A 144,179-nucleotide genomic window follows, 5' to 3' on the forward strand; every position below is an offset into this window, starting at 1 on the left:
GATTTCCCCTGGGAAGTGACCGCCTTCCACTCAATAATGATCGCTCAGCCGTTAAAGGAAAAACACATTGTCAAAAAGAAACCTGCTTAAACAAAGTAAGGCTGATTTTTCTGACAGAAAATCGCGTTTATCTGAAATATCAGCAGATTCAAATTTGTCAAAAGTATTTGGCAAGGATGAGCATTTAAGTGAGTATTTATTGCTGAGTGGTGAATTTCCAGGCTGTTGAGTAATTAGCTCAGAGCAATTGACACTTCCAAAATCAGATATCATAGTTATTTATACTCTGATTATTTATCCAGCCAGTGAGAACTTGGTGACAGCAGCATTCCCTCTGAGATCAAGGGTGGCGTCTGAAAGACTGCATCCAAACTTAAAGAAAGTAAACATCTTCAGAAGTCAGGAGGGCCTTCACGTCTTATCTTGAAGACATACATCACATCTAATTAAACTCAGGCCTCTTCTCCCATGCGCACATGAAGTTTTAAATCAACCAAATTACCCTGGGGACCAAGGCGACACTCATTTAAATATTCATTTAATTGCCAGCTTCAGAAAGAAATTATACGCGGAGTTGCAGGTTTCAATGAAATTGGGTCAGGTCAGTTATTGGTGCCTACAGAATGAAGTGGATGATGGTGGCAAAGACAAACATTGCTAACAAAGCATACACGTACATACTTGTAATCTGGAATTTAAGGGCATTAACGCATGCACAGTGGCTCAGACATGTTGCTCTCAGGGGGAATCTAATGTAAATGTTGTAGACATTGGGAAATATGACAGCAATTTCACATGCGCCAACTCTGCCCAAGTGCCATGAGTGAGTGGAGTGTGCTGCCCTTAAAATCTCTTGGCTAACTATTATCTACTGAATATCCAGAGAGGTGGTTAAGAATTGCACAAGGGCTTGTATTTATTAATTTGTTCATAATGCGGAGAACCCGGTAATAAAGCTATAGCAAAAGGAAATTTCCCCTCATTTGTTTTTCTATTGAGTATTCCTGCTATTTATTCTGTTTGGCAGTAAAATTCCCTTTTATTCCATCACCGTAATCTGAGTCTGAATCAACTTTATTGACCAAGTAAAAGGATTTAGGCTTTTTCTTCTCTTTCAGTGTAAGTAACAGGATAGACAACACACAATACTAACAATCAAAACATGTGTAACATGTGTGAGATGTTTATATTCATGGCACATGGTAGAGAGTTCGAAGATGTTGGAATAAATAAGATATGGATAACTAATTAATATATATATATATATATATATATATATATATATATATATATATATATATATATATATATATATATATTACTGTTTATAATATGTATAGAACATTATCCAGATAGCGATGCTTGTTTGGCACAAATTTAGCCCAAAGCAGAGGTTCTCTTGCGTGCCAGATTTGACCATGACTCATTGCACTGACTCTGAGGTAAGACTGGCTGCTTGACCAGGTTCAGTTTATATAGGCCAGATGTGAGGTGTGTACTGACATCTGGGTCACATCTCTCCCACAAAAAGCTTCCCCTAGTCTATGTCAAGTGCAGCTAATGACATTTGGGCCAAATCTGACACAAATGTCAGGTGCTCTGAGCTGTATGTGTGCAAAGACTCCCAGATTATGCACAAATGTGTCTTCTGAGTAATTATTCTTGTTCCTCACCCCAATCAGACTTCATAAACTTCCCTTTAATATAATTGCAGTTGTGACATTCTGTCTTTCAAGGCTAAAACAAAATGCCACTTTATCATCATTGCAGTGATGATCATCTACGCTCTGTGAGAGCTTATGAACATGAGTTGATTTGTGAGGAAGCATCACATTAACTGAGACTTTATTATCTTGTCTGTTGTTAACCCTAATTCCCTTTTTGCTTATCGATCTAACCACATTTTTCAGAGAAACTACTCAAGACTGACAGGGTTGTGGCTCCACAGTGCGAATCAACTTAATTTTACCACATTAAATTATAGAAAGGAGAGTAGTGTTTGAGAGTATCACAAGCCCAAACTTCCCATGAGGAGGTTACAAAGACACAGACATTTCAGAGTTTCACAGCACGCCTCAGTAACTCTGTGAGAAGCCGCCCTCCTTTGCTACCCACCCACCTTTTTCTTTGGCGTCGTGAACTTTGAGAGCCCTGGGAGAATCGGGGGGGAAACCTACCGAGAGTCAAGAAGGGAGGTTAGATAGAGGAGTGGCAGAGTGGGCAGCCCAGAGAATGCAGAAGTTGACTTCTAAACAGATGCAGTAATTCCATTTCCACCCTTTTAAATTTGGTATGCAGGGGGCCAGGGCGTAACCCTAAACCCACTATCGCTGTTGCACACAGAAGGGGGAGGCGCAGTCGACAGTTGGTGGCTGGGGCCACCGAGTCTATCGGCCTTGTTAATCAATACAGGTTCCACTCTGATAGACAGCGATTGGTGTAACCGATGCCCACCCTGCTATTTTGTTCCCTCTGGCAGGAGGAGCAGGCACCTGTTTCTTAAGACTTTCACCTGCAGTTCACAGCTCAGCTGGAGACGGCTGGCCCAGCGTGAGGCATCTGGATCAGCCCCAAAAAGTTCCTGCACATACATAAGAATGTCTGAGGAGTCTCATTTCTTCATGAGAAAATTGTCCCCCGTCCCCCCCCCCCCCCCCCCCCCCCCCGTTCAGACAAAGTGAATGTTGTTTTTGAAAGTAAAACCAGCTGCAAAAAGTATCATTTTTATATGGAAGTGAACCAAAATGAGACACTATTATGTGAAATTAATAGTAAAACAAATTCATTCAGGTTGTTTTTCTTGCTGTGTAAACAAATGTACTGTTTATGACCCTAACATTGATGGCTTTAAAGTAATAATCAATAAAATAATCAAAAGAATGAACAAAAACTGCATTACTTTTGCATTATACACACACACACACAATATCCTTCTATTGGACAGTTATGTATCGGAGTTTCAGGAGCGGGACCACGCCTCCAAACACGCTCCTTCCGGTTCTCATCTATATAGGTTCCCCCAGTTCTGCAAGCTGATCGTTCTCGTTTACGTGCCTCACCCTCCTTCCCCCTTTCAATTCTTTAACTTCTTGACTTCTATTTAGTACACAGGGATCTGCCAGGCCCGGGAGCCATCGCCAGTCCCCCTCGAGGCCTTCCCCAAACCGCAGCTCAATTCATGTCCAAGCATTCACCTTTACCTACTAAAACGCTGTCAAACCTAAAATGAGGACGTGGGCCCAGCTAGTGAATTAGCTTTTATTTGTTAACATACAGCATTCATCTAAGTTAGTGAAAAAAGAAAAATGAAAATGCTTCAAAGAAAAGCAATCAGGCCATTTCTGCCCACACCTGTTGGAGCAAGGACAGGTAAACATCCCACAAACTGGCGGTTGTGACTGTAGGCCTGAACGCTCCTCATTCTCTAACCTCTGAAAAAATCACAGCTCAGCATACACTTTGGTTTAAGATTATTCTCTTTGTCATTAGCTCTGATATGTTATTTATGCAGACGTGTGGAAAGAGTTGATGTGTTGCTATCAGCAGTTGATAGTTGCTTCTGGCCACATCGCAGTATGCACTTTGTCATTGTTTTCATATTTATGCATGCAATTGAACTGGAAGTAATATTCTTCTTGCTACTCCTCGGCAGTCTCAGACCATTCTGCTATTTTTCAACTCCTTCCACACAAAGTGAAGTCAGCTGATTACAGTGAGCAGGAAAAGGACTATTTGTTTTTGTTTCCTTTTTTCTGTCTGTCCATATTGCAGGTAAATGAAGTGCATGTAACTCAAGTCATGACTTGGGTTTTGAAAAGTTTTCTTAATGTGCAAATGTGCTGACACATTTGTAACTGGAAACACTTTAATATGCTGAAATATACTTTAAATTATTGTCTGAAGAGAGTTGAAGGTTAACTGGGAATTCAGGATGGATCCAGGGGAATTTGGCAAGAATATATTTTTATTTTGAAAAACCGCAATTATACCACTGACAGAATCCGATTAGTTCTGTGCATTCTTCCTTTAGAATAGAAGAACCTCTGTTTTTACGTGTTAGATAATCTGAGGGCTAGTTTTAAGTTCTTCTGTATGTTGCGAGGTTAACCTATACGTTTGGGATTAGATTGACTTAAAAGAAAAAAAATATGTATCTTATAAATAAAGCTGTGATAGAACAACAGCTATCCATATTTAGAAAGACATGTTTGTCTGATAATGGTAAATAAAAGCAGTTTTGCTCTTTTATTGATTTGATTAGAGGTTTTCTTATTGAGAGTTTAGCCAGAAACCACACAACCCCACACATTGGAGAATCCAAACCCAGCTGAAACAAGCAGCCTTTTGCAAATACTGGAGTTTGGGGCTAATTAGTTCTGATAAAACCTGTGGATTGGAAACACACTGCCTGTCTGCCAAACTGTCTCAGCTCCATTTGAAGCTGCTGAATCCAATAAGAAGTGTGAATGACTTTAATTAGTGCTATCACAATGCTGTATTTGCCCATGTTAGCTTATTCTCTTAGAGCTGAGCTCTGAAACTGTTTGCAAACACACACACACACACACACACTATCCTGTCTATTAGGCCTGTGGTGTGTTGCAGTAATCGCTGGCCCAGCATGATCTTACTGAAACATTGGCACCAGCATTAAGACAAACAGCCCCCTCCCTTTCAAACAAGATGACCCCCTGCTGTGCGCTAACAAGACTATAGCAACCACCCTTACCACACACATTTTCCCCGTAGTAGTTATCCTACATGCAAGAAGACACATGCAAATGTGCATGTACAAACATTTTCATGTAGGCCACAGAAACATATTTACATTGTAAGATATAAGGGCAGGAGTTTTTTCATTGCACTGGATTGTGTCTAAATGACAGACGGCATCAAAAAGGAGTGTTTCCTTGTGGCCTTCACAACCATTTGTTTACAGAAGATTAGTGAAATTAATTTTATCAAGCTCATCTTCAATGTGAACCAGGAGTTTTGCATGCAAAACTGAGTTTATACTGGTTTCCAATTAAAAACCAGAGAAACTAGTTTGTCCATGTGGCTTTAAACAGCGAATGAGCAAAACTGTTTTCTCTTTAGATTTAGACAAGTTAAAATTTGAATGGATCAGGCACTGATGATTGGGAATATGCTGTATCATCAGCAGCAATGACAGCTCTTTTTTCCTACTTGTATAGGTTGGGACTGGAAGATGTTTGATCCACTGATTAACTTGAAAGATTGTCAATGAAAACCAGCTAAAGTACAGAGCAGGCTTCACTGGGGGAAGACAGCCATATTTTTTTGTTTAATTCATTAATTTGACAACATTAATGAACCGAGAAATCCTGTGAAATTAGTCAAAAAGCTAATTTTCAGAAACTGCCCAGATATTAAAGTAGCATTCTTAAATTCTAACTTAAGAGCTGTGACAGAATAAAGTGATCTGGTGTTGTGTAGGTACAAGATGTAATATTTCCATCCTCTGCAGATGAATCCTGTGAGTCTGCTGAGAATCTGATTTGCTTACTATTTTGGTAATGGCAATCACTACAGCACTGGATGCTCCTTATCATTTGAAGGTAGACGTTATAAATTCAGTAGAAAAAACAGCTAACATTTTAGTTTTCTCCTTCATTTCATGTTGCATTTTTGAGAAAATGAATGATTGAGTCAAGTGTTTTGACCTACAACCCACCACCAAGAGAACAGGCACTAATGTATTAAGTCCACACCCTAATTAGTTCATTTGTATCCTATTAGTTGGCTGTCTGCATTCCTATTTACATTCCTGCATAATGTATTTATTTTTTGATAACTTTTCCTTGTTTGTAAAGGGCGCTGTGACTCTGCGTCTGTGTGTGTCTCTTGGGGGAGTGCAAACAAGGGCAAAGTGATTATAACCCTTCCACCAGGGTGAACATTTTAAACAAACACCTATAGAAGGAAGTCTTGATTGACTTGACTTACTCTTCCTCTCCGCCCAGGCTGAGGGAGTGTCCTCTTCCAGCTCGTATAAAGCCAAATGCTCCCGTGTGTTACAGAGCATGCAGGCAGAGACGCGGTGCTGCACCGACACAAAGGAGTGAGAGAGAGAGAGGGAGGGTAGACTGGAAGTATCCACAGATTTTCAGAAAGTAAAACGCCTGTGTTGGATATCACACGTACTAAACATACTCGCAAACTGCGTGCGCATTAGCATGAGTTTGGCACTTCTCCTGGATTAACTGGACTTGCAGCCTGCTTGCAAAAAGCAAGTTCGCTCTGACTTTGGAGGACAAAACGCGCACAGAAAACAACGATGGATAGGAGCAGCCCGGGATGGTGCGTGCTGTTAACCCTGGTTCTGCACGGAACGCGCTGCTTGGCTGCCAAAGAGCTCCAGTGCCAGGAGATCTCCGTACCTCTGTGCAAAGGCATCGGCTACAACTACACCTACATGCCCAACCAGTTCAAACACGACACGCAGGACGAAGCCGGCCTGGAAGTGCACCAGTTCTGGCCGCTGGTGGAAATAAAGTGTTCCCCCGACTTGCGCTTCTTCCTCTGCAGTATGTACACACCGATCTGCCTTGAAGACTACAAGAAACCGCTGCCACCGTGCAGGAGTGTGTGTGAGCGGGCCAAAGCTGGATGTGCGCCGCTCATGAGACAGTACGGCTTCCCGTGGCCAGACCGGATGAGATGCGACCTGCTGCCCGAACAAGGCAACCAGGACACGCTGTGCATGGACTACAACCGCAGCCAGACCACCACTGTCTCTCCTGTGGTGGCGAAGCCAACCAACCGACCCTTAAAGCCGTACAACACCAAGAAGAAGAGCGGCTATGGTCGTGGGATCCCCGGTAAGCACAAACCAGCAGCGTCTACGTGTGAAACGGGATGCTTCTGCCGTGCGCCCATGGTGCCCGTTACCAGCGACAGCCACCCTCTGCACAACCGCGTTAAAACTGGACAGATCTTGAACTGTGCCATTCCGTGCCACAACCCTTACTTTACACCAGAAGAGAGGACTTTTACTGCCTTTTGGATCGGCCTGTGGTCGGTTCTGTGTTTCATCTCCACTTTTGCAACTGTGGCGACCTTTTTAATTGATATGGAGAGGTTTAAGTACCCGGAGCGCCCCATCATATTCCTCTCCGCCTGCTACATGTTCGTGTCAGTTGGATATATTGTCAGACTGATCGCTGGACACGAAGAAGTTGCCTGCAATAGAGAAAACGGCGGAGAATACATTCACTATGAAACCACTGGTCCTGCTCTTTGTACCATCGTTTTTCTGCTGATCTACTTCTTTGGCATGGCCAGCTCGATCTGGTGGGTGATTCTGTCCCTCACTTGGTTTCTCGCTGCAGGTATGAAGTGGGGTAACGAGGCAATAGCCAGTTACTCACAGTACTTTCATTTAGCCGCCTGGCTCATTCCCAGCATGAAGTCCATCGCGGTTCTGGCTCTGAGCTCAGTGGACGGGGACTCCGTAGCCGGGATTTGCTATGTAGGCAACCAGAATTTGGACAACTTGCGGGGCTTTGTGTTGGCACCGCTGGTTATCTACCTGTTCATCGGTACCATGTTTCTGCTGGCCGGCTTCGTCTCGCTGTTCAGGATCAGGAGTGTTATCAAACAAGGAGGCACAAAAACTGATAAACTGGAGAGGCTGATGATCAGGATAGGAGTTTTCACTGTTTTATATACAGTCCCGGCCACTGTCATAGTGGCGTGTTACTTTTACGAGCAGCATAACAGGCAGACGTGGGAAATTACGCACAACTGTACGTGCATGACGGACCCGAACAGGCAGAGGCCAGACTATGCTGTGTTTATGCTGAAATACTTCATGTGCCTCCTGGTGGGTATCACGTCGGGAGCTTGGATCTGGTCCGGGAAGACCTTGGACTCCTGGAGGACTTTTTGCACGCGGTGCTGCTGGGGTAGTAAAGCCTCAGCGGGCTCCATGTACAGTGACGTGAGCACTGGACTGACCTGGAGGTCTGGGACGGCCAGTTCCGTCTCCTGCCCCAAACAGATGCCACTTTCCCGGGTTTGATCAGGTGGATTGGACGCCCAGTTGCCCAATCTCATGTCATTTGACACTAAAGACTTAAAACCAGCTTTCTGGGGGCAATGTGTCATAGAGAATGATTTGTTTTGTTTTTAATGGGTAAATTATTAAACGTCAGTCCCCAAACTGCTAGTTAAAGTCAAGCTTTGTTCCTGAGCACTCCCCTAATGTGAAAGTTTAATGGATTTATGCTCCGGTTTGCTTATAAAACTTAGATCAGTTAGACTTATGGAAAGTGCTCTTCCCTTGCCTTCTTCCAGTGACGTCCAGGGGTTTTGAATAGAGGGTTTGAGAGGGGGAGGGGTGACTAATTGTGTTGGGATTGTCCATCAGCGTGTTGTAATTAGCACATTAATGAGCGCCTAATGGCTTCTCTTTAAATAATGAGACTGCCAGCAGCAGAACAATGTACCTGGCACGAAGAATGCAGAGTCTTATCTGGGCTTAATTGAATGCACACAGCTGACAAGATCCCCCTTGTCGATAGGTTATGTGGTATATCTGAGTATCTCCTTATTCTCACTGCAAAGAGCCGCTGTGTCTTAAACACAATATTCACAATGAGACTGTTCTGCTAGAAATGAGGCCATTGCTGGGCTGTTTTGTCTACAAGATGGATTTATGCGTACATTAATCAATGCCTTAATACTGCCTCGTACGGGTTGCATTTGCGCATAAAGTGTATTTATATAATTATTGGTGTACATACATTGTACATTTGTACATTGAATTTTACGAGACTGTAAATATATATAATTTCCATTTTGATAGAAGATTTTATTTTGAGAATAAAACAACTTTTATTGAACGTTTACTCATGTTTCCTGGTTATTCTCAATACTTGTTTCTCCTGGAATCTGACACTGTCAAACTGTGTATTTCTAAGTTTTTGTTTTTAAGTTGTTGATGCAATTCATGCCTTGAAGCAGCATCTCAGTATTCAGACTAATGAGCAGAGTGCGCAAGGTGCTAAAGTCTCAGCATCTCTGTGCGCAATGGCTGAACTATGACAGCTGTAGTTTCATTTATATTTAACTAAAACATGTAAATTGCTTTTGTAGTCACGTGGGATAAGCTCTATTAAGCGTCCCTGGTGCTGCAGATTTACATGCTGTGAGACGAGGAGAACAATATCGGCACGGCAATGGTGAAACTACAGGTGGTCTTCTTAGTTTAAAGCCCCCTGCGCTTAAGATTTGTTATTAACTGTTGACTTCTGTTCTCTGTCGAGCTTAATGTCTCACATTTTACTTTATCCCACATAGATCGCCCAGTCTTCAGTTATTCGTTTTTGGAACAGCGGTAGTGGAAGAGGGACATTTGTTATTCCCGGTGTTATTTTTGGTTTGGCCATCAGAAGTTAAAGAAGAAACCGTCTGTTAAGCCAGGACAAAAAATGCTTATTATAAGAGGTTTAAGCTGAAGGCTCCCATAACTCTTAATAAGATGGATCATTTACAAATGTGATGACCGAGGCTTCTAATTAAGACGTCAGAGAGGAGAGACAGATTTGAAACTCTCTCCATCGTGATCACGTCTCTGCAGTGTGTGGTCCGCTTATCCTGTTGAACATCATCACCCCATTGTGGTTCTATTTGTGTCCATAATTTGGAAAAGGAAAAAAATGATTCCTGTTCTCCAGCATGATAAATCCACACGCTATTCATAAACTCAAATGTTACAGCAAAACCTTATGTGTTCAAAATTGGGGGGGAAATTGTACTTCGCTAAGAACGAGGGAAACGATAATAAAATGCCGCCATCTTCTGGTCAAATTATTAAAAGCTGTCAGCCATCAGTGACTCACAAAGCACAAAACTAACAGTAGCAGCTACAAATTAGTTTAATTTAACATAAAGCCTGAAAAACGTTCGTTTAATCTGAGAGTATGAAGATAAGGCTCAACTCTTATGTAAGATAATGCCTCTAAAAACAATCTGTCATCTTAATGAAGATCCTTTCAAAAATTTCCATTTCCTTTTTCCCCAAACACTCCCAGTTAAAGCTGTAAAGTTTCCATAATCACAAATCATATGGAAAATTAAATTAAATACATATTTTACGAATTTTCAAATCAAAAATAAGGAGAACAGTTGTCTTCACCTATTAAGTGGTCAGTGATTTATTTATTATTTTTTTGTGAATAGGTGTTTATTCTGTTTATGGGGTTTGTTTTATTACTATTTTTAGGTAAACATATGGACATTTCTGACTCCAACATTAAATGTCTTTTAAGTGACCTGATTCTGTCTGCACACAGGGCATCAGTTCGAATCACTTATTTCCTACAGAGGCCATTTTGACATGTTTCAATTTGTCTCAGAACAAATTGCTCTGCCACTACTTGTTAGGCATGAGACAAGTTTGCTTCCTCTTCCCGTGGTGTGTGTATATTTGTGTTGTGGCAGGGGGGTTGGGCATGCTCCCTTAAGCCCACAAGCAAAAAAATCAACAGAGGAAATGGGTCAAGAGGTCGTGCCCGATCCATCTCCTTCTAACATAAACAAGACGCTGACTTGCCAGTTCAGCTCATCACAGCCAGATCCTATTGGTAAAACCCAGAGAGCCCAACTCGTCTTAGTTTCCTCCAATTAGGATCTTCGTGAATGCAGTCTTTGTATAATGACCTAATTCGATGTCAAACTGACTGGTTGGGAATAAATCATGTTAAGATGTCTGAATGGCTTATATGGGCTGTTAAAGGTCACATAGCAATAGGAACCTTTAATTTCATAGAGTATACAGAGCTGGGGGGAGAGCATTTAGCTTTCATTATCAACCATTGTCATGTCAGGGCTGATTTACAATGCAGTCTTAAGCAAACAGTGCTAACTGACAGGTCTGTGATGGACTGAGGACCTCACTGCTTTCTGTCTCGGAGCATGCTAGAACAAATGCCACATTACTCTGAAAAGAAGTGTTTAAGGAAAATGAATGACTTAAAAATAATAATAAATAGCTGCATGAGAAGTTTGACAAGCCAATGTGGCCAAATGAAAACCTGCTTTCTAAGCTCTACAGTGTCATAAAATTAGCCCACTGATATTCTAATAAGCTTATAAGAAATAATTTTTAATACCACTAGGTAAAAGTGAATGTTTTTTTATTTATCTGTGTAGTTTTTGACAGGATTACATAAATGCTATTAAGACCCATCAAGTTTACTCTACCTGCATTTTTAAAATCGCAAATGCCTACATGTCAAGTTATGCGAGGTGAAGGGTGCAGAGGTCACAGGTCAGAGGTCATATTTGTCTGGCATGCAGGGGCAAAAAGATCAGCCCACTAAATAATTATTAGCTGTAACTTGATCGCTTTGGACATATCTGATTGTGCAGAATGGATTCCTCCAGTAAATGTCTTAATGATTAAAACATCCACTTTGTTTTAGATGTTTTTAATTCTTAATTTTATTTTCATTTTTCTTACAAGCAGGGACAGAGTGAGCAAAGATTATCTTTCACTTGAAAATCAGAGTTATGACCAGGGTTAATAGAATATGATTGATGTGGGCATTTGCCGTAAAGTTTATGGTTCATTTAAAAAGTGTAGGTGCTAGCACTTTTGAATCTCTAATACAAACATGAATCCAAAACAGAGTCCAAGATGCAGAGTAACAAACAATGCAAATGGCAAGATAACACAGAGGGAAAGAGGCAGGCAGGAAATCAGTACGATGCAACAAGGGAACACAGGTAAGAGAAGGTTACTTATACACATAAGGGGATGAGAGAGGTGGAGAAAACCAGAACATGGGAACACCAGACACCAGGAATCTGAAAATGCAGGATTACAAGTGTAAAAAATAAAAAAAAATAAAAAAAAACTCAACCTACAACAGAGATAAAACAAAAGGGTTGAAATAATAAATAAAACGCAAACTTGGGAAACAAACTGAAGATTTTTTAATAATAAACAGGATTCAAAATGACATGACAAATAACGCTTTAGTAAGACACTAGAAAAGGGGCTTCTAAGTGTTTATGCTTTAGAAGAAATGATAATTGCATCAAGGTCCTTTTTAATGATGTACATAAAGCATAAGCTTTGCTCACAGCACAAGCCAGGGAAATGCTGGCTGAAACATTTTCTCCTTTTCAAAAAGATTTTCATGTGTTTGCTGAAATTAATTCGTGAGCTTTTTTTTAAGCTAATCTGCAGACAAGAAGCCACAGCTACTGTAAGAAAACACCTGAAAGCTATTCAACATTTCTTCACATAGGCTCGTTGTGTCTCTCTCTCTCTCTCTCTTATTTATTTATTTATTTATTTACGCTCCAATCCCTGTATCAAGAACATCAAAGGGGGCATGATAGATTTTCTCTTTCTCTGTATAGTCATCAGGGACAACCTTATCCTCCCATTCATCTCAGCTACGTCCTCATAGGTGAGAAGGGTGCTGAGGGATCAATATTTTTGATGCCTCTGACATCTTCTCTGATGTGCTGCTGTGGTCAATGTTGAGTTTTCCCTCTTACTTCTCAATCTCCTCCGTCTGTCACCCATGAGATCCGACCGCGTTATAACACCGGAGGCGCTCGCAGGTTGATGCGTCAACTCCAGCTGAGGATCGATGAGAAGTCTAAGTGTCAACTCTTAATTCTCTGCTTTGTACTGATATACAACACAGACTCCACAAAAGAAGAACTTGGTTTCAGAATTAAACATTTAACAATGAATGAAATATGCATTTATTTTTTTATTAAAAAATGGAAACTGACCAGAGCTTTAATCAAAGAAATAATGGATCACACTTACATGGAAATGTAAGCATTAGTTATGTTTTATCAATCATTACAGTCTTGTATATGATTTACTTTTATAGGTGTTGAACTAAATTGAACTGAGTTGAGTTAAAAAATTGAATTGACGCTCACTCCTTTCTGTCCTGTTGGCTGTGTTTCTCCTTTCTTGACCAGAAGGTGGCAGTAAAAGCAGTAATCAGCAAACTATTAAAGAAAATCATTGAGCTGTAATTATTAAATAATCACCCATGACATTGAACCCAAAACCAGAAGTATATAAAGACATTAATGGGTTTCCATTGATAAAGTTCTGTGCATGGCTTCCCTGATTTGGTTGAGAAGAAATTCATTGACTGCAAAGTTCATAATGACAGTGTCCATGCTGTTGGGCCTGAGTGAGAATAATTGTGTGCAGCGAGGTTCCTAAATCTGGAGAAATGCCTACAGTACGGAAATAAGAGATGTCCAGCTATCACATATCAGCATAATGCATAGATGTCCACATACTTTTGCTTTAATCACATTTTTATGGAGTTTTAGACACTTCTGTAAAAGGTTCTGTGTGTAAACATCTTTTAATTAGCTGGTCTGACCTGTGAAGCAACACCAGTGACAGTGCAGTCCTTTGTCAGAGCACCCAGCTGATGACGTGCCAGCCTCCTAATACTGCTTTGTGTTTTAGCAGTCCAAAATAGCACAGCAGGACAATGAGAAGAGCACGAGGCATGTGTCAAGGAGTCATGCAACACTGTAGGTGCTCTATTGTTTTGTTCACAGTCACTGATTTAAACAGACTGAGCTCAGTAATTACATAGAACTACTGCATGACAATGGACAGTAAATGTTTCTTTGAATTTAAAATAGTGGTTCGCACTGTTGCTTCACAGCAAGAAGGTCCTGGGTTCAAATCCACAGAAAGGATGAGGCCTTTGCGTGTGGGTACTCCAGCTTCTAGGAGTTTAGGATAACTGGTGACTCTAAATTGCCCATAGGCGTGAATGTGAGTGCCCCTCTGTGTTGGCGCTGTGGCAGACTGGCAACGTGTCCAGGGTGTACCCTGCTTCTTGTCCTATGGGGCTGGGATAGGCTGCCAATCTGAATTAGATGAGCAAATAAAGATGGATGGAAAGTCATCAAAGTATTGTTTTTCTGCACAAGTTTAGATATTTATATGGCGGAAATGTCACATAACTGTGTTTAAAAATGACTTCACACAGAAATTGTCTAAGTGCACAAAGAAACCAACAGTTCTTACTGTGAGACAAATAATAAAAGACGCACAACAAATAATCAGTTACTCACGGGAGAGAGTAGATTACTCAAATGATGAAACAACAGCAATGTAAAGCCTGACATTCACAGAAAACATTCATCAACTGCCCATCAACTACTCCTGTACTCTGTTGATGTTCTCCTTCATTAGAAACAAACTGTGCGCCTTTACTGTCAGAAAAAAGCAAAGAATAGATCTAATGTGTCATGACGGCATTATTTCATCTTTTTAGCAGCAGCACTCCCGGACCTGCACGTTAAAATGTAAAAGTTTGCTTTGCATGTTGAGCTGATCTTGTTTGCTGGAGGTGACTAGGCTGAAGTCTGATGTAACCTGAGCAGGGTTAGCTTAAGTCAGGTCATGGCTAGGTCATCAGCTGGTCATATGAGAGGTCAGAAGTCAGGTTGGTGTGCATTGGTTGTGGCTGCTAGACGTACTGCGAGACACAGTAATCCAGACACAGTAATCCAGACAACAGCTGAGCACTGTTACCGCTACTTTATTAAGGTCAGCCTCGATGAAGCAGTCGGGGATTTTTTCCTTACTTATTTTGAACGCCTCCTTTTCTCATAATGAAACAAAAATAGCTCAGGGTGTAAAATTAAACATGCTCAGACCTGCCATGACTGTTTCATAGTGTTAACAGTGAATTTTGTCGTATCAAGATGGCTTTGATTCTTAGAATTTAGCTTTTTTTTTCGTCATGAAAAAAATGTATTTATTTGTAATATGTAGCTGCTCAACATGTAACATTTGACATGCTGAAATACAAAATCTGCACTGTGTGTTTTAAAGCAGCATTAAATGATTTTGAGCCACTTGGAGGAAATTGAAGAAAATGTAAAGCAAAACTCTGACACATTATGTTCTTTTAATGTTGGCATGATGTACATGTTAGTTAGCATTTGTGTTTACATGTATAGAGAAGCACTACAGCATGGTTAGGACCGTTTTCCTTCTCCTTTTAGCTCTGGTGTTAATCTCCAACAATATCTGTATTCATTAGTAGAAAAACAACTTTAGGTTTCTAGCTGGTAACTTTATTTTTCTGCAAAATTAAAAGGATAAACACATTTTATGAGAGTGGAGTGGTCATCAAATCAAAACAACATGCTAAAAGATAATAAAGTTCTGTAGAGCTGGAGGAAGCTGCAGGGCTCTCGCTATGAGGTCCCTATTTCAGAATTTACAGTATTTTATCAACTGTAAATTTTATTAGTCCATAATTCCCAGAACTTCCTGGTAAAGAAGAATTTATTTATTCACATCTAACAAAATATTTGGTTTTGTTAATGAGGTAAATGTGTGTGCAGGGCCAATAATGAACAGCCACGGTCAGCCAATTAGACCCATGCTCTCTTGTCTTGAGAGCCGTCGTTACGGCACTGCCGGATTGGTGTTGCTCTGGGGTTCGTTGGTGATTCCTTGTCTGTTTGAGAGAACAGTGGAGGTTTTAAGTGGTGCTGAGGGGCAAAGTGAGATGACACTGATGTGCTTGTGGGTGACCGAGGCTTCACTTCTTTGCCATCTGTATTTTCTGGCCTCTTGTCATTAGCTGCACTAGTTCTAACCGTGGTCCCAACACTCGCCTTCATTTGAAAAAGTCCACTATTTGCCACAACTCCATCAGCAGGTTTTTCATCTCTGAGGCCATTCACCTTTGAGCTTCCACTTGGGCTGGATCGTCTGGTTAAAAGAATATCAGTGTCTTCTGTCACAGTTGCCACTCTAAACATGCTGTTTTGCTCTCTATTACTTATCTCCTCCATCAGCATCTCCCTCTTCCTCCTCCACCTCAGCATTGCTTTCACAGAGTTCACCAAATCAACCAAACTTAACAGGACTGATAAAAACGCAACGCAGAGCATGAAGTTGAGCATTAAGTTCTTTTCTGTTGGTCTGGATATGTAGCATTCAACTCCAGATGTGCAGGGAGCCTCATAACAGAGGAAACTCTTAGGAATCGACAAACCAAAGAGAAAGAACTGGGCTGCGCTAAAAATAGCTTCTAGAAGAATTCGTAGAATTATAACTATGAAGTAAGCGCCGTAGAAGCGTGGCGCTCCCACGCATGACCTCCCAAGTGGGAGGTCATGAAGCAGGGCTTTATGCGAGGACGACTCTCTCGAGGATTCTGAATTCTCGCTGCAAGGCGAGCCTCCTCGACTCCTGCCCCAGTAGAAACCTCCAAAATAGGGACATGACAAAACTTTGTGCATGATGTAGGTGGCAAACATCAAATGGGGAAGACCGAGAAGAGTAAGGTGGAAGAGCCAGAGACGGAGGACAGAGACGGGAGCAAATAGATCAAAGCACACGTTAGAGCAGCCTGGCTGCATGGTGTTACAGTTAAATCTGTCCTGTTCGTCACTAAAGAGCGTGAAGCCAGCCAGGAGGAGGACAAGCAGACGGAAAACCAACATCAGTACCCACCAGGTTTTGCCTGTAATGAAGATGGTGAATATGTCTGAATATGTGCTACCAAATCTTTTCAATGCCTAATAAGAAGCTGTATTTTTTAAGTAAAGTTAAATACAGCTAAATAAGCATATAATGTATTAATGTTAGTAATTTAAAAATAATAGCAACAGTAAATTGTCACAGGAAATCCTTTTGTCGTGTTAGAGTGATAAATCATTATAAAGCACCCGCTTATACACAAATAATTCATGAAAACGTTTTAATGATTTCACTCGTTAATTTGAATATTCTGCCACACCGACTTACCAATAAAGGACACATTTTGATTTATAGTGATGAAGAATATCTCTTTTGCCCCCATCATCCTCATTCAACGCCTCTTTTAAACTGGCAAGTCCGACTTCTGATGATGTTTCGAGGTGATGTCCCCCGAGTTGCTCTCTCCTTTAACTTGCTTCTAAAATCACAATGCTGATCGTCAGCGCTTCCCACTAAACACACTGACCTCTAACGCGCTGATAGTGCCTCTTACCCTGTCTGCAGAGCACAGGACCTGCGGAGAGAGCTATTCTTACCGTGCTGCCATCAAAGCATTGTTGGGATGTCTAGGTACAAGTCAACTTTACTGGAAACTGGCCGTCACACTCACACATGGCCAGGTTTGTTAACTGTTAATCATCCGCTAAAGTGAAACAGGCAGTCACACCACAAAATAATTAATTTGATACTAATTAGATAACACCAGAAGCATAATTATAACATGACCATAAAAACATAAAAAATTATTAAAGGACAACGACTTATCAAACGAGAATATTTTGTTTTAATTAAAAACACAAATCAGTCACATCCATAAATAACTTAAATTTAACCTGTTTCAGTTTTTGAACTCTTTACACACTGTACAAAGTTAATTTCCAAAATAACTACACTATATTTCTATATTTTACTGCTTTAGCGTTGAGACACTGAGGTGAAAAGAAACATGGAAAAATTCATATCTTGCCCAAATGAGAAAAACCAAATTACAAAACAAAGTTTTTAAAGGTGAGTGGAAATTTAAAGATTAAGCAGTAGTACTAGCTTGTCATGATTAAACACAGGGATTCAAGACACCCTTTATCAAGGACACGTTGTTGATGATCAAAGACTACCAATCATACATAACTAGTAGATAAGACCTGTGTTTACTTTGCTTCTAATAAAAAAAAATATTTTGGGGTATGAGAGAAGAACTTTGTGGGATTTGAGGCATTAGATATTTGTGAAGTTGCAGTCATACAATTAATACACTTTTCTTTGGTTCATAATGTTATTTAGTTGCGTGCTATCTTACTAACATGTCCTGTGAAAACTTGTATAACTACAAAAATGACCTCATCAAACACAAGGAAAACGGCTCTCTTTTTTTGGCTTACCCCTATATTTGAGGAACTTTGGGTTTCACAGGGTTTGAGAAGTTGCAAAACAGAAACCCTTTAACCCAGACATGTCAGCAAGTCCTTCAAGCATCCATCCAAGAACATGTTAATACTGTAATAAAGACAGTAGCCAGGGTAGGATACACTGAGCATGAAGCTCATGAGACCGGGGCTTTTTACCAGATTTTCCAGATGAACAGTAAATGTGATATATACAGTCAGTAATGCTATAATACTGAACATATATAAACAAAGGAATGTTGGGTAGCCTCCTCACATCTGCAATAGATCAGCATCCAGTGGTCAGTGCACTTATCAGACCAGTTATGTCATTCTCTTTGTTTGAAGTTAGACATTAAATTTTACTTGACTATAAAACATTTTGTTAAGTAGCAACAGCACATTTGAGTTTGACAGTAAATGGATATTGTTTTGTTAAATAAATGTTCAGTACAAAACAACTTTCCATCTTTTCACCTATCTTTTCTCTTTTTTTTCCCCATTCAGCCAGTAACAAAAATTACTGTGTATAATTTGACTACAACGTCTATAAAGACGGTTCACTGCAAGAAATGTGGATTATTTGGGATAATAGGAAACATTTTCTCTGAAACATGTGTTGCAGATACTTTTTCGAAGTAATGTTAACACGTAAGGTAACACGTAACTTCGTCCAGTCCTACCCTGGACTGGCAGCCTTTTTCTGCAACACCTCAAATAACCACTAGATGTCAGCAGAGGGTCGTGCTGTCTCCTGCTTTTGAATTGGTGGAGTCATGTTACTGAAGGAAAACCTGGTTATTTCATTATCTAATCTCATTTATCCTCCCAATAACTGAAATGAGGAGCATTACAGTCAATCGACATATCAACCAGACTACCTGAGCATAAAGAGGTACACTAGAACTGTAAACCTTGAATATTTCCAGAGAAGAAATCTTTATTATTCTTACTCCCATCAAAGAAATAAATAACCAGTAGAAAGTCCTGTGCTACACTACTAATTGCCAAACACAGTTGAAAATGTTGAAAATTACTTAGAAAATAAATAAATAATACGCAGGGTTATCTGAAAGACAGGTTATTTAGAATCTCTGAAGCTAGTTAAAACCGAGAGATTTGTCTGGACAAAACCAGAAAGCCGAACTGAGACTTTTTACATTGAGACAGGTTGACAATGCCATGTCCTCAAAAGTTTCAGACCTTTGTCTTGTCCTGGATTTCCTTTATACTCCAAAACTAGAGTTGTCTCCGAATGTCTTTGAATGGTTGACGTGGCAACCAGTAACTCCCTTCCCTCTTACAGTACAAAAATATCGAGGCACTATGAAGGCATTAAGTTAAAGTAGAAACACGTCTTGTTCGCTTAAACTGTAGTTTGCGATTCTTGACTCCAGGTCCATTGGATGGTGCCAGGTTACACTCGCTGTTCCAGAATGTAGCTTTGCATCCTGGGTCCATTCACACTGACACACTTCCACTGAGCACAAACACACGTTTTCTCCTTCAGGCAGCGTCTGTAGCACGATGTCACTCTTCACTATATGACAGCATATTAGTGGTTAAGAGAGGATTGCAGGAACCCATCGGATCCCGCATAGATTGTCCATGCTCGCCGAGCGCTTCCTGGCAGCTTTCCGCACGTCTTTGTACTTGTCATCACATAGCCTGGAGATGGCCTGCAAAAAGGGCATAAAGGAATTTTAAGATATCGTTGTCATTTGGCTGCGTGCAGGGCTTTAATGTGATTGAAGCATTAACGTTTTAGTTTCTAGAAAACTTTTCAAATCTTGTTTAAAAGTAAATAGTGCAATTTGACGCCCCTTTACACATTTTCAATACACCGGAAGATCTGTAAAGGTAATTGTCCTATCCTGCTAAACTTGTTTTTTTTCTTCCTTTCGGCCTCTTAAAAGGGAGTTTTTCCTTCCTGCTGTTGCCCAGTACTTTGCTCGTAGACGGTCGTCTGATTATTGGGATTTTCTCTGTATTATTGTGGAGTCTTTACCTTACAAAATAAAGCACCTTGGCGCTATACAAACAAAATTGAAAGCCCAATCAGCAATTAGTTGCCCTGATCAGTCAGTGACACCTCCGACATGCACAGTCTCTTACAGCCAGCAGGCTCTACAGGAGCAAAGTCTCTCCACGCTACATAATTGGTTCTTTTTAGTTAACTAGTTTTAATAAATGCAGTACTTGACTTATCCCTTTAGTTCCCTTCTCTATGTTGCTAACCCTGAGAAATAATGGTGGCAATCGGGCAAAGCTGAATTGTTACAATCTGGAACAATTTATAACTCCTATATTTATTGGCTTTGAGTTTCTTTATTTTCATCGATTACTAATCAAGGGGAAAATGTAGTAATTTGATGGATAGAAAAGAAAGAAAAAAAATTCGGATGGAAACCTTAACGGTGACGTCTCACCTCCAGTTTTTGAGCTTTCTCCCTGCTGAGCGGCTCCAGGGGGAAGCTGAGGTTGTTCGACTCTGAGAGAGATCGCAGGTCAAAGTAGTACTTGGCGTAGACGCTGGACGGCACGTTGATGTTGAACTGCAGCAGCTCCAGAAACTGTCGCTCCAATTCGTTCCTGGTCGCATGATCATACAATTTCTGTGTCAGTGCACTCCCCCAGTGACTTTTTAAAGATGTTTTCTTTGTGATATCAAGAAGAAAAAACGGCTCCTTGAAATCACAAATCATCTTTCAAAGTTCAAAGTTAGGTGTTGTTGAGTCTTTCATTCTCTTTATGTATTTGTTTGAAACCTTGAGGATTTAAATCCATGACTTGGTGAAGAAGCTTATCACACCAAATCTCATGAGCATCGTTTCGGTTTTTCTTGCTGCTTGTCGTTTTTCTTTTCTGTCTTTTTTAAAATTTTGACCCAGTCCCCAACCGACTCCCAAATCAAACCTTAAACCTCGAATAAAATCCTAAATTTCAAGACCATTCCCATCCTTAATGCTAATCACTCACATGTCCTCTACTGTGATGTCCTTGAGAATCTGACAGTAGTCGACATTCCAGACAGCTTGATCATCCCAGACTTTGGAAGCCAGCAGGATAGCACCCAGAACGATCCTCTTCCAGTTTCCTGGACAGATGTCAATCTCTGCATAGGTCAGGAGCCTCTCCAGATAAACCTGCACAATCACATGGATAAAGACTGAAAACTAGATAGAAAATTAAAGCAGCAGATAATCATTAACATGGAAAAAACAGTTTACTAACAGAACCTGATTTGATCTAACTAATAGTGTTGGGAGGTAAACAATTGGGGGTTTTTTTCCCCCTGTATGACAAACTACATTCATCACTGATCTCTCAGAGCCCACAATAGTCACATGCATCACAGTAGTTATGATGCATAGTCTCATCAACAATTTGCACACATGCCTGGGTTGTCGGAACATATCAGGCTGCAATTTCCCGGGGGCCTAAACACAAACTGTGTGCGCACAACTGAAAGGTCCATCTTATCTCACCTTAGGGGGGCAAAGTGTCATGAAGATACCTTTTTTTTTTTTTAATGCATTATTTAATGGCAATACACAAATAAATAAGCCTCACCAGTGTGACAATTGCACACTCAGCAGTGAGCTGAGCAGCACTGAACAGTGTCCTGACAAAACGGTAAATCTGCTTCTGCTCCGGATCGTGTTGATTGTAGTCCGGTGGAACCTCTGATTTCTGGATAAATGAAGGGAGGCAGAGATTGGATAAAAGAAGAACAACCATCAGGCAAAGTGAGAAAAGTGGATGATGGTGGATGACAATTTTGCGAGGAGGAAGAAAAGCCAAAACAGAGAGTAGGGTGAGAAAGACAACAAGACATAAAGAAAAGTGCGCAAGTGAAAATGAAGCAACAGACGGTGAGAGCAAAAATAAAGGGTTTAAAATGGGAGACAAAAAAATCTTAACACACAGAACCAGAGTCTACCAAGGTGCATTAAAAATACAACAGAACATCTGACACAGGTTTGTCAAAACGAGCAGCAGGATAGTCAACAGATTTAAAAATGAAATCGCTTATCTTACCGAGAGAGGGTGAAGCCTCTCATCAAAGATATCTAATAGCGTCCCACCGTCTGCATCTCTGAAAAGGAATAAAACATTTATTTTTCCCGTCTTCTATCCATCCACTTTCTCAAACACTCATCCAATCCAGGGTCAAAGAGCCTGGAGCCTATTCTAGTTATCACAGAGCGAAAGGCAGGGTACGCTTCAGTGTGCTAGCCACAGTGAGCTACTACCGTAGCAAAAACAGAGATGTTCACAAACTGTAAATGCCATGGAGTTTTGGGTAAAGAGATACATATTAACTATTTTAAAGTAGACTATTATGGCTACGTTATGGATAAAGATCACTGCAACTGAAACAGTTTCAAGAAGAGTCTGAACAGTTTGAAGCTTCCTTAAATCCAAAAACACAGATCACTGTCACAGAAGTATACACTCGTCAAGGTCCTGCCGTTTGTCATTACGTGGGGTTTGGAATTCTTTACGTGTTATTCTGGGACTTGAAGTTTAGATTTCTGTTTTGGTTTCCAGATTTTGTTTAGCAACGTCCTTATTTTTTCCCTCCTGAATTAGTTTGTTCTTAGTTATTCTTTAGTGTCGTGTTTCGTGCATTCTTGTTTCAGTTCTAGAAGTTCTTCATCCTGTTTTATTCTGATAACTCTTATGTCTTGCATCCCTCACATTGAATCCTTCAACAGTTCAGACACCCTTGACACTTTGAGAAGATTAAACATAAGTACAGACTTCAAACTGTGCTGAATTTTAGATGTAATTTTGTGCATTCATCATAAAAAGCTTAAAAAAGACAAAGAGAAGCACAAATAAACCATTCAGAATAGGCAGCAGTTCTGCCTTTAGATTTTGGGATAAACTGAATATATTGTCCTTGATATCAGATGCCCAGATATTAACTGGCAGTCTTTAGGTAACATGAGAATCCTTACCTGTTTTTTATATGGTAGTATATTGCCAATGCTACACTGTAGACAGAAAGAAATGTTTATAATAATATCAGAAAAGCATGTAGGTTAAAAAAAAAATACAAATGTTTCCTTCCTGGTGTTACAACCATTTGATGGTGTATTTGAGGTTGGGCTGGCTGACTGTGTTGTCATCCAGGAAGATGGTGGAGCAGGAGCTGTATTTGCGCCTCAAAGTTCCGTGCTACAAATACACAAACACACACACAAACAAAAGACTGTTATTAGAATTCACATGTTTTGGTGTCATCTATAGCATGCAAGGGTAATGTGCACAAAAAGAATAAAGAAGAAGAAAAAAAATAGCAGAAAAATCTGTGCACTCACATTATTGATGAAGAGACTCTTTCTTTTCTCCCGCACTGTAAAAATAAATAGAAGACATTCAACATCTGTAATTTTTCCTAAAATGCCAGAAGGAAAAAAAAAAAGCCAAACACAAAGCCCACCAAATGTAAAACACTGTAAAAGACACTAAACACTATTAGCAAAGTGTTAATAGCAGCTAGCAAAAAAGGTTGCAATAAATTGCTGAGAAAAGACAGTTAAAGGAAGTGTTAAAGGGTAAAAGTAAAGAGTGAGCTGCGACACAGAGGCGGAAATGTGCAGTTTTGCCACTAGATGGAGACAAAGTTACACTACTCACCAGTCCTGTATGCTACCTCTGAAAAAAAGAGGAAGCAACAGCCTTATTTCTTTGCATGAGAGTCACTGATTCATTTAAAGAAACAAATGGCATACATTGTAGGGCAAAGCAAAACGTCCTCATAAATGATCATCAAACAAACATTTCTAATGTCACCATGTTAATGCCTAAATATTCTAATATGGTTTGGGTTCTGATAACAGTGAGGGCATCCCTGAGGGTCGTGAGATACATCTAAGGGGTCAAAATAAATCCTTACAAAAGAGGAAATCTCTGATAAAGTCATTTATTGTTGCTTTTTGTCTCACTTGTGTCACACATTTTGGCTTTTCTCTGGGAACAGTGTCAGCACTTTTAGTACTAAAATAAGTACCTGAGACAAAAAGATCACTCTTTAAGTAAGCTTCTACTGCAAAAGCAATCTGTCATAAGCAGCTGAAGAACTTGTCCAACATTTTTATGCTCATAAGCCAAGTACTATGAATTTTAAACAAAATACAGAGCTGTGCAGTCATGAGCCATCACTCATTTCTTAATATTTTGCTTTCAAGGAGACAGATGTGTAATTCTTTTAAAGTGGCCTCAGGCAATAGTTTTCCAGTCCTTCTAAAGGTCTTTTTTCTTGTCTTTAGACACTGGCTGCTGTGTTGTCGCTCATTTTTAGTTCAGCCTTTGTATAATGATGATTTTCCTGTATAAACCAGTTTTAAATTGTATCTGTAGGCACATTGTTAGTAGCAGTCTGTTACAAAAACGCATAATTTGTTCTCATTTTAGGTGAAACTGAGAAACACGCAGTAATAAAACTGTAGTGTTGCACCAACAAGCAGGGGCGTAATTTTCAGCGGGGTTAGGGGGGTTATGACCCCCCCAATAATCAGACCCAACCAATGTAACCCCCTCAATAAAATTATGAACTATCTTGCATAAATAGGCTGTTGATTTTCTTTACTCATTTCAGGTATTACCAGCAAAATAGTTCCATGTTTAATCATCTGGGAATTTACCCAGATTTATTTATTTATTTAGACAGAGATCTTGACCCCCCCCCTAATGTTCAGCACAAAGTTATGCCCATGCCAACAAGGTCATTCCCAAAAAGAGGAAAAGGGGCAATGACAAATGGACAACAAACATAACAAAAGGCAGCCAATATCCAAAGATGCCTTTTGTAATATCCTTCAGGGAACTTGGGTTCCACTTAACACCACTTAAAGCGAGTTTAGGCTGTGCTGAAGAATAAAGGTGGTCAAATATTCAAACATTGGCTTTCAAGCACACTGAATAGCACAAACTCTGTTTTTGTCTTACATCCTGTATTTCAATGTGAATTTGCACCTTTCAGTAAAATGCTGCATGTTGTTTGCATTTTTCTAACTAAATATTAAGAAACGAGGTGTTGGTTGAGACTTGGTTGAGGCTCATTCCTGTATTAAAGGATAGAGCTAGTGTTGCATCGTATTTTTAGTACAAGAGATAATATGAAAAGACCAAAAGCAGACAGAGTTAAAAACAAATTGCAAACACTGCTTTTATATTTGGAGCATTTCTGGATAATAAAACAGCTCAGAGGCACAAAGGCTTACATCACTCTGTGACTACATGAGCAATATCAGCAAGTATAATTTATTTAACACTGATGTCTTTAGGGGATTCTTTGACTTCAGAAAAGAAAGCTATAAAAGCACCATTTTTTTTTTTTGTTTAAAGCCACAAAAAAGATGGAGTTTGTTTCTAAATGTTGCAGATATTAAGCAATGATTATATTTTAAAAGAAACTCACATCTCACATCATTTTATTCCTTCTTTGTTTGGAGGAGGAACATTAATCAAATGTCACTTGGATGTTCTCTACATGAACAAGTTCATACGCTTCGTACAAAAAGAAATTCAATTCAATATAAAATATTAAAAAGCAATAAAAAGCAAGCATCCTTAGTTGTTTCTGAAATTCCAGCAACAACAACAATCTCATGCTGGGACGTTAATGGATCTTAGTAACACTTTCTCTCTATATGTGCAAGCTTTCCCCAACAGGAAGCTAAAAGTCTTAATGCAACAGCACAAATTCAGCTGGCTGCAAACATTTACGTGTCCAGACTTTTCCCCACACCCTCTTTATTGTGACTGCATTTGAGCAACTTGCAGTGCTGATAACAGGAAGTGCAGCGTGTCAGGCTAACGTCAATAAAGCCAAAACTGTGTTCTGAAATATACAACACTATCTGTATGTTTTTTGCAAACTGTGCTTTCTAAATGTTGGGTTTTTGTCTTTTTGTATATAATTACATCAAAAATAAACACTGGAAACCTGTTACGTGTCTTTCAGCTCCTCCCTTTATGGATCATCACAGCAGATCTTCTGTCTCTGTCTCACATTGTCCTAACATTGCTCCTTGTCACACAAACCCTCTACATGTCCTTCTTCAGTACATCTATGAATGTTCTCTGTGGCCTTCCTCGTCTCTTTTTTGTCTGGCATCTCCACATTCATCGTCCTTGGAAATCATAATATGTTCAGCTCCACTTCCTGTCTTCTTGCCGTCGTCTCCAAACCATACATCGTAGGTCTCACTTCCATCTTGTATTTCTTTCCTTTCACTTTTGTTGCTGTCTTTCTGTCATAAATCACCTCTGAAACTCATCTCCACCGGCTCCACCCTCCCTGCAGACTCTTCTTTACCTCTCTTGTGCACTTTCTGTTGCTTTGGATGTTTGACCCCAGGTATTTGAACACATCTACCTTCAATAACAACTGACTTTTAAACCTCTTCTCTCCACTGCATACCTCCACCTCTCCAGGCTCTCTTCCACTTGATCCTGACTCTCACTAAAGATCACAATGTTGTCTGTGAACATCATAGTCCACGGAGACTCCCGACTAACCCTCATCTGTCAACCTGTCCATAACAATTGAGACAAAAAGGGACTCGCAGCCAATTCCTAATTGAATCCCACGCCCACCTTGAACCCATCTGTCATTGCTATCATACACCTCACCACTGTCTTGCTGCCTGACTTCTTCATGCAGTACCACAGATTGTCTCTTGGCATCCTATCATATGCTTCCTCTAGATCTATAAAAAGACACAATGCAACTCTTTCTGACCTTCTCTATATTTCTTTCTCAAGTGAGTATCAAATGTGATTAAATTATTTAATTACCAGAACCGAAAAACCCTAATAAACAGACAAATTTCCTGTTATGTGAAATTCTATAAAACCAAGCCACTCACCGTCATTCTGTGATTTGCTGAGGAATATTGTACTCGCCCGTGGATGGTCTGATGGATTGTACTCCATATTCAACTCTGTCAAAAACAAAGAGCAAAGAATATGTACGCCTTCCTGAAATATCAAAGATGAGCAAAAAAACCCAAAAAACACGACAGTAGAAAAAACACAATGTTTTTCAGTGCAGCATTCACACATGCTCCAGACATATGTTGTGTTTAATTTGCACAAATGCTAAACCAAGGCTACTACTTTTAGCGGATTCACAATGGGGTCCCACAGCAGGTAGCCCTGCATGTTTCACGTTGTAGATTTCTATGCAGGACGCCCTTCATGAGGCAAACCCCAAAAGAATGTGCGTCTCCTCCCAGGAGGGATCTTTTGCTTGTTAGTCAAATGTGTGATCTACTACATTACCAAGTTTAACCAACTTTGGTGTATAAACTGATATTATTATCAATATATTAGCATGCAAATACTTACATGTTATAGGACTATAGATTCCTACAGATGCCTAATACTGCAAATGAAATTAAACTAAAAGGCTGCTCAGAGAGCACTCGCTCCTCCAAGCTCATATTTTGCATTTTTAAATGAATTGTAATATTTTCTCCCTCTATCCACGTTTCACCTCCTTGCCAAAATTCTGGCAATCAGCCGTGCACCATTGGCCGACAAGCAGTCATCAATATAACACACCTCTGGTCGGGCTCCTTTTTTATAGTGGCAGAGAAACCAGCAAATAAGAAGACTCGCTCATAAAGGATGACTAGTTTAGTCTGATTTAAATCACAGGCGTTACTCTTGTAAGTCTGTGTGCGGTTTTTGTTTTGTTTTTTGTTCCTCTACTCTAATAAATCCGGGCATGAATCATTCCCATCCAGAGCTAATCTGGATTGCATCATGGCCTAAAGGCATGGGCCAGCGAGGCATTTGTGCACGCATATTATACAGCAGGACTCAGAACAGATGCCAAAAAATCCTTTCATGCCTTGTTCGTTGCCGATAACATCAGCTACTCTGACAACAGAGAGCACAGTTGTTATGAGTGAGAAGCTTTCTCTCTTCAGCGAGCGATCATTTCCACACCCAGCACATCTAAAAACAAATCCCGGCATTCGAAATCACGTGCGTATCAATCATGTGCATAAATATTTGAGAGTAATTGAAGTCAGATGACAAAATTGAATAAGCAACACCAAAAATGATACAAGTACAGCATCTGCTATTATTCACTTAACTCGTCACTACAAATCCTGTAGTGTCCTGCAACAAATTGGAAACATTTTATGAGCCTGTTTTTGGTGATGTCAGCTTTTAAACATTCCCGGCATGCAGTCTCCTACAATACGACAGGAAAAGCCCCAGATTGAAATCCAGACTATTTGATTATAATGCAGACAGCAAGAGGGACACATGGTTGATCATCTGTCCCAGCCCCAGCAACTGCTGGACTACGAATGACTGCTGGTAAATTAAAATGAGAACAAAACAGCTGTGACACTGCATAACAATTACAGTAACAAATTAAATTGCTTGAATAGTTTTGTACAGGGAGAAACAACGTTCACTTATTACAGCAGTTCTGCAAAACAGCAGACTTTGACAAACACCTCCTGTTGTGTGCAATAAAATAAAAAGTAAAAATAGCTAAGATGCAGGTAGGATTTACTAGAAGCCTGTTATATAAGTCTGCTTAGTTTAAGCTTTTTCTGTCCATAAAGTAACAACTGAAGTTCAAATGAACTCTAGTCTTAGGCCAAAAAAACAGCATTAACAGATGAACTGGTTGATGCCGAAAGGTTAGGCTAATCAACGATTCATTTTATTCATGTATTCCAGAATAATATTAATCAAATTAGGCATCTCCTAATTAGTTCGGGCTGTGCTGCTGTTTCCCCTGCTGCTTTCTTACAATATACAGCTGCACATGTGATTTGGTCTCGCCAAAAGCCTCTGAAATCCACCAGGGTGAATGGACCCAGCTTGGATTAGATTTGTGTCAAGTTAGCACCTTATGTAACAGTAGTCAGGAGCAGTTTAAATGGTAGCTTAACTGGTTTTCAATTTGTCTGAAACTTAAAAGAAAGCATGCCAAGAAAGCACAAGGGTGCAAAAATATATATATATAAACTTTATCCCAGTGACAACCGACACGGGACAAAAAAACACATTAAAACATAAAAAAAGAAAGAAAAGCATGTTTGTGTATTTGAGAGTGGGTGGATGAGGCTTGTAGTAAGAAAGAGTAGGAAAGCATTAAGTAGCAGTCCTTTCACAATATATTTTAGTCAGGCCATGATGCATGAGAGCTGTAGTTTGACTTTTCGCTCACTTTGCTGCATTTGTGATCACAGACTTTGACCTGTTCCCAGTATGTCAACGTCATACTGCCATTTCTATAAAGATCAGACTTAGCAATTTATTTATTGCAATTTATTACTATTAGGAACCCCCACACACACAGACACACACACACATACCTTTGTATCACGGTGGAGTGATTTCTCAAATGTACCACTGCTGTGTCAAATATATGATGCATGCGTCAGTTTGAGTCTTCCAGTCACACACAGCTAACTCTGCTTTTTACTGCATAGAGAACAATGGTGGAGCCACAGTCAAGAATCTTTCCAGGAAACCAGTAGGCCTGGGGCAAGGCCACATTAGTCAGCAGGACTATAAAATATAGCAAAGAAAATCTATCCATCCATCTTCTTCTGCTTTTCCAATTCAGGGTCGATGGGAGGCTGGAGCCTATCCCAGCTGCAGTAGGGTGAGAGGCAGACTGGTGTCCAGCCTTACACAGGGCTGACACAGAGAGACAACCGCTTTCACTTTTCTAGTTGTTTCTGTGGTTCAAAGATGATGTAACATTAAACATTGTTGGTCTCACAAGGTCCTTGAAGTGTTTTTTGACTAGCAGAAGCACTTCTGAATCAATCTCACAGGACCTCTAGGTCCCTCTAGGCCAACCTGCTGGATTTCCCGGGGTGTACAGTAGCTGGTGTCATGTGTTGACACATGATATTCACCACCTCAAGTAAACTTAACGGAGAGTTGTGGTCTGCTTTGGCACACCGAAACAGGAGGAGCTCAGCTAACCTATCAGCTGGCAAACTTACCTGTCTGTCTCACTACTCTTACATAATGGATTAAAAACAGGCACCATGCTTTTAACAGGCCAGTCCACTACTGCACTACACTGTTTCCAACGCTGTGTCTGATTTGCTACTTTTTAAACCTTATGGAGGAAAATTTATTGCAAAAAGTATTAATGCATCAATTTTTGTAGAAGTACATGTTATATTTGGAGTATTGAATGTTGCAGCCTCAGCAACAATGTACTGCTGTTTTGTTTTAAGGACACATTAATGCTAATAATTTCTCCAATTCTGCTCTTTAAGTCCAACAACTTTCTATCTAATAGCCAAAAGCTCAGGCAAAACAAAAATCTTCTGGTCCTTTTCATCCATTCAAGGTAAATATTTATTTTTTATGCCTTTAATAATGTTAGTTTTACCACTGAATCTAGATGCTAAGGGTTACTGTTTAGGGTTACTGCTCATAAACTTATAGGTCCTTCCATATAAAAACGAATTTATTAAATGTTCAGACAAGTTAAGATTGGCTGTTTGTTTTTTTTAATTAATTGAAATCTTATTGGATGACTTTCAGTTTTAAATAATAAATTGAGTTCTTCTTGTGAAGCACATTCTGATGTTTATCTTGAAAGTTACTTCACACATTCATTTTGACTTATTTTACTTTACTTCTTATCTGTATTGCGGCATTTAAGCTTCACCCATGACTTATTATCTTATGACCATGTCTACACTAAGAGCAGCTTTGCCTCTGTTAACTTTAGAGCCTGCCTGAGCAGGATCTAAAGTTCACTGTTATGAATGTGATGCCACTGTTATTGTTGGAGTCTGTGGTAGCATGAAAACTCACTCGCTCCCATGCAGAGAGTAATTCTGGTCACTGTTCAGTCATGTGTATTGTTTTTTCCTCTTAGCAGCGTTGTCTAAATTCATGTACTGTACATGAATGTGTTTAATAATAAATAAATGCTGAGGTGAAATCGCTTTCTGAAGGACCTTACCCACATTTCAAACAGCAGAGCAAGGGATTTCTGAGTACCAGCATCTCAGGAAACATTTCGCACACTGCCAAACTCTGCATCAAGTAGAGTATGAAGTTTCCTACACACCTGCTCTTCATCAGATAATGAAACACAGAGCGGCGCCATGTTGAATAAACTGTGATAGGTCATATGACCGCGATCAGTGATAATAATATTCAAACAGAACCACGTATTACATTGGAAAAACAGTTAATAAATGAATCATCTGCGAGTAATACATATTGTCTTTGCATGAGTTATGAGACTAACTAGAAAAACAAAAAGGAAACTTATAAGAACAAGTACGTGAAGAATTACATCTCGACAAATCCAGAAAAGATATATATAATGCCTGAGACAATATCTAACAGTATAATCTTTGATACACCTGAATAGACATGTTTTAAACCTACTCAGCCAATTAATGTGATCTATGATGGTGCTGACCATCTTTATCAGGCCTTTTCATTGCGTGGTGAAGAGAGGGCACTCTTAAAATGTCCAACACCAGCACATGCATTAAATTCAAAAGATTAGAGTTCTGCAGTGTGTGAGCAGTTTATTCTTTTCTAAGTTAGTTTTCTTTTTTTGGTCCTTTTTTTCATTTTTTTGGTTTTGTTTTAGAGGTTTTTTTTTTCCAAAATTCCATCCACTATTTGAACGCACACACACTGACCACTGGCTTTGAGTGGTATCAGACCAAGTTAAACAAACAGGACTTGCACACACACATGGCTTCATATTCCCAGGAGAGAAGGGGGGGGCTCCCTGGGAAAGCACTGATAAGCTTAAGCATAAGCACACGCACAAACGTATACACACACAATCACATCAGTTATGCTATAGGGACTACTATGGACAAAAGTTATAAAGTAAGATTTATTGGAGATAAATTATCTGACTTTCAGGATTGGGACCACACCTCCAAACACGCCCCTTCTGGGTCTTATCTAATCTATATATGACCCCCAGTTCTACAAGCTTGTTCTTGTTTTCATGTCACACCCTTGCTCCCCTTTTTTCAATTCTTTCACTTCTTCACTTCTCGTTAGCACACGGGGATCTGCCAGGCCCGGGAGCCGCCGTCAGTCCACATCGAGGCTTTCCCCAAACCGCAGCTCAATTCTTGATTAAGCCATTCGCCTTTAAAACGCTGGCAATCCTAAAATAAGGATGTGGGTCCAGCTAGTAAATTAAATTTTGAATTTTTTTTTACCATTTTAGGATTCTCATTCGCAGACAACTGTGCATCATTACACTCCCAGTGGTGAGTGTTTAAATTCACTGCAATCTCCTTACCAAAAGTAAAATGAATAAATAAAACCAGTGCTAATCACACCTTCATTGTACAGTACACCTCGATCTGTATTTCATGACATGCTGGGTTAACGAGAGATTCGTCAAGAAGCTATGCACGAAGCAGTGAGCTTAACCTTATTTTCAGCTTCGTGTAGCATCAATTGCACATTTAGGCCAAGATATCACAGACTGAACCTAAACGTATTGGCATATTGCTTCATCGTAACACTTTTATTTATTCCCTCCTTTAATAATGACCAAATTCTATAAGTACTAGTTTGGGAAATGAGTTACAGCAAGAAAGATAAAACCATTATAAGTAAACGTGTCATGGAAGACTTGGCAGAATTTGAAGGGGATCGGTCACAAGGTAAAATCAGGTGACATGTCAGTTTGAAAGTGCTTTTGATTCTGATTAGCTTTATAGTCAAGAGTTGACAGCTTCCTCTAAGTCCTCATTAATTTAAATGAGACTGTCTTTTAGGAGTTTTCTGCCTCAGCAGCTCAAAGCAAGCAGACCTTTTTGAAGTGATAATTAGTGGGATGAGGTGGTCTTGATGTGTAGTGGCAGACAAATTGCTCTCTCATTACTAGTCAGCAAGCCAAACAAGTACTTTCTCCTTCAAAGCAACCTGAATGGACTTTTTTTCTCCAAAGGAAGAATAAGGGTGCCTAGTAATCTTTTTCTTTGTTTTAGAATATTTTAACTCCTTTATCTGAGTCGTTTCAGCTCTGCAAACATGTTGAGCTGAGCCAGTCATATGTCCCTGGGGAAACACATGACTGCTAGTGCCGTAAAAATAGTAATGCTTCTTGATGTGGAAAGAAGTGGATATATTGAATGTTGTGCCACTTCAGCAATATTCTGTAATGTTACTTTTCTTACTGTTTTTTTTTTTTTTTAATTTTGTTACACAATTTCAAGAGAAAATAGAAATAAAACATCTGAAAACTCTCATTTGTTTTCATCTCTTTATCTACTTTTTTTGCATTGCAGTGTTTTACAGCACTGTTTGTCAGAGTCGTCACCACGTTGTTTCCAGATCCTGGGTTCTCTCTGACGTCCACCGAGTCCTCTTATTGTCAAGAATTAATCCTGATTTCTACACACAGAAGTCAGATGACATTTCCCAAAGCAAAAGAAGAAAAAAAATGACATTCAGATAAAAATTATAACTCAACTTTTCAAACGTAATTTCCATTTGGTAAATTTATATCTATTTATACACCTTTTTGCATTGCATGTGCTTTATAGCAGAACTGGCTGCTAAAAGCACTAAAAATCTGTTTCCTGGCTAAGTTTCATTTACTGATGGCACACCCATGTCTACATCAATAAAACAAATAAGTCCTCTTCCTCTTATGAGAAAGCTTCACAGGGCAAAATGTGCTGTTTGTTTAGGCTGCTGTGAGCACATGAGGAGCAGCTGATTTGGTTTTTTTAAGGATGTGTGGTAATAATGAGACACTTAATTAAAGATGTGGGTGTATTCATTTTCCTGAGTCCAGTTTATTTATCTTGTTGTTGTTGCCCTGTACCCTTCCCACACTAACTAACCATTTGATCAGTCATCTTTCTCCACAGTTGCTCCATTCTAGACATCAGTGCAAGTATACACTCACCAAACACTTTATTAGGTACACGTTGATAGTACTAGGCTGGAGTTTGCCTTCGGAGCTATTTCTTTGTGTCATAGATTCAAAAAGTTGCTGGAAGCATTTTAAACTGATTTTTGGTCCATGACATGACGCAGCTGTCATACTGTTGCTGCAGATTGGCTGCATATCCATGATCCTGGATCCTGTTCCACCGCATCCTAAAGGCTCTATATTGGATTAAACTCCGGTAACAGTGGAGGACATCTGAGCACAGTGAACGCATTGTCGTGTTCAAGAAACCAGTTTGAGTATATCATCTCATCTGTCCTCTTCTTTATGAGAATAAGCTTCGTGTGTCTCATTTGACTGCTCTGGTTTATTATCAGCTGACTTGATTTTACCTTTTTTAATGTTACACCTCACTACTGGCTTAAAATGAAGTTAAAATTGAAATCATGTCTTGCCTGTCTGTGTAGCTTTGTTCTCAGTCTGTGTAAATCAGAAAAGAGAAACAATAGAAAGAGCCCCAATGATTAAAATGTATGGCAGAATAAAAGAAGAGAAAAAGGTTGGAAGACAAAGACAAACTGTGTGTCTGTTGATTACGAGTAATAAATAGAGGTTTAGAGAAAACTAAGGAGGTAAATTGGTAAAAGGATAAGCTTTTGGTTTTAGATTTTCAGTGTTTCCTACTCACCTCTCTAGTGCCAAAATCAAAAGATTAAGCATATTATTACTTCACAAGTGCACACAACCCAAACAAAAGGAGGCTTTATTTCAGTTAGGGCTGTATGGCCCTGCACAAAGTCAAGTCGCAGAGCCACGTCTGTCTGCACTTAACCTTTGCCCCTTCTTGTCATCTTTTCATCCTTTTATTCAATTAACCATTTGTGTGAACCTTGGTTGACAGTGTTAAGACCTAAATGACAGCGACCATGATCTTTACCTGCCATGCCGTGGACAAGGAAACAAATGTTCTGCTATTTTATAGATGTAGATTATGTAGATATAAATGTAAAACGCCTTTGAGTAACAAACATGCATATTTGCTTTTACATTAGGAGATATATATTTAATGATAACATAATAAACTACCACAACACCAGGTTCATCAGACTACCTTAATTTGCTCTAAATCTTAAAAAGAAAAAAGAAAAAAAAAAAAAAAAAAAAAATATATATATATATATATATATATATATATACACATACATACATATATATATATATATATATATACACATACATACATATATATATATATATATACACATACATACATATATATATATATATATACACATACATACATATATATATATATATATACACATACATACATATATATACATACACACACACTGCTTTCGGTTCGGTACGCATATGTATCGAACAATACAAACTTTTAATTTATTTTATCAACTTTCCTTCTGACGATGCTGTCTGTGTGGAGCGCTCAGTGGATCTGCGCTCGATAGTGCAGCCTAGGCGGAGTAGTCGAACGCAGATTCATTGAGCGCAGGGCAAGCTAGCGAGACAGAAGTTAAGCTCTCCTTGCAACATGGCAAATTGAACCTCCCCCACCCTCATTCACATCTGGCGTTTGGAACTATTTTGGTTTTCATGTGACGTATGACCCTGAAGGTAAGCGCGTCATGGACTAAAGTAAAACAGTATGTTGGATGTGCCATGCAATGCTCAATTACATGGGTGGGAACTAGTGTGTTAGCGCAGTTAGCTCGTTAACGTGTTGGCCGTCTAGCCCCACGCACGGGGCGATCAGGGGTAGCTCGTTAACGGAGATTTGCCGTGTTGTGGCGTTAACGTCATTTCAGATTTACGCTGACAGCACTAGTGGGAACACAACGAATATGACTGCACATTTACACCGACATCATCCTAGTGCAAAGACAAGTGGAAGCAGACAAAAACAACAAGCACGCATGCTACAAACTTTACCCGAGTCATTTAGACAGCCGTTAGCACATGATTCTCCTTATGGGGACCTGATATGTTTAATATGCTGCTGAGAATATAGCCCAGAAGAAGCGTATAGTATAGCTTTTATTTTGGAAAGAGACATTTCTCTGTAATAAACTCTCTTTTCCAAAGATGAGAGATTTCTCGATCAGATAGATTTTTTTTTTTATTACTTTGTTGTTTCAGCAACATTAAATTTAAAAACTGTACTTTTGTGCTAAAATATATATTTATAATTTTAATAAATGACAAATTAAAAAGGCATGAACATTTTTTTTTGTATCGAAAAAATATCGAACCCTGACACCAAAGTATCGAACCGAACCGTGAATTTTGTGTATCGTTGCACCCTAAAAAAAAAATATATATATATATATATATATATATATACATAATATACATAATTTTATTTTATTTTTGTTTCCTTCCACCCCCCATACAAATATAAGCATGTGAGTTGATGTGTGATGCCTTACAGGAACAGAAAGATTTGTTTTAATAGAGAAACACAGACAGCTTTGTCAAAGAAAGGCAGATCACGCGACAGCTTTGTCTCTCATTCTCACTTTCTTTATCTTTTCCCTCCAGGACTGGTGTCTCGCTATATATGCAGAATGTTTTCACAGCACAAACCACATGTCAGTTTCTCAACATTTTAGCTTCTATTTCAGGCTTTAAGCCAGCTTTATCCCTCGTGAGATCACAACAGCTAAAAAAGTACAAATGTGAAGGAGCATTGGGCCAGTTCAGCGTGAATAAGATAAAAAGCAGCAATAATCAGTGTCATTTGACATGCTCATCTTTAAAACTGGTGTTATGAAAGTAGGTTCCTAACCAGTGTAAGGAGAACTGCACCAAAATAAATGCATCCTTGCATGTCAAAATAGCAACAAGTGAAATTCTCCTTTGCTGTCTTTTGTGAAACTAGCTACCGGCTTAGTTTAAGACAGCATTCAAGGTCCCAGGTTAGTGAAATTATGGTGTTATGTAGTGAAGCGTTTATCTGTCATTATAAACAGAGCATGCTGGGAGGTCACTTCAGGACTCTAACACTAAAATCCCCCAAGTGACATAATAGCCCACACTGACTCAGACACAACTGTTTAAGGTTGAGGCACTGGAAAAACATCAGTCAAGCTATCAAGATATTTTAATCAAACTGAATTTCCAAGAAAGGCATCTGGTCGTTTCACGCCAACTCACCTAGTTCATGTCATGGGGAAAGAATTACGTGAGGACTTTATTCAGTTAATAGACCAAGCACAATCATACATCTCTACTTCAAATACTTTTTTGAACATTTTTTAATACTTTGGAGACAATTTATAAGACCTTCCAGTTCTATGATTATGTATGTCTTCCTGCACTATAGGCTGTTTGTTCTCATTTGGTGACCACTGAGCCCCTCATCCAGCTTCAACAATCCCAGCACGCTTCCCCTTCAGACCCTCTGTTCATCACTGAGTCGCCACCACGTCGTTTCCAGACTCTGGGTCCTCTCTCACATCCATCTAGTTCTCTTATTGTCTAGGATTTCTCCTGATCGCTACACACAGAAGTCAGACGCAATTTCCTCCGAGCAAAAAAGAAAAATCTGAATTCAGATAAAATTATTACTCAACAAACATGATTTTCGTATTAGTTGTTCTTCTCCAGATTCCTCGAAACCAAAGTGATTTGAAACAACTCAGGCTGAACTATGCCTGCCAAAGCCTGTCGGAGAAAGAGCTCAAACACTGTATAATAATGGTTTTCTCTTGATTATCTTGTTTTCATAATCGGAGGAAACCATAATTGCAACTGGGCTTAAATTTAATTACAGTTATGGTTTCCTACCATAATAACAAACTCAAGATAGAAACATTACATGTAATCTCCTCTGTGAGATTATTTCAATAAATTAATTTTATTTACTGTTACTAAAAATCTTCTCTGATAAGATTACTATGCAGGGGAACATGGTGATCTTTTCTTATCTATCTCTAACAGTTTGCATAAACAAAACTTCTAATTCCCTTCTAAGCAGCTTGAAAGCCTCTGATGAAAACCACTGCACATCCTCAGATAACCTCTGTGCACCAAAACAACATTTTCTCATTTCTGTGAACTTTGAATTCAAGCACAACTAACTTTTTGCTCAGTAGGAAGAATAATCGGTCAAGGGCTTTAAAAATTGAGACATTCTATCAGCCTGCTAAAGTCATAGGAAAACAGCCACAAGCATGGATGACAGCATTTCTGGTTGTTTGTAAGTCAGCTGAGAGAAACAACAACTGAAAAAAAGCACATTTCTCCAACAACATCAGAGCATTTCGAGCTTCATTCAGATGTATCAAGAATCAAGGGATAGTAGTTAGTTCATGGCCAAATGATCCGTCAGATCCAACATTAAATTAAACACCAAAGAAAATCTGCTGCTTCGACAAAGACAACGCGATCTTACGATGTTACGATGAGCTCTGGGAAAATGGTGATAACAATTTTTCTGTTTTAATTAAAAATTAAAACGATAACTGACCCTGACCTCCCTACATGTACTCCCATTTAATACTGCAAAGTCAGCCCATTCACTACGAGGCACGCGATGATTTGAAAGCAGCATGTCGTGCTCTAAATTGAGGCGTTAATTCTTGGCAATCAACTGTCCCTTGAGGCTTCTTGTATCTGCTCTGACACAGGCTCACAGCTGCCTCTTTTTTGGGAAGGGACGAAGACTTCTTTCTTTTTTTCTGATGTTGCAGATTCTAATGAAGCCCACTAATCTGTCTGTGAATTCATAACAGTCCGAACACATTAGACACGCTCCGGTTTCAATCACCGCACCGCTGAGACAGACGGCCTCTCAGCGCGAGTAATCTTTATCCTCACCAGAAATGACAGTCGACTCTGAATCTTCATCATGGCTCTTTTCTTTCTCCGTTAGAAAGAGCATCTGCCTCCACGCTCAGACAATTATGCATCCGATTAAAGCAATGGTCCAAAACATATTGGGGGGGAGATTTCGACTTCTCCATGCAATGTTTTCAGTGATCTTAAAGCTGCCTTGTCACAGATACTGAAGATATATTATCAACATTACCCTGCTGTAATGCAAAGCACTCAAGTCAGTAGTCTCCACAAATACCATGCAGAACATAAGTTGAATCTTTACAAGAGGAAGTGACATCGCTGATCAATAAAAGGCAGGTCTCTCACCATGCTGACTCAGTGTGAATAATGAAGGTCAATAGGCTTCCTATAGCAAAATATGTAAGGGAATATGGCTCCAAATGTTTTTAATTCATGTGCACTCAGATTTAAGACAACAGACACGGTTCTTCTAATGTGCTGCTGAGATGTTTCTTCTTTCGGGTTGTTTTCTGCTCTTCTTGAGCTTTGCAGTTATGCAAAGATTTGGCAAAAGAAATCAACACATCTAAAACAAGATTAGATCGGCAGGTGAGAATAATTTCCTCTTTTCCCGCCTCACATGATAACCCGTACAAAGTGTTCCTGGGCGAAGATCCTTTATCAGCACAGAACTGTAAACATGGCAAAGAGGAAAGATGATGCTATCAGATGTGTCAGGGCTGTCCAGCAAGTAGTGGCAAAATGTATGACTAAGAATGAGCACCTACTATGAATGTGGGACTTCTTTAAAAAGCACAGATAATGAGGCTGTATCCTGTATAACATGAATGCAGTTAATGTGGAAGAGGATTCAGAACTCTTTGATGAGCAGGTCAAATAAATTAAAAGTGACTAAAGGGGGAAAAAATAGGTCAAATGCATCTGTAAACATGGAAATTCGACCTCTTTACGTGATTTTGTACAGTTTTTGAGAAAAACCATTTATATGAAATGGTTTGCTGTTGGATGGAAATAGGCAGCCCATTTAGTAGCCACTTTCCAGCGTGAATGGGTCAATTGTAATGCATATTAGCATGTGTCAGTGGAGGGGGCTGCGTACCATGCTTGCAAAACAAAGACCGGCACAAAGACGCCTGCCCTCACGGACAGGATGTTCTCTGCAGCTCCATATCTCTCTGCAGTGCCACATGAGAAGAAAATGCACACAGATCCATGCATGTGCCCGGCTGTACTGAAGGTTGACATGTCTCTGCAGTCAATTCAGTATTTTTTGACACATAAGTAGTGCGAGCAGAGGTGGATATGTGAAAGCTACAGATTCATTTTTCAAGATTTGAAAATGGGTGTGACGTGTTTTTTATTATGTTGTTTTGAGGGTCCTTTTTGCCTTTAGACTAAGCAGAGTCACCAGAATAGAAAAGGCTCAAAACTTTCCCACAGGAATAATAAAACATTTTCATTATAACTTATTTTCATTAGTTTACTGCACCTAACTGGTACATTTGAATGTTTCACTCCATGTTATTATTAGCTGCATTTCATTTATACATATGTGTAATTAGCTTCAATTAGGCTGTTTGTTTAATTCCAAAAATTTATACCAGCCATAAACTTTTATCTTTTATCGTCATTGCGCAAAATGCAATGTTGGCACCTTAAAGGGTTTTTTGTTTGTTTGTTTTGTTTTTACCGTCAACGTTCTCCCTGTCGCTGATGTGCTGCAGGTTGCATCCCGTCTCCTCCCTACTCATATCCGACTCCTGGTGGTACGACTCCAGCCTCGAGTGGGCATTTCTGCGGAGCTTGGGGCTCCCAGACACGCAGCAAGAGGTCGTGCTCCCCATCTTTACCCGTTCACTGCGCGTACAGGCAGGATCTGTGCATATAATCTATCCTTTCCGTTTGAAACGGAAGCTGAAACGACCCCACCGAGCCGGTGAGCGTAGATCACGAGAGCGCACTTGAAGCATCCATCGTAGCGCCCACAGATGCTGTCAGTCTTTGGTGTCCACGGTGAGGCTGTCACGGGAGATAAAGATGACACTTCTCTAGAAGCCAGAGTAAATAACGGGCCGACCTACACCGCTACCACAGGAATAGTACAACCCGGAGTATCCCGTGCAGCACCGCTGATGATGTGAGCGACGACGGGCGCACGGTGATGTGTGGATCGGTGTTGAGGCTGGCTGTCAGCGCGATACAGCGACGGGGAGGGTGTAAATCCCGAGAAAAGGTTCCGGTTCAAGTGGGTGGATACAAATGAGACAGCAAAGAGAGAGGCTAAGGGGCGAGAGAGCTGATTTAATGATTTATTATTGTTAATTAATGATGGTATTTAATCCCTAATGTCGAAAGGTCCATTTATCTGCGTCTGTCTTTAATTTAATAATCCACCATTAAATAGATGGATCCATCTTTAAGAAGCAAATAGACATTTGCAGGTTTTTACAGAAATGCTGTGTAAATGAGGTGTTACACGATGGTTTGTGCCTATGTGTTAATTTTAAAGAGAAATTGTCTTATTGTGACAGAATAATGCTAAATCTTTGTTATTGTAGACCAGGTTAAATGAGGCCAACTTCAATGATCAGATGAAAACAAGCATTTTATAATCATTACACTCATAAACTGTTTTGTCGTTAAAACCTTTGAAGTTCGTGTTTTCCCAGCTCTGTGAAGCATCGGGCTATTTTGAATAAGCACAAGCGAACAATTAAAACAATTACATTTTTAAAAAAAAAAATCGTGTGTGGGTGGCTGGCAATGCAGGACTATATGATACAAAAAAAATCTTAAGATTGTCAGCAGTCAAAGCACAATAAGACACACTCATGACCAGAGATGGGCAGTAACGCGTTATTGTAATCCGATTACTTTTTTCAAGTAACGAGTAAAGTAAGGGATTACTATTGCAAAAACGGTAATTAGATTACGTTACTTTCCCGTAGGAACACTGCGTTACTAAAACCGTGATTTTTTTGCAAGAATGTCTCATGACAGTGACATAAGCAAGTGCGATGTTTGTGACAACAGCTGTGAGCAGATCAACAATGGATCATATATTGAGTCCGGAGAGAGTATGAGCGTGCAGCGTTTAAAGTGTGGAAGTACTGACCTTACTTTGAGTTTGATTCCATAAAAAGTGACAAAAACATTAGCGTCCGTTGTGCGTGGGAAGAAAACTTCTTTTTACAGCGAAAAAAACCCCTAAAAAATGGGAAACTCACAGAGAAACTCGCGGATTCTTCCACTGACCGCCGCCGCACACCTGCACCAGGGTAAGCCTCCGCCTATGCCACTCCTGCTTTACAGGTGAAAATAGAGCAACAGGACCGCTAGTCTTTGATTTTATTTATTTTCTGCTGTGTTTTACTTGCATCTATTTGAAAGAGTACGGAGCCCCCCAGGGGACATGGGAGAAGAAAAAAAATTACGGAGGAAAAAAAAAAAATTAGGGAGGAAAAAAAATAATTAGGGAGGAAAAAAAAAATTAAGACGGACTTTTGCGAGCGCTCGCAAAAGTATTGCGAGCGCTCGCAAAAGTATTGCGAGATCTCGCAATAAGTATTGCGAGCGCTCGCAAAAGTATTGCGAGATCTCGCAAAAGTTTTAGCCGCATTCTTCGGAGGCCGCCAGCTCGAAGCCGACCGGGAGGTCGAGGCACGATGTGCCGGGAAAGCGGTGTTCCTCCCGGCTGTAGTAGGTCTCGACCTCCCGTTAGCTTCGAGCTAGTGGGTGTAAGCTCTCCAAAAACGTCGGAGCTCTTTTGCAAATATGTGATGTCTTGTAAACCGAGCAGGTATCTGACGTTTACACAACTGCATTCACGCCTCAAAATATCTTAAAAGTGTATTTTGTGACCCAGAAAGAGTAATATTACAACTAAGTAGCTGCCGCCATTGTTGGAGTTTTGCGAGATCTCGCAATACTTTTGCGAGCGCTCGCAATACTTATTGCGAGATCTCGCAATACTTTTGCGAGCGCTCGCAATACTTTTGCGAGATCTCGCAAAAGTCCGTCTTAATTTTTTTTTTTCTCCCTAATTTTTTTTTTTTCCTCCCTAATTTTTTTTTTTTCCTCCCTAATTTTTTTTTCTCCCATGTCCCCTGGGGGCTCCGTAAAAGAGTGAGTGTAAACACACACAAAAAAAAATTATGTGCGGGAATGTGCAGAAAATAGGTTTAAATATTAAACAAATTTCTTCCAGTCAGAGAATGTTGCATATAATTACATTTTTGCTTGATGCATAAAGTTAAAAGATTAAAACTAATAAAACAAGTTTTAAAAAGAGACTTTTCCATTTGATTACATTTTGTTTTATTTACATATTGATGGATTATGTAGAAAAAGTAGAATTGGGCTGAAAGAGCTATTGCTTTATCACCTATTCAGGTTGTAAATCGTGTTTTTAAAAAGTAACTAAGTAATTAATTACTTTTGAAAATAAGTAATCAGTAAAGTAACGGGATTACTTTTTGGGGGAAGTAATCAGTAATTAGTTACTGATTACTTTTTTCAAGTAACTTGACCAACACTGCTCATGACTGAAATGATTTTATTCACAGGTTAAATCTTTTATTATTAAAAACAGATGATTTGAAATAGTAACCCACGCTGTCAATCATTGTGCATGTGTGATGTGAACCACATTTATGCATGTTTATGATGCATGTATACAAGAATCTAGGACAACTTTTGAGTGTGTACAAAATTAACCAGTGTTTCCACCAGAGTGCAGATCAGGACCAAATTATCAACTTAAGTAGGTTATTATTTAGTCAGAGAAATCACGCTTGAAATACTTTATTACAGCAGCAGAATACAGTAGAGTTTGGCTCCCAGACTCAAAGTCCAAATATGTTACATTATGAAGCAATTACGTCGGTCACGGAAGATGGCTGCTCCTCCCCGAGCCTGGTTCTGCTGGTGGTTTCTTCCTGTTAAAGGGGAGTTTTCCTTCCCAATGTCACAGAGTGCTTGCTCATAGGGGGTCATGTGACTGTTGAGATTTCTTTGACTGTACATTTCTAAAAACTTTCCTTGACAGTTAGTCCTTGGAGAACCAAATGGAGAAAGTACTCGTCATTCTCAAATAACACAACAATTCTTTACTGGGTTACATCTTGTCAGTGATTTTTCCGTGTTATACATTTCTGCAGGTGAAAATGTAGCATCATAGTGCTGACAAAATAAGCACCTACAGCCAATCAAGATATAAGAAATAACACGTCATCTGAACATAAAGGTTTAATTTAAAAAAAAAAGTTTGACAGAGATAAAAAGTGAGAGATAATTTAAATGGTAAATGGCCTGCATTTGTATAGCGCTTTTCTAGTCCATAGGACCCCAAAGCGCTTTACACTACATTCAGTCATCCACCCATTCACACACACATTCACACAATTTATATACTTTAAATAGCAACACTTGAGATAACAAGCACTATTCCTAGCTATCAGTTGGTTGCATATCACAGAATTTCGCATCTTTCTCCAGGAATACTTTGATTTTGAAATCTCTGTGTTCTCCAGACGCAGTGAACATTACAAATAGCTCCTGCTCTGACTCAGTTACACATGAAAAATGAGGTAATTATTTACAACACATTAAAAAAGGGAGATAGAGTTGAATCTGTGTATTACTTAGATCCATGTACACCAGGCCAAACTAAGAGACTCGTAATTTAGCACCAAATCGATGATCAGAAACATTATTTCTTTAACGTATACAAGGTATAATGTTTTTGGTGCTAACATTAAAACTGGGATAAGGAAGGGAACACTATTAGAAAATCTGTAGACAAGAATTTTTTTTTCAGGTGTTACTTGGACAATTACTCTGTATGAAACTGTAAAAGAGTATCACATAGATTATCTGATCGCTGTCAGTAAAATCATTTTGTTATAAAAACTGAATCGAATGTGTTTTATAAGTTCTGGTAATTTTTTTAACACATGAGGGCCATCGACATTTTTCAGAGTAAAAAAATAAATAAATTAGTAGTAGTAGTATAATTATGAGAGGGTAGTTGCAGTATCGTGTACTGAACAGCAGAGGTCCGCCTTGACTTCTTCAGTGGAGGCGCTGTTCATGTTGTCAAGGTAGTGGGCCCCAGTTTACTGGTAGGCAGCCAGTCTCTAGGTGGAAATTTCCACTCAAACCACACTTGACCAAAGGCCATGAAGATGTTTGAAAAGAGTGATAATGAAACATTAAATAGACTCCCACGCTTAAAAATTTCCATTTTGGTTTGTTCTTCTGTAAACAGCATAAAAGTAGGGGTCATAAACAGCTTGGCTTTAGAGTTTGGGTAAATTGTTCCACAAGTTTGACTTGGAATTTATATATTTGCTTTTTAATTAGGATGTTAATATGTGTGTTAGCTTTAAGAATATTTTTGGTGCTGCATCGTTGGGGAGTTGCAAAGTCTTTTCATGCACAGCAGCGTTCAAGGTTTCCCTCTGAGGCATTTTTCTCCAATCCGCTGTGTGTGAGTGTGTGTGAGTGTGTGTGTGTGTGAGAGAGAGAGAGAGAGAGAGAGAGAGAGAGAGAGAGAGACGTTTTTGGCAGTAGGTGTGTGTAACAGAGAGTGAAGCTGTATTTCGGTAGTTGAATCCACAGTGCAGAGCACAGAATACGTGTGCATGCATAATTCATTTTGGTGAGTGTATGAGACTGCAACATATGGTATAAGGTGAAGAGATCAATCCAATTTAAATTAAAAATCACACAGAATTATCTGTGCTTTTATCACCATCAACCCCTTTGAGGTCACTGTTATATTGCTATGAGGTTGCTATGGAAACTGTCCTCATTTGCTTCCACTGTTAAGAGTAATTTCGTTCTAAAAATTTTAGTTGGCTCATGAAGCAGCTTTTCAGCTTCATTATTTCTCGGTAGTTTGTTTTTATCTTAAACAGCACACTATAAATACGTGTCTTTAGAAGAAAGGTATTATTTAAAACATTTGTTTTCTGCCCTCTTAGAAGATGTTTTTTTTTCTTTACATTCCATCTAATGTGCTTTGACGCAAACAAGGTTTATTACTTTCCAAAGAGGAACTAACCTTTGGTTTGCTTGGGGAAGCAAAATAAAAGCTGAGGTTTGTTACTCTTCAGCCTGCACATTACATAATCTGTGACCTTTAGGCGCTGGAGGAAATTTTAAACAGGTACAAACACACTGTCCCTGCCATTAGAGTTACAATAGGATATACACAAAGACAAAACTGCTACTCTTTTGCAAGGAAAAGTACTACAAACCTTTAGGAATGTCTTGGTGATACAGTAGCAACATGCTTTATAACTTAGATGCTGAACTTAAGTGCAGCATCAGGATGGAGAAGGCACTGGTTGCTTGATTTGGTACATTTTAGATACAAAGAAATCACTTTAACCAACAAAAAGATGAAACGACTAACATAAAATCTGCCCTGCAACATCACTGAAAATAGACTACAACACTGAGACTAATGAGCCAAGCTGATCTTTATCACTGTAACCTTAAACTGAGCTTAGTTCAGGGAGGTCAAGCTTCGCCCACGGTCCCAGTGTATCAGCTCAGCCTAGCTAATGCCTCAGCCGATCCAGTTTTGTGCATCCTGCTCCCAAATCTCATACTTCACTCGTGTTAGCCTTCTTACAGTTGTTGCTACCTCTGCAAGCCATTGTGCAGCCCTCCTCCACCCCCGCTTCCTCTTTTCACTGAGTTTTCGATTTAATCAGTGTAAAGTCCGCAGCCAGTGTTGCTGATGTTTTCATGCTCCACATGAAAGTGTAGGGAGGTCCCAGAAGAGAGCCATACCTTCAACTGTAAATTACTGCAGAAGGAAATATCAGTCTTCTTATGAGAAAAGTATGCCTGACTAGCACGAATGAATATGGCAAATATTTGCCATCAAGGCTTTTAAGTTTTATCCTTTTATTTGCTCAACTAAACACAGTGCAGATGTTAGCATTCAAGGCACAAGTGCTGTACTATTTGCTAACACAGCATGCCTGCGCTGCAGAGGTACATGTATGCAGTTACCTAACTGCATTGAATACTTTAGCCTTGAGGCTGAAGTATGTGTATGCCGCATTCATATTGTGAAACTGATCTTTGTTCTATGAGGGCTTTCACAATTTTGACATACAAAAGCAGCGAGTGAAAGCAAGTGAAGAAATGAATAGAGAAAGTACAATATAACAGCTACAGCACAGGTGTCAAACTCCAGGCCTCGAGGGCCGGTATCCTGCAGGTTAGATGTGTCCTTGATCCAACACAGCTGATTTAAATGGCTAAATGACCTCCTCAACATGTCTTGAAGTTCTCCAGAGGCCTGGTAATGAACTAATCATTTCATTCAGGTGTGTTGACCCACGGTGATATCTAAAACCTGCAGGACACCGGCCCTCGAGGCCCAGAGTTCGGCACCCCTGAGCTACAGTGTGTACAATATTGCATATATTACAGCTCTGTGTTGGCTCCTAATTTCTGAAGTAGTCATAAACAACCATAAGATTTCTACTTCGGCTAATACTATGGCTTTAGTCTAATTACTATTTGAGGTTTTAGCTATGCAACTATTGGAGATCAGTATATACAAATATTCTCTGTTGTTGGCTGCAATAAGTCACATTTGGTGCTTTTAGGTCTTGCTCTTCAGTCTGATGAACTGAAGACCAACTTTTTTTAAAACCCATCAGATTGCTTGAAAATGTCCTAATACAGAAAACACTGGTGTTATTGTCTCTGACATTTTTTGGAAATAGGAAGAATCCCTATTGGTTAAAATTACCCAACAATTCTTAAAATGATTCAAGCTACCACCCATTTTCTCCTCTCCTAAGCTAGTAAAGTAATATGCTGCTTATATATGATTATACAATTAATAATCATGCAATAATATAATATAGTTCCCTTATTTAATTTAATTTATATAGTTAAGCCCATATGTTGTTGTGCAAAGACACAGTTTTGTAGCTTCACCTCTAAACACCATAATCAATCATTTTAAAATATTAGGACTGTTTTGCAGCATTTGGCTGCATCTACGTGGAGAGTGTAACCCAGTATACTTCATAATTCATCTTTTTACTTCTATAAGCAGTCACCTCATCAATAAACACCATCAATAAAGTATGGTGGTCCATTTCCACTGGCAGCCATACATGTTCGTGCCACAGTAGTGGCTCCATCACGTCTGAGAGACGATGTGATTCGGTTCTTAATATGAGCTGTTTCTCTCCTTCTCCATACTTTTCTCTATCTTTATGCTACAAGTTCATCTTAGTTTCTTCTGAGCATAACCAAAGGTTTGCACCTTGTGTTTCCATTTAAGAAGGCGCCTCTTGATAGTACACACTGACAATAATACGCCTACCTCCTCGAGAAAGTTCTTCACTTGGTTAATGTTGTGATGTTGTTTTTCTTAATCGTGGAAATGATTCTGTCATCGTGCACCTTATTTGACTTCAGGCGTTTTGGCTACTCCTAAAGTTCCTGCTTTCTCTCAGATGTTTATTTATTCATTTTTACTCTATTTTCCAGCTTAATGACGGCCTCCCTCACTTGCATTAACATCTCTGTGGCCCTTATATTTAAAGTTACAGTGACCAGCTATAAGTTACAAATTCAACAGTGTGAATAAACTTCAGATTGTCTGCTTCACTTGTCATAAAACATGAGGGAACAGGCTTCACCTGGTCATGAAGCCATGTGTCAGTCAACTGTCCAATGAATTTTGAGCCTCTGATTGTCTGCACTTCAATTACATTTAAGTTGTTTTGGTGTACAGTGGCAAAACCACAAAAATTGTGGCTTTGTCCAACAATTTATGGACCTGTAAAGTGCAGATTTATCTTGCACAGCTTTAACTGCACTAACATAAGATGGCTTCAGTGTTGAGGGAGTTTCATCAGCAGTATGTGAGCTAAACATTATCACACAATCCATGTCACATTTGTATATTTTATTAGATAAACAAAAATATTTTTTTTACAATTCAAATGAGGAAGTACATCAACAACAGAACACCTGGTAGAAGACTGAGCCATTTAAAACAGCAAAAACGAAGTGCAGAAAATATTCAGCTCATCTGATATTAAAGAAATAGAGATATAGAAGGCCTGGATGTTTTCCTTTCATAGAAATTAAAAGAATGGGCGCACGTCTGAGATCACAAACAGTAGCAGACTGTTTGGGTGGCAACTATCAAGACTGATACTGTTATGACTGAGTTAGTCAGTGGGTAGATCCCTTACTGTTACTTAAAGAGCTTTGGCAGCCGCATTGTAACAGATGTCAGGGTCTGCTACTCAGAGGAATGCTCTTTTGTGCATTTGTCTACATTCTTCATAGAAAATCAAATATTTTAATGAAGTATAATCAGAGAAACAATGCGAGCTACAACAGAAACAGAGAAAGCTTTTACATATATTACCAGAAACATGAACACAAAATGATACATTATTTGAGAAAGAATATTTTTACAAAAAAAAGACAAAAGAATTGGCATTACCCTTTAAACAGAGCATTTTAATATTACAATAAGCCATAAATACAGTTTTATTCCAAAATGGATATTCATCATTTCAAAAAGTTATTTAACAGCAGACCAAAACAGTTATTCTTGGGGCCATATTCAATGTAAAATGATTGTTTACAAATTTGATATTTCAATTTTTAAAACATACAACAACTATCTTTGTAGAATATATACGTTTTTATGTGAAATCAGAATCAGAAGACTTTATTTATCCCTAAGGGGGATAAATTCAGGTAACTGCAATAGAATATAAACTCTAATATCTACACGTGTCCTTGGTTACTTTCTGTGCTTTCTCCAAAGTCCAACTGTGCTCTTTCGTTTCACTTCAAGTACTGTAACGTCACTTCAGTAATGCAAAAATAAAGATTCTTTTGAACATTATTTGATTCTTTGAAACTATACTGTGATTCAGATAATGCCTCTCTCTATATTGGTATGAAATAGATTTCAACGCAAATGGATTTTTATGTTGATTTCATTGACTTTACCAGTGTTTTCTTAAAAAAAAAAAATCTTTTGTAACAAACTAACAATGACAAAAATCCACTTTACAGACAAAATGCTTGATAAATCTTCTTTCTTTTTTTTTTTTTTAACCGCATGAAGGAATGCAATGACCAAAAACAGAAGCATAAATAACATATAATCAGGTAAACACACTTTGAGTTGCCTTGTCGCAGTGCTGATGGATCTGCGTAGCAGCTCGTCTGACCTCAGAGAAACATGCTGGTTGCGGGACCTGGCTGACCCCTCGAAGGATTTTTCGTAATTGCCATAAATGAGCGGAACATTTTCAGGAAACACCTGTATTTCCTCTTCCTGTTCCTCTTCATCAGCTGGCTCTCATTGGTTAGCCTCGCTCGTGCGCAACAGCAACAGCAAACACAATGTGTACGACACTTGAGTCTTCACATGCAAAGAGCACAAGATAAGAACAAGAGCGAAACTGGCAAGCTCAAGCTATTTGACTTCCCTACGACACTTCTGAAATTTGGCGTAAATCAGGCCTGAGTGAGCAGAGAATAAAAGACGATGAAAGTAGTTTTTGTTCCAGAGTCTTTTCTTCTTTCTTTTTTTTTTCTTTTTTGGTTTTTTGTTTTGTTTTGTCTTATTTTGCTGTAGAAGTTTGTAAACTGTCTTCAGCCCATGACCACAAACAGCCACTGCTACTCAGCTTTGTGGCAGTAAATGTCCTTTAGTGCTTTTAGCTCTTCAATCAAGGTCTTGTTTTGGTTTTCCAACACAGCCACACGGTTTTCCAGACATTTGACATACTCTTTCTTTTTCCTGCGGCACTCACGAGCTGCTTCCCTGAGGAGGAAATGGAGGAAAAATTTGGATGAGTCTCCAGATGAAAATTTTTTATTTTTTTTATTTTTTTTTTCTAAATGAATGAAAATATAATATAATATAAGAGTCAAGACAAGTCTGCACAATCCATAAAGAAAACAATGTCTGAGGCTTTTGAGTTTGAGTTTCGTGAGTTCGCGAATCTGTTTACGTAGAGATTCGCTGCAGTGTTTCGTTTTCAAATTTTTAAAAAAATCTGCCGATCACCTACAAAAGCAGAAATCTTTAGCTTTGACCTTTTGTGAATAGTCGCTTTAACACAAAGTGTGAACAGCAACCTCCAGACATGCACAATAACACTTCAGTCAAAGTTTCCAATATGCATGAATTAGGGGGTCCCCAACATTTATTCCCTTGCTTGCTTGCAATCATATTTCCATTACTGACATGGAATGATCTTACACCTCAAATACAATCTTTTACTTCTACTTCAGCTCCTACCTGTTTTTCATCAGCCGGACCTCCCTCTTGCGGGTGATCTCCTCGGCGTGCTGTGATGAGGGGTTCTGCATGCTGCCTGGAGACGCAGCCATTACAATGCTCTGAGCCAGGCCCGAGTTTGGTGAACGAAGCTGATAGGCGGGGATGTCTCCAGTAGCGGCTGTAGATGAATACAGACAAAAGAATAGGAGATCAAGATTCTGCAACCTTTTACTTTTTGTAGATCTTTGTTGTCTTTATATTTTCCTCATAAAAACTCTAAATCTGTACAAGAATCTTTACCTGCTTCATTTATCCTTATACCATCAGACTAACACAGAATACAAAATGTTGCATTTTTTTTAAGAAAAATTCTTGAGGTGTGTCCTAACATTATGCTGTACTTATTATTTTATTACATTAAAAGCAGGAATTAGGAGCTCTAATAAAAAGATGTTGGCTCAAACAAACAAACTTCAAAACTTTGCTGCTGAAATACAAAGTCAAGCAGTTCCCACTTCTGAGGGATACTAAGCAACACAGCAAGTACCATAAAGTCTATTTCTGTTCTTTTTATGCAGACATTAGTAAGATCTGCTTTTGTTTTTACTTAATTTGCCCTCATAAATTGTGAATTTATGCTCTAGGACCAGAGTTAAGTGCTTTTAACCATAGGAACTAAAGGTCAGAGGCCTGCTGTGTCCAAATACTCTAAAACACCTTCAGTCCTGCTATTGCTAATGTAATGCAATGTAACTTTATAGCCTGAAGCGGTGCAGAATAAAAAACTTGTTATCAGACTGTCCAATCTAAATAAGCTGCTCACCGTTTGATTTTTGAATAGAGAGTCATTATTGCCTTTATATTATACTAACATTTACTGAAACATATGATAAACTGCAAACAATATGACTGCGTTTATTCTCAGTAGAATAAACCCATAAGTTTCGTTTGTTTCCTCACAAGATCTGGTATCGCTCTAACGAGATAACAGCACTTGCATTTGGGAGGTGACGTTTTTGTAAACCACTGTATGCTACTGATAACTGGTAGCCTCTCGAATTCTTAAAAGAAAGTGATGCTAATTCTGGAGAAGGCTGAAAAAAACAAAGCGATTCTGTGGATGTGGTTTATGAGCTGCTTGATTTGAGTCATCACTTTCATGACTCAACTGTGTGCTGCTCTGCCTGCTGCCTCGTAACATTTCACCCTCTCGTTTTCACTTTGTTCCTGAGAAGTTTCATTGCTCTGCCCTGACCTGCTGTTCACACACACACACACACACACACACACACACACACACACACACACACACACACACACACAGACACACACATACACTCATTCAGAAAGAGACACAGCAGGTGCAAACACACATACACGCACAGACACACAGAGCGTCTGTCTCTTTTTCTCTCATTGTGATAACAGAGTGACTCGGGCTGTGCTGACGTCAGTGCGTGCGTCTCACTTGCCCGTTTGCATTCTCTCTTCCCTGCCTGGCTTCTGTTCCAGGAAACTGGAGTGACGTCAAACCCCCAACTATCTTACCACCCCCTCCCCACCTCTCCCTTACTTATTACCCCCTCCCTGCCTGTCTGCCCAACAACCACTGTAGCGATTAAAAGACTGTGTGTGTGTGTGTGTGTGTGTGTGTGTGTGTGTGTGTGTGTGTGTGTGTGTGTGTGTGTGAACATACTCGCAACAGCGAGAAAGAGTCTGAATGGAGCAACGCTGAGCATACTAACTAAATGCTTGTTTACTTGCTAGATCTGAATTCAACCCTGAACTGTCATGAGTGTTTTTCCTGTTTTGCAACTGCAAGGACACCAGTATGATCTGTGTAAAGACTCATCTTTACTTTCACAAGGCATGAAATTGAAAGTCGAGTAAAAGTAATTTCAATTTCATAAATATGCCCCTGAATGCAAAAGCTTCTGCTCTCACAGTTTACTAAATAAAAGAGATCCTCTTGCAATTAGAAGCTCCAAATACCAAAAGCATATTTTTAAGAGGACTTACATTCAGGTATAATTAGAGCTATGCATCAAATCAAAACATGCACAAATATCTCTCGAAAAAGCACAGAGAAAAGAGTCAGAGTGTTGCAGAGAACACATTATTAAACATGTGAAGAAGCTCTACCTGACTCAGTCTCATCCCCAGTTACAGCCATCTCTGGTTTCCAATAATCCAGCACCACGGCAGAGAGACACCTCACTACAAAAACTCTCCTCTACCACTATCCTTTTCTGCTTTACTTGTATCTCCTTTGCTCCCGCTTCTCCTTTCCTCTCAGCTCTCTGTATCAGAGTGCTCACTTGCCAACTTTACAGCCTGATTACAATTACAGGCATTGACATCACAATGACATCACTACTGCCCGCTGAAGTCAGTAAAACAACCTGGATTAGAGTTCCTCCCACCCTCCCCTCCTGCAGATGAGTAACTGAAGTACAGAAACACAATGTGAGCCAGGCAGGAACGGAGGGAGGGAGGCAGGGAAGGCGGGGGAGCTAATGGGGGGAGGGCGGTAGCTGAGGGGGTGTATTTTTAGCTCCAGTGACGCAACTAGAGCGACGTTCAACAAACAAGAGGATATTGTGTCCCAAGCGGCTGCCATGCAAACTGTTGAGCTCCCTGATTCAAGTTATGTGTGTGTGTGTGTGTGTGTGTGTGTGTGTGTGTGTGTGTGTGTGTTTTGGAAAGTGTTAAGGAAGTAAGAAAATAGTAAACATGGATAATGAAGGTTTTACATTTTTTTCAAGTTTAAGCAAACGTCCATTACTTATCCTGCTGAATTCTACAAAACAGTTATTTAACCAAACCTGTCAAAACAATATTAACCACTTAGTTGCCTGACGGGTCTTTGGTGGGAAAATCAGCAGCCAGGATGGAAAGGACGTGAGTGAAATTTATGGTGTTACTAATTAGGAGGATCATGCATTATTTTTATTTTACTTTTTTTATTTGACAATTCTTGGCACTGTCACAGGTTTACATTTATCACAGCTCAGCCTAACATTTGCAGGGCTTTCACTTTAGACAAAAACCTGCACTCTAACTCCTGGTAATATCGAGAAAAGAATACCAGAGGAACGAAAATAAAGACAGCAAGCAACATTGATTATTGTTGGTTAACCATTGATTCTGAAATCAATTCAAAAAGGGAAACTCTGAACCTCTTAGTAATAGCAACATGCGTAAAAAATGTTTCTATGACTTTTCACCATGGTTAAAACAATCCTGATTAACTATTAGTACATCCACAGCCCTGCTGCTGAGCAGCTCTATTAGCTTTGTTGTTAATACAGAGCTCTTCAGCTGGAAGGAACGAATTAGCCCAAGCACATAGGTGGTTCTGTTTGTGCCAGCTGGATATGGACTTATGGACTGATAAGGTAAATAACACAGTGTCAGGCAGAGTTACTGAGTTACTGAAAAGGCACCTACATGAACTGAAACCTGACCACTAATATGAGACATTCATCAGCTATTACACTGCAAAACTATCGGTTATGATCATAGGGTATGAAACACGATGTCAGTGCATGTGACTCTGTGAAAGTATACAACGAACAGTCCCTGAAAAGCAGAGTATGAAGTAACGAATTACAAATACTGTTTCAGGTATCTGTACTTTAATTGTAGTTTTTTTCCCGACAACTTTTTACTTTTACTCTTTCTACTTCTTACATTTTCAAAACCGGCTCATTACTCTTGCTTTAATGCATCAGAGGGGAGTTACTATTTCACGTCACTCCAGGCCTTCAAACATCAAACCCATTTGAACCTGCAATTTGAACTGCAAATTTAAAGCTTACATGTAAGTCCTCATGCTTTTACATCAGATAAAGGTTGGTCACATGTAACATTATATGAGGTAGAACTATCTGTGTTATTTAAAGGTTGCATGGAAATATGTTATTGCGGGATAAACAGTTTAAACCCCACATCTACTGTTCTTCTGTTTAGAGTCAAAGTCACCCTCTACAGTGCAGGCAATAGAAAGCAGAGGCATTTTCTTTTATTTCCTTAATTTTTTCTGCTCACTTTCTGCTAATCTGATTCAAGATAAGAATATTTATAAGAATGACATTTTAGACTAAAATAAACCACTAATATTATTTTCTTATTACATCAATATGGCAAGTTTCAGTTAGCTTTGCATAAAAGTAGCTGGTAGAAATGTCCTTTAAAGAGATACTTTTTACTTTCTTACTTTGAGTCAATTTCAGAGCCTGTACCTTTTCACTTTTACTTGAGTAAACAAGTGGAATCACTACTTCATCTTTTACTGGAGTATTTTTTAACAATAGTATCTGCACTTCTACTTAAGTACAGACTTTCTGTACTTTTGGAACCTCTGCTGATAAGTCAAGCGCATGGGCGAGTGCTACTTTGATCTTATCATTGACTGTAAATCAAACTAGAACTTCACCTTCTAATTAACATGTTTCGGATGTTCTGAATGCAATTAGAATGCAGTTTTATCCAGTTAACTTCAGGTTAACAAGCGTTGAGCACAACCAGCTCCTTCACAGAAAACAACTTAATTCTGTTCTTTTTCCTATTCATTACTTTGATCTTCAGGTTAAAGGGTTTAGTTTGCATGGTGTTGAGGCTGAAGTGCAACATCAGAAAGACCGTTGTAGCTGAATTTCAAAAAGGACATGAAAGAAAGACAGAATTTTTTTTTAAACCCAATGAAAACAGGAGCCCACTCAAGGTGGTTCAGGGTATTTACTGATGATTACAGAAGTAGCAGGGGGGGATTCTTCAGTATGCAGAGCTATACTCTCTTCTTAGATTCACTCAAACACTGCAAAACGGATTAGCCAGCACTTCGTGGTGCAAAAGGATACTAATCCAAACCATACTGCAAGACCAACCCAAGAGTTTATCAATCAAAGAAATGGGACATTGTTCAATGGACGAGTCAGTCACCTGATCTCAACCCAAGAGAGCATCCTGTTCAGTTAAATACAAAACTCAATGCAGAAAGATCCACAAACAAGCAGAAACTCAAGGGAAGAAAATCATCACCTGTAATGTCCATAGTTTTAGACTTCAGGCAGTCATTAACCCTTTGTCCAAAAAACCAAAACTGACCTATTCGTGTCCTTTAACAGGTACCAGAGGCTCCAAGTTCTGCCAGATGACAGCGATAAGCTCTTTGCTGAGCTATGTGTTACTTTCGATATGAAGCAAGAGATTAGACCTGACAACACAACATGGTCAACAGCAGCTGGACAGAGAGATATCTTAACTAAAGAAGAAAGAGAGTGGCTTGGAGTAGAGCAGATGAGTAAGCCTTCACCACATCTTGATGAATTCAAGCACTTACTCAGAACAAATAATCATCTTTTTGGTGCTTTGAAGATGGAACTGCAGCTGTGTTCAAAGTAAGAAATGAACTTGAGGCAATTTTTTACAAACTTGCTTAAGAAATCACTGAAAGTAAAAGATGAATATATTGCACAATGAATCCAAGTGGTGTGGACACATTTGTGGAACGTAATGGAAATCCTAATGAAACTTTAATATTGCAGAGTTATGAATCTCAAATGTTTTTTGAGATACAATTTACTGTCTGTAGGACGAATTACTGTCACAAAGGGTCTTGCATGTTTTCACTGAGAAACATCCCATAATTTATTGAGTCCTTAATCCCACGATGTCAGATGGGGATTACCATATTATTATTTTTTTACACAGATTTTGATCTCTGCTATCACTTATGGCTTATATCTGTGGAGAAAATAAATAAATAAAAATCTGAGGTGCCGTTAGAAAAAGCCAAAACATTCAATATTTACACCCCAACATGTATGCTGCTGTTTCGTAAAGGATGTTTCTGATATAAATTCAAAGTTGCACCCTACCTTGGATGAGTACCTGTCCTCCCTGGATAAAGAGCTGCTGTGGAGAATCTCCAGGCTGAGCTGCACACTGTAAGACAGTGGCTCCAGGCTGTGGGGTGGGACTACTTGTTACTGGCAGGTTCTGGACCCCCTGTAGACCTGGAACCCCAGGGCTGGACAACTGGATGGCTCTCCCTTGGGTGATTGCAACTGTGTAGGGGATTTCATGAAGTTAGAATGAAGAAATAGTAACATCTAATGCTTGAAATTTGATTTTCTGTGCTCCAATAGCTCACAGAGCTTCATGGTCCTAACAGGAGCCATAAAGCTCTATATGTCACGATCCTGGGTCTTATGACCCAGTGTTTTGAGTTTTAGTTCATTTTGATGTTTTAGTTTATGTAAGCCCTTCAGGTTCCTAAGTTCATTTGTTATCATGCTTAAGTGTTTCTAGTTCTTATTATTTCCCCCTCGTGTTTCCAACTATGGTAAATCTCCCCTGCTTTTCATGTGTTTCATGTCTGTGTCTTACATTGTGAAGTTTGGGTTGTCATGTCTACGTCTCATTATGTTTCCTGTTTTATTGTGAAGAGGTCTGGTGTTTCTGTGTTCATCGTGTTCAGTTTTACTCTTCCCCTGTGGCGTTGTTATGTTCATGTTGATCTACTGTGCCTTTCTGTTCCATGTTTCAGATCCCTATGTTCTGTCTCCCCCAGTCTGTTAAGTCCACATGTCTTGAGTTCCGTCAGTGTGTTTCCTGTTTTACTTTCACAGTCTGTTCTATGTTAATGTTTCTAGTTTTGCTTCCCTTGCCTCGTCCTGCTTAATTACTCTCAGCTGTGCTCTCCTCCTGTGGCTCATTCCCCCTCGTTATCCCTCAGTGTATTTAAGCCCCATGTTTCTCTTTGTCAGTGTTGCGTCCTCCATCATAGCTGTGTGATTTTTTTTTCCCTGTGGCTCCTTGTGCTTTAGTTTTTCCCAGTTTAGTTTATTTTGTATTGTTTTTCGTGTCCCACTCCACGCCAGCAATAAAGCTGTGTTTTTTGAGTTTAACTTTTGACTCTGTGAGTTTGCGTTTGGGTCCTACTCTTGCCTGCACACAGCCGTACTGTGACACTATAAGCTATTGGAGAACATTTTCTCTAAACGACTTAGATAATTATTAAGTTAACCCACTGTGAACACTTAAAGCTTCCAAATGTGTGCACGGGAAGGAAAGGAATACCTTTGCCTTTCATTCCTCTTCAAGCAATGAAATATTTCCTGTAATTGCATGTACCCAATGAACTGATTATATGCAACAATCTTGAGCCACTCTCACTTCTTTATATTTTCTGGGAAACATTTAAAACATGAATGGGAATTTGGTACACAAGGCAAAAACAGAGTTTTTACAAATTTAACAAATTTGAAAATCAATATTTGGTATGACCGCCTTTGTTCTTCAGCACAGCCTGAACTCTGTTAGGCAAGCTTTCTTTTAATTTCTTTTAACAGACTTCATGAAGCGTTCCCCATAGCTCATAGGTCAGTGTTAATTGGATTCATGAAGAAAGAAAGAAACAGAAATGGTCAGGAACAAGAACTGGATCGAAAAGAAGTGAAAAAGCTGCCAATATCTAAAGAAAATGCCTGGACAACTATTACTCAAGACCACTTTAAAAATTACAGGCTCCTTGGAAGCACGGTATAAATAGTGAAGTGTGGCTAAAACTCTTTTGCACAGTTCTGTAAATGTATGTTCCAGAGCAGAAAATGCTGAAGAGGACTCTCTAGTGAGTGGACCATTCTCGTGTGTACTGACTGTATTGTCCGGAGCTGGTCTGGTAGATGGAGGTTGGCACTGTGGGGGAGTTGGAAACTGGCACTTCATCCTCCGTCTTTTCCTCTTCAATTTTAGGAACTGCCAGTGAGTTGGAGGAAAGCTCATTCAAAATTTTCCTGCCAAACAAAATAAAGTATTTTCATAAAGACCTTTTAACACTAGCAGACTTTTTATGACATATATCACAATTTATCTTACTCTTCATATCCTCTCACCAATATGAAGGACGCCTGGAGAGAAGCTCCCGCCTTTTCTGTGTGTCTGTTACTGACTCGTCATCCTCCAGTTCTGCTACAGTAGCAATCTGAGTAAAAAGCAGGCAGTAATTAATAGTGATGAGTAATCCACATTGTTTTCTTTTTTAAATTATTTTGGCAACATCATTTGTGCTAAATGTTGTCACTGAGTGGGTGTATCTTTCCACACACTGTCTTTTGTAGAACACTGGGAGGTGTTTGTGAGAGACAAAGATGACGTCAAAGAAGGAATTTGAGCTGCATTTTTTCAAGCCCTACTCTTTTCAACGCATTGCATGTCACAAGAGACAATAACTGTAGTGCGCAAAAGTCTTGCCACTCTTGATTTCTTTATAGTTTTCCAGGGAAAATTATGTATTGAAGTGTGCAAATATATATGGAAATACAGTATAAAAGGCAAAAACTGAGTTTTTACATTTCTAACAAGCTTAAACTCTTAGCGAAAGCTTTTTTGTAACTTTTTTTAAGTCTCCAGGCTTCTTAAAGGACATTCAAAGCTCTTTTTTTTAGGTATTTGTTGCCTTTTGTTCTGTTCTTGGTCATGATGATCCAACACCACCTCTGTAATATTGAGGTCTTAGCTCTGGGGAGGCTAATCCCTGACTGATATTGATTCATTGTGTCTTTTTCCATCCAGCTATGTTTTACTCCATTGGCAGTGTATAGAGAGGTACTAGTCTGCATTCTTAATTCCAACAATTTTCACAAGATCCCCAACACCACTGACTGACATGGAGTCCTAACCCATGACACACACTCACTGTTGCCCCTCTCTCTTGACCTCCTCCGCACATATTGATTATGATTTTAACCAAAAATGTCAAATTTGGATTCATCACTCTGTAAGACTCACCATGTTGATTTTCAACCAAGCTCCTGTGCAATCTTGCATAACTGAGCTATTTCTTTCTACTTCCCTTCCTTAAGATTAGCCCAATTCTTCCACTGAGACATTTCTGATGAGGCTTAAACTGACAGTAGATGGGTCAACTGGAAGGCCTGATGCATTGAGTATTTACAGAATTTTTTCCCTATTTCCTAAGGACATGAATAGATTTTTTAGGCCTGCCACTTCTTTTTTTGTCCTCCATCTGTCCACACAATCCCAAGATATGCCAACTTTGTGGCTGATATCAAGGACTCAACTCTTTAGGAATCACCTTGGTGAGATATATATCTCGATGTCCATCAAACTCTTGTTGTTGACATTTTTCACAGATTCAACTAAAGAAATTGGAATAAAATGATGTGCCTTTGCAGTAGGTTGTTTGCAACAAAGTGCCTGAAGATATGATTTACATTGGTTCACTGCTAAGTTGTCTGTAATGTGTTGACACAGCACTGCTTTATCCCTTGAGATGGGTGCCTGTTTTATGTTCGAGTGATTCATAGATCAGTGTTAAGCAAAAACAAATTAAAAAAAATCATAAATCCTGAAATTGGTCAGGTACAAGGTTTGAACTATGAATGAGTGAAAAGCAGTCAAAGTCCAAATGAAAAAACTTTCAGAAACACTGGAGAACTGTGGTTCAAGCCACTTTCAAATTACAAGAAAGTCTGGCTTTTTAGAAACAACATATAAAGGGTCAAGACATTTGCACAGCACTGTATATTCTGCACAATTATTTGCAAAAAAAAAGTTACCACCTTTCTCCCCTCAAGCATTTGTTTGTTTTCCCAACTGAAACATACTGTGGGAATAATAACAAAGTCAACCTGGTAATGTGTCATAAGCCAAAGGGCTTTTATGACTCACGCTGCTGTGTAATGAATGTACATTAGGATAATATCTGTACCAGACAAAGGTGCCGGGTTAAACAGAGGTGTGTCCATTAATTTGTAATAGAGTGGAGGCTGGAACTAAGCTTGTTAGCTTTATGCTCTGGAAGCAAATTTAAAGCAAGAAATAACTGTGCTGTGCTGTTACGCACACAGTGTTAGTGCTGACTTTAAACAGGATGTTTTGCATCCTCCAGATGTTTAATGGCACTCAATCAGAGTCTTACGTTAAGACTTACTGATGCAGGATTTATTTAAATAACAGTTATTACTGGAAACGTACAGCTAATACCAGCAGTCAATCGGCAACAAGTCAAACTTGCTACTGATAGTTTCACAGATAAGAAGTACAGAGTAGTTTGAAACCAGTCAACAAAACCACGTTGTGGTGTAGATCTATGCCAGCTGACTGTGCATTTCAAAGATATAATCTATTTTCATGCTAATTTCCTTGAAAAAATACTTTCCATGAGACGACAAAGTAACCTCTGCTTTGCAAACAAAGCTGCACAGTAGAGAAAAGTCTGCTTCTCCATTTTAACCACTGTTTCCTTTCTCAGGCCCTATACTTCTAGACACTGGTCCTCAATACAATAATATTAATAACTTCTTGCCAGCATTTTCACATGACAGATCACTGTTATCTGATGCATCTGCAGCTCTACAGCAGTCATCTAAACGAGACACAACATCTCCTGAGAGTGAAGGTTAGACTGATGAGCTTAAACCTCAGTTCCTGCCGCTCGCTTGAATCCTATTAACAGATGCACTACATTAAACCATAAGCCCTGCAGTGTGCCTTGTACACAGCAGTTACAAGTTCATTGACCAAGATATTGATCTCGATCTAAATTAGTGTACAGAGCAGAGTGAGGACAGTATTTACTGCTTTTCTAGGTGTTATTGTCAGGCTTTGTGGCTTAAATGTTCATCTTACTAGAGCATTTGCATCAGGAGTGCTTTGACAGAGATACTCATCTTGAAACATGTTCAAATGACTCGAGGTGTTACTGGAGGCTCGACTTGACTTAAGATTTGTCGGGACTTGTTTTCAGTGACTTGAGGCATAATCTGGACTTATCCTAATGGACTTGAAACTTGCTCTGAAACGTCTGACCTGATCATATCTTGAATTATGTAAGACCTGAGACCCACCCTGAGAGACTGGCAACTTGGCTAAGAGTTGACTTCAGTCTCCTGATTGACTTGGGTTCTGACTCTGGCATGACCCATAGGAGCCTCTAACTACTTTGCTTACTGCATACAGATGTTTCATTAGTCTCCAGTTAAAATTTGGAACTGAAATTAAATTTTGCGTGTATTGACAAAGCTATTCTCTGATGTGAAACACTGAGTCATCCATTAACAGAGTTCAAATGAGTTCTGAGGCAAGCATGGGCCCTCACCTGGACAGTCTGAACTTGTGGTGATTGTATAACAGAGGCCTGCGGGGCCTGGATGACCCCCTGGATTTGAACTGTCTGACCAGGCAGCTGAACAACAGTCACACCGGAAGACTCTTCTGCTAGTGACGCCTGCAGGCACACATGAAATGATGAATGTTTGCCTGCAACAGTTAGACTTGAGTGTCTGAACACCTCTTGTCTCTGAACACATCTTAAAGTTTGTTTGTTCTCTTCCGGTTAAAACCACCAAACACTTCCTAACCGCGCATGTGTGCACCTGAGCAGCAGCTGCAGGAGAAGGGCTGGTTTCACTCTGGTTTTCCTCTCCATCTGTCAATGAGTCATTTAAACTTCTGTCCAGCTGAGACGATACGGAGCTATCCATAGTCGCTCACCTAGACAGACAGATGGACGGGCAAATTAATAATGATACAACTGAAGCAGACAAAGGCAATCCTAATGTTTTCTTCTCTAACATCATTACACAGGTAAAAGACAAATAAATGTGTTTTTGCAGTCCAATTTCCCCCTCAGTATTCATTAAACATTGGCTACAGATAGACATTTAACCTTGGAATATCGGCAAGAATTGTCTTGTGCTTACAAGACCTGTGTTATATTTTTATATTGTGTTATAAGTGTTCTATCTGCACTTAATTACTTTGTTCAGTACGATTCCGTTCAAGCTTAACTGACACGCAAAAAATATCCAGACAGCCGGGTGCATAGAGGCAGAAATAACAACATTAACTGCACTGTAATGAAGTGCAGAATAATGAGATGGTGAACTGAATGCTCCTCAATCAGTGAGTCTGAAATACAATTTGAGAAGACAGAGCCAACAGAAATAAATGAAGTGAAAACACTCCAAATTATTTGTCCGAAGATCTGTGCTGAGAGTAAGTGTTTTTCAGCTTGTAACAAATTTGCATTATATAACTAGCAAGCTCATTTAGTGTGGCAGCCACCGGGTGAAGCTGGCTGACTGAATTTAGGCTTTTTTTTCACAATTTGGACGACAGACTGTTACAAACTCGAGTACAATTTTGTTAGAGGGCAACAATGACAATGAAAGGCTGTAAAGATTTGTGTCCAACTGGGTTTTAGAAAATTAAAAGAGGTTTGCTTCAAATTAGAGGCTGGCTGCAGTGTCAAAACTAAACAAATGGAGGGATTCTAATTCTATTTTTACAGGGTCTAGCCTCAAACTGTTTATTCTCTTCTACTGATGGCAAACTCTGAAGTTTCTTACTAGTGAAAATCTGAAACATTTCAATAAAATTTAATTAGCAATCCACAGCCGTTTGCCCTAGAAATGTCCTGAACCCGTTTTAATATATTTCGAGATGTGTGAATTTTTCTTAAAGCAGCACCCATATTTGTTAACAAGACAGCCACTTTTTAACGTTTCAAGTAAAACAAATTACACGCAGTTACAACAGAGCTTTGTCGGTTGAACTAAGAAAAAATAGGGGACAAAATGGACTTCCGTTTTAAGGGCAGACCTTACGGGGTGAAAATTTGACAAATGTTGGACTTTTATTTTGAGCAACATATTTTAATACAATTTTAAAATAAATTGTGTTACACATGACGAATTTGGAATAAAAAAAAACAAAGTCTTCACATTGGATATTTTAGAATATTTTACGTAGTTGGGCTTAGGATTTTTATTTTGAAGAGGTCGCGTCCACTCCACTTCCGACATCTATTCCGCCTGACTTGACTTAGCTCAGTAAACTTCAGAGAGGAACTGCTGACAGTTGAGAACATTTTGTTTAACTCCATGATGGTCGGCAATTTATCAGCTGTGGTTACAAAATTAGGCTTTAATGGAGCGTTTCGCACCGAAGATGTATTTGCACATTTTCCTTCGACTCTGCCCGACTGGCGCTGACCAAAAATGTGACAGCTTTGCAGCGACTTACCGAAGTTTTACGTAGCCTGAGTCGTCACTAATGACAGTATGGGTGAACGGCCCGTGCCTTCGCTCACGTAGTTTCCACGTCAGCGCTGATGATGCTGTGCCGAAAATGTCGACAGGCGAGTCAGTTTAACGCCGAAGAGTGTCGAGGTGGAGCGAGAGCATTCACTCCTTCCTGCTTCCTTGTTTACACTCGGCGGGCGAAAAAAACGAGCCGTGGCTAAATTCTTTCTTTAAGTCAACAGAATGCAGGAATTTCACGGGAAGACGCCACACATAAGATCTTAGAATCTGGAAATTAATTCAAATGTCTATCTTTTAGTTTTTCTACCGTGTATGTGTCCGCGAAATGTTTGAAATAAATTGTTTCCGAAAAACAGTCATAGCTACAGCTTAACTCGACCCCTTTATGTTAAAGTTTTCAAAAGGGTAATTGTTTTAATTTAGCATGGTAAGAGAAGTATATTCATATTCATACATTCAATTTTCGGAACAAGGAAATTTCAAATTAAACAACAAAAGTCGAAGTGTGCAATAACAGTGCTACAGTGATAGTTTTGTAACTTGGACACTCATGTTTACAGAGCAAAGTAATGCTGCTTTCTAGTGCCCGTAAGAAGCAATTACACTTTGAAAAGCCGAAGCAGATTAAGAGGAATGTATTGCATTTTGTTTGAGACATATTTTTTTAACTTAAGAGTACACGGAATTTATATTTAAGAGTGCAAACTTCATAGACTCCAATAAGAAAGTGATGCTTGTGTTGGCAGTTATGTCTACCACAATCAACCAAATAGCCCTGGGCATTTAAATTCAGCTGGATGTTTGATAGACAGTGATTAATAATAATAATAATAGATTGTATAGAGTATAAACTGACCACACAATCTAAAGAACAAATAATGTTTTATAGTTACAAAATAGAGGTTATATTTGGACTGTTAATGGTTACCTCACCTGTTAGAACTACATTATAAACTCAGACTTGTTTCCTGGTGCTAATTTTCCGTATAATGTCAGTCTGTTTAAAAAATGTGCAGATAACTGTGGTTTACTGCAGATTCCGTGATGTACTTGCTGGGTTCCTTTATTTAGCACTGACTGGCTGACCCCTGAGCCACCATCTGTCCTCTTGTATGCCTGGAGAGGCTGCACTGTTACAACAGCGCCACCCGATGTTATCAAAGAGTAGTCCTCTTCATCTCAAACGGTGTGGCATAAATTTATATAATTCAAGAAAAAATGATTATGTGTGTTGTTGGGTGCAATGCATTGATGTATACAACATGAGTGCAGCATGCATTACATTCACTGTAGTGTAAACCATTCTTTCAGCATTATGATGATTGATATTAGTATTAGTCTGACTACAGTATTTAAGTTTTCCCAGTTTTGCTGTCCATCATTTTGTAAAGGTTTTGTGTCATATACTTTAACTAGCACAGCTTTATATTACAAAATTACATTGTCTTAATGCTCCCCCACTGCTGCTCCCTCCTCCTCCTCCATCTCCTTGGCCTATCCTGTAGCCAGAGGATGGAGTCTCCAGATGGCCAAGTACCAGCAACAGAAGGGGGACCCTGGGGTGACACAAAGGCCTGACAGTGGGGAGTTACATATGACCTGGGCCAGACAGCTCTTTAGCACAAAATTAGCCTGGGATAACTACACAACACAATTTCACGCTGATAATACCATCAAAGAAGTATTTGAGCATCTGCCATGGCCTTTCCAGCTTGACTGCCATATTTCTGGAAGATGCATGGCCTTTTTCGGGAAAGTCAAAGTTTAAAATGTGAGGGTAAAGTAATGTCATCTCATGATAACCATACACAAAATGATGAAGATACAGAGGCTTTATAGCTGTGTTTTTTCCAAGTATTAATTTGCAGATTAAAAAGATCAATTGTAGCATCTTATACCAAGTGAAAGACTGCAGGTAATGTCTGCAAAGGGGTAGGCCCATCTCCTATGGCGTTTATTGTGCTTACTGTGCATCCTAAAACCATATACTATATTTTCATTGAAATTGCAAATGGAAGATGTTTCTGTTTGGGGAAACACTGATATTAAATAAGTGCAATACACATAGGAAATTCTATAAATGCCATAACTGAGCTTACCAAGAAGTAGTATATTTGCTCTTTTAATAAAGGTTATGCCAAATAAGATTTAAAATCATCTTAAAGAGGTACCACAGCAGTGCACCACAAGAGGTCACTACTGAAACACATATGGTCCTTGGTTATGTTGACTGGTGGATACTTAATTTTAAATCCTCTTGAAACTAGGAGCTTTTTAGCTTGCATATCTCAAGACATTAATTATATTACAGATTGAAGTTTGTAGCAGCCCATCACACTACCACCATCATATTTAACTGCTGGTATAAAGTTCCTGTTATAAAATGCTTTGTTAGTTTTATAACAATTGTAACATGACTGAAACCTTCCAAAAAACTTTAGAGTGTATATATCGCCAGTTCACAGAATATTTTTCCAAAAGTCTTGGAGATCAGTAACATGTAGCATTATTCATGAATCATGATCTTAACTGAGGCAAGTGAGGCCTCCTTGTTCTTTTGTGCCCTCGTGGATGAGTCGTCAATGCATAATTCTAGTAGGCTGTAACTTCCAGGAAGATTCAGCACTGTTCCAAGTTTTCTCCGTTTGTCCATAAGGGCTCTCACCATGATTCACTGGAGAAACAACGTTTTAGAAATGGCTTTGTAGCCCTTCCAGACTGATAGATGTCAAGGACTTTTAGTTTTTTTTTTAACTCGGGCCATGATGTGTTGCTTTTTAAGATCTTTTAGCCTGCTTGACTTTGTTATTGTTATAAAATATTAAAATGTGTTTCATGATCTGAAACGTGAAAGTGTGAGAAATATGTAAATGAATAAGAAATCAGGAAGGGATCAAATACTTCTTGATGGTACTGTGTGTGGTTACTTGTGGGGCATATCAAATACAGGCTTTCTTGTCTATTAAGAATGGAAGTTAATTTTAGACTTTGGGAAGTGTAATCATCTGAAAAATTGACTCATGGTCAGCTTCTACATCTTCTGCATCTCATTATTGTTTTTACTCCTGCTGTTTTTAATATAGAATAAATGCCAGCCAATGACTGTTGCTTGTTTTGTTTGCCAGGATATCCCTTTATTTGGTGGATTTTCTAACCTGTTCTTGCTTTCTCTAGAAAGGTTGAAGGCCAAAGCCATTTTCCCCTTCACCCCTTTGCTTGTTGTAGAAACTGGATCCACTGTTGCTCTGCAGCTACATATATCTGTACCAGAACGTCAGTGAGATGTTTCTTCATTTGCCCCCCTCACTATAATTATAGGTTACTTTCTTTTGTTATGACAGTGTGATTGCACATTTCCTCTGTTATGTTTTGTGCAAATGATGATAAACAAGCGCTCATATATCCAAAGGTGAGGTTGTTTAATCCATTGCGACAGCTGCTGTGGCTGTGGTTGGTGGCCTGTGAGTACTCCAGCTGTGTTAAGAGTTAAAATAGCCTCCCAGCTGCATGCTGGCACTACATGATGGAGCGATCCTGTTGAAACACTGACCATATAAACCACACACACACTTTCTGCATACTTCAAATTCAGCAGTTCTCTTTTCTTGTACTAAACCTCGCACTGCATCCTTTCTTGGCACTATAACTCACTGTGTTCAGCCAGAGGAAGGCGATCCATGTGATCCATGCATGTTCTGAGGAAGCTGTTCCTGAAAGCTCCCCACATGGGTTTGGACTGGTTTTTGTAAAGGGGCTTGTTTTAATCCCAGGTGAGGCAGTAGACAAAAGTAGTAAAGGGCTGGGTACACACGAAACTTTTAATAAGTGGCGTCTCATCAAATTAGATGTTGGAAAAAATAAAGTATACTTCACTGAGTAAAAAAAGAAATGTGCACTGGTGGTGGAAACACACATAATTCCCAAGTCTTTAATTACTTATTAAGTCATTTCCTATTACCAAACTTAATCTCTGCCTAATCCTAATTCGTCCTTTAAAACCAAACTCAAGTCTTAACTTTAAAGCAGCTTCTTAAGTCACAGAAACAAAAGTGTTTCACTTTGGAGGATTTCACACAGCTTTCTGTCCTTGTAAGGCAGAATTACAAACACAGTAAGTTGCTGGTTTCGGCTTTATTTTCATTCAGTGTGTCGATTCTCATTATTTCTTCCCTCCACTGCCCCGTGGGCGCCAAACATTACCCACACTGACCACAGCGCGGAGTCACGGTGCAACTCCGGCCATCACTACTAGAGGTTGCATTTAAGTCCCGCTCGTAAGGCCTGCAATCCTGAAATAGCAGTTCTACCTCTAATAGGTTGTGGTATCTGTGTGTATCATCATGTCCGTGTTTTATTTCAGTTTCTCAAGAAAAACATTTTGGCCAACAGCGTTTTTTTCCATGGTCAAAATTGTTTTTTGGTAATGAGTCTGTGTTAATGTACCTAACTGAAATCTGTGCATTTTACCTATTTTTCTGGCCTTTCGGGAAATAAAATTAACTTTATACCCGAGTAAATGAAAATCTACTTAAAAAAATAGAATTTTTAATGAGGTCTTGGTTATTTTTCTTTTGGGGAAGGACAAAGCCTCTTTGGATAAGCTTAGGGTTCAGTATAAACTGATCAATAGAATAAACCTTAACTTGTATGGTAAATGAAATAACCACATTCTACCGACTGATATAGCTAGATTGTAACAAACTGGTCCAAGTCGAGCACTGATTGCTAAAATAGATTTTTCTTTAATTGATTTAAGTTGGTCAACTTTAGTTAAACTTTACCAGGTGCACGTGAAGGCAACATATGACCGCGCATTAGCTCAGCAGAGAGAGAGGGAGAGAGAGGGATTGGGATCGAGAGAGGGAAGGAAGGAAGGAGAGAGAGAGACACAGCTAAACAGGTGGTCTGAAAACACGCAGAAAACAATGTCGTCCGGCGGGGAGAGGCGGAAAGACCGTTAGCTCTCGCTTCTGTGAAGGAATACCGGGACAGCCTCGGAGCAGAGCAAACGAAAAACCCATGCTCCTTTTAATTTTCTCGCGGATTTCTCCTCCTCCTCTCTTCTCGGTTTTGCTCCGAATCTGGTGAAGATCTCGGATACTAAACCATGAAAGTCACGGTGTGTTTTGGCAGGACCCGGGTGGTTGTGCCGTGCGGGGATGGGAATATTAAAGTCCACACACTCATCCAGCAGGCTGTCATGAGATATAAGAAGGCTATCGCCAAGGTGAGTGGCGGCTACTTTGTTTTCTTGCGGCTTTTGTTTTCCTGGAAACAATATTGCGCCGTGCAGGCAGGCTCTGCGGGCACGCTCAATATGGCGCAAAGTTCACACAGATGCAAAGAAGAGGGAGTGAACAAAAAGAGGGGCTTGTATTTACTCTCTTGCGCTTGCTTTGCACAATTTGCTCATCTCCAAACCGTGAGCGTGTGTGCATTCGCCCGTGTGTTGGTGCTTTCAAAGAAAGGCGCACCGCCATTGTGGTTCTTGTGTTTGTAAACCCACAAAACTTCCACAGGGATTTCTAACTGCGGCACACAACACAGCGGTCCGCGTTTGGCTGCAACCTCGAAGCATAAAACGTGAATTTCTAACGCCGATCTGGGCACGCACTTTTTGTAGACTTCGCATCCAAGTTGCAAGTCCACGGGGTCGTGCCTCTGAAAGTTGCCAGCAGAGATTAGCCTACTAGCGAGTTAGCCAGCAGGCTGCAGGAGGAGGACTTGCAGGACTGAGGTGATTTGGCACCAGGTCAGTGCAATTAGCAACTGGAGAGGCCTAATGTATATATCCCGTTTGAAGAAAGGGACTAAAGAACCACGTTTCTGCTCTTTTATTTGGTTCATCATAGTGGCTTGAAGGTTCAGTTGGTATGTGCAGGTAATGATGGAGCAAATCAGCAATGCAAGAGAAAATAGGGAGAGGAAGATCACACTCGGGGACTTTTTGAAAAGTTATGTAAGGCTGTAGGTAGAATCATCAGAGAAGGAGCTGTCTTCAGCTGCACGGCTGGGTGAGCAGGCACTGGGCCCTGCAGGACGGACAGGGAAACTGCAGAGCCAGTTCCAGCTGACTGTTGGGAGATGTGATGGACCTGACACATAAATCATGCAGATAAAATGGAAAGAAAAGAAAATTTGTAGCTGCAGATAACCTCTGAATTATCTTAGTGTTCGAGGTTGTCTAGTGAGATAAGATGATGCCGGGGAACAGCAGGATCATAGAATATTGTTTCCAGTAGCGCTGACCATTTACATCATCATAATCTGATAAATATTCACTTACAGTGTTGAAATATTCAATGGAGTCATGGCTTGGAGTGACTAAAGCTTTTACATATTCCTGCTTTAAGAACACTTTTGATCCTTATGTCATTCCCTTGATGGATATTATGCCATTAGTTGGTTAGATGTTACAGGTAGTAGTTTTATTATTATTCCAGCTATTTCAAAGAATTGAAGTTGCTGCAAATTATCAGTGGATGTAATTTGAATACTTGTGAATAACGGGCTAGTCTCCTTTAAGGAACAAACCTTAAGCAGCAACTCGGGTTTCATAATTTATGAATGCTTTTCCCATCCGTGTGCTAAGTTTAAGCTCATCTCTTTCTGCTGTAATGATAGTGACCCACCTAGAAGTCCTACTGTATTCTCCTCTCCCTCTCCTTTTGAATAATTCAGCTTCAGCAGCCAGGATAAGATCTCTGCATGTTGAGAGGCAGGTTTAAAGAGTTGCTCTGTGAACCTTGTGTGCTGAAACAATACTAACTCAGTAAAGCGTTGTGAAGAAGGTTGAGTGACGTGCAGGATTGGAGCATTTCTTAAATAGTTTTACAACGTGAAACCTTTTTTATTTTTTTTATTTTATCAGTGGCATTTTTCCTTGAAAGCAGGCGTGGGTAGTAGGGCATGAGCTGCAATGTCAAAGTGGAACTGTGTGATTAGCATGATGTTATAGAGGCTGGTGTGTGCAGTTGTATTTGTCCCATATGTGATTTCTGTGACTGGGATGTAACAGATTTCCACTGACTTTCAAGTTTCAGATTGCTGCAGCTGTAAGACAGAAAACTAGCCAGCAAATAGGCTGACACTTCACTTAAAATCTAGACACAATCTTCTACACCTCTTCTAGACAAAAAGAAAGGACAGATTTTCCTCGTGAAAAAGTACAAAATTTGCTACCTAACCCAAAAGCAGTTTGAACAATATTATTTTCTTTGTGATTATTGGGGAGATTGAATCTTTGTAAGATTCTGAGAGCATAGATTGTGTTATGTATAATGTGCTGAACCTAAAGGCTGACTTGACTTGTAACACAATTTGTAAGGTCTGGAAAAAATCCCATTTAAATCAGGCTTCACAGTAGTAAGGTTAGATTTATTGCCTGGTGCTACACATGACTTTTTTTGTGGTTACTAGCTGAAATTGTTGTTGAACTTGGCTAGAAGCTCACTTAACTTTAATAGCTATGTTTTTAGACTATTATCACAATTTAGCAAAGGGCGATCGTCTGGAAAACTCGACTTTGCCGCTTTTTAACGCCAGTCGATGGAACTGTGGTGGGAGCGGTGGCACCGAGGCCACTTTTGATCTAAATAAAATAAACCAGAGCTCTTCACGCACTCCTCACCCACAACTTTAAATCCACAACACTTTAGTCACTTTATCCTCTTATATCTGCGTTTATTGCTTGAACCCCACCCAGCCCTTTTCGTCGCAACCTAGCTTTGAGCAAGAGTCTCAGGAAGTTTGTTGGCCACAGATGTCGTGTTGAAGATCACAGCTTTTTTGCTCGACCCACCTTTTAATAAGATGACCAAATTTATGTTGGGTGTTTTCTCCTGGTTCACTGTTTGCATGGACCTTCTTGTAACTTCCCCTGTCATTAGAGAGGAATGCTTCCTGCAGAAAAGGGAAAAGCGCACTTCTGAGGGCCTTTTGCCATCTCATAAGCATGGAATTAGAAAGATGAGGACACAAGGATAACTGTTTACATTGTACAGTGCTCTCACTTAGACATCTGACTGCACTCGAGAGCAAAAAGCTTTAATTTCTCTCAACGCCTAGGAGAAAAAATATTGTGTCAGATGATCTTCCACTCTCATTTTTCCTTCCACAGATCATAATGCGGATAATCTCTAATGTTCACCATTTAACCAAGAGTGTGGAAACAGCTTTTAAATATTAGACCCTGTGCTTGAAAACTGATGGTGTATTGCTCCAAACCTTAAAGGGGCTGGAATGTTGGCATGTCAGGAAATTTTTTGATAATATTTTTTGTTGGATTGTTCCCAACGCCCACAATCCTCCTCTAGATATCAGGTGTCTGTTAGGTCATTTCCACACGAGCGCACAGCCCACGAGCATGTACAGTTTCACACTGCTGATGCTTCCTCTGGCAGTGTCTGGGCTATTGTGTTCATACTTGACCATTGAGGCAGAGATTTAACATGACGTTGACCTGTTCCAGACAATAGAAGCAGATGGCTTAAACAAATTAAAAAAAATATTTCCCATTTATCTCAACTGCAAAATGCTGATAAGCACACTCATGATTATTTCATTACCAGTGGCATGTATGTAACTAGAGGAAACTGGTCTTTAGGGCAGGGCAATATGGCCAAAAATATTTATTACGATATATATTTGAAAATTTGCAATAACTGTATACTGACAATATAATTGACACGAGACAAAGTACTTTACAACTCCACAACTTTATTAGTTAAAAAAAAATCAATTTATTTTCACTTAAGCAAGCAGCTGTTCTTTGGCCTCACCACCACGCTAGTTGAAGCGGACGCCTCTTCACGTGCTTTAACTGCTTTGTTGTACTCCAACAACTGCTTCTGCTTCAAACACATTAGTGCTGTTAGCTCGTTAACGCCGTCCAGCCCCAAGCACGGGGCAATCCGCGGTAACTCGTTAACGGAGATTTGCCGGGTTAATGCAGTTATGGCATTAACGTCATTTTACCGAGATTAACGCCGACAGCACTAGATGAAATAGGTTTGCGGTAGGGCTGTTCGATATAACGTTATATATGGGATGACGATATAAAAACATCTATTGTTTCATTTTACGCTATTGTTTGTTTCGTGGTGTCGCAAAAAAAGCTGTTTACGGCAATATTTTTTTTCATCGTTTTGATGGACACTGCAGTGTCTATATTCATCTCTTAAAGTTCTCTCTTTCTCTTATATTTAATATAGCCACACTACAGACGGACAAGCGCCTGTTTTTATGCGTTGTCGTTAGCAACAACGACGGTAAAACCATCGCGTGTCTGCTTGTTTATTTTCTACATAAACCTTTCACAATAAAGCTCAAGATCCTGTTGAGACTTTTCAAAATAAACTGAATCACGTGAAAGAGCAGATTATTTACGGATGAGAAGCAAAAAAGAGCCGCCAGGTGCTAAAAAATAAACCTTAGACTCAAACGTTAGAACAGGCGTTTCCCCGCAGCACGCCGTGTAATAAATACTCACAAAGAACATGGCGGCCGTTACAACTTATGTCTAAAAATGTCTCGTTTCATACATCGATTACAACACTCGACTCCAGGTACACGACGCCCAGCTGGAAACACTTCAGCCAAGCGAGATTTGCAGAATTTACAGAAAATGTTAAATTTTTGTGATTTATATCGTTATCGGACGATAGATGTCTTATATCGGTGTTTGAGATTTTGGTCATATCGCACAGCCCTAGTTTGCGGTGTTTCCTCCCTTCGCCACGACGGCCCGCTTGCAGCATGTTCTACAAAAAATTGTGCTTTGGTTGCACAAGCTAACATATGGCCCAGCCCTACTGGCCTTTAAAAATTATGGATTTTTTTTTGGGTGGGGGGGGGAGCTTACTTAAAAAAAAAAAAAAAAAGGATATAAAAAGGATAAAGGGTTTGATCAAGTGTCAGAGTTGACACTTTGGTGGAAAAACCTCCCTCAGTGTGGCTCAAGCTCAGAAAATCATCACATTTGAGCAGCTGTCAACTGCTGTTGACTGAGCCCAATCTGTCGGTTTTTTCCTTTTAATCTTATCCTGATGTCATTTCAATGTGCTTTAGTGTGCTCAAGATATTACACAATTCATTACACAAATGACTGTTTTTAATTAGTGTGCATCGGCCTTTGATGGCTGACTGAGCCTGGAGATATGCGCTAGTGCGTGTCGTGTGAGAGTTAACCGCCGCTGTTCTGGTCATACGCTAATGGATTAAAATGTTTTCCACTAGATGTATTCTTCATCTTTAAAGCGAAAGTTACAGCTATTGAGGCTGGCCCCATTTTTGTTCAAACAAGCAACACAATTGCATGCATGAAATGGTACATTACGCTTGGCATGGTATCGATGAAGGATGGTGTCATGTATCCATTGGAGTGCAAAGTGTGAGCAGAAAAAGCCTGAATGACAAGTGTGCTCTGCTAAGGCAGCATTCACTCAGGGTTTGTTAGAGTGAAGTGTCTCTGGTCTGCTTTTGATGTGGTTTATTCTGTGGGTTGTTTCCATGTGATTCTTATCATTAAAGTTCCTTCTGTTTGCCACAGTCGTCAAACACCTAGCACCTGTTTTGGCATATAGCAGTTTGCTTGATCACGTTTTGCTTGTACGTCAGTAAAACTTGTTTATTCCTCCTGTTTTCTTGCCAGCTATGCAAGAATAGTGTTATTGATGTTATCGGGGTATTTCCAAAGTACTGACTCAGTTTGACATTATCGAAACATCTAAACAGTACGTGGTTATATTTGTTTGCATATGGGGCGTGTACGTGCCAAGCATACTTTGAGCTATTTATTCCAACTCTGGCAGGAAGATGAGTAGTCCTTCCTATCTAAAGCGATATTATTCAAGTTCAGGTTTCAGAGAAACTTATCTAACCTTTTCTATCCATTTCCTGACTGAGGCCGACGTGCGCAGTCAGACTGGACACTAACATGTGAATGTACAGGGAGCATTAATGCTTATCCAGGCAGCATCGCTTACCTGAACAATTTCCATCAGAAAAGAACCATATCCTGTTTAAGTTTATGTGGAAAGATCTTTATGCACTTCAGAGACGTTGAACTGATTTTTGTCCTTGGAACTAGCTAAACCTAAAGATGTGACTGTGCAGTAGCTCTCCCTCGTGTCAGGTCACAAACCTTAAAAATTTTACAGTTCAACTGTTTGATCCTCATGTCACCAGGCTGTACCAGCCAGGGTTTCCTGCTTCCAAAACGAGCACAGTGCAGGATTAAAAGCTTCGCTGATGATCCCCGGGCCGCTGACTTTGCCCTTGACCAAACTACTGTGAAAAATGTTCTAAAACATGACCTGGCACAGCGTTTCATTTCCTAAAGGAGCCTGTTAAAGACACGCTGGGATGAATGAGCGGTTGAAAGAAAATGAGCAAAGTGAGGCTTCCTGTGTGAATGTGGAATAATAATAATAATACAAAAATCAGGTTGAGATGATCCAAGTATATAAACAGAGTTTTTGCAATTTAAGAATTTTAAGTGTGAAATCACTGGCTTTAAACAGCTAAAGGGATGGTTATCGAGAGCAGCTCGTCTTTTTTCCCAGAGGTTGTGAGAAAGTCTGCCCGTTCTGCGTCACATGATGACGCTCACGTTACCACTTTTCCCACTGTGCTTCTTTGCTGTGCTGTGCATTCTGAATGCTCCACCCCCGTTACAAAACGCTGCTTCACTGTAAGGCATTATACAAGCGAGCTGTTATCCTTATCATGTTGCATATCGTGACACTGATGTGATTTAGAAAATAAAGAAAATAAAGAAGAGTCACTATCGTCAGTTGCCGCTGGGCTTTTCTCAGGAGGAGACACCCCAGCAGCACTGGAGTCACTATTGGGGAAGAACAACTGTTTAGGCGGAGAGGGAGCGAAATGCTAAGTATGAGGTTGTAAAGTGCTGACTGCAGAGTTCTCACATTGTGGGAAGACTGCTGCTTCTTTTGAAGTTCATTTACATTTCAGAAGTTAAGCTCATGTTGTTATCCACAGCTGTTTACTTTAAAGTTAGCACATGAATATTAAATTGACACTTCTTTAAATTGCCTGTAACACAAGAAATCTGTGTTAAGACGCACAATCATTAAGGCAACCCCGACAGAAGATTAAACTATTGCTGCAAGTTCAAATGGTTGTTGGGAAAACTTGGTGAAAATCTTTTATACTGACAAGTTTCATGGGGTTATTTATAATAATTAACATTATATTGACATATAAGTTTTTTAAATTGACTTTCTTCATCATCATTTTCTTAGCTCAGGCTTTATGATGGTTTGGACATGTGTAAAGGAAGGACAGTGGATATACTGGACAAAGGATTTTGAATATGGAGCTGCCTGGCAGGAGGAAAAGAGAAGACCTCAGAGGAGGTTCTTGGTTGTCGGTGTGACAGGATGCTAGGGATAGGTGTGATGGAGGCAGGTGATCTGCTGTGTTGACCCCTAAAGGGAGCAGCTCAAAAAAAAAAATACTATCCTAATATTATTCATTCTCGACTTTAGGGTTATCTCCTTGTAGGGCTCTGGAGCTATCCCAGCACAGCTGCTACATTTTAGATTGCTTCCTAGAACCACTTGAATTTAAGTGATTGTGTTTTCATCTTGGACCTCAAACTTGCTCAGAGAGCAACTGAGCAGCCTATCGTGTTGAGGATCATCACGAGTGCTTAGTGTTAGCTCTCCAAAGAAATGTTTTTGTTAAAGGGTTCATGGTCGCTTGTAGTTTTCTTTTCCCCCCCAAAACTGATGGGGTTTTTATTTTGAATTTGTTCCCTGGTGTGAGGAGGCCAATTCCGACTTCGACTGACCATCCTGATGAATCTGAAAATGCATTTGGTGGAAGAAAAACCTCAGCTGCGGCTAGCATGCCATTCTGCACAGGGCGTTCAGCCACGCCAGTACAATCTTAAATATAATCAAGATGAAATTTCCATTGAACTGGTGCCATTTCAAGTCAGTGGATGAGATACAGCGTGCGTCACAGACATGCGAGTGGCCAGGCTGGCAGTTTCAGGGAATGCAATTGAAAAATGACAGCCCCTCTGGAAGCGGTGTGGTGGTGTCCAAGGACACAACCTTAAACTAGAAACCAAATGTAAATAAGATGCGGTTTTTCAGTTCTGTGAGCAGATGTTATGGTGCAGCTAATAATCTTCTTACTAGTTGTATTGGGAACATTACCAATACATTGGTATTCAGGATGTAGAAGAACTGTAGACTTTAGATCTCAGATTTCATATCTCAACTTCAGTTAGATTTTAAGGCACTAATATTAATACTTAAATATCTTCAGGTGCCATGGTGCTTTTCAGGTTGCTTGTTAGGGTCTGAAATGCCTTGGGGGTGTAGGTGTTCAGCTGCATTGCACCTTTTTTTTAAATATTGCGGTAATTGTGTGTCAATGTGTGGATGTGAGAATTAATGCAAGACTGAATGTACGCTCAAATGTAACTATGAACGCCCTTGAGGAGAGTCTGAAAATGTGCATAATCCTTGTCCCAACTGGTCAAGGATTATCACATCATGCCTCACTCTGTGATTTTAGGTTCTTGGGGAGGAGGCCTTTTAAAAGTGGCCTTTGGAAGTACCTCTAACCACTTTGCCAGCTGGCGTGATTAGATGACACAGAAGCATATACTGCACGTGACCTTTAGACTTGACTCCCTGAAAACCTGACTTTTATTTATATTTTTTTATAATTTTCCTCTCGATCACTTGAAGAACACAAGATGAAACTTGCCAACTGAACTCTTGAGCACGATGGAGGGAGGCCTTAGTTAATAAGGGAGCAGATCATGAGACTTAATAGCACAGAGAGCTTAAAGTTGAGAGAGTGCGATGTAAACAGATTACTCGAACTCTGGCTTGGGTCCAGTCGGCCGAGCATTGGCAGCCCAACCATGTGAAGCAAGGTCTGCTCCATATGGAACTGCAGACAGAGTAGGCCATGCAGACACAGGCTGACAGCAGCCTATTTTAGGTGATGGATGCTTCAAAAATTATCAGCAGCACTCGAAGATCTCTTGATGAATGCTTGCATCACAGGGTGGTGTTTAGAGGTCAAAGATTTTTCTTTTCCCCGCCCATTCTGTTCAGCTGTAGGCTTTCTTCCATAAACAAGGGAAGAGCCTGAATGTAAACTTGTGCATGGAAGAATGACCCGGAAGCTAGTAAAAAAAGTTTCTACATCTGCTCTCATGTTTTTGTCCATCTTTGTCCGTCAAACTTTCTGCTAATAGCCAAATAGTTTCGTTATGAAAGAGAGTGTTCACAGAAGGATGTTTATGAAAAACCTGATTGTGTGGCTGAGTGTTTTCAGGAGAATAAAGTCCTTGTAGAAGCTGAAATCAAGAAAATGTAATGGCTTGAGTGTTAGATTCTCCCCTCCCTAAGTAGAGCAACACTAAAGCTACACTGTGTACGTTTTCTAAAACAAATGGACCCATAAAACATCTGGTATGAAATGAAAACTTAGCAGTCCATGTTATTGAAGCCATTAGCAATTTGAATGATTGCTTACAGAACAGTGTCATTGCTTGTACTGAGAACACTGCGCCATATTCATCTTTGTGCCTTTTTTTTAAAAAAATTTTAAAGAAAAATTTGGTTCAACAGTTGACCTGCAGTGAATTTACACTGGAGTTCTGTGGCTTCAGCCTCAGTAACATTTAGACGGTCTCAACTGATAGTTATACTAAGCTGGCCAAGTGTAGCTGGGTACTCATCAACTTTCTCCCGTAATAAACGCTGAGGTTTCATAGCCTAGACGACGTCTCGTAGAGCAGAAAGGAACAATATTCTCTTTGGACCCCGAGCTGTTTGGGCAGAGTGTGGAAGGACCTTTTCCTTTCTCTGGTTTAAAACTAAGCAAAGATTGTATGTCTTGCACTCTTTCAATTTTGCTTTATGTTATAAAAGCATGTGAACCTGCCTTTGGAGTTGCATCTGGCTGGGAGAACTGGTCGCTCACATCATTTTCCTAATTATAGGGCTGCAAATCACAAGATATTGTTCATTTTCCATGTTGAATTTGCTGATTATTTTGCTTTTCATTTCATTGGTTTTTTTAGGAAAGTAAGTCAAAAATGTTTTCTTTTCACAAAACTGCTACATTTGAATTTTCTGTCAGTCAGGGTCTTCTGTTCTCCCATTTCAGCTCAGATTCAAGTAGAGCAGAACTCTCTATAACTGCTTATTTTATGATCTATTGGCCTGTTGTGGTGCTTGTTAGCAAGAAGTGGAGTCCCTATCTGCCCTCTACTACTTGCAGACTCTGCATGATTTGCTTTAGAACAGAGTATCAGATAAATGTAAAATGAATGTGCATTTGTTTTCAGCGTGCAGACTGGCCTTGTTCATAGGATGACTGTCCCTTGTCCATTAAGTGGACAGACACCGACTGAAATGTCAAGGACTTGCTGTGTGTGGCTTGCTGAGCACAGGGAGAGGATTGTCTCTGAGGAATGTCAGGACAGTGCAGCTCAGATGTAGCGTATCCCTCAGTGCAACGTGCTACAAATTGGATGTTTGATTAAGTCAGGAGAATATTCTTACTAAAACTGTTCTCTTGCTTTTCTGCTGTTGACCCTTTATTTTTGTTCAGATTTTCCAAAATCTTGTTTTGCTTCTGTGTGTTGTTGCTTTCCTCTGGAATTCCCAGTATAAGTGTTCTTAGAAGGTAATTTTATTTTCCCCCTCATAACAGACTTTCTCATTCTCAGCCAGATGTTAATTACTGGCAGCTAAGTGAGAAACCTGGTGGTATTGTGATGCAAAGTGCAAAGCTTAGACTGCCAGGCATGTTCTCCATGGAAACCCAAATGCATTTCAAAGGGATGGCGGGTACTGCATCGGCATAATTCATATTTTTGAAACATGGTTGTAACCAGAGATAAATGCAAGGTTACGCTTTGTGCAAAAGAAAATTTGATGTTGAGCAGAGGAAAGAGGAACCCACATTAGCATAGCACAAATGATTTATGAGTGTAGATTAATGATGTCCCTTTAAATTGAATTCAGTACTTAGGCTGATAAGGCTTTGTCTGCTAAATATAGGACAGGCCAAATGAAAGCTGTGCCTGTGACAGATGATTATTGGCCTTCAAGCAGAGCACAGACACACAAGGGCCTTGAACTCCATTCTTCATCCTCTCCGGGATGACTGTAGGAGTGTTGCAGTTGCTTCTGGTGCAGTTGACAAAGAAAATGGATGGAAAGGTATCACCTGATGCCTGATTCTAAAGACTAGCAGTGTAGGTCGTTTTTAAAATAATTTCATCGTATTAGTCCTGTGAGCTAAAGCTGAGGAGCTGATGTCCGTGCAGTAGACTGATGTCAGTCATCTGGAGAAACCGCTCTGTGAGATCGGCATGCTGCTCAACTGGAAAAACTGCTTTCTGCCTGACCAGTTAATGTACAACATTTAGATAGCGCCACCAAGTGGGTACTCAAGCTAACAGAGGGCCTGCAATTTAATTTTTTTATCCTGTCAACTTTGTCGACTTGTGTTGACGTTGCCATATCAACCTTTCTTGTGCCGTTTGTGATTCACAGACATAAAGTGCATGATCGAAGTGCATATTAAGGTTGTACTAGTTCAATTGCAGATTTTTGCCAGTACCAGTTACGAGTTTGGATTAAGAAAAACGTATAAAAAAATACCAACAGAGGCTCTCAAACTCTCACTGAGATGGTTTCTGTTGAGGTGAACAGTAGAGGGATCAACTGAAGGCCTAGATGCATCTCTCAGGTACTGTGTTTGGTCTTTGCACGATTATTTCTCAAGGACATGACTTTTAGATTTATTATTTTAAGGCCTGCAACTTTGTTTTTGTCCTCTACTTGTCCAGTTCCTCAAAATTTTGAAGGGTAGTCTGCACACAGCCTTTGGAGAATCACCTTATTGGTGTGAAAATACGACACATTTCAGTTATACCTGTCAAACTTAATAGATTCAACTAAAGAATTAGGAATGTTCGTGTTACAGACCTTCAGAAAGCCGAGAGAGCTATTGCTGAAAGCTACTTTTAAAAGTAGTAAGTTTCATGTAGTCCCCGTGAAACAGTTTGTTGCTGGAGGAAGCCACCTCAGCCCAGATGGCATCGAATTACTGGTGTATCACAGTGGAAGATGGGTTTTCCTGTCTTTTCTCGTTAGTGGGCAGGAAATTAGTGTTGAGGAAATGCATGGAGGGGGGTGGCTGTGCTTTCAGAGAGACATCAGAGTCATTGAGAGTTCAGTTTATATACTGTAGCCATTTCAAACTCTAATTTGATTAATGGTGAATAACTGACCATTGTTTTGCTCTGGAGAGCAGAAGGGAGCTAAGTGTAGCTACTAACAATGAGGAGGATACAACAGACAATGTATATAAATATCACTGAAAAAATTTAGATATTTTTATGTAACATAAATGAAAGACATTTTTGGTCTGTTGTGAGTTGGTGAAACCAGAAACGGTGTTCTCCAAGACACAAGAGAGAACAGTAGTGATGCTGCGGTGAAGGAACATCTGAAGTCATAGAAAACAGTGGCAGTTGTTTAATTGTGATCCAAGATTTTTTAAAAAGACCTAAAATAAGGATTAAGAGAAAAAGAAAAACACCACAAATAAATGCATGTTATTTTACACCAGCTGGTGCTCTGTTAGGGCTATTTTAGGAAAACTACAACGAGTTCAATAAGTGAGATATTTCTTACTGCAGAGCCTGAAGCCAATCCAGAGATGAGATATTTTGGGCTTCATTGGCAGGTGTAATTTGGTGGCAGTGGATTCTGCTGAAGTTTCTTTCTGCAGGAAGGTTTGAGTTTTGCTTAGTTCACAGAACGTTGCAGAAGAAAGGAAGTGATAAAAAACAATAAGCTGGAAAATGTAAGATTTGCTAATAAAGTAGCTTGAGAGAATCTTCTCTGCACGATGACCAAACGTTCCAGCGTTTCCCTTTGTTGCATAAATGTTGCACGAAGTTGCATGCAAAAAGCAGCTTGACACATTCCCTCTAAAATGTTGTGGCTTTTACAAAGCTTCCTTTTCAGCTTTGTTCTGTAGAAACGAGTTAAAGCTGAAGAAAATGATTTCTGTAATAAACTGTGCATTCTGAATACTTCTGACTTGAATGCAGCTTATTTTACTGCTGTCAGCAGAGGCAGAATAGGGCCTTCGCGGGATAAAAAGCTTACTGTGTGAAAGAACTGTGTCAGGTTTGGCCTGGGACTGCTGCCTCTTTTGACATGATCGAACAAGATTGTGTGTGTGTGTGCATTCAGCTCTCAAGTTTGCCCTCTCGCACACATGAATTAGGACACCAAACCCAACACGCCTGGCATTTCAAAGAGGAGGCCATTTGTTGAAGACAAGTGCCCCATTTAGACTATCCTGATCCATGTATTGAAGTGTGCCCAGAATCGCAACCCTGTAGGTTGGACTTCAATATTCAGTTGCACTCGTGTCCCAGTAAAGGAATGTATGAGTTTTATCTTGTTTTAGGAACATCCTTCTCTTCATGCAGAATGAGACTTTGTCTGCAAACGAGAATCCATACGCTGGCTAAAGGTTTCTCTGCTTAGGGAAACAAGCAGCCATTTATGTTGAAAAGTCGTAAATCCAGAAGTGGGAAATTGATCTGCTGTAAAGGCTTGTAACTACAAATCACTGCATAGTCAGCCTTGTTATGGCAGATATTATAATTGTATTTCTCAAACTGTGGTGCTGATGGAAGTGGCACAAGGCTGTACTTCTCCAAAACGGCCTCGGAGGGGAAGTCAAGTTGATGGTTGTGTTGAAAAGCATTGTCTGTCCCATTGTTCCAGCCATCAACTGCTGTTTAAACTTCGGTGAAGACGGTTTTGTGACCTTAGCTTTGCTGTAAGCTCTTTTCACCAATGAACCTTGGACATTTTCAGGAGAATCAGGTTTGGCTATTCTTCACGTTTGTTGTTTCTCACATGTAGTTCCCAGAAGAAAGGAAGCATTTGTAGCTGATGGTGAGCTCAGTGTAGTCTAGGTGAAGGAGTTGTTTCAGTGGACCACTGACACTTGCTAGCATCAGAGTATTTGCTGCGCTATTTGTACATTGATACAATGTAATTACACAGGTTTTGCACAAAGGAGCCACAGCATATTCACATTGGAGATTTGGATTTTCACATGCCCCTCTTTTTGATTTCAAGTTGAGGCAAGCATTGGATATGGTTTAAAAAAACTGACTTTAGTCTCATTGTATTTAAATGCCCTAAAAAGTTATCTGTTTTGTCTTCAAGGTAATGTGTGTTTTTAGTACTTCTATCCTTCATTTTCTCAGCGTCACTCCCCTTTTGCCCGATTATTAAAGTGGATTTGGTTGTGGGAATCTTATCAGGTAGTGTGATTGGTGGTGGTGTGGTTTCATTGTTGCTGAATATTATCGCTGTGTTGACATGTGCACTCCAAGGTGAGTGCACATGTCAACAGAAACAGTTCCAGCTCCAAATGACTTGATTTACATTTAAAGTGACCCAAGCTTCAAAGTTGCACGCTCTACTTATTCCCCAATTACATGCCCACTGCAGAAGCCTTTCCTGCTGTGTCACAACAGGAAAACCCTTCAGGCATTCTCATGATGCTTGGCTCTTTCTGGTCCTCACATGTGGCCAGATTCCTTAGTGAACCAGATGACTGCTAAATGTCTTTCATCATAGTCATGGTCAATAAACTAGGGTATGCTTGGATTTATCTACCCTCAATGAAAAGTGCATTTAAGCTTATAATTGTGCATCACAAGAAGCTGATTGGTTCTGATTGGTAATCATTTGTGTTTGCTGCTCATTTTTTCTTTATTTCACAGTCAGCAGCTGCAAGTCTGTGTTGCTCTTCAAAATTCATGTGGCTAACTTCTTTTACCCTGATGCTGTTTGCTGATGTGTCCACCGTTTTAAAGCTTAGTTGAAGCTTAGTCGCAAGTGAAGCTGTGTGAAAGTCTGGCAAAGAGCAGGAGATGCTGCAAATACCTCTATCTCCACCATCCAGACTCCAGATGGATGGAAAAGCCTAACCCCTGCCAGAGTTTGGAACCATGTGTGCTGTAGTTCACTTGGTTCTCTATAAAAAGCTCCTATTCCATGTTTGTAGAGAAGATTGTGCACCCATCAGAGACTCGTAAAGAAGCTTTTTTTTTTAAAATATAAAAACCCCGCATTTCATGTCATTGTATAAGGAGCACATTCACATTGGAGATCTATTGATCTTCATATGGGTATGATGTATGCTACCAATGCCTTTAGCAACAAGAAAAATTGATTCTCTAGATACAAAACTTTTCTGCTATCATGTATCATGTCCGTGTCTGTTGTCTCATTGGATCAGACAGTGTCCTGACCCTGCAGTTTATCCTCTTACGTAACCAGCGTTAGACTTGCAGAGGGTAAATCAGTGCAGTGAGTCCTGCTTTGAGCATGCTGATGCTATATTGTTGTTACTATGGAATAAAAATCTAAATTGCAGTTGGGTTAGAAATGCTTAGACTTTAAGTCACGTGATGCTAGCGACCAAAAGCAATGTTTCATTTCTTTTTTTCCTTCTTTTTTTTGCCCCCAGCCCTTGGTACATTTTCAAAGATCATATTAAGCAACTGATGTTTAGGAAGTAAGTAGGGATTGTTTTTCCTCGATTGTGTCCTAACATATGTGCACACCTTGATTAGATCAAATCACAAATTTTATTATTTTTGTAATGCAGATGTAAATTACAGCCCTGAGTCATTTCTGACCCAAAGTCCAAATGGATATGAAATACTTCTAGGGTTATGACTGTTATTTCATCATACGTTTCAGAGAGCCAAAGAAAATGATCTCCTCGCCTCTCTTGCTGTAACTAACACCCCCCTTCAACTTCTCTCCAAAGGAGGAAACGACTGCAGTTTGCATCTCCGTCTCCCAGCGCTCCATCCTCCATGCTTTGTTACCTCCCCCACCATCTGCACAACCCACTTCTTGAAACAACCCCCCTCCCATTTCTCAGCTTTGATCCACATGGGCCTGTGCTTGAGCTTTAAACGGTGCAGCTCTGCATCTTTTTCTTGACACGTATGCACAAAGAAATGTGCATTAGTCCTTTGGAGTAGCTCTATATTCGTATATTCTTTCCTCGCATTTTCTACATATTGTTTTTTCAGTCCTTTTGTTGTTTATTTGGTTTTTTGCCAGTTTTGAAAATGCATCCTAAACTTTCTTGAGGATGCACTGATCTTGTTTGTCATCATTACAAAATGATGAGTGCAGATGTAGCTTGGAGGCTTATAGGATGTTGCCCGTGCACCTGTGGATGGTGAAGGATGTGCTCCAGCTGTTGTAAAGAGGTTTTGCCATCTTCGTTGCAGAATCACCTCTGTGTAGCCCCGATGCTCGACACTTGGGGATGCACACTTTTTTTCCCCCCCTGTGCCCTTCCATCGCCTTTTCAATGAACTGCTCTCTGTTTGAACTGCATCCATAAACATTACGCAACGATGTCTGTAAACCATCAGTGACTGTACCGTACTTTGTTTTCTGCCTGCCTGGGCCTGTCTGTTACATTTGCTGTTAGCACAAGCCTCTGTAGTCCCCATAGATGTTAACTCCTGGGTCCCTACTCCACACCTTGGCCATGCACTTCTGCTCACACCACTAGAAATGACGTAACGCATGCGATCAAATTGGAGATGTCCAGAGCAGACTGCATCAGACCCAAGCATTTTTATAATCCCTATACACATTTGACATATTGTCAATATTGCGATGAATATTGTCTCTGTCGATCAGAGACAGTATTCTTGCTGCAGTCTGCTTGTGGGCACAGTTTAAAAAAACAAAAAGGGGGAAAAAAAAAAACAGAACAGGAACTCTTGAACAGGATATCCGTTATTTGACATCTGGATATCTTATCTCCATCGGAAGGCCAAGAAAAAATGGCTGTTGGGTTCAGATGTATAAATCTTAACCTCCTAGGACCTGGTGTCCACATATGTGGACATCACATTTTGGGTTATTTAGACCAAAATACTCAATTTTGCTCTACAAGGTCCTGATATCCACTCACAAGGACATTATACTGCTACTGTTCTATCAAAATTTTAAACGAATATCTTCATATGTGGCTCTGATTTTTCATAAAAACAAAAATAAGGTAAAAAAAAAAATCAGGTAATTCTTTGTTTTTACATTCATCGGGCCCCAATCAGCCCAAATATCAAAGAGAAATTAAAAATGCATGCTGTGGAAGAGTTCGGGTCTTAGGAGGTTAAAGCCTGATTGAGTGCTTCTTTGAAGCCTGCCAACATGGTGAGGTTTCTCACAAACACACACGAAAACACCCACACACAATCAGTTAACAGTTCATGTTGTAAGTTCATGACAGAGGTTACAGTAGAGTAGTTTTTTTAAAAAAAAAACATATTTCAACAATAATTTACAAATCTAATGCATTTGTTAACCCTAATAGGCTGCCAGAATAGACCAATTAAATGTGACCTGCTTCTTGCATTATTAAGATAGATCTATTGTTAATGAATGCCTCTTGCCAGTAATCAGGATATTGACTTTGTGAACTTATAATCAGATATTTGGAGCACATGTAAGCGCACTGTTTCACTTGTTAAAGCCCCTACGACTTAGTTAATATCCACCTACTCTTGGTCTGTTGGCTTCTCACAGTGATCCGCTGTTTGTTTTGAGCAAGCATCCGTAAGCCGAGGTCAGGTGCAGTCTTGGAGCTGCCATAGATGCACCAAATGGCAGTCCTGGTTTTTGTTTTTTTGTTTTTTTGTCTTTTCAAATTTGTCTTTTTTAAGTTTAAGTATTGTAACTTGTGTTCATGTTGTTATCATCATCGTTATTATTATTTTTTGCTTTCTCTTCAGTTCAGACATTGATTTATTGTGTCGTATATTATTAAATATTTATAACTTACTTCACTGTCAGTAAGTTTCCTATAGTAACATCTTTAAAAATGTATTGGAGTTTGAAAGGTCTTGCTGTGCTTCTCCACAGCGGAACTCTTCTGGCAGCCCGTGCCTCCCTGTGGTGCAGTGAGCTTTTATTTTGGCAGGCTTCCTCTGCATCCCTCTGCTCTTCCACTTATGGATAATAGGACATATCTCAGACCACTACAAATAAGCCTCCTTAGTTTTGCCTTTTCCATTTGGTGAGCTGTAATCTGATACGGCTGAGGCCACTGGCAGTTATTCCTCTCCACTGTCAAACTGTCACATGACGCTGGCAGTGAGAGCGCTGCTCCTGATTCTGTGTGCGAGTCTGTGTTTTTCAGAATAATCCCATGCCACCGCTGTCTGCCTATTGACCAACTGTTCCTACAACTTCTGCTCTTGCAAATCCTCTTGTACAACATCTCCCAATCCCCTGGATAACATTCAGTCTTTATAACTGGATCAGGAATTGTATGTGAGTAAGTTGTTTTTATTCAGACTGTTGTCACCAGCTGCTTTTATACCCAAACTACTGATTTTGATGTGACTCATCCCCCGAAAGACTCCTTGTCATCTCCTTTTCATTTGGGTTGGGAAACAGAATGGCCAAGGTGTGTGCCGCTTTGGTCATAACATGTATGGACCTACTGGAGCACAGTATGGCTACAGCAGAATTCGTCCACATCATGGAGATGGCAAAAACTTTAAATGACAGCGTTTGTCTGTTAGATCACTGCACTTCAAAGAGGTGTAAGCGTGTGTGCGTGTTTTCTTGAGAGGTGTGAGTTAGATGTGTGTGTGTTGGAGCTTAATATGAAACTAGGGCTGCCACAAACGATTATTTTGATAGTCGACTAGTCACCGATTAATTTTGCGATTAGTCGACTAATCAGATCATCATCCATTGGACGTAAAACGTACAGCTTATTGCACCAGCAGCATCTGCTCTTATATAACTATCATTAGCTTACAGCTTTAAGTGTTTAAGGTCTGTGCTAACTAAAAATAAAGACAAGATGATAGTTTATAAAATTTTAATGAAATCTGCAGGTTGTTTCAGTGAAGTTTAATAAACTCCTTGCTATCTAAAATATAACGGGACACCGGAGTATATTCTCGAGCATCTCACACTTCTGATGATCAGCTGTCTGCTTGATGTTTATTCAGCTGTGTAAAAACTATAACTTTAATCTCAGCCAAACAGATTTACTCAGGAACAAATAAAATACTAAAAAAAAGCCAAACAATAACATTTTTAAAGTTATCTAAGTGACTTGTATATGTTTAACCTGAGTAGCAAAAGACGGCGGTGGGTTTGAAAACGATTTGCCGGGAGTCCGGTGTTCTCACGGGCTCTAGTGAGCCTTGACCCTGGCTAGCTATCGAGCTAGTGGGTAACAGACATCTCCGAAAACGTCGGAGCGCTTTTGAAAATATGTGGTGTCTTGATAAACTGAGCAGATATTTGAGGTTTACACAGCTACATTCTCGCCTGAAAATATGTTAAATGTTTATTTTGTGACCCAGAAAGAATAATAAGAGTAATATTAAAACTAACTAGCTGCCGCCATTGTTGGAAACTGAGCTGGGCTGCTATGAATTCTGGGACAGAGCTACTTAACGGCAGCTGGCATCCTTGTACATGCAGTGCTGCCATCTTCTGTTTCAGTCTTCTTAAATCCTACTACTTATTCCTGCGTCTTTTGTGATCTTACAAAGATTCAAATGACGCGTCGACGATTTTGATAGTCGACGTAATCGTGACTAGTCGACTAATCGTGGCAGCCCTACTTGAAACCCAGTCTGGACAACTAGAACTTGCAGATTCAGAATTAATTTTCATTTGGCGGTGGTGTTGGTATGCACATGCACATATGGACGGATGTGTTTGTGCATGCAAAGCATGCCCAATGTTTATTAAATGTTTTTGAAACTAATGCTATATATACTCTGTGGCAGTAAATAACAGCATCTCCAGTTAGTGGATGGACTTGTGCTGCACCTTCTTGGACTGCAGCTGCAGATCTTCTTCCCCCATGCAACTTCAGTGTAATTCTCCAGCAGCTACAGGTTCTGGTTAGAATGGCCTTCCAGCTCTCTGCAGAGTGAAGCCTCTCCGACCACGAAACAAGAGGCTTTCTGGAGAAGCAGCTGAATGATACAATAGCAGCCTAGTCGTCAAAGAGATGGTAAGGACCAGAGCTGGTTAGTTGCTTGTAAAATGCTCCCAGATGGCAGTATAGTCTGGTAAATAAAATGGAGATATTCACTGAGTTGTAAAATGTATTTGGAGTCATACATATACATTCATACTAAATCTGTTTTTTCCACAAAACCTGTTGCTGGCACTCTTTTTCTTTTTAGAGAAGAGATCAAATGATTTCACATGTATCTCTGTCAAACTGGATTGTTGATCTGCTTTGGTCCAGCACTGTTGAAGCTCTTAAGCTTGATCCATTTTAAAGCACCTTGGAACTATTCCACAAAATAAAAGTTCAGTAAAATGAGAAAAGGGGGGCCTTGTTGCCAAGTAGAGCAAATAATGGTTGTCAACCTTCTTCTATGCAAGCCTTTGGCAAACAGGGTAACATGAGATTTACCAGTTTTATGCCCGGTTCACATCAGTTTTTATAACAGCCAGCATGCTGGAAATAATGTTGTTGGGTGTTGTAATAAATGTAATAAAATGCTAATAAATTGTGTGAAGCCTTGTTTTAACTAGCAAGAACTAACATTTCCATTGTTATAAAGCAGTAACACTAATGTAAAAGCAAAACCTTGAGAATTTAGGAAGACCCAATCTAAAATCAGTCCTGCCTCCACAAAGGACATAATGTAGTGGAAACACTGTAAAGAACAGGCATTCAAACACAGGCAGAAATATGTTTCTAAAAATAAAACAATGGCTGTTATACTAATATCCGTCTTGCATTTCTGCGTTTCTGCAGGATTCGTTTATCTGAATTTTCCTGGAGTTTGTGCTTCGGTTTTATAAAAAAGTCAGAGGATATCAGAAAATGTTTTATTGCCTCCGTTGTAAATAAATAAATGCAAGCGAAATGGAACAGATATATTTTCCAGCTGGTGATGGAAACCATGTGATCTGTGAAAATCTTTGCTTTTGACTTCATATTGCCACAGATACCAAGTAGAGGATCTGATAAAGTCCCAAAATGTGTATTTCCACCCCACCTTACTTAACTGACCCTCCACTGCCCCATTATGACTACCCATGGAGAGAGGGTGTAGGGGCCGTATTGGAGTTGGGGCCACTCTTTCCTAGGAAGAGTGGTGAATGACTGTTTGGGCCTTCCACTGTTTATTTCATGGTTTGATTGGCTGAAGTGAGAAACGACAGCGATGATGTCATTTCAGTCTCCATGGTTTTGGTTTGTTTGTCATCCAAACCTGGGATGTGTCGGTGTTGGAGATGACCAAAGCTCTTCTTGGCTGAGCTTCTGTCAGTGTTGGAGTGGGGAAAGCCAGGATTGAGACTGAGCTAACAAGGATTTAGAGCTTTAAATGTTCGTGCCTTTGAAGAGCAGTTTCTGAAAACATTGACGCAATGATGCAGTTACTGTTTTCATGAAATCATCATGGGGCTGCTTTGAGACTTAACATAGTTTTGCACCATAACTATTGCCACTTACTAATCTATTTATTGTTATATTGCCCACCTGATGTGAGTTTAGGGAAGTTTGTCTCCAAAGCATACATAATGCGTAATAGCAAAGCACTCTTTGCAGTTTACATCTGCTGTGAGTTGTTACTATTGTGGGCTCAACCAGCGTATTCATTTCTCAGCAGTTATGTTGCACTTTTTGGTGATTTGCCCAGTCATCGGGGTGCCAGTATATTAAATGAATTAGCCCGTTGATAATGAAATGATAATAATCACAAGGTACATATCTCAAAGTCAAAGTCAACTTTATTGTCAATTCTGCCACATGTACAGGACATACAGAGAATAGAAACTACGTTACTCTCAATCCCTAGATAAAATAGCAAATGAACATTTAAATATAAGAGTGATTAAAAAATGCAGGTAAAATAATTAAAAAGTAAAAATTTAAATAAATACAATACAATTTTACATATAACAAGAAAGCTATACAATATACAATATAATGGGTAAATGACATTGGGTGTAAACCAGGCAGAGTAGTGCAAATCTGCTGTCAAGTAATTTAAAAAAAATGTTGTAAAAGTACTTATTTCAAAGAAATACTTCCTGGTTGAAAAGGAAAGATGAGAACATTCAGTTCATTAGATGTGGTGCATGTTATGGCTGTCAGAATGGGCTTTTAATCACGCATGAGGGCGTAAAACAGGTTGTTCTGGAAGGTAGAAGGAAGTAGAGCTGGGCGATATATCGAGTTTTTAAAAAATATCGATATATTTTTATACGAGATATAAGATGTGACAATATCCTTTATATCGATATAGTCTATGTTACGTTATAATTATACTTGTGGAGCCGCAAGTTTGCCTCTCTTTCGTCCACTTTCGTCTTTACGCAACGTTACTCGGCCTCGCCTCTCTCCTTCACTGAAGACAACTCCCCCTCCTCCCCCATCGCTTCACCTGCAGGAAGCGACAAGATGGACACGGCAAATCTCCGTTAACGAGTTACTGCGCATCGCCCCGTGTGTGGGGCTGGACGCCGTCAACGTGTTAGCTAGCTAACCACGCTAACGCCATGCAGCCCAGAGGGGCTGCACGGACTAAAATCCTTTCATTTTCTCAAAAGTTGACAGCGCGCCTTATGTATGAATTCTGGTTGTGCTTGATGGCCGCGAACCGATTTTATGTGGAACATGGCGCTCAGCAATCTGTCAAAAAATGTTTTAGTACGACTTTGATAAGCTACGGAGCTGCACCGCGTGATGGATTGTCGGAGGATTACGGCTGAGCCTCGCGGAGTGATACGTACTGTGCTTCAACGTAATATTACCCTACTGTGTATAAGGACCATAAATGGCACCTGTTAAGAGACGTGGTTGCGAAGCGGATTTCAAACTCCAGGCTGTCAGTCACGCAGTACAAGTTGGGAACAGAGCAGCTGTGAAATCTGTCTTTGTTATTGTGCTCAGCGTCTTTTAGTTTACATTTTGACTGCACAATTGTGAGCTTTTTGTTATGCACAAAAACAACATTGTTTTCTTTTATTTATGGAGCATTATTATTTAATAAATGCTCATAATTTATTTTTGAGTAAATCTGCTCTATGTTAATAAAAGTGCCTGTGTGACATCTGGGACACAGCTTTGACTAAGAACTCTCTTTTTGTTCTTACTTTATGACTTTAAAAAAATATATCGAGATATATATCTTATATCGCCATCCAGCTAAAAAATATCGAGATATGAATTTTGGGTCATATCGCCCAGCCCTAGAAGGAAGTGGCTTTGGTTGAACTGGTTCTTTAAAGTTGCCACAATTTTGTCTGTGAGGCTTCTACCGCTGACAGACAGGATATCCTCCTGTCACATTCCTTCAGAAACCAGACGGGAGCAAACGCGAGAGTGTCTGCTGATAGCAGTCAGTCATGGAGTCAGAAGTGATGCCTGTGGTGACAGGATTTTGTAATACGAGGCGGTGGTGACCACAGAAGGTTGTTTGTTTTTTTGCCCTTGCCAGAATTTACAGAAACAAATTTGTTGTCTTTAATTTTTAACTCCATCTTAGAAAAGTTTATTGAAACAATTACTGAAGGCGTTTGGACCCAAATATAAAACGGTAAAACAGAAACAGGCTTGTAAGCGAAACGTGGCACAGACCTCTCTGTTGCGATCACTGAGACGGCCTTTCAGCAGCTGATGCTTTGAACCTGATGGCTTTGCTTTGTTCGGCCTCAGTAGATTGTTCATCTGATCTGAGTCAGCTGCCTGCAGAGTCTCCTGCACCTGTCCGCCACATTCACTTCTGCTTCCACCTCAGGACGTAAGACTGTGAAATGGCTCACATGAGGTCAGTGGGTTTTTTGCTTTGTAGCTTGGGCCCAGATCCAGACATGATTTAGAAGTGATCTGTAAAATCAGTTCATGGAGCCAATGGAGAGAAGCCAGGGCTGGGTTGATGTGACATCATCTCCTAAAACGAGTGTGAAGCTGGTTTCAGAGGCATTTTGAACTCAGTGGAGTTAAGAGTGATGTTTAATTTATACGGGAGAGGGTAGAGAAAATAAAAGCATAAGTGAACTTTTCAAGGTTGGGCCTCATGACTACTGGTTTTGTTTTGATCTTATTGGGAAGAAGCAGGAGTGGAACGCTTTTCTGATGTGTGGGTCAAAGCGCAGGGTTCATTGAAATGCAGTACTACTTAAACAACAGAATATAATTAGCAAGCAAAAGTTTTGTCTTTCAAAAATGAAGTGTGTTTGCTACACTTCTGTCACAGCAAAATGAATGTCTGTTCTGGTCATTTATATGACACCGAACCATAACACAGAGATTTGTGCTTCATGAAACGATTATTCACGGCTCGACGTGGCTGTCACAACAAGGCGTATAAATGCAAACAGCGTGCAGCTTGTGAAGCTCCGTTATCAACGTAATTTTTCACGCAGTTCAATCTGTACAGCTTCTTGTTACCCTGCTAGAGTATCCATAACCAGCGATACCGGTGGCAATTTGATACACGCAGTCTCTGAAGCAAGGAAAGCAGGTTGCTGTGCAGCCGTGTGTCTCCTTTCATGTCCCTTTCATGGGATAGGTTGCATTTACACACATGCAAGAGAAGACCTGCACATGCAACATAACGCGAAATGTCAGATGCACAAATGCACACACCAGTATGTGCGATCCTAGACGAGGCTAAAGCTGCAGGTTGTTTGCAGTGGAAGAACGGTGGAGGGTGTGTAGTGGAAGCTACAGATGAAATGTGGAAGCACCACCATGGTCTCAAGAAGAGACTCAAAGTGCAGTCATGCCGAGGCAGTCAGGTATGTTCCAGCGTTTTCTTTAGATGGATGATCTTTTATTCTGTTTGTATTTCAGCGCTACAGAAAAAGAGAGAGGGGTTCGACTCAGTGCATCCATGTATTTAGTACTGTGTAGTGAATGCTGCAGTGTTATCATTTCACACTGCTTACTAGGAATGACCTTTGTTGGATAGGATTGGGATTATGTTTGGGATACTGGGATGGGCTCCAGTTGTATTCAATTTCTGATCTTTTGCCAACTATCAGCATCCAAGCTCTTCAATCTATGCATGTAGAGGGACAGACGAAGCTAAGATGACAAAGTTGCCAACTGCTCCATTTTACTGCAGGGAGTGTCATGAGCAGAGCTGGTTTAGATGAAAACAGTAATCAGGTTTTTAATTTTAGGGTACCAAATCTTTGACGTGTCTTGCTCTTTGGAAAGGTCCTCGAACAGTCTGTCAAGACTGACACTGCACTTCTACAGTTGTTAGATGTAATAGGCTATCCAAAATGCAACAGGAACCCTAAATATTACTGTTTTTAATCATTTATGGTGGTAGGTATCACCCCTACGCTGGGTATTATTTTCTGAGGACCTTTCAGGGGACACATCCCTTTCTTCCTGTCACTGTAATTTCACCTTTGTAGCTGGACGATAAAGACTGAAAACGACTCCTCCAAGGAATCAATTGAAATCCTAAAATGCACCGAATAACGTTATTGAACTCGTCTCGTGTCATTGTGCGTTCTGTGCCGAGGCCTGCCGAAGCAGGTCTGTTGTGGATGACAGCGCTGAGAAAGAATCAAGTGTCGCAACTGAACTTTTCATCACCGGTTTCTCAAACACCTGAGCTTTTTGTCCCCGACTCACCTTCTGATTATATCTCCTCCTTCCTGTCACACTAGTTGCTGCTCTTGTGGTTTTCTTTTCATTCTCTTCTGCGCATCTCGTGCTTTTCTCTGAAAAGGATAATAAAAATGAAGCATTGCCTCGCTCTAGCAGTGATGTTCAAAGGAAGAAAGACACTTGATAAAGGGCATATTAATCTTTCTTCTTTTCTTCTCTTCCCATCCCTTGTCGTGCTATGACAAGTTTGCAAGTCAGGTGGGGAAATGATAAAACACAAATTAACATGTCTGGCAACAACATTGAAATCGATTGACGGCTAAGTGAGTCTGCCAGCGAGTCCTAGCAAATTATCTCTTGAACAGCTTTGTATGCCTTTTCAAAATCTTCCATTGTGTCAATTTGTGGTCTCCTATAGGGTATTTAACATCTCAGGCTCACATAGACAGTTGCCAGGTTTCTGCTTTGCTTTTTTGAAAAAGCATTTTAAGAGTCTAGATTTTGTATTGTTTTTTTTGTTTTTTTTTCCTCGCCACTCGGGCTGGATTTCAGTTCCCCTCGTTGTTGTAGGATGAAGAGATGCCGGGCTAAGGGCTGACGTGCTGGCAGGCTAACAGTTGGTGTAACCTTAGACACCACGCCGACGTGCGTCTTCACTTTACCTCTCGACCCTTGAAAGAAACCAAACTTAAAACTAATTTAGTATGTGTAGCTTTCTCTGGTTGACCACAAAAAGGCTTTGCATTGGAAAAAAGGAAACTCTTTAAAGTATTTTTAGAATTCAAGTAAGAACTTTAAGGCCCAGATTTCCCCCATAACTGTTGGAGATGATCGCATCAGTATTTTGTTCTGATTTTTCTTTTGTGATTTGCTTAGTGGAAGAAGTATTTATCCAGAAAGCATTTGACCTACTGCTTCAATTGATGTTGGGTTTTTAGAAAATGTAATTCAAATTACATGTAGTAAACAGTATTACAGTTGTGATACTGTAAACCATCTACGTGCTGTTCCAAAAGGAGTTAAATGTAACACTAACCCTCCGGTTTTAAATGCAGCCAAACAGAACTGTACCAAAGAGTTAGTGTTGTTGAGTAGTGAAATATTTGACCCTCTCTGAAAGAGTAAGAGGCAATGTTAATATAAGCAGCTATTGGTAGTGAGAAAATGAACCTATATTAAGGCCATTTTTGTAAAACGTTGGCAAATTTGTTGACATGACAGGAAAAAAAGAACCTGATGAAATTGAGATTTATTAGCTTGTTTTCCTGAAACCTTCTGTGCTGCTGACTTGTGTGTATTCAAACTTTAAAATAGACTTTAGTTTAGGAAAATGACTTTATTTGAGGGCTGTTGGGATTAAAGTAAACATAGCCGAAATATTTCAGCCTGGGAAATTTTTCTTTTTTTTAAGAACTCAACCATGGCCATCAGTGTAAATACCAACGACAGATTACTGTTTTTCCCCAGTGAGGCATTTCTTGAAATTTCAGGGATCTCATCTGAATCACCTCGACGCTGCTGATGAGAAATTCTTTTGTGTCTCGTGGCGATGATGCAACTTTATAGCAACACTTGAAGGTGCACACAAAGTAAACAGCGGTGAATTTTAAAAAAGAAAAACAAGTTTCTCACCACCCAAAGACATAGTTTGGGGTTTATGGAGGCAGCACAGGCTCACTGCCATTACTGTGCTTACGTGAGTATTTACCCTCCACCCCCACCCTACCCCCAAGGCCTACGCTGAGCCAGGAAAAACTGAAAGCGTGTCAAGTTTATTAGCAGCCACAAGTTGCTTATTGGATTTCAGTGCAGCTGTGCCAGCTTCACTTGCATCAAGTGTCATGCAGCTTCACTCTAAGGCAGACCTGACTAATTAATCAGATCAATAAATTCTATTGGAAGACAAATCCTCGCCTCAACATCGTACAAGAAAGCGACACTGCAACCGTAGATGGTTGTTCTACATCCATATCATTAAGGAGCGTGTGTGGTTTTCCTGACTTAGTTTGGTTCTCGAGAGCAGCTCAAAGTGACTGTTTTAAAAGTTCAGACAATATAACCGAACTAAACAGCTGTTGTCGTTTTATAATTGTTGGTACTTTGAGATTATCAAATTCTTTTGCATGTTATCTCCTTTCACTCGAGTTTAACGTGAAAACCTTTGCTCCCAGCATTCCCTGTGGTTCCATTGATTTTTCATTTATTTTTTGGCCTTATCTTGTTAACGTGCAACCAGTGTGAAGGTCATTATAGTGATGAGCTCGAAGACAATGCATTCAATTGATCATAATGAAGGCCTGAAGTCTGCTTTGCCTACAATGCTGTGGTCAACTGAACTCAAGTATGTGTGTGTATATTTTTGTGTGACACACAAAATGGCTTAGTTTGCAGCGTTTTCCCCCCATTTTGCACCTTATATACTACAAGTAACTTGTGATTTGTCAAATACATGACAAAAACCACGTTTTCATTTCATGGATTTGACTGCACACTCTTCCACTGCTTGATTTCTGTTATTTTTGAAACAGATTAAAATAAAAAAAAATAATTTTTACTCCAAAGATTTGAGTGGGATTTGCAGGCACTTGGAGTGAACTTCACATTTCTCTGATTTTGTGGCTCTCATGAGCCACAATTTCCATTTACTCTTCTTTCCTCTCGGGCTTCTTTGGATTTTGCTGCATGTGAGGAATTAAAAGATGCAGTCTGCTTAATGATTGTTCATGATTCATTAAATTAATTAGGCTACAGGCGTAAATCTCCTGCGTCTTTCTCTTTGGATTGCATGTGAAATCCTCTTTTGCATTTTTGCACAGGTATCTTTTCCCCCCCTCTGTTAATCAGATAAGTAATTTATAAGACCGAGAGCGCTCTCCTTGCACGACTCGGAGCAGTGGTTCACACATGCTGTAATAAAGATACCTTTGTTTGGTTTCTTTTAAAGCTTAATGCGCTGGATAAAGTCTGCTGATTAATCCTACCTGCCTAGTTTTAATGTTTGCTCCCAGATGGTGTAATTTTTGACTATTTTTGGAGAGTAATACGTTATGCTGTCAAGTGGTTGCCTGTTTTGATCAGATATGAGTGTTTCTTTGAATGGCAACATTGTTCTGTGTATGGCTCAGCAACATTTCTGTCTTTTCTCAGTTTATTATCCCTACGTTTCAGTTCCTGAGACAAAGACTAACATTAGTGGATTTGAATGGAAAGACAAAGAGTGATGGTGTTGGTGCCCCAGGAGTGACTTTGACACAGGGTATAATGGATAAGAAACATAATTCAAGACATTGCTGTAGTTGACCTTTGGTGATCGCTCTATGCTCATGCGTGTCTAATTATAGGAAGTGATGTTCAGGTTTTATTTAAATAAATTTACTGGTAAACTATGGCATTTGTCATCAAGATCATAATGAAGTGATTCTGATTCAGGAAGTGAGCGAGTGCACAGAGAAGAACCTAACCTTTTCATTATCTGCACCTCTTTCCATTCAGAATGAATATTTATATGTGAAGACCACAGTTAGTTAGTCTGTTACTACATGCTGAGCTCTGAGTCTTGACACATAAAGCAGAAGGAATGGTTGGTGCTTGAAGAGGACAGCACCAGTCAGAGTGATGTCATCAAAGCTTTCTGAAAACCTTGAGGACATGTATTTACATATATCATGCAACTCCCTAGGACATGTATCTTGCAAAAAATTTGGGGAAGAAGTGCTGAATTATCAAATGAACAAGCCCAGTTTGTGGAAAACATCTTATTACAACACATAATGGGTTTTATTGGATGGTAAGAACAAAAGAAAGGAGAAAAATGGCTCTTATTATTTTGACATGGGTAGTGGGTTGGTCTTTGGGACCCCCAAACAATGAGAAAGAAAAGCCAATGGCAACACAACTCAGGGGTTAAAAGATTAATATCAAAGCACGAGTGAGGCTTTGAAATGATAAGCATGGTCCAAGTGCACTGGTAAAGTTAATAATGTTAGTGTTGGTGTTCACTTCAGTGGAGCCCAGCAGGGCACTCGTTCAAATCGAACCCAAAGTGTACTCGACGTCAAACTGACAGCTAATAAAATGTATTATTAGATTACACACAGTCCTTACACTCGCACACGCGTATCGGTGTGCGTTTGTGCACACGTCTGTCTGCGGTTTTACACACATCGCGTAGCACTTTAGTGGCTTTTTCCAATTCCTGTTTCTCTTCTCACTGATGTCATTGTAGTTGAATGAAAGGGTCTTTTGTACCTTACGCCAGCCTTACTTTGACCCTACAATCCAGGAAACGTACAGTGTGCTGCCCTACCGTGGCTGTGTACACATCCGAACAACAGATGTGATTGAAAGGGGATTTTGTCAGTCGTCATGAACAGAGCACTCACATTGTTTGTCTGCAAGATTGAGATGGGTGATAATATCTACAAGGTGACCTTTTCTCCTTTTTAAAAAAAGGGAGAAAGTCACCACTCAGATTGTTGTAAGCATGTTTTGTTTTTAAGGTTTTAAAATCACAGCTCTTATAAAGATGTTCTGTACAGTCTTGAGGAAACTTTTATTTATCCAGGGAGGGTTTGCCTGAAAAAATAAGCATGTGCTTCCAGCAGTAACCCGCTTTGTATTTTTACTGTCAGCCTGAGCTGCTTATTACTACAATAGTCCTTCCTTGAGCAGTAAAAAGAAAACAGATTAGTACTTAGCTCCTTTTCACATATCACAGCAAGGTTACCTCATCACGTCTTGTACCAACATGAGTGCAAATATATATTTATTCAAACGTTAAAAGGAGGCGGAGCTTTGTCCTGCTTATCGCACATATCCATCCCCTGATTGTAAACTCCAGTTTATTTCCATGCAATTCTTCAAATTCAGCTCAATTCAGTTTAATTCAGTTTTGAGTTCACAGCAAGTGTCATCATACGAAGGTTTATATTCCAAGGGGGAAAAAACAAACAAAACAAAACACAACCCTGTTAGAACAGGAGCACCATTGATCTGATCATGATCTTTGAGCAACCATTTGGGGACATTGGGGAGGAAGACCTCCCTTGTGTTTCATGATACTTAACCTATATTGGCTATTATTCTATTATTTTATATGTTACCCTTCTGCCTTTTGAATAATAGAGAAAAATAATGGAAAAGTTTGTTGCTTGTATAGAAATATTATGCAATTTGTGTTACTGGGAGCAAGTTCAGGCAATATACTCATTATACAGTCAGTGTACTCTCCTGCTTATTCTTTCTCAATACTGTTTTTCTCAAGTTTTTCCTTTTTTTTTTTTTATAAAGTTTTTGCATTATTAAGTTTTATTTTAAAAACCTTTCCTGATATGGTTCTGGAATAGGTTACAGAGTCTGCGCTGAGACATGTTTTCACACCAGTAATCAAGACCACTTCTAGTTATTGGACCAGTGTTAACTGTTTGTTACGGATTGTGGTTCACGAAAGGTTTGAGTCCTGTAATTTTTGGTTTGGAACAATCTGGAAAAATCCGAAAGTGTGGATGAAAAATCTAGCTTTTAATTTCAGACGCTAATTCAATTACAGCGAAAGAGATCTCTGACTTTTGCAAGCTACACGCATGAATCAGAGTCCTTTTGTTATTAAAAGGAAAATACCGTATACAGAAAGTTAAACTGGGTGAACCGATAAAGTAAGTGAGGTTTATTGGCTGTTGTGAAATGCCAAGGTCAGGGAAACTACAGTGAGTTGAGCGTGCACACATTCATGCACCACTTAAGTGACAAAAACCCCACTGTGTGCTCTTAATCCACTGTTCATTAGTGGAGCCTGCTGTGAGGATAAAGCATGTGTTTGCCCTCACCATAAGATGAGTGTCACATTGTCTTGATTTTTGGGAGCTTCCACCATCTCATTTCCTTTAAGTGACTTCCTCCCCAGGTCTCCATCTGGCCTGTGTTTAGAATCTACATGCTCTTAAATATTCTTTCAGATCTTCTGTGCTTCACAGCTCTTTCCTCTGCCCCATCTTCCTAAATTAAAAGGGAGGAGGAGAGAAGACTGCAGCGAAATGCATTTTTTAGTGACGGGGAAGCTCTCTGGAGAGTACAAAACGGTGTCACACTCAACTTGCAAATTAAAGTTGACACAACAAATGCTTTTGGATCTGCACTGATCCAGCACCGTAGGCTTTGTGAGTTGGATAGATGTGTAGAGGATTCCCAGTAAGGGAACACTGCAGGCGAGTGTTCCCTTACTGAAAAGGGAGTTTAAAAACAAAAAAGAGACCTCATTTACAGTAAGACGAAGAGCAGACTGGTGGTAAATACAGGAGTAGGTGGGAACATGACCTACAGTTTGTCATGTCTCTTTTGTGGCACAGTAATGCATAACCACTGCAAGAGATCATAACAAAACCCAAACCTTTGGCAAGAACACAGAGTGTCTACAAGCTCTGACACACTGTAGCAGAAGGCTGGATCTGGCAGAACAATGCTGCGTTTCTTTAAGGCACATAGGAGTGTCTTTGGCTCAAAATTCACCCCCAAAAAACCTCTTTATGATCTGCGCAACAAAGGGATGATTGATAGAGAGTGAACATTTGAGAACTGGTTTCATTCAGCCCCGAGGTCAACACAGTTCAGTTTCACAAGTTTACATGTACCTAGAACATTTTTAATCTGTGCCACTGAAGACAAGTTGGTATCTGCGGTCAGGTGACACACTGAGTTTTTCCTAACTATAGTAAACAGTGTCAATGTCACAAAATGCCTGAATACCAGGTAATCTGTGCTAAAGCCTCTAACCTAACAGCATAGATTGTTTTCTGTGTGAGAACTGTGAACACATAACCCTCTTTAGCCAAAATTTAAACAACAAAAACTCTATGGCTTTAATTTTGTCCATAGTTTTATTAATTTCTTCAAAATTAAAACCATTACCATCAAATAAAGCTCTAAAAGCTCTTTTCTGGTTAAATCTGGACTGAGTTTGTTAAAATCTGAGTGTCATTGGCTCATTTTGGGGTTTTTTAATTCTTCTGGCCATGGAATAAATAAAATGTTTATAGTTTAACCCGGCTACAAAAAAAATTACTTCTGTACTTCCTACAGAAATAAAATAATTGGCATGAAGACTATGATGCACTTGTTTATTGGATAATTGCTCACACCATCGAGGTTGGCGCTCTAGATTTTCATTCCGAGGAGTCTATGTCATCCCAGTTGGTCCCCTGTAAATCTGACTCACTTGAGTCTGATGAAGTGGAGGAGAATGAGGCGAGCATGTTTTGAAACACCTCGGTAAAATCTTCTAAAACTTGGAGCAACCTCACAGTAGAGTTCTCCGAGTCATCTGTGTCTGGGCTCGCTGCAGCTTCAGGTGGTACAACAGAAGGTGATGAGGAGGAACTGCTGGGCAACAGCTCTTCAGTGCTTTCCATATAGTTTTGAATCAGAGCGATTGGAGAGTCTCTGCTGTCATTTTCAAAGCTTTGTCCACCCTCACTCACCAAGTAGTGCTAAAAATAAAGAAATCGTTTCTGCCACCAACATCATTTATCATTTATTGTGGCATAAAATACAAAGCTATTCAATGTTTCAGCTATAACACTATTTAATCACCTAAAATAACCTTACCTCCATGTCTATAATTGCGTTGTTTAAGTAGATGTTTTCAAAGTTCACCAGATTGTCATGCAGGCAAACAAGATCCCGGTAATTCGCCTCGCTGCCTTCGTCGTCAGATTCACCGTAACTCCAGAGTTTTTTGGCCTCGTCGTCACTCTCGTCCGATTCGAAGTATACGCTGAGGTCTTCCAGAGACATTGTGGTGCAAAGTCTCGTACAGCACACTGCTGTGATCAGAATGAGTGTTGCTACGATAAATCCACGTATTGTTTTGTATGCTGGACAACAGTTTGGTGCTTTGATTTGAAAAGTACTGTAGAGTTCTGGACTGATGCTGTTACTTCAGCTCAGGAATACAGTTTCCTCATTTAAACAAACAAACAAAAGTTTGTCCTGATAGTTTCATTAATGTCCTCAAAATTAAAATAACTACCATCAAGTAAAAACACAGCCCTTATTTGCGTGTATTATTCACCTTATTGCTATTCTTGTTTAACACGCTGTGCGTGAGAAGTTGTGCACTGAAAGTATTAAAACATAGTTTTTTCTTTTTCTTGTCCTTACATGCAAATGTCACTTTCTCCTCACACATTTCTTGTACTGGACAAATTCCAAGGCTGCTACATGTGATGCAATTTATGTCATATAAATGTGTTATTGGGACTGTGTGAAAATAGTATCGTGTAAGACCTTGAAAGATTTGTTATTGAAAAGCTTATTAAGGCCTATATTTCACATCATTTTGATGGCTTCCTGTTAAACAGGCGGCTTTATTTATGCTGTAAGAGATCAAATGTTAAAAAAAAAAAATCTATATCTTATTAAATGATTCAGCATTTTTCCAGGCTTTTTTCCCTTTATAGTTAAAAATTGTAACATATTGTAGAGTATCTTGCGAAATACATCGAGTTAGTCTGCGTCCACAACTTTGCATACAGTGTCTTTGTCACATGTCAGTACACTCAGGACTGTGTAATACCATTTGAATACTTCTCAACTGTGGACACTGGCACTTCCAGACATTCCTTTTCACGGTGTCAGGGAGATCTTGGTGCTCACGACTCGGCATTGTCTCGCTAAAACGTAGTGATGGGCTTCCCCTGCTGCCAACCTGTTTGCCTTGGCCTCCTTTCAAGTCTGCTGTTGGACTGTTGAGGGCTCTAATAGTTTAGATCGGTCCTCCTTTCTTTAGCAGAGAGCTTCAGCAGAATAATGTCGTGAGAATCTCAATGAGGCCCAGAGGGATCAAACTAGAGTGAGAAAGAAGATGCCACATTAACTTGTTTGTAATGTTTTGTTTTGTTTTTCTCTCTCCGAAAGTCGAGCGAGACAGTTTGAGGGATGATGTGCACAGAAAGTTGTAATACCCATCAGAGAGCTGTTATGTTGAAACATTGTTTACTATGTGACTTAGTCCCTTGTCTTAAGTCTGGCACTGTGACATTTTGCTGTGAGCTATTTTTGCGCGATGAACTTGGCACCACAGAACGACACACAAACGCACACATCAGTTTTAAAGTCTCTTTGTGCCCAAACCTGGTGACTATCTTCTTAAAGCCTCAACTAAAGAGCAGGCTGGATTAGTATTACTTTTTAAATCTGCATCCTTATTATCTTAAAGTGCATTAGATACATTGTATATAAATATTCTAATAAGCTGATGGGTTATCGGGGTCATTCTCAAATTGACGTAACAGTTTTTGTAAAGTAGGTAAAATCCTGGCTTTTTAAGCCATTCTTGAACGCTCACTCATTGTTAATCATAAACAATAAATCAAAGTGCTTAGATTTTATGGTTTTTGGGGAGACGCCCCAGTTGATTGAAAACAAAACAGTAAAATGTGTTTTGGCTGAACTGGCTTAAAGGCAGTGGTTTGTGGCTTTCTTTCCCACAACAAACACAAAAGTTGGACATGCTGGCTCTGTTTCAGATGAATACTTTGGACTGAATGCTTTCAGTTATAACAGGCAGCGATAAATTAAAAAAAAAAAAAGTTCTTGAGCACACACAGAAACCTACAGTAATTTGTTTGCATTGGCTTGTTTGCAGATGTAGTTCTGGTGACTGCTGGCTACTGCTTTTCTGTGTCAGATAAGTTTTACAGCTTAGCTTTGATTTCCAGAACTTCCATCTTTTATTTATAGTCGCATACAGCAGAGTGTTCCTAATAAACTTCAAGTTTCATTTTGTTACAAACCGTCTTTGTGTTTGAGGTCTCCATTACTTTTTAAACTAGTGTTTCTGAGACAGTGATGCTTTAGGGTGGTTCACTGTTAATGATTACGGTTCAATCACTACTAAAGTCTGGTCTGGCCAAACTTCTTTATCATTTTTTCCTTTATAAAATCGCTGACATTAAATGTTTTGTGTGTTTGTGTCTGAGATCCATCCTTTAGAATCCACAGGGTCTTTGTGTGTGGGGTTGCACAAAGTGACACTGGCTGTAATAAACTATGACATCTGTCACAGCAGCGAGTGAGTGAGTTAAAGGGAAGCTAAAAAAGAGCAACACATGAAAAATACTAATGCAGCTGTTTGAATTGTCGTGTTTTCACTGAGTGCATTTAGACTCAGACTATCAAAACTATCATTGCTGTATAGTTGCATTTTCCCCCCAAAAAATCAGTTTCCTTCTCTGAGGCAGGCCTGTCATGTAGTATTAGTTTGCCAGTTAAACACATCAGACGTGCGTCTGGTGCCCTTTTGCAGTGAGCTGCGTGTGTTGCAGTGGAGTGGAACTGTATAAGTGGGTAATGAGGCTGTAACCCTCAAGGCTGCTGTGTGTGTGGGACGAAGTCAAACAGTCACTTCAAAAGTTAATACTTTGTCAAATGATGCCAGGACACTGGGCACTTCCATGCATGTGCACTCGACTCGTTCTCCCGTTTAGCTTGGAGCAAGTTACATGTGCACATGTTTTTGCGTGTCAAGACCCAGGGAGGGGGCTTTACAATCATCTGGGAGTTGGATTTCCTATTTAGAACTGCGTGATGGCGGTAATACTCTACCTTTTATCCCTGCCTTATTGTTATTGTAAAGCTACATTTTTCTATAATTGTACAGTGTCTTTTTCTTTCCCCTCTCTTTTCTTAACCCTTCATGCACCCTTGCCTTTATTCCCACTTATTTCAATCAAGCGTGACCTCTGCGTGTGCTTTTCATGTCAGAAACTTTGACACGTAATTGAGCTTGATTATATAGTAATGGTGGGTGGCATTCCTCGCAGGTCTCGATGACTGTGATAGTCTTGCTTTAAAGAGCCAACAATGATGTGATGAGCGGCATGTCAAAGTGTTTGGAGTGTCCGCTGGTGGACTCGTGTAAGCTCCAAAGAGATTTCGAGGGATTTTCAGTCATGTCTACTTTTCTACTGAAACCCTTTATCAGTTCTCATGATGTTTATGCTTTAAGGTTGTATGTACTCATTTCTTTGTATTTAAAATATAAAATGAATAAAATGGGTCTTGAAGGCCATTTGGAATATATGCATCTTCTTACAATTGCTGCCACACTTTTTCATGTGTCGGGTCATTTTAAAACGACTGTTGATTTTCATCTTGTTGCCTCCTTGTTCTGCAGGATGCCAGCTACTGGCTGCAGGTTCACCGGTTGGAGCATGGTGATGGGGGAATCCTCGACCTGGATGATGTGCTTTGCGATGTGGCTGATGACAAAGACAGGGTGAGTAGACATGAAGTCTTTAAAATTTTCTTTTTTTTTCTGTTTTCCAAAGCACAGGAAGTGCTCACTGACCAGACAGATAAGAGATTTTGTTGTGCACCAAAGCGCCTCTTATCGGTTTCTGGATTTTCATTAATGCCGTCGTTAACCATTTCTTTAATCAGTTGAACGCTCCCCATATATTTACATGGCCTCGCCTATCTCTTGGTAAATCTAAGTTAAACAGATCGAGCAGTGTGCTTTACTTTAGAGCTCCTGAACCACGACTTTCTGAGGTCAGGAATGTAAATATTCAGTTGTTTTCTTCCCAAAGTCTACAGCTATCAAACTAGGCACTCATCATTTGTGCGTGCACATAAACTCCAACCTCCCTGACTGTGTTGCCATTCTGATTCAGGTCATGGTGGTTGGTGGGGGTGTTATGGTTAAAAATCCCAAAAAAAGAACAATGAAGGACAAAAAAGTTGGTCCAGAAAAAAAGATATTTGTATAGATAACTGAAACATTTTTTTACTGCTGTTATTCATGAGCAGCGTCTCAGCCACTGGTGGTGTGCGACAATTTTGGGAGAGTGTGTCATGATTTATGAGTTTGATCGTCGACTTGCAAATTCTGAACACATTTTAACGGCTACTAAATCCCTGTGATTTTGACTTTCTACAATAATTAATGCAACAAAACCCCTTCTACTTCTTATATAGTTTTTTGGAGACCTGGAATGTAAATCTGCCCGTCTGTGAAGCACTTTGGGTCGACTTCTGTCGTTTAAATGTGCTCTAGGCTATAAAAAAATAGATGCGACACTCAACTCAACATTTTTATAGTGAAAATTTTAAGTACATTTTCATTTTAAAAAATGATAATAATTGCACAATTCAGTGGCCTACATACTAAACTTAAAGGATAGAAAGTATCAATCCTTTTGAGCCAGTATTGATCCAGTACCAATACCAGGATTGGTATCGACGCTATCGATATTTGGATCTCCCACTTCTATTCGCTGCACTCATTTGTTTTCAGCCAATCAATGCCAGGTATTATTTCTAAGCGGTTCATTTGGCCAGTAATCTGAAAATATATCGAGAGTCTCTGTGAGGTATTCCACTGGAAACAGACTTCTGCACATAGATAAAAACTACTGATTGTATTTTCAAAGATGAAGAGCTGATTTTTCCAAAGGTGCTAACAGTTTTAGAAGTCGTAACATTTGGTAGAACTTTGGCGACCCAAACACGAAAACTCCAGCTAAAGTTAAAGTAAGAATTGAGATTTCAGGTGCACAGGATCTACTTAACTTCTCCCATCTGCTCTACAGTCAGTGGCTCAAAGGAGTCTTTGTGCTTTCTGTGGCGCACACTCTCTCATGCAACCCTTTCAACCTTTGTTTATAAGCCCTCATCCCTCAGTGTTTATCTGCACGTTTGTGAGTTCATGTGTTTATGTGTGCACCCTTACGAGCTGTCATCATGCTCATCTTTTCACATCCCTCGGTCTTATATGCTCGGCTCTCATTGGTCCCTGCAGGCGTTTCGCGCAGAAGAGTGTGCGTACATTTCATACATGACAACCTGTCAGCCTCGCTGACACACATCTGCATCACTCTCACCGCTATGACACAAAATCCTTTGCGGGTGGATGTTTTGCTTTTCTACAAAGTTTGAACGTACACAGGCATCAGCCATAAGAGCAGAAGCACCCGTTTAATGTAATGTAGCAGATAGGGCTGCCACGATTTGTCGACTAGTCACGATTACGTCGACTATCAAAATCGTCGACGACTGATTTAATAGTCGATGCGTCGTTTGAAGCTTTGTAAGATCGCAAAAGACGCAGGAATAAGTAGTAGGATTTAAGAGTGTAATAACGGACTGAAACAGAAGATGGCAGCACTGCATGTACAAGGATTCCAGCTGCCGTTAAACCCCGAAGAAGAAGAAGTAGCTGTGTCCCAGAATTCATAGCGCGGCCCAGCTTAGTTTCCAACAATGGCGGTAGCTAGTTAGTTTTAATATTACTCTTATTATTCTTTCTGGGTCACAAAATAAACGTTTAACATATTTTCAGGCGAGAATGTAGCTGTGTAAACCTCAAATATCTGCTCAGTTTATCAGGACACCACATATTTTCAAAAACGCTCCGACGTTTTCGGAGACGTCTGTTACCCACTAGCTCGATAGCTAGCCGGGGGCTAGGTCACTAGCGCCGTGAGAACACCGGACTCCCGGCAAATTGTTTTCAAACCCACCGCCGTCTTTCGCGACTCAGGTTAAATATATATGAGTCACTTAGATAAATTAAAAATGTTGTTGTTTGGCTTTTTTTTTTTTTTTTTTAAGTATTTTATTTGTTCCTGAGTAAATCGGTTTGGCTGAGATTAAAGTTATAGTTTTTACACAGCTGAATAAACATCAAGCAGACAGCTGATTATCAGAAGTGTGAGATGCTGGAGAATATACTCCGGTGTCCTGTTATATTTTAGATAGCAAGGAGTTTATTAAACTTTACCGAAACAATCTGCAAATTTCATTAAAATTGAATAAACTATCATCTTGTCTTTATTTTTAGTTAGCACCTTAAAAGCTTAAAGCTGTAAGCTAATGATAGTTATATAAGCTGTAGTTTTACGTCCAGTGGATGATGATCTGATTAGTCGACTAATCGCAAAAATAATCGGTGACTAGTCGACTATCAAAATAATCGTTTGTGGCAGCCCTAGTAGCAGAACATTAAACAGCAGAACGAGACATTGTAACGAGATGTTATCCTTTCTATATTAGCCCAGTGAGCGCTTGAAGAGATGCTCTTCCTTTTGTGTAATTATTTATGATGATGACAAAGTGATAATGTTACACAGCTAATACAGATGCTACAATTCTTTTTAATATAAATTGCTTATGTTTATAATGTGGCTTTATCAAGTGGCGCTCATACCAAAAGAAATATCCCTTATAAGGATGTGAAACAGCACCACAACCAGCTTTCTAAACATTCTTTCAAGTACCAGCGATGTCAGTGAACCTTAATATTTTTACTTTTAAATTTAAATTTGTCATCAATAGTTTTAAATGTTCTCCCATTGTTTTTAGTTTTTTGAAAACTGTGGATTTGTGTAGATTTAACACTCTAACAGGAAGAGTCTGATGTGCTTTTTACACTGATCCACATTCATGTACACTTAGCGCGAGAAAAGAGGGGAAACGTAGGGACATAAAACATGCATGAGTGTGAGTGACTCCGTGTGTCCCACTGAACATGACTGGTGGTCTCCTGGCAGCTGTGACTCATCTCTGCCATTGCACAGGAGCTTTTTAAAGACTGGAAGGAATGTCTGGCCCATCACACAAGGACACTTTTATTAGCTTACACTGGAATGAAATGGGCTGCGTGTAGTGCTCATCTGGGGAATACAAGTATATACAACACAGTTTAATACTTTACCGAGTGTTTGTGTCTGTATCTGTGGAAGCACCTTTAAGTATAAAGTGTGTATTTAACACAGTACAGTCAGTATCATCGTTGCCAGAAAAAAGTGGCAGTTTGAACTCACACAGAGGGAATATTTTTTCAGATGCCATCTTTTCCTTCTTTCATCAGACTTCCTTCCTTTCCCCCCCTTCATACCATATTTTCTATGAACTGTAACAACATCAATAACTAAGAATCTACTTTGGCTGCTGACTCTCTTTATAGTTCATAATTCAGTTAGTAGTCATTGCTTGTAGTCATAGAAGATACCTGTTTGATTGGCTGGATGGTTTAAATGGTATTACTTGGGACATTCACTGGAATAGAACAGAATAACCCTTAATTGTCATTGTACATGTGGAATGAAATTGTGGGTGATCCACACCAACAGTGCCAGAATAAAATATAAACAGTAGACAAAAAGAATAAGTAGCAAGCAGGGGAAATGTATATAATCAAGAGGGATACATAGAAAAATAAGAGAAGGGCACAAATTAGAGAACAAGTTGCAAAGTGCTTGGAAGTAGTGCAAAGAAAAGCCTGACTAGAGTCCATGTGTGAGTGACCCGAGCGAGGTGGGTTACTCGGATCATGGCTCAGAGTGGTGCAGTGAGTGAGTGGGCTGGGGTGGGGTTAGGGTTAGGCCCAGGGCAAGGAGCTGTTAGTGAGACTGGTGGTGCGGGACCTGATCGACCTGAGGTGCCTACCAGAGGGCAGCGGGTCAAACAGGTGCTGGACGGAGTGCTGTGATGGCCCAGGTTTTACTGAGACAGGAGGATCTGCCGATGACCTCCAGGGGTGGCAGAGGGCAGTATTAATTATACTGTCTGCAGCCTCCCTGTTCTCAGTACAGCATTACTGTACTATATGTGCTTAATGTATTTAAATTACTCAGTCAAGGAACAATATTAATTGCAAGTGAATGAGCTAATTATTAAATAGAAACCAAATCTCTCTCTTGCTCTCTCTTTCTAGTCTTGTGCTGTGGCTCCCTCTTCCCTTTCTCCCCTTCATGTTCATGTTTATTAGCCATATGGAGGTGTGGTAGTTAATGTGTGGTGAAAGCATGATAGGTGAAGCAAAACTGGAATAATAATGGAGTCTTAAAAAAAAAATATATATATTAAAAAATGGACTACTTCTTTTTCACTCGGGCGACCCAACACTGTACATTGTTACTAATGGAGATCATGAAGCGTCTTGCTTTGATTGGATTACATAAAGGTGGAAATTTTTCTGCTACTTTACGATAGATAAGTACAGCTGTACAGTAGTCACCTGCAGACACAGTGTACGTGCTAAGGTTTGGCCTGCAACGTAAAAATACTTTGATCATCCTCACCAATCTTTATTGTGTTGTCTAAAGTCCAGGGGCAGTACATTAATAGTTACCTAAGACATGCACACACTCTTCTGCACTGCAACACACACGTACACTCTTACCCACCTTATATCTTCCCCTCGTGCTTGCATTGTTTTTTTGTTTTTTTTCCAGGAGCCCAACGAAAATATGCTAGATTAAAGCTTCCCATCCTGCCCCTGGACACTGGACCTTCATATGCGAACACTCGGATATCTTTGCTACCTTCTGTCATCCAGTTCTCTTTGCTCTCTTCTGACGCGCACCCACCGACGTACCCCGGGAGTCTTGATGACAGACTTGTCCCTACACAAACTCCTGCAGCGATGTCACAACCCTAAGTGACGGCACCTGGGCTGTGCCAGCACCACATTCCTCTGAGCGTGTGTGGTGTCAGGGTGTGCCGCACAGCTGCGCTTGCCTTCACTCCATCGCTGACACGTCTGGCCCCGGTCAGCATGGTGTCTGGCTCTGTGACAGGCGCACTGAATATTTAGCTCCGTGTGTCGGGGTGTACGTGTGCAGACATCTGTGCCTTCTTCAAACATGTTAAATTTACACAGCGTCTTCATTGCATCGGTGTTTAACTTGGATGTGGAAAAGTTTGAGTGTTTTTGTACGTTTTGTTATGTTTTGATTAATACGATACACTGAACAGAAAGACCGAGTGATGTTCCTTGTATACTAGTTCTGGCTTGAGTTTGCCTTATGCATGTTTTTGATTTTGATCCAGGCGATATCTTAGTCTGAGCTGAATATAGAAGCGTCTTCCCGTGTAGGAGACGAATAGACACAGACAGGAGGGGCCGCTGGGTTAAATAAACCCAGAGAAGTTTCTTAAAACCACTCCATCAGTCTTCTGTTTATCTTGTCACAGAATATCAACAGACGAGCAGGCTACCACTCACAGTTGGCGTTGCGCGTGCATGTGTGTGTGCATGTGTGGAATCGGAGCAATATGATCCTTGTGAGCAAGTGTGCTGACTGTCATTCATGCCTTTGCAGGGCTTGCTACTAAATTACTTAGTGTTACTTTCTTTGAAGCTTTTTTTTGTGCATAATTTAAGATTTTAATGTTGACACTATTAAAAATATATTTAATAGCTTTTGTGCAAGAACTAAATATTTAAGAAATGATCCCATTGGTGGAAGATATGATAATAAATATAGCTTGAAAACAAGGCTGCCACCTATTTAAATCAAAAAGAAGCGTTTACACGTATTGATCTAAAGTCTTTGTATTTGTTGTGTCTGTGGTTGGTATTGATTTTTCTAAGTGCATGCACTAGGATGGGGAAGTGCTGTGAAACTGATCCCCTCTGAGGCCTCTTAAAGGCAGATGCTGACTGATGCTGAGTATGGAGATTTTTTTTTCCTCAGATAGGAAACGGGTCATATTGGAAAGAGAGAGGAGCGCTTGGGAATTGAAGGGTGTAGTGAAATATTTTCAGTAAAACTGATTATGTATTTCTCACATTATACTCTCATTGCCTTGTTGTTTGGGGAGGATTTTTGTCCAGATTCTGAATCGAACCTTAGACAGATACTGCCGATCTGAGCCACCTGAGCATGAAAAAGAAAGTTGTTTTTTTAAAAACCATATAGGGAGATGGATACCGTGGATAGTGCTGCTGCGAGGCGGATTTTGGTTTGGACCACTGCCTGTGTGGAGCTGTTCCAACAACAGTTGGTTGAGATATATGTATCAGATGACCTCTCATCTATGTGGTGGTTAAAAAGTAACAAAAATAGCATCTTACATACTGAAATAAATTCTGTTGGTTGCAAGTGAGAGTTTTCTTTAATAATTCAACAATTGTCAGTTTCATGCCAGTCAGCAGCAGCACTGAAAAAAGCTCTGGTTGTAGAAGGAACTGTGTACTTCTACTTATACAGCTGCGTGTTTGCTGTTTATGACTTTTATCCTGTTTTTCAAACTCCTGGAGCTGCTGCTGTAAACAGAAAATGCATAAGCTTCTGTGTACTTTCTGTTCACTTCTAGTTCTAGAGAAAGCCCTCTAAGAACTCGTGGAAAACTAAAAGTGCAGGATGCAGAATACGATATGACTATATAATATAAATATTTCCCCAACAAACAGAGAGGTTGTCTTGTTTTGGACTGCTAAAACACATCTCACTTTTACCAAACTACGGCCGACCGGGCCCCTCCTCCAGGCCTCAGTGATCCTCCTCAGGGAGTGTTAGTGGTGACCTCATTTATTCCAGGCTAGCCCTCCTCCTTCTCTTCCTCCTCCCTTTCTCTCTTCCCTCTTTCTAGCCTCCTAATGAGAACAAGATGACAACTTTATACCAGAATCAGATGGGTGACACAGAATTTTTCTGAGCAAGTCTTCCTGCATGAGTCGAGGGGGTGGACACAGAAAGAGCAATCAACTCTAGAAATGCTATGCATGAATATATGGAAGTGACTGCCTTTTTCAAAAAGTTAATATAGTATCTTAACTATTTTCAGTTGCGTGTAAGTGTCAAAATGTTTTTTTTCGCATTTGTGTTGAGGTGAGTAGACACACAAAGTAGACTTTGAATGACCGTTTTTTGCTGGCAGATGTCAGAATTAATATTCAGAATAATTACAAATGATTTTATACTGGCCAGTACATACAAACATATACATTTAGTATAATACAGACTGTATATTGAGCTATTGTAACACATGCACAACAGCCCTGAACTCAACTCGACGTCACCCGACAGAGGCGCCAGTGTCTGGCGCAGTCATACGCACGTTAGTTGCTCTTTAACCTGCCTGCTCCTTACTGAAGTCTGATGTGCAAATAATGCCACTAAAGGTCCAGTACATAACTGCATGCATTATATGCGGAGTTCTGTGATTGCATTATTGCGGGGTCTTTACCTTACAATATCAGGGCTCGCAATATCGCTAGCCCGACGTCCCGGGGCTAGCAATTTTTCCAGTCGGGCTACCAAAATCTATCTCTGCCCTGCCCGTCGGGCTATTGTAGGAAGGAAAAATATATGTCAATGCTTTTGCATTCTTTCGGAAATGTAGCTGGGTAATTATGTCATTGGCATCGGTGAGCCACTGTCAATATGTGACATATTGAAATCGCGTTTGAATTTGCGCTTGTTTTTTGCTTTCACTTTGCAATCGCGCGAACTGTGTATAGAGAGCGACAGCACTGATCTGTGAGTGATGATAATTTGTGCACCAATTCCTCTGACATCGTCTTATCAATCGTTAGCTTACTATGCAAACATGACAAGTGAAATCTCCCGCAGCAAGCTTAAACATGTGAGAGGTTGATCGCGCAGAGAATCGCTGACCGTTATGTGTGTGTGTGTGTGTAAAAGCAGCAGGATATATATTTTAGTTCTGCTGAGCCAAATAAGACAGGTCAGGGTGAAGAAGTGACAGCCAAAGAAAAGCTTACCACAAAACGGAAAAGTTATGACAAATCAGACTATAAGGCAAAAAGAAAGTGCAGCTTTATGGTTTCATGGACAAAAGAATTTCTGTGGCTGCAATATGACGAGCTAAATAACCAGGGCTGCACATAAGTGGTCCGCAGGTGCGCATTCGCTGTCAAAAAAACAAAAAAACAAAAACAAAAACGCGCACAAGATATGAAGTTGCAACGCGTGTTTGCATACATAAGATTTTCTGGAGGAGGACAGACATTTGTTTAGAACTCTTAAAGATGTCGAAGAAGCTCCTTTAAGCAATTACTTTGGTGTTCCTCTACCTCCAAAGAACTATCAGAAGGAGTCCGAACCACAAAAGAAGCGCGTATTCTCGGAAAAGTGGTTGCAGGAGGTGAGCTGGCTTCAAACAAATGATGAACGCACAGAGATGTGGTGCAGAATGTGCCGTGAAAATCCCACTCTAGCGGACAAAAACAGTGCTTTTTATATGGACGCAAACGCGCGTTGCAACTTCTTATCTGGTGCGCGTCTTTTATTTTGACAGCGAATGCGCACATGCGGACCACTTATGTGCACCCGTGTAAATAACATAATGTTCTGCCGGGTGTGTTGTTGGTTTTCTCTCGATTTCTGAGTCGACAAGCGCCTTTGTTACTGGGACCAGTCATTTTAAGAAAGGCCCCCATTAGAACCCATGAGAAATGCAAGAAATGCATTATTGCTCAGTCTGCAATATCTTTCCCAGAACAAACACCAATTGCAAATAACATACTAAAAATAAACCTGAAAAATCTGTTTAGAACAGCGTACTATGTTGCAAAGAGTGAACTACCGCTGGCACAATTTAGCAGTCTTTGCAAACTTCAAAAAGCAAATGGCCTAGATCTTGGTTCCACTTGCCTCTTACCCGTGACTTCAGTGGAAATTTCAAATTCAGGATCTGACACAGACTGATTCATGTCCTACACAGTTCTTACAAGTTCATAGAAATTTCTGTTCAATTAGAACCAAGTATTTGAGTTGATGATTGTAATTTTTATACAATGTTGTAATTTGTTTTTCAACAGTTTTTTGATTAATGTTTTGTTTCCTTTACAATATTATACTTTAATGTATAATATTGTAAAGGAAACAAAACATCAATCAAAAATTTTCTTCTTTTTTTTTTATTCGGGCTACTTACATTTATTTTGGGCTACCAAAAACTGAAGAGTCCCTGCCCGAAGGGCTACCAGGGATTTTGAAATTTTGAGAGCCCTGAATATAAAGCACCTTGGAGCGACTGTTGCAGTGATTTGGCGCTACATATAGATAAAATACCAAACACAAGCCCACATGCTCAGGCACGATGGAGAACCAGTATTTATGTTCTCTGCTGACGTTATGATGAAATCTGATTTATGGTTCCTTCGTAATTACGTTATGACTCCAAAAAGATCAGAGTCAGATTCTTCACTATGATGAATGTGATATTAACATCGATCAGATTACCTATTTTGGAGTCTTGTCAAAACAGTCGTGCCCAACCTCGCCTTGCAACACGAAGCTTTTATGAAATGAATTTACGCGTACTTGCTGGATTGATGACATCCACTTGGCTTGCCATCAGTGCGGAGTTTAGCATGTTTGTCTTAACAAGCACTTACTCTCTCCCTCTTTGTAAACCGTTTAAGCTCGTTGTTTGGAGCGCGTTTAATAGCCGTAGCAGACGTACTTGTTTAAACAGAAGAAATGTTGCAAATGTTAGAGCTGTTTAAACTTCGGAGGTGTGTTTCCGCTGCTGTGCCTGGTCATGTTTCAAACAGCCCACCTCTTGTGCTCTGCAGACAGATGAATACTATGGCGTTATTTTTGTGCCACAAATTTATGAATTTAGGTTTTCTTGACCATAATTGAATTCTTTAGGAAGTGCATGCAATCTTTAAGCCTGTATCAGTGAAATGTAGGCCTTTTCTTCATACTGTCTTTGAACTAGTCTGTATCGTGTACAAATCATAGGTATACTGTCTTGGTTGGTATACAGTTCTGTCTTTGTGCTTCCCAGATGATAATCAGCGTTAGACTGTTTGATGTTGCGATGAATTTGTGACTTCTTCGTAGGTCTTCCTGCTTTAATTAATTGCAGTATGCTGGCATTGATGCCACACATTTAATAGCCTATTACCTCTAAATCAGGGCGACAGACTGGCAACCTGTCCAGATTGTACCCTGCCTCTCGCCCTATGACAGCTGGGATAGGCTCCAGCCCCCCCAACGACCCCGACAAGGATAAGCGGAACAGGACGGATGGATGGAAGGAATTACCTCTAAATAATGAAGTGAAAATCAACATTTTAAACATATATTTTTGCTGAATGGAGTCAAATGTGTGCATGCAGAGTGTCAGTATATGAGCAAGTAAATAAAATCACTTGTCTTTTTTTTCTTTACAAGTCATCCGTTCTTACTGTGCATGTTTATATTACGAACATGATTAAAATAAATAGGATTTATGTGTCACAGTGAACTTAGCTGACCTATTGTTGCTGTTATGGACTCATTATATCATTAAAAAAAGGTTACACTGCCTACGAGCTGCAATAATTGGTTATGTGTGAAAACCATGGTCTCAATTTCTTCTATAATTAACATCAGATTGCAGATTGCTTCATCATAAATTTGTAAGATTGGACAGAAAAACAGTTTAAATAAGATTCTTCTATACCTCCTATGCCCCTAATAAGCCGTCTATTATTCACAGTGCTGTGTGGAACGATTACTCACCCACACTTAAGCAGTCTCAGCACTTCACCTTGAGTAACTGTCACCCACACGAATCCAGAGTAATGATTACTCAAGTGTGTTTGTGTGTGCATGCATATGTGCGTAGACTTCCTGCATGTTAAGTGCATTTGCACTCTGTGCATTGTGTCTTATGCGTTCATCTTTTGTATTGCGGGTCCTTCAGCATAATTGCAGGTTAGCAGTGAGTTAAGCGTCGCTGGCTGTCATCTCCTTCTGTGGTAACAGTGTGGTGAGTCTTCGCTTCCCTGCCTCGTTCTGTGTCTGATACGGTCAGAGACCAGAGAACCGACAACACGGCCTGAGCTCGACAACACCGTACATGGACATGGAGAAATAAATCCATGTCACGCTGAAGAGCGTAGGAAAAAATTCAGTCGCTTTAAAAAGTAGACTGACTGACATTGTAATAAACTATTACGCCACTCTCTGTCGTCATGGTGATAAAGTGAAATTGGATTGAAAACTCTAAACTGAGGAAACATAGCTTACGCTGGCTGTTGTAACCATATACACTGTTTTTGAAGCTAAAAATGGTACTTCCTCTATTTATATTGAACACATCGGTTCACATCCGGCATAAATACCTCGTGCATTCACTTAATTGTATCATCTCATTTTAGAACAGCTTTAATTCAGCGTCCCGTACCAGTTTTAGTTCAGTGCTGCCTACCAGCAGTGCAAGCTCATTTAAACTTGGCACAGGGAGCTTTCAGCATGGCAACTAAACACTGATGAAACTAAAATAAGAGTGATGAGCTGAGGTGTTTTAGCAGGGCACCGACATGATTCTGGGGTGTGGATGTTCACCCAGAAATCCCAATATTCAAACATTCTTTGCATGACTGCTGCTGTTCAATGTATTTCTGATTTTTCTCACTTTGTGTTAAATTGATGGCAATGTAGTTCACATGACCCCCTGTAAGACAAGTCAGACTATATGGATTTTTGTTTAGAATAGTTGAATAAGAATATGCTTTTATAGCAAAAAAGAAAAAAAAAACATAAATTACTCCGTTAACTCAAAAGATTTGAACAAAAGGCAGCAGCTGCCAAAGAGAAAAGACTTTTGTTAACCCGTGAACCACACGTTTGACTAAAACCTGCTTTCGCAGGAATTTGCATTGGCCTTGAGGTTTTTAATCTTAATTTGTGATAGAAAACTGTCAGGAGGAAACAAAGACTACGCGTAAGGAGTCAACAGGAGTGTTTGGATTACAGCGTCTCACAACAGATGTTTTTGTGTCTCTGTGTTGGCGGTAATGAGATTATGACTCCCCTCGCCCCCGCCTCCCCTCCTTGTCTCCTTTATCTCTGCTCCTCCATCCACTCTCTTCGCCATCCATCTCTCTCTGCTTTTTCTCCCCTGCCTCAATGCTTGATTTCCTTTTTTGTGTGGGTTTTTTGCTTCCCCACCACAATAGTGTTTTAATCAAGATATTGTGAAGTATTGAAGTACTGGCTCCGTGTTGTACTTAGGTTTTGTGCGGTAATATAGTCCTCATATAAAAATCTTCAACTATCATGATTGAGGAAGAGTAAGATTAGGCCTGTCCTGCCATCTAGTGGTGTTGTTGTGTCAGTGCATCTTTCAGTACTTTTGCATAGCTGTGTGCAAATAGAAAAGTTTTCTTTAAAGTTGAGTTGGAACAGCAAAAATATAGACGTGGTGACTTCTGGTTGTTGCTGCAGAGATGTTTGCTTTGGCTCTCACACAGTTTTAAGACTGTTCACTCTGTAACTTTGTTAGTCTCCTTTTTAAAAGTGGGATCTTGTGCTTTTCCACATTTCATGAGCTTATGTCGGCTTATGTACAAGTCGTCCCTGTGAGCCCAAAGCTCAGGCTTCAGACTACTCTAAACACTCAGACAGGTTATGTTTTCTACTCTCTGCTCGGTATATCAGTGAAAGCAGATGTTCCAGATGTGGTCCTCTTGGGCATACATTTCAGATGTTCTGGTTATGAGCAGCAGTAAATAAGACCGTGATCTTAAAGGGTGAATGGGCTTAAAAGGGGTGATGGCTTTAAAAAGAGAGGAGCAAAAAAAAGAGAAAGCTTCTCTCTTTTTTTTTTTTTCTTTTTTTTTTTACACAGTGGATAAACTGATGGTCTGGATCAGAGCCTGGTGTCAGATAAATACGGAGTATTTTGCGCTGTGATTCATGCAAAGCTGCTCAGTCCAAGAATAAAAATATGCAGGTGTCAATGAGCATAGCAGGTTCTTTTGAAGGATTAAACATGGAGCTCCTCAAGCTCTTTAAAAAGGACTGTGAGCTTCTTGTTGTCGCTGTTTCAGGACCGGCCATTCTACCAAAATAACTGCTAACGACAGCCTCTGGGCCACAGTGGGAGACCACAGAGACGAACATAGACAGTGATGCTGTGATAGTCTGACCCTGTGGGGGCTCTTTGATTTTGTTGGTCAGGGTCTGGTGCTGAGGGTTGTTTCAGTGACCAGTGGAGGTCATACATGCAGAGTGCAGATTTTCTTGCAACGTGTGGGGGCAGGTCAGCTCGTTTTTCCAGTGAAGTTTCTCACCGCTTTCAGGAATCTCTGCAGAGATATTTACTGGTGCATGATCCACCACGATGCACCTGGCTTAAATTAACATGAGTCTCCTGTTCCCCTGCTTCTTTTCTTTTGTCTGTTTCTCTTGTCTGCCTGGTTTAGATATTAAAACTGACAAACACACACTGGTTAGGGTCCAATCCCAGAGGGCAAAACTGTTCTCTAGAAGATTTTAGCCCCCCCCCCCCTCTTGTAAACATTGAAACTGTTGTTAAGAAACCGCTCACTTGCACTCTGTCTCCGTCACACAACAGATTCAGCAGATCAGTGCCCACAATGACTACACTGGAGCACAACGCACAAATATAGAAATACTATAAAACCAAGCATGAAAAATTCTGTACTTTACAGGTCGTTTTAAACAAAATTATTGCCACTTAAAAATGTGCTGCTTGCTGCTGGAAAGGAAAGCAATAAACTCATTTAAATCTTTTCATTTAAATGAGTATAAACATTTCCTTGTAGCAAAATATGCAAACGCCTGCATTTTTTAAAAAAATTGTTTTTTTATCATGGCTTATTTTTTTATCTTTCTTAGACATTTTTCTTTGAGTCTTACTTTTCTATGTTAACTCACTCCCTCACTCGTACGTAGACTCTGCCAGAGGGGTTCTCACCACGGTGACTCAGCCAGCCCAGCTGTGGTCTGTGAGAACGGGCTGCACAGTCAGGAAGTGGTGTGGGACTATTTCTGTGTGTTGTGTCTGCATTATGTCTAAAGTTGACACAGTTTTGAAAAGAGCCCCAAGGGTTTTTGTAATAGTTCATCACTTGTATATGTGGGATTTCCAGCCAAAATCTTAAATGTACTTCCTGTAAATCCTGTGAATTTAATCCAGAATATTCTAAGTATCAGGTAATGTAACAACTTATTGTGACAAATATCAGAATATGCGGGATTAAATGAATCCATCCTGCATATTTTTCTTAGTAATTTTCGTATAGGTTTTAGTAGGTGGTTATTTCTGTGTTCTTATATAGGCTGTAACTGCACTAAGATTTCAAAGACCCAGTCTGTCCTGTAGTACTTTCTCATTGCACCAGCAGGGGGCAGTGTGGGTTTAGGATTAACCAGGCAGAGGTCATGGACTTGGTGCTGCTTGCAGAGGGGGTAGAGCAGGAGTAATTGTGTCTCTTAAAGCTGTGAGGCCTTGCATCACGCTCCCCCGGGTGTTTTCTGTGCCTGCTGGGACTGTAGTTACTGTTAGGATGCCTGTAGAAGGTTCTTTTAGAGTGTTTGTGGGAGATGGCAGGAAATAGGTGATTTTATGTGTTACTTACACTAATACTGAATGCCCACAATTCTCTGGCTCTGTGGCAGAGGTCAGTAGAGGATGTAGCATAGGATCGATAACACACAGGGCATTCATCTTGCAGTATTAACTGCAAGGTTTCTGTTATATCCTCATCCAAATCTCTCATGACACGTTTTTGAAACGCGTAGCACGAATTGCCATTTCCAAAATATTCCCCCGATCTTGCGACCTCCACCTTTAACGACCAACAGTCATCATTTCCTCTCTTCTTCTACCAAAGGGCAACTATAAATTTTTAATTCCTACTGCAGGAAGTGGCAGAAAGCAGGCAGGAAGTGAGTGTTGGGGGGAATAAACAGGATGTTGTGATGTGATCGACACTGTTTGTGTAGTCACTTCCTTCCAGCATCCGCGCTTTGATGGTCGTCAGGAATAAATCAGAGTGAGAAAATAAATTGTTTTCTCTCATCTGCAGGCACAGACTCGACTTGAATAGAAATATTCTGTGAAAGATTGCCATTGATCTTCCCATTGTAGCTGGAATGTTCCATTTAAAATGACATGCAATGAATTGCATGATTGTTTGTTGTTTTGCATCTGGGGTCCCATTTTATTTTGCAGCGCATTTTAGTTTAGTCATTGAAATCTTTTGAAAGCATTCCCATTCTCACAGTGTTGGTCACCATACATGATGCTATACTATTTATGGGAGGTTTGCTACCCTTATGTTAAAATTAAGAAAGCAATAAAATAATAAACTGTGAAGTGTGCACAGAAGTTTTAGTGAACATTTATATTATTTGTACAGTTTCCTGCATGTGCTGTACATACCTTCACTCAAAATATAGACTTCCTTTAAGCAGCTAATTCCAATGCCAGAACAGCGTGAAGCACGGAAAACCACCTTCTCACAACAAACTCATTAACCTCTAAGAGTCGGAGTTCTTTCAAATGGACTCGGCACTTCATCTCACCTGTCAGCACTTCATCCTCCCATTGTTACACTAAAGACAACCCAAACACAGCACTGCTACTCCAGAAGAGCCATATAATGGTTTGCATGCTGTCAGGGTTTTCAGTAGCAGTTCCTGTTGTTTGTACTTCTGCCCCCAACTGTGTCCTGATGACATGGTCATAGATTTGTCAGGTAAAAAAATAGAGCCTTAATGTTACACCTATGCTCCCAGAATATCGCCGATAATAACAATTTAACCAATTGATCTCATCTTTTTTTTCATAATTCTTTCATTAGATTTTTGCTAATCCAATTCTAAATGTATGTCTTGCCAAATAAAGAAGCAATGACAGGTGAAATGTACAAAACTGCATCCTAGATTGGAAAAATTTAAATGGTGGTGAGGCCAAGACATATAATCACAAACACTCCAGATCCTAGTCAGATCAAGCACCGGACGAAACCTCAACCACAAAGACCTAACCTGGCAACTGCAGCATATAAAAACATCCCAGTGCCGGACACTACAGGGCACCCTTATAGGTCCTGTGTTGATAGCCCAAGGTCAGAGCTGTCGTAGCGGCACAAGGGGGACTTCAATAATATTAAGCTGCTGGGGGGGGAAGAATGTACATATTGGACTAAACAGAACCAAATGTGTGACAACTACAGCATTAAAACCTAAAATCACTGATTAATCAAAAAGCTTACTGTTTTTGACGTCATCCTAACATAATTTCTGAAGGAAGTGACAACTTTTAAAAAAAATAAATAAAAATGAAGCCAGTGTGAAGGTGAGTCTTAAAATGTCACCAAGTTAAAAATCATGTTTTGATGGTACAAAGAATAGCTTTGGACTGCTAGGCGACCGTGGCTCAGGGGGTTGGGAATCGCATCTGTAACCGGAAGGTCGCCGGTTCGATCCCTGGGCTCTCTGTCCTGGTCGTTGTGTCCCTGGGCAAGACACTTTACCCTACTTGCCTACTGGTGTTGGCCAGAGGGGCCGATGGCGCGATATGGCAGCCTCGCTTCTGTCAGTCTGCCCCAGGGCAGCTGTGGCTACAACTGTAGCTTGCCTCCACCAGAGTGAATGAATAGTGGTATTGTAAAGCGCTTTGGGTGCCTTGAAAAGCGCTATATAAATTCAATCCATTATTATTATTATTAACACACTATTGATACTTAAGGCTTAAATTATGCACCGTTGCCCCTTTGAATGACGTTTGCAGATCTGCTAGGCTTCACCTCTGCCAGTTCAGTCAACTGGACCTCTGAACCGTGGACCATTTCAGCTTTTAGAACATCCTTAACCTTTAATCGCCCGAGTGTCATACAGGCCATTCCATTCCACCTTAATAATGATCTGTTCTGAAGACTTTTGGAGTAATTAGAGTAATTTGTCATAAACATGAGCAGAAAAATCAAACGGTCTGTGTTTCTGAGATCACTGAATGATGAAACCTGAAGAAATGTGTTTTATCAACGGGGTTTTTTTGTGCAGTCTACACAATTCAGGCAAAATTGTTGCGTCAGTACGTGATAAGTGGACTCCAGTGCAATTGAGCAGATCTCCTGGTGTCTTCACATATTTACATCTGCCACAAGAGACTTTTCTCAGAGTGGCGTGAGCAGCATTTTGCCTGATAGGCTGTGTAAACAGATGGCCACATTATCGGGAGCTGCAGGTTGAGGGGCTGCCGGATGTGATGGAGTGCCCTGATATCCTGCCATTCGTTTATTCCTTCATTCACAAACTCTGGCATGTGGGGATAAAGGCCAGTGCCTCTTTGCTCTCAGCGCATGTTAAATCCATTACGGCTAAACAACAAGTGCCAAGTTCACCCCAGCTAGTCTGGAGAAGCATATGTGTATGTGTGTGTGCGTGCTCTTCTTTCTTTTTTCTTTTTTTTGATCTGAGGGACTCTACGTGAGTGTTAAGTAAGCAAATTCTTGACTTGCGGCCAGCCGCGCTACTTTCTGGCTGTTTTTATCAGATCTAAACACCACTTCTGAACGCTCCGGTCAGCAGTTGACCCAAATGGGAAGACATCCTGTTATCGTCTGATATATGAAGTGACTAAAGTGTGGGAAGGATGTAAAGTATGTGTTTGTGGTACAATGGCTCCTTTTGTATCGTGTCATTTCTGGCCTTTAACACACTTTGCCATTAATTAAGCAGATTTTGGACCTATTGATTCGAATCACATGTGTTTTACATTTTTCTACCATTCTGGTAGAATTTGTTCTTAGTGAGTTTAAAAGCAAAATTTAAACCATACACCAAAAAAAAACTAAACAAAACTAAAAACTGCAGACTTGATGGTTTTTGCAAGCAGCAACCATGATTCAGCCAAAACTTCCAAAAGCTAATCAAAAATAATTGCTACACAGTCAGCAAAAATGTAACGCGTACATGATTTGTAGCCATGGTGCTTGCACACACAACTGTTAGGACCTATGAACCAAATGGCTGCTATGTCTGCAGACTGTGGTAAACCTCCAGGGTACAGTCATGTAGGAAAGTGATTGTGCATCCAAGAAAAAAAGAGGAAAACGTTACTATTTCCAAAGTCACAAGGGACTGTGGTTTAGGCAAACGATTTCCAGATGTATTTCCAAAAAGACATTTTTACAAGTCAGATATTACAGGAAATATTTAGTTCTGAAGTTCCAAACTAAGAGGTTTGATTCATCTGTCATTGAAAGTTCAATGCTTGGGCCCCAAAGTCATTTTAAAAAAAAATAATAATTGAGTCAGGACCCATGTGATGAGCAAGAACTCTCTACCGTCTCAGCTACTGTTAACCTCATCCCAAACATTTGGTTGCTATAACAGAGACAGCCATGAAGACGATGCAAACACAGGCACGCACACACACACAGAAACACATTTTTAATCAGCTCGGTTGCCATAACAGAGACGCTGATAAGTCTGACTTTGGCTCCTGGAGCTCTCGGAGGACGAGCAGCAGTAGAATCGTTTGTGAATGTGAGATGCGGATCTGCGGTGTTGGTTCGCATTAGGCTCAAACTCACTATCTGGTGCACGCTTGTGACCCTCCTTGCTTCCTGCAGCACAGAACCATATGGAAACTTCAGCAATTTAATAAGAGTAAAGCTCATCATTCATCAATTTATGCAGCATATTGGCACTAACCATGTTAGACATGTGGCACATGGGAATTTCATCTCTGTAAAGTAATGGTATATTTGTTGTTTGATGCAGTCAGCATCTGCATAGTTATTTACTCGGTTTCCGAGTATTATAGCCAGGTATCTAAACTGTTAGTAGGCAACATGTTTGTTATGAGATTGCACACAGGTGAGTGTGAAAGGTTTGTGGATGTTGCCACAGAGCCCTCGAATGGCAAAATCTGACCTTGCAAACCCTCGTGCATATCAAATGCATCCAGATGTTGAGACCGCATAAGAAGCTTTCTGAAAACAGCACTGGTGAAATCACCGCCAATGTAAATGTCAGATTTTCATTAAGGCCACAGTGTCCAGTGAAAATGCCTGCAGATGTGTGCAAAGTGTCTCCAGAGCGAAAGTAGAATCTGATGATAGTTAGCTTTAACTCTGCAGTGTGATCTAAAACTTACATTCTATGTGAGATAGTGTAATGGCAAAGTCAGCGTCCTCCAGCTTCTTTATTTTTGTTCCAAAAGCAGCGTCGCTGCAGGCTGCTGCAGTATAGAGTTAGCAGCAGAAATGGCCGTCATGTCCCCGGGGCTTTGGTCTAAATGAGATTTGCTGGCGGGATGATTCGGTCTGAGGCAGGGCTGGAGATGGACCTTTATGAAATAACCCTCGCAATCTCTCACAGAACAGCAGGGGAGAGAGCAGACACACATGAGCACATTGATGTACTTAAATAAAAAAAACCAAAAAAAACGTGTGTGGACACAGTGTCAGAACATAGACCGGATTATATTTGGCATACGGTCATGCACAGAGATACACACATAAGCCTTCTTTGGAAATACTTCGACTTCAACACCTAAAGTTCAAAGAAGAGAATGTTATCAGTGCCTTATGCAGACTTTATTATTTTAATATACAGAGCCTGTAATTATCTTCATTAACACCTCTTTAACCTTTATCTGCGTGACTGTAGTGTGACTACACTGATATGTAGCAACAATAATTGCAATTCAATACTGGATCCACACAGCTGCGCCCTACATTTGAAGCTGTGACCCCCTCTCGCCTGTCATAGAACCAGTTGTGTAATTGTGCAGTGTTATTTCAGACACACAAACCACTCAAAAACCAGTCCGACCCCAGGCATGGGGACTTTTCTGCTGCCGTTGCTGTTCCTGAGATGTTTTTGCCCACACTGTCACAATGAGTTAGAACACAATGTGGCAACTCATAAAAGGCTCCAAATGTCCGGAGTTGGTCTTTGTGAATGTCCTGGTAAATGTGGTCACCAAAGAAAGGAACAAACACAGACCCTTTTAAAGTTTTAAGGATTAATTTGAAGGGGGTGAAACATCCCTATTGGTATTAGAGCAGCGGTCCCCAACCATTTTTGCGCCACAGACCTGATTATGTCTGACAATATTTTCACAGACCAGCCTTTAAGGTGGTGCAGATAAATACAACAAAATAAAACCAGTACCGGTAGCATGATTGGAAGGTTGGGGGTTCAAATCCACTAAATGGCTACCCTGAGGTACCCCTGAGAAACGAACCATCCCTACACCCGGGCGCCCAATGGCTGGCCACTGCTTCACTGAGTGAATGCAGAGAGGAATTTCCCCACAGGGATCAATAAAGTAAAGTATACATTATTATTATTAACACACAGGGAAAGGCCCAGGGAAACTGAGTTAATGATAAAAACGATGAAAAATAATGCTAAAAACCTTGAAAACCATAAATGTCACAATTCTACGGAATTTCTACTAGAGCTCGACTGATATCAGCAGGGCCGATATTGGCTGTTACTAATATGTTGAGTGATTGGAAAAGTCTTCTAACATGCCCACCAGAGGGCGCTTCTTTGATGGCAACACCATTTGATCTGAACAAAACTGGGCGTGTCATAAACAAGTAATCCATGGCTTTTAACAGCAGTCATATTAAATTAGTAAGGACTCATAAATAATGTCGAATGGATAATGGGAAATGCATTTTTATATTTTGTGTCTGAAAGCAAACGGGGGAAAATAATTGGCGGACGCGTCAGATTTTAAAAGCACCAAATATCGATACCAGTTTGGCTCTGAATTATACATATATTTATTCTCACGTTCCTCGAAACGATCCTGTTTCTTTATAGTCTCGTGGGAGTTTAAAAAAATGTTCCTGGCTTAACTACTTTTAGGGGAAATCATCTCATTGTACAAGCTGCCTTCAGTGTCTTTATATCTCTGTTCGCAGCATCATTTGATGATGGTGTCTTCTATAATAACGGTTATCTGTCAAAGTAAGTGCATTACTGACAGCTTAGCTCTCAAAGTATCAGACTTCACATCCTCTTTTCATGCACGTTGAGGACTAGTGATTTCTGTGACACACTGATTTATATTTTCATTTTGACAAGTTGGGATAGTCGTACTCTGAGCTTTTGTTGACAGCTTATAGCCCTCTTTTTGCTTTTCAAGCACTTTTTTGACCTTAGAACAAAGTCGTGGCATCTTTCCTTACTACTTTCTCATTTTTTGTTTCGTATCCTCATTTATGTTCCCAAATGTCTCCTTTTTCCTTAACCTCCTTCCTCGTTCTCTTTCTGTCCAACCACCTCTCTCCCTCCTCTCCCCTTCACTCTCCTCACCCCTCCTCTTCTTGTCACGGTAATTGGCTCAGAAAAATTATGCAGACTTATTTTAGCCCTCTCTGAAATCTCTTTGCTTGGCTCACGCAAGATTAATTGCCTAGTAGAGAAGCAGAGCAGCACTTGTTGTCCGTTTGGTTGAATTAACATTAAAACAGAGCCCCGGTGCAGTTGTCTTTGAACCGGAGCCACTGAGAGCTCCATCTCTCTGCACGCCTGTTTCTTTTTCTCTTCCTGTCCATCTCTTCTGCTTGTTTTCTGCCTGTCTTTCTGTCTTAAACTCCTCAGTACCACCCAGGCCTTCGCCCATCATGGGAATTTTAGCCTTTGATACTTTGCAACTGGGGAAAGGTTGAACTTTTGGTCTGACAGGGCTGATCAAGAGCAATCTAGACCAAATCTGTCTCAGATCAGCCAGAGAGAAAGCTTTTTAATGGAGATGATGAAGATGATGCAATTATTCCATAACGGTTGTAAGAGGACTTTGTATGAGTATCAACTCAGTCATGGGAACTTATTTCTGAAGCTTTTTCAGGGAATTGCGATAAGACTCAAGGATGCAGAAGTCCAACTTGGCCCATATAAGGAGATTGTGAGTGGCCATGTTTGCAAATGAATTCACGTCCATAAATATCACCATGTTTTCTTTCTTTGCTTAGTCAAACTTGGACGTGCACATACAACCTCGGATTTTGCAAAGATGTGTGTTAGGAATCGCACTGTGAAACTGTGTGTTTCCATGTCTAGTCAGAGTGCACCTTCTGCTTCAGGGTTGGTGATGAATTGCACGGGCTTATCTGTCACACATGACTAGTGTACCGAATTCAGAATACCAAGTAGATCTATCCAACATATATCGTCAATATTCAGGAGCACAGAGAGAAAACTACGTCAGATGCTAAAAATGAGTTTCTTTATGGATTATTTTTTTATCAACAACTTTTTATCTCATGTCAAGACAGCTCTCCCGCATATATTGGATTTACCTTGGAAATGCCAGTTGGACATGCCTGAAATGCCTCATCATTTTAGTCAAACACCTGAACCACACACTTAGTTCCTTTCAGTGCTGACGAGTAACAGCTCTACCCCGAGCTTCTTCCAAATAACCCGGCTGCTCATCCTAAAGGTGAGGAAGCTCATTTTCATTTTGATTTTATTCCCCTCCTTCACAATCCACGGTTCATGGGGAGGCAAGGAAGGTCAAGCAGTCAGTTGATAGCTTTGAATTCACGCTTGGCTTTTTTTTACAACAGCTGACCAGCACTTCTTTGAAATCCCTGCGCTTGCACTTTGATCTTTCTACAGAAAACAAATAAGTCATTTAAAAATATTGTTTTTTCCTCAGAAGTTAAAATGCTGCTTTTAATCCAGTTTATGTGTTTTAAGTCATTCATTGAGTGTTTTCACTTTAAAGGGAGGATAAATAGATAATTCATACTCGTCTTTTATACTAATCTTTTTTGGGGAAAGGCTGAAACGAGGTCTCAGGGTGTTTCATTCACAATTTAGCATTTCTCAGAAACTGAGTGCTTTCGAAACCACATAGCCTGTCTTTCACTTGCAGTGTACATTATTTATCAAACTAGAAGTGCTGCTCAAATCATCTGGCTATACTCGGGCCAGTCACAGATCTCCTTAGATGTTTCGTACCCATTCACATTTTAAAAAATATAGACTACAGACAGCTTCTTAAATAGCTTTATTCAGCTTTATGCATTGAAAGTTGAAATTCAACAGTTCTACTAAGAGTGACATATATTTGGATATAACTTTGAATATAACCTTAGTGCATTTCCCATAAAATCATAAAATCAAATGTGACCATTTGATTTTATGGGCCTGTACCATGCTTATGGCCTGTACCATTTACTCTGTAGTGTTATGCATCCCTATTGTTTCAAGGGACGTACGACACAGTGCAAATAGCAGAGGAAGGTGTGCAGTGGTGAAGTGTCAGCTCACGTGTTGTTACTAATAAAGAAAAAAGATGTCTTTATTCCTAGAGAGGCAGCGAGTAAAGGGAAGACAACAAAGTGTGATCCATAAAGTTGACGTGAGGAGTGACCGCCTTTGTTTGCAGCATTTCTTCAGGATGGATAAAGGATAAATGTAGTGAATGAGAGGCTTCTGTTGTTGCTCCTATTATTTTGTTTTCTGTAGACATTTTTCTGTCAGCCACGCAGTGTCTTTTCCACGGAGATCAGAGTCAGACAAGACGGGATCGCACGCTCTCTCTAATCCCCTCTCGTGCCTTAATGCAACAGAAATGTGTCATTGCTGAGCTGTCACCAACATCCTTTTGTTCACACAGCAAATTAGCCCATTTGCTTGCTCTTCCCTTACGGCTTTGCCTCCTACAATGGCCATTGTGTAAGGTATCGTTGTCAGGTTTCTGCTGTCTGTGCGAGACTGAAAGTGCTTATTTCAACAACAAGGGCGGCGTAGTCGGCCCCACTCTCCTATTCCCTTGGTATTCGGTTAAGTATCAGTGTCTTTTAAGACAAGCATTACTTTGCAGAGAGTGGGATAATGTACTTTTTATTCCCTAAGTGGTATGGAAAGCATGGGATACTGGAGAAAAATGTTAGATTAAATGGGAATCTGCTGTTTAGCTACCGTTAAAGTCAAGAGGATTGCTTTCAGATGCATATTTAACCTCTCACACTTGAATTGCACAACACTTTCTTAATGGTGAAATCAAATCTCCTCAAACCACAGTTAAAACCTGTATTTGAATAGCGCACCGTCACGTCTCGTATCACAAGGTTTGTTTCGTTGTGAGGGGAAAAAATGCCAGACGAGCGTTGATGTATTTCAGCAGAAGTAGTTTCGTCTTTTTATTTGTAAATTAAATCATTACAGTGGGGGAGGGAAAAAGAGTAGACTGTTTGGCACCCACTGGTTTTTGTATGGAAACAATGCGTTTGTTGTTTGGCGATTTGATATTGTGTAACGTATAATTAGGTTTGAAGCCTGTGGGGGGAGATTAGTTCACACAGCACGAATGAAATCCTGGCCAATAAAAGCTGATGTTGTCTGAAATATCTCTTGGCTCTCTCTTAGTGAACTGTAGGATTCGGGGGGGGGGGGATTGCAGAATTGCACCCCAAACATGTGAAAGTGTCAAACACCTTGTTGTTGCTTTAAGTTAAGTTATAGTGTAGATGAAAGGTTTAGGGGTGTGTTATAAGAGGTGCACTGGCTTACTGAAGTAGCTCATTTGTATTTTCTCTCTTTTTTTCGTGTTCATGTTTTCCTTTCAATATCTTCTCGACTTTCATCCATGCAGGTAAGTCGTTCTCCCTTCTTTAAACCGTTGTTCCAGTTCACCTGTAAATCCTCTGAATCTTCCCACAACAGTCCACTGAAACCTGCTGCATGCGGGATTCAGTTTACATTAGAAGTTCTGTCAAAAACATCATCCTCATACTGCGCTTTGTCTGATACAGTGTGCTAGTTTGTGGGGAATTTATGCAAAAGGAAACACTGAAAGTTGGGCCACTTTCGGAACAACACCTGGAGCAGCAAGTTATGGCTGCACACTTATTAAAAAGTAATGCGCTTCATCTTGCAGGCTTGTAAAATAAATAAAATCCGTATAACAATCTATTTTAGAAGAAATAAAGTTTCCCACTTGGCTCCCTCAAGTAGATTTGCACAGTTCTCAGAAAAATGTATGGGGTTTTTAAATAGATCAGTGACGCGAACAGACAGTGTGACTCACATTGAGCTATAATATATTAACTTGGATCCTTTGTCAGAAACCCAGATTTTTATAAATCCAAGCTTGTGACTAGTGCCGCTCCCAGAACAGTGGGATAAATATGTAGAGTGAAAATACTCTACATATGTACATATAAATGTACATATACATAAGAATAAAAGCTAGTAGCAGTATGCTAAGCTTTGTTTCGTTTATTTCTTTTTTTTAACTTGATGCTTTTTGCCGCACAGGGTCAAATATTACTTGAAAGCTTCGGCTGACGTCACAAAGATCCAATGAAGGTGATCTTGGACGTCGGTGGCCATGACACAGTGGCCTTATTTTAGAGCAGGGGTAGGCAACTTCAGGCCTGGAGTGCCGGTGCCCTGCAGGTTTTAGATATCACCCTGCGTCAACACACCTGAATCAAATGATTATGTCATTACCAGGCCTCTGGAAAACCTCAACACATGTTAAGGAGGTCATTTAGTCATTTAAATCAGCTGCGTTGGCTCAAGGACGCATCTAAAACCTGCGTTGCCTACCCCTGTTTTAGAGGGTGGACAAAAGTTTGGATGTACTTTTTTTCCCTGTTGCTTTCAGTTGTTTGTAGTTATGTTTTACTTTCACTCACTCGTTCGGTTTATTTACCAAAATTAAAGGAAACCAACTCAGCATATGGCCAGTCATAACACTAAACCTGCCTGTGGGAAGGAGGTGCTTACTCAGTGTGTTTAAGTGCAACCGCAAGGAGTTGGGAGTCAGGTGGGCTAAACTATTACCTAAACCCTGTACATTGTAGCATCAAAACCAAGGGATGTATTGTGTGTTTATTATCGACACACCCGGCAGTAAGTAAACTGGGTGACTTGAGAAGAATTGGAAATAAAATGTCGTAGAGCAGAGATAACCTTTAAAAGACACAGAACCTGATTCTGTAATGCGCTCAGGGTGAAGAAGGTGAAACTAATCAAAGTCACACTCTTAATTAAATCCGGATTTTGTTGGGCAGACATAGAAACTAATAGATAGACAAAGAAGAGCCCTTTCTCCTCCCACCTGAGTGGAGTCTGACTGGCCTAATCCCAGCCCAGGTCTGCTCAGGAGTCTCCGGGGTGCAGGGGGATCTGCCGAAGCTCTCAATCTTATTGATTTGTGTCATTCCGTCCCAGCTGCGACTTTGATGTGACAGTTTCATTTGAGCTCTGCTTATGGAGCCTTTAATTAGATTTCAGTGCTGGGGCTCCTCTCCTGAGGATGGAGGTGGTGAAAGGCAAAGAGATTTGATGATGGGTTTGGGGAGGTGTATGTGTGTAAGAAAGAGAGATGAGGAAACTTCGGGTTCTTTTAAGGTAAGAGTTAACTTCTGCGTTGGTGTGTATGCAGGTTAGAACTCATAAATTTGCACAGAGTTAACTTGTGGGGGTGTGTGTTTCCTCCTGAGAGTGAGTGTGGGTGTAAGAGATAGACTCGAGGAAAACCTTGACGTCTGCGCTACCTCGGCCTGGATTAAAGCCTAAACTCGCAGGGCTAATACCACTGCACCTCAAATCCACTGGCTCTTACCTCTGACTTAGCAGAAGCACTTCAAATCTCAAGTGCACTATCTGTGGTAATGGGAAAGCTGCCGCAGCCTGAAATATTCTCTATGCAAACTTTAGGTGTCCCATTGTCAACAGTGGTCATAAAAGCAGTTAGACTGACCCAGAAAGGCCTCCCAAGTGAAATAAAGGTTGAAGCAGTCACTGAGTTGGAGGCTTCTGGCCCTTTTTATGAGCTTTAAGTTGAATTCAGACCAAAGCATGCACGTTTTATAACACACCTAGTATTCATAATACGATGCGATATACAATACTATAATACAATTCAGCTGATAATTTATAATTGAAGTTGCTTCTACCTTTACTGACTGGCTCAATAGGTAAAGTGTTTTAAAAACAAGCACAAAACATGTAACTTATATTTAACTGTTAGTATTTAAGCAATCAAATAAGACTATTAACTGACAAATAAAAACTGTCATGAAACTAGGGCTGTTCGATATAAAGATATATATCAGATATAGATATATATCATTTCATCTTACGCTATCATTTGTTTCGCGGTGTCGCAAAATAAACTGTTTACGGGAATATTTTTTTCATCGTTTTGATCCTCGCTGCAGTGGTTATATTAATTTCTCAAAGTTCTCTCTTCCTCTTATATTTAAAATAACCACACTATGGACGGACAAGCGGCTGTTTTACGTGCTGTCGTTAGCAACAACGACGGTAAACCCAGCGTGTGGCTCCACCGTCCGCTCGTTTATTTTCCACAAACCTTTCACAATAAAGCTGAAGATCCTGTTGAGGTTTTTCAAAATAAACTGAAATGATGACAAAATACATTATTCTCAAACATCAAATTTCAGAATATGCATCAAACAAATTACCTCAAATAAAAACATGAGTTTTTACAGTCACCACGTGGATGCAGGCGCAGAGAATACCAGCATGGCCAGTGAAGATGAGAGGTTCACAGAATGTACAGAAAATGTAAAATTTAAGTTATATGTATCGTTGTCTGGACGATAAATGTCTTATGTCGGGATATGAGATTTTGGTCATATCGCACAGCCCTACATGAAATATATTCATTTTATATAGTATTACTTCAGTTGGTCCAGAACAGAATCTGCAGGACTTTTCTTCATTTTGCTCGCAGCCTGCACTGTGCTGTGGACTGAGCACTTACCCACTCACAGTTGTACCTTTCTTTTAGCTTAAACAGCTTCTAAGAAATGCACAGTTTTCAGGAAGAAGTAGATGGGAAATATCAAGAGTGCACAAAATCCTTCGAACCCGCCGGAGCCAGTTGCGTATGCATCAAGGCTAATCTAGTGTGATCACCACCTTGGAGACACTTAGTTATGTTAGTCCTGTTCTTCTGTAATGGCACTAATCACTGTAATTTGAGCAAATTGACAAAGCGAAGATGATTCATATAAGGTCACGGTATTATTTATGTATTAATGACCAGCGAATTCCCTTACAAACGCACACAAAAATGAGGTTGTGTGTGTGTTGGGGGTTGCTAAGGGGCTGTGGGGGTCTCGGGTCTCAGATGAGTGTTAATCCCAGCAGAGTTTATCCTCTCCTATTTCAGTTGTAATATTTCCTAATCCAAATAAGGAGCTTGCGTAATGAAACCATATGAGATGTAATTACTATCAAATGGAGTCAGGTTTTCTGAAAGCATCAGCACAACTATAATTTCTCATTAAACGACCGTCACTCCCGAGGTGCTCCCTTGGCCCTCAATTACAGCAAGGCTTACGAGACCTCCGCCTGGCTGGAGAACGGCTGCATATGTGGGTCAGTCTTACATCTTGAGGTTTCAAATCCTTGGACAGACATATGTGCGCATAAAGTCGCAGATGCCGTCTAATGACAGGCACGCAGTTTGAAAGTATCCCTAAATCCTCCATAACACAAAGTGTTTCTGCAGATTTTTCAAGGGCACTAACATGTTTAGTATTAGCACTTTCATTCCCACCGGGGCTGCTCTTATACAGATCTGGACTTTATTTATGATGGGTTACTGCCCACACAGCTCAGGGGTAATAGTTGTTCTGCAAATATTCTTTTAATGATGTCTTCAGAGATTATATTGGTGTAGTTCTTGGAATTCTACCATGTAGTACTTGCAGGCTTTATGAACAACAGTATGTGTAAGTGTAGCAGAGTGCAACAAATATATTTCTCCATGGACTTGGAGAACAGGTTTGGGGTAAAGTAGCCTGTGTAGGAGCAGGTTAGAAGAAAAGGTGCTCATCCAGTCCAGTGTCTCATTACGAAAGGGTCCAGGGTCGTCCTCCAAGTTAACACACTCATTTAAAAAATAGCGAGTTGGGTTGTGTCTGTACAGTGTAGCGAGGAATGCTCAGAGCTCTACATTGGAGAGACCAAACAGCCACTTCATAAACGCACGGCACAGCATAGAAGAGCCACCTCCATGGGACAAGACTCGGCAGTCCATCTGCATCTAAAGTACAAAGGTCACTTTTTTGAGGACGCCAATGTTCACATTTTGGACAGAGAAGACAGGTGGTTTGAAAGAAGAGTGAAAGAAGCCATCTGTGTCCACTGTGAGCGACCATCTTTGAACAGAGGCGATGGTTTATGAAACCAACTGTCTGCCATCTATAATCCAGTTTTGAGATCCCTTCCCAGACTTCTTAACGCCCACTCACATCCTGGGCCTTTTGAACTCAGGAAATCAAATGGGGTGGGGCTAGGTTTCACAGCGGGTTCACCTGAAACCTTGGCTGATTGTGACCTACACCCATTTTCACACCTTGGCTCGTGTGATTAGGTAGAGGATCGTTAAGGGGTTCATGACCCCCTTGAGGGACACTCCCCTAGGATTTAAATCTGGGACTCTCCACCTAGAACTGAAGATGCTTCTCAGATGAGAGGTGAAACGTCTTCAAGAACTTAAAGTCCAGACGCTTTTCTTTCTAAGCTCTTTAGATTGAGTTGGGTTGCTCCAATTTAATCTACCAGTCTTTTATTAGGAAGGCAACATCAGGCTCAACTTTGAGATTGCTTTCTTAGCTTTGTAAAATACAATGTAACAAATAAATATGCCCAGGAATATCATTATACTGTACAATATGTGCAAGTACAGTAGTGCAACACAGCAGCACAGTCTTGTAGTCTTTTAGCGACTGAGCGCAAACACAGGCAAACATGAAGAACATCAGTTTAATTTACAGGCACTGCTGTCATTAATATAAATGGTTCTTTGAGCTAATGCAGAGCTCCTTTTGTTCATTTATTTATCATAATGTTTGAAGTTGTAGAGCCTTTTGATTAAATCTCATGAAGCAAAAGAAAATATTACAATGCTTTTTCACAGCACTGTAAATGAAAACTGAACCAAGATAACCCTTACCCTCTGTGTTTTCGTTATTGATGTAATTTGTTTGCACTGGATTCATTTTGGCTCAGTGGGAGTCATTAGGCTGATGCATACTGATGGTCATGCTAGTTTCTTTCCCCCCTATTCTCACTAGTGCACCTTCTCACATGGGTGAATGTAATTTTTACCATATTTGCAGTAAAAACTCCCCCCAAAAATCTTACACCGACCAGAAAGCGAGAAAGCAGACAACTAGGGAAGAATTGTCGTTGAAGCTTTTCAGTATTAGACTGCGGTTTTCTGTTAAGCAGAAAATTATTGCAAACATAACATTAAAAAGAGTTCGGACCTCTCCTTTGTGTTTGAGATTTTGGAGCATTTTTACTGCAGATATCTGGAAAAATGTGTGGCCTGCTAGGTGCAGCATGCACAAGAAGTTTACTCTGGTTTTTCAGTGATACTCTGGTATTGCATTTATTGCAGGTGTGTGTGTGTGTGCTTAGGGACCGTGCACGGATTCACATTGATAAACAAGCTAGCTCCAGTGTTGGCTGATGATGTGGCATTTCAACCTCTCATCCAAATATGGACAGCCCCCAAAAACAATATTTACAAGACTCTAATGCGTGTTCATCAGAAATAGTTGTAGCCCCATTAGTGTGTTAGCTTTATGTGTGAACAAGTAATTTCCTTTGCTGCTGCCATGCGATGTGTTTGGACTTCTCTTTAGGCTTTTAAAACTTGAAAGGTCTCTTATAAAGTATATGCTTAATACAGGCAATAGAGTCTGTCTTTTTTTTTCTTTTTTCCAAGTGTGTGTGTGTCTCTTCAACGTCCTTTCTGCCATTCAATCTCCCATCAACCCCCCCTCTTTTTCCTCCCCCTGCCTCCCATCACTTCCCACCTTCTTTACCTCAGCTGATTTATTGCTAAAAAAAAGAGTGGGTTCCCTTTCGCTGATGGCTGTTTCATTGTGCAACAGAAAATGCCCCACCACTCGAGCCAGCGTGAGGCTTGCCAGCTGTGTTGCTGCAATCTCTTTCTCTCTCACACACTCACACGCTGATTTCGCTCATGCTACACTAACACTTCTCCCAGCACCACTTGTCCAGGCCAAGGGAGTGACAGAATAATTCCCGGCAAAGAGAGAAAGGAAGCTGTCCAGTTCGCTGTGTTCTGAGCATCTCAGCCAGGCTCTGTGAAGAAACAGCTTAGTTTAAAGTACCGTCGGCTCCATCGTGAGAGCTTGTGCTATTTCCGACGAGTCTTTCTCATGGACAATTGGTCTCGCCTCTTTCCTCCTTTCACCCACTTCCTCTTCATTCTTCTGCTAACCCCATCATCTCCTTGCTCCTTGTCCTTTTCTTATCTATTCCTTCCTTTTTCTTCCTTTTCTCCCCTCTCTAGCTTCTTCCATCCAAACGTATTCTTTTTTTCTTTCCTCACACTTCTCTTTCTTTGTGTTTTGCATCTACATTTTTACATCTTATGCAGCCATTTTTTTTTTACCCCCTTTTTAAAAAAACAAATAAAAAAAAAAAAAAAAACCTTTGTTGTACCTGAGTCACCTAGGGCTGTGCAATATGACCAAAATCTCATATCCCGATATAAGACATCTATCGTCCCGATAACGATATAAATCACAAAAATGTAACATTTTCTGTGAATCTCAGGCAGCTCGACTTGCGTGAAGTGTTTCCAGCTGTGCGTCATGTAGCTGGAGTCGAGTGTTTTAACCGATGCATGAAGCAATACATTTTTAGACATAAGTTGTAGCAGCCGAGGTTTTCTTTGTGAGTATTTGTTACACGGAACAGCCTGTTCTAACGTTTGAGTCTAAGGTTTATTTTTTAGCACCTGGCGGCTCTTTTTTTACTTCTCATCCGTAAATAATCTGCTCTTTCAGTGATTCAGTTTATTTTGAAAAGTCTCAACAGGATCTTGAGCTTTATTGTGAAATGTTTATGTGGTACATAAACACGCGGACACGCAATGGTGTTACTGTCGTTGTTGCTAACGACAACGCATAAAAACAGGCGCTAGTCCGTCTGTAGTGTGGTTATATTAAATATAAGAGAAAGAGAGAACTTTAAGAAATGAATATAGCCACTACAGTGACCATCCAAACGGTGAAAAAATATTGCCGTAAACAGTTTATTTTGCGACACCACGATACAAACGATAGTGTAAAATGAAATGATAGATGTTTTTATATCGTCATCCGATATATATCGTTATATTGAACAGCCCTAGAGTCACCTGTTTACTTCTCTTTTTTTCAGGACACATCCAGTAAGTGTGCTGTCTGTTTCTCATATTACGTAATGGGAGTAAAATGAATAACACGTTTGTTATCGTGAAATAGGCACATGGAGGAAAAGTAAGACCTTTGTTCTACACTTTACACATTTTTTTTTTTTTTTTGTCAGCTAAAGGGGAAAAGCCGTTGTTTAAGTTGAAGAAATGTGTGTTTTCTCATGAAAATGGAAGCCATCACAGCAAAACATAAACAAGGAATGTCTATTAATGTCTTTCAAATTTGAATTTAGACCTTTTTATGTAATCTCAAAGTAGTTGTAAGTAAGTGTAAGTAACTGGTTGGCTGTAAGTGATTGGTGTTTTGATTTCTGTAGCCATAGTTCATGAGTTTTTAACCGAAGGTCCATCTGACAACCACTGTTCATGATGCCAAAAATGTGTATTCTCTGACCAGTTGGTTGCTCAAGGTTGCTTGGAGTCGTCGTGAAATTACTGCTAAAGCATCATCCAGGTGCTGCTAGAGACCTGTTGGTGATCCCTGCAACCACTGGTGTGTAAATATGTGCTATAAGTGTGGGAAAAGTGTCTACTCTACAACTGATTAACAAGTGGATGCTAGACGTTTGCTTACTAGGTGATAACAACAGCAAGCAAGTGGGATACTGTACAGTACCAAACACCTCCTTGGGGTTGCAAGTTGCTGTAGGGTGAGTGGAAGACGCCAACTTGTCTGTAAATATTTGCAAATTACTCACTAAGCAGTAATGAAACTGTGAAAAGTGCAACACAGGAAATGGACACCATTTGGTTTCAAAGTAAAATACACTCTTCTTAAAGCAAAGTTTTCACACAAGTGAGCGCCTTTCATGAAGATTTTTGGCGACTGTTGCAACCATCTAGCAACCAAAGCAATTGCAAGGACTGTGGCACTGAAACCTAAGATGACCTGTTAGCTTTATGAGTTTATGGTGAGAGCCACAGGTTCCTCCCAAGAGCTCTTATTTTCATGTAGATTGTCTTACTTAAAACACACCTATAAACGTAAACGTCCACACACAGACCTAGACTCAGTATCGCCTGCTACGTGTTCCCTACTAAGTACTGATTACCTCTATGGAAAACGGGTAATTAAAGCTAAATGGCTAAATATAGCCCTAAGTGTGATTAACAGTGATAGCATGTGATGTATGGTGCTCATTAGTTTGCTAGCTTACAACCCCCTCAACCCAGAACCCAGAACCAGCTTATCTACGCACGCGCGCACACACACGCACACACACACCCCGTTGTGTGGCCGTTCAATTAAAGGAGTCCCCGTTTGCTTTTCAGCCTCATCTTTATCTCCTTATCTCTCTGTTTGATGGCAGGAGTGGTGATCAATACAGGACGTAAAGTGTGTCGGTGCCATCTCCGTCAGATCAGGTTTCACAAGGATATGTTAGGCTGGGGTGTGCTCGGTTCAGGCTTGGTTTTCTACTTGTTATTTAGTCTAACGTGAGTTCCAAAAATTTATGTTGAGCTTAAAAATGGAGTGACCTTTCCTTTAGGCTCACAAAGGTAAGAGCTAAAACGATCAGTCGTGGTTACTTTACAAATATACAACTGGTTCACCAGATACGGTGCACAATATATCAGTGAGCATTGCTGAGCAGACTAACCGATTTTCCTTGTGCTATTTTGTATATTTTCTTTTAGCCAGCAGCACTGGCTTGTCTGGGTTGTTTACTCTGGTAACTGAAATGATAGAGACGGATCACCACACAGTTCGGCCCTGAAGCTGCTGTGTGAAAAACTGTCCATAGCTCACAAGGTTTATTCTGCAGAAACGGCCTCCGAGCTCGGTATAACTGTGTGGGGATTTCATATCAGAAAACATGATTTCAAGATCCAAAACCTTTTAGTCCTGGACAGCTGATTTTAAAAAAAGTAGGCCAGTTTGGGTAAGAATGTTAGTGGGGACTGAATGTTTAGATATCTAACAACTGAATTTATGTATATATTTGTTACAAAATGATTTTAAGTTTGAAGAAGTGGTCAGGGCTAGTTTGTACTTCCAGTAATATTGAAATAGAAGGAACTCCTCCTGCAGTCTGTAGTTTACAGTGAACACCAGAATCTGCCTGCTGTTAGTGTATATACACCAAACTTGTCAGAGTGGTGGTGCAGCCTTACTCTGGGGTCCTCTCACAGTTCTAAGACATGAATGTTAAGGAGTTGGTGATTCTAAATTGGCTAAGTGTGAATACAACGTATATAAAGCAGTCAATGACATGAGTGATAAGTTGATGATGATGGAGATTATTTTGTTTTTAGAGCGGGCAGCCTCAATGAGAAACGAAGCTGTGCTCATGCCGATAGATGTATTTTGCTCTACCCACCAAACCAGAGGATATTTAACTCTTACAGAGGTTTCAGTAATGGGTTCAGCGTGCAGTATCAGGTTTTTGGCCATAGGAAATGGTCTGTGTGTTTCTATTCACTTGGATTTTTTTTCTTTCTTTTTTTGTGCTGTATCAACATCTATCAGCTTTCAGCAGCTTAAATTAAACACACTTCTCACCCAGCTGAAAGACTGTCCGCACTCTCAGTGTTGTTGTTTTTTTTAAAGCTCAGATATCCAGAATAGTCAGTTTAGTTGTCGCAGGTAAGTGAATGAGCAGATGGGGCTCAGTTGAGAACAAGGCTTCTCTAATTTGACAAGAGAAGATGAGCCTGAAATAAAACTCCACGGTGGGAGTCGATAGAAAAAATCTTTTATTTCATATAACCAGATTTAAATGATTGTAAAAGAATAATACATCAAATAATTGAATCATAAATAACTAGTTTGTAGGTATTCATTAAGTAATTACTGAAATGAATTTGGAGGGGCAATACGTTTTCACCAAAGTGATTTAAATACAGCAATAAAGAACACTGACTGGTACGGCAGCAGCATCACTGCAGCCACACTGTTTCTCCTCTGAGGTTTGACTAATGGATGGACTGTCCTCTCCAGCAGCCTGGCTAAAATGTCTAAGCCATATTAGTGGAGAGAATGGGAGGTTTAAACCTGAGCCTTTGGAGAAGCCTTACGTGGGTCACCTGCTTCTATACCTGCTTGGCTTCTATAAACAACAGCATTTCAGTCAGGTTGAGGTCTGGACATGACTGGGTCATTGCAACACCTTGATTCTTTCCTTTTTCACCATCACTGTGCTTGATGGTTGGTATTAGGTGTTTGTGCTGATATGTTCTTTGGTGTTTTGCCAAACATGACACTGTGCATGATGTCCATGCACCTTGACTTTGGTCTTGTCTGTCCAAAGAATACTGTTCCATAACGCCATAACCTTTCCAAACAAGCCATGAACTTTAATATTTTACGTGCTAACCGAGGCCTGCAGAGTCTGAGTTGTAGCTCTTGAGTTTTTTTCCAGTTTATCTGAGTATCTCACAGTCTGCCAATGGGGTGAATTTGCCAATCCAGGGATAATTAGCAACTGTCTTAAGTGTTTTTCACATGTGGATAATGGACTCCAAATTGTTTGGAAATGGCCTTATGATCCTTCCCTGATTGATGGGCAGCAACAATTGTTTCATTGTTGTTAATGTCTTTCCTCCTTGCCATTAAACCTCAATGCTTCAGATCAGATCAGAAGACAAATGTCTTCCAAAACCTGTCTTCAAGTTTATATTTAAGAAAAGAAATCAAAGATAAAAGTATATGGCTATGCAAAGTAAATATTTTGCAAGTACTGTTTCCGTACATGTGGCTTGAGTTGAGTAAAAAGCGGTGTACTAGGGGAGTATCTTTCAGGGAATACGAGTCACAGCTCAGCCCTGCTCTCATTTTGGAGAATGAATTACCTTCAGTGCCTCGCTCCCTCACTCCCTCCTGGCTCTGCCTGATTGCCGTTTTCATTTGTCCGTTTGGCCTCGACTCAGGCTGCACACTGCTTTCCCCCCACATGTTTTCTATTGTCTGGATTAAAGTGAAATGGATAGTAGGTCATCAGTGTGACTGGGATTGTTTCACACTGGTCTGAGCTGTCCCCAATTCTATTACACAGTAATCCTAAATGTGTGCTTTTTCACAAATGAATGTGTTTTTGTGTCAGATTGAGTTTTGAATGAGAAACTGAATGAACGAAACGGCACGAAGGTGTTTTTTGGAGTGGATGTTTGAAAGGTTTGGGAAGGTTGGCTCGCACCTGGTCAGTGTCGGGTCTCCTTCCCCTGTGTTTAATACATCTCCTTCTCCTTTGTGTGTTTTTTGTGAAACTCATTGAGGTCAAGGTTACTGCGTGCTCTGCCTGAGCTCACCCAGTCTCTGTGGGAGTTTGGGGTTGCATTGCTCGTCTGGCAACCTCAGCTAATCTTAGTCACATCAGTCACACATCCAAACCACTGCCCCTTTGGCTTGTGCTGCTCAGATTAACACTTTCCCACAAAGACTAATTGTTGCAACACTCTTTTCTGAGTACAAAAATGAGTCAAATTAAATTAAAAAGCAAGAGAAAGTTTTAAACAATCAGATATCTTGAACTTTACGCTATTTTACGCAGACTTAAGTAATTAAGGATTGCACACTGTTGAGAAAACAAAGTAAAAGTATGTAGGGAAAAGTGGCGTTTGTGGGCAGTAAACGTGTTTCGTATTTGTTTCGTTCATAGTGCACGCTTCGAATCTGCTTTACAAAACTTCCTCTAGTCTCAGGGAGCTCTTCTCCAGTGATTTCCCACAAAGTCTTAAATTTGTGTTTCTGAACCTTGTAGATGTGAGTGGATTAGAGTGATATCTGGTGACTGTGAAGGAGTGTTTCAGAATAACTAAACACTTTTATATCCAGCACTTCTTGCATTAACTGCATTGTGAAGTTAATGCAAGAATCTAGTAGTGGCTCTGAATACACATTTAATGCTCCAAGGACAGCGATGTGTTGAAAGGGAAGCTTTAGAAAAGCAAGTGTACTCTGATGTCAGTTATGACGTTTTTAATAGAAATATATATTTTTGGAGGATAGATTTATTACACACAAAGTGAGATAGGACTCATTGTGATACATGAGACTTTCCACTGTGTTTTAATTGGAGGATGTCGTCCCTGCGTTGATGCACTATTCCTCAGCGGTCCTTGTTGAAAGAGCTACAGAAGCTACGTTAGGAGTCTCAGGAGGTTGTAGTTGAGGAAGGCCATCATTTGTGTCGTGTGTGGGAGCTTTGAACAAACCGGAATTGGTTAGGTTTAGACACTATGAGCAGCTTGGTGTTTATATGTGATGCCAAGAGGTTCGTTTACGTGCACCCGTACGTGACAAGTTAGAAGTGACAGGCTCCTCTGTATATTGCCCTAAACTGATTAGTCAGGCACAGATGCTAGATACTAATCAAATTTCAGTTTTGCCAATGATTTTTGCTTCTAGCTATTACAAAAACAACATTTTTGTGAGCTTTCTGCCAACAGTATGTATTTGGGGAAAGTAATCTAACATTTTTTATTCTGTGAACCCATAATGATAATAAAGGATTCTTATTCTTATTCTTAACAAGGTCACCTGATTTACTTTTAGCAGCTTGGAACAGCTAACTCTTTGTCGCTCCGTGACTACTGTACAGTTCCCCTGGCACATCCCATCTGCATCCACAGACATCCTGTGGCGAAGGCAGACCGAACGGCATTTGCCTTTCCGAGACCATCAAATACATCTCATAATCGGGGCCTAACTCCCTAC

At 40.0% G+C, this 144,179-nt stretch overlaps 5 protein-coding genes and 1 pseudogene across 12 annotated transcripts in view; 2 read left to right on the forward strand and 4 right to left on the reverse strand.

Annotated features, from left to right (window-relative positions):
- Positions 1-6,054: 6,054 nt before the first annotated feature.
- LOC146687168 (frizzled-8 pseudogene) lies at positions 6,055-8,873 on the forward strand (annotated as a pseudogene).
- Positions 8,874-15,420: 6,547 nt separating this feature from the next.
- Positions 15,421-17,099, reverse strand: LOC146687169 (gap junction delta-4 protein-like). The gene is made up of 2 exons (XM_085439502.1): positions 16,805-17,099; positions 15,421-16,520 (listed from the first exon to the last, which is right to left on the reverse strand). The coding sequence occupies exons 1-2, from the start codon at positions 16,866-16,868 to the stop codon at positions 15,421-15,423; spliced, it is 1,164 nt and encodes a 387-aa protein (XP_085295628.1). The 5' UTR covers positions 16,869-17,099.
- Positions 17,100-18,720: 1,621 nt separating this feature from the next.
- Positions 18,721-40,866, reverse strand: LOC146687170 (cyclin-Y-like). The gene is made up of 11 exons (XM_085438779.1): positions 40,347-40,866; positions 26,805-26,879; positions 23,569-23,586; positions 23,250-23,284; positions 23,012-23,106; positions 22,887-22,922; positions 21,961-22,018; positions 21,493-21,612; positions 20,899-21,065; positions 20,349-20,511; positions 18,721-19,598 (listed from the first exon to the last, which is right to left on the reverse strand). The coding sequence occupies exons 1-11, from the start codon at positions 40,498-40,500 to the stop codon at positions 19,482-19,484; spliced, it is 1,038 nt and encodes a 345-aa protein (XP_085294905.1). The 5' UTR covers positions 40,501-40,866; the 3' UTR covers positions 18,721-19,481.
- A 7,727-nt stretch (positions 40,867-48,593) lies between these two features.
- Positions 48,594-64,109, reverse strand: crema (cAMP responsive element modulator a). 3 transcript variants are annotated; one of them, XM_085438460.1, is made up of 8 exons: positions 64,017-64,109; positions 62,366-62,483; positions 62,089-62,217; positions 58,862-58,950; positions 58,626-58,762; positions 56,843-57,031; positions 50,979-51,138; positions 48,594-50,498 (listed from the first exon to the last, which is right to left on the reverse strand). In XM_085438460.1, exons 2-8 carry the CDS (start codon positions 62,471-62,473, stop codon positions 50,354-50,356), a joined length of 957 nt encoding a protein of 318 aa, XP_085294586.1. In that variant the 5' UTR covers positions 62,474-62,483; positions 64,017-64,109; the 3' UTR covers positions 48,594-50,353. The 3 variants fall into 3 exon arrangements, with proteins under 3 accessions (XP_085294586.1, XP_085294587.1, XP_085294588.1); XM_085438461.1 differs by lacking the exon at positions 62,089-62,217 and having other exon boundaries at positions 64,017-64,106; XM_085438462.1 differs by lacking the exons at positions 56,843-57,031; positions 58,626-58,762; positions 58,862-58,950; ... (1 more) ...; positions 62,366-62,483; positions 64,017-64,109 and adding an exon at positions 53,103-53,370.
- Positions 64,110-68,891: 4,782 nt separating this feature from the next.
- pard3ab (par-3 family cell polarity regulator alpha, b) overlaps positions 68,892-144,179 on the forward strand; it is a 285,627-nt gene continuing 210,339 nt past the window's right edge. For all 6 annotated transcript variants that reach the window (XM_085439578.1, XM_085439579.1, XM_085439583.1 and 3 more), the window contains exons 1-2: positions 68,892-69,263; positions 105,924-106,025. In XM_085439578.1, coding sequence (XP_085295704.1) covers positions 69,144-69,263; positions 105,924-106,025 — 222 coding nt within the window. In that variant the 5' untranslated portion in view covers positions 68,892-69,143. The remainder of the gene's footprint in view (positions 69,264-105,923; positions 106,026-144,179) is intronic.
- LOC146687173 (uncharacterized) lies at positions 101,830-102,624 on the reverse strand. The gene is made up of 2 exons (XM_085439586.1): positions 102,353-102,624; positions 101,830-102,234 (listed from the first exon to the last, which is right to left on the reverse strand). Exons 1-2 carry the CDS (start codon positions 102,539-102,541, stop codon positions 101,911-101,913), a joined length of 513 nt encoding a protein of 170 aa, XP_085295712.1. The 5' UTR covers positions 102,542-102,624; the 3' UTR covers positions 101,830-101,910.

The sequence above is a fragment of the Copadichromis virginalis genome, linkage group LG18 (assembly GCF_057382275.1).
Source record: "Copadichromis virginalis isolate Kocher_CV1m ecotype Utaka linkage group LG18, C_Virginalis_male_GT1.1, whole genome shotgun sequence".
NCBI lineage: Eukaryota > Metazoa > Chordata > Actinopteri > Cichliformes > Cichlidae > Copadichromis > Copadichromis virginalis.

Bases quoted from the DNA above. Each gene is read 5' to 3' on its own strand.
- LOC146687169 (XM_085439502.1), bottom strand. From the start codon at position 16,868: ATGAGGATGATGGGGGCAAAAGAGATATTCTTCATCACTATAAATCAA. The intron at 16,521-16,804 runs GTAAGTCGGTGT...TCTTCATTACAG, and splicing joins TCAAAATGTGTCCTTTATTG to GCAAAACCTGGTGGGTACTG.
- LOC146687170 (XM_085438779.1), bottom strand. From the start codon at position 40,500: ATGGGGAGCACGACCTCTTGCTGCGTGTCTGGGAGCCCCAAGCTCCGC. The intron at 22,923-23,011 runs GTTGTAACACCA...TTCTGTCTACAG, and splicing joins CTCAAATACACCATCAAATG to TGTAGCATTGGCAATATACT. The intron at 19,599-20,348 runs GTGAGACGTCAC...CCCTTTTTGCAG, and splicing joins AGAAAGCTCAAAAACTGGAG to GCCATCTCCAGGCTATGTGA.
- crema (XM_085438460.1), bottom strand. From the start codon at position 62,473: ATGGATAGCTCCGTATCGTCTCAGCTGGACAGAAGTTTAAATGACTCA. The intron at 62,218-62,365 runs GTGCACACATGC...GTGTGCCTGCAG, and splicing joins CTCCTGCAGCTGCTGCTCAG to GCGTCACTAGCAGAAGAGTC. The intron at 51,139-56,842 runs GTAGGGTGCAAC...ATTCATCTACAG, and splicing joins AGGACAGGTACTCATCCAAG to CCGCTACTGGAGACATCCCC.
- LOC146687173 (XM_085439586.1), bottom strand. From the start codon at position 102,541: ATGTCTCTGGAAGACCTCAGCGTATACTTCGAATCGGACGAGAGTGAC. The intron at 102,235-102,352 runs GTAAGGTTATTT...CTTTATTTTTAG, and splicing joins ACGCAATTATAGACATGGAG to CACTACTTGGTGAGTGAGGG.